Raw genomic sequence first — 144,179 nt, 5'->3', positions numbered from 1 at the left:
GATAGACTTGATCCTAATTATTCACCAATTTCATATCTTATATTTCAAATTTATCTACTTGCTAAGATTTATTTGCAATAAATGAATCAAATACTTGAGGTACTTTGATGGTCATTTGTGGACAAGCACAGAGCTGAGGTTGAACAGGTCTCACATACTGTAAACAACCCATACTATAAACTACAGCTATCATACTAAGACAGGGAACTGGCAGGCACTGCCTTAGTTATTGCTTTGGGTAATGCTGCAGAATTGCCTGAGTCAGGAAGTCTCAAAACCAAATTTCAAATGACCCTAATCAAAACAGGGTGGAGGCAGGACAAATTCCAACAGGTTAGAACCAAGACAGTAGAGAAATAGAGAGTGTCACCCTTATTCTAGGAAAACACCACCCTTCTCATGAATATCCCTCCCTTTGTTTAGCCTACAATTAAACTATTGCTTGGATAGAAGGGTGACAGGAACCAGGGGACCAGTTCTCTTCTGCAGGGAGAGCTGGCCTCTGCTCTGTCTGTGGAGTAGACTTTCTATAGTTTCTGAATCAATCTTGATTCGCTGTGTACTGTCAGCTCATTCCTGAATTCTTTCTTGTGCCAAGCCTAGGACCCACTTGGACTTCAAGTGGCTCCCAGCATTAGGAGCCACTTTCCTGTGTCAATACTGTAAACAACAACTATCATACTGTAAATACAAATGTAGTTTTTACAGTCTATTTAGTGCCACATTTATTGCATTTTTGTACTGTTTTCGGTGATTTTACTATTTAAAATGATCCCCAAGAATAGTGCTGAAGTGCTATCTAGTGTTCTTAAGCACAAGAAGGCTATGATGCACCTTCCAGCAAAAATACGTGTATTAATCATATAGACTTCTTTCAGGCGTAAGTTTAAGGAATCAATAATACCACACATACAAAAAAAAGGAAGAGAACATTTGCTAATCTGTACATGAGGCTGCTCCAAAATGTGCTAAATAATATCTGTAGTGCATGACAAATCTATGGAAAGGATGACAAAGTGGAAAATTTTGTGGATTCATGAGATGACAACTGAGAAAGGAAGAAAGAAAGAAAGAAAGAAAGAAAGAAAGAAAGAAAGAAAGAAAGAAAGAAAGAAAGAAAGAAAGAACGAAAGAAAGAAAGAAAGAAAGAAAGAAAGAAAGAAAGAAAGAAAGAAAGAAAGAAAGAAAGAAAGAAAGAAAGAAAGAAAGAAAGAAAGAAAGAAAGAAAACAGTGGAAAGCACTGTTGTGAGGCTGAAAACCAAAGTAATTTATGGTCAGGTTACCCAGGGTCAAGAAAAACGTTAAACCCTTCTTCGTTGGTGTTGGCTGGCTCACAAGTGTCCAAAGGAAATGCAGTGTGAAAAATGTTAAGCTGGCAGGCAAGCAGGTTCCTCAGATCAAGAGACTATGGAAGAATTTTTAAAAAACCTGCTAAGTGTTATGCAGGAAATGGGTCAGGTGGAAGAGCAGGTTTTCAACATTGAAAAGATTGGCTTGTTCGACAATGATATTGGCAAAAGAATCTGTGTAACACCAATGATTATTTGGTTGATAAAAATGTATGATTCACAGGCTTGCAGGAACCTATCCTTATACTTCCCTTGGAACAGTGTTTCAGTATTTGCTAATTCAGTGTTCATGCCTATTTTATAAAACATAGCTAGTGCAAATAACATGAATTGACTGTATGTATACACTACATGTATATGTGTGTATGTATATATACATATATGTTCACACATATTTATACACATATGATAAGTAGACAATGTAGGAATGTGTTAAGTGGAAAAATATAGAGAGGCATACATATTATTTGGAACAAATGAAAGAAATACGTAGTTTCTTTTATTATTTCCTTTTACACAATTTAGCTAGTACTTGATATGAGCCACATGCTCTTCAAGGTAAAGAAATACAAAAATGATGCTAAGAGAAAAGTTTTCTAGCCCCATGCAATTTGCCTTTTAATGTGGGGAGAAATGCAATCATGCGATAAGTAGAAAACAAGGTGGTAACCAATAGCTATATCCTTCAATGAAGGAACTAAGCTATGTCCTTCAATGAAGGACTACAGCTATGTTATAAAGATAACCACCAAAGGACACTTGAAAGAGGTCATATTCCAACCAAGATATAAAAGTCAGCCAAGTGAAAAACTTATCATAAAATATAATTTTCCCTGTATGATATTTGCACTTAATTTTGTATAAAAACATATTGCCAATTTGGAAATTAATATTTGAAGATAAAGTCAATATGTATTGAAATAAGAACTGGTTTTTCATATGTCAGCAAATGAAAATATAAAAACAAATTTATCATACCAATTAAATTTTGTCAATAAGAATATTGAAACAATCACACAATACACAGAAAAACCGTACTCAATTCCTTACAGTGATTTGTACATTTTAGATTTGTACTTGGGTAGAATCATCATAGAAACAGCTTATCTAACACTGCTAGCAGTTCTGCTTCTAATACAAACCAGAAACAGGAAATATAAAGACATACAACGAGGAAAAGTAATGAATAAAGTTAACCAAACTTTGAGGCTTTCACATTTGATTTAGGTCAACTATGAATTTTAGATGAATACTTGAATCACAATTCATCTAAATTAGGTCATCCTTCCCTTGTGACATATGTATTTCAGAAATTAGCATTGACTTTCAAGTCATTGAAAATATTTCTATTAAACTTTGGAAGAGTTTCAAATAATTAAATATCTAACTTCCATTTTAGATAAGAATTACAAGACTGTATTTCAGAATTGTTTTTAAAAAATTAAGATATCTGAATATATTCCAAAGCTTAATATTTTCATTGATCACAAAATTAAATTAGACTAGTATTCTGATCGTAAATTATGTTATGTATACTATATTATATTGTAGTTATTATAATTTTATTTTAGAACAGGCTAAGCTAGAAAGTAAGCCAGCTTTTTTAGCCATTCTTTAAAAATGGCCAAACTCTGTGCTGAATAATGCATTGTGAGGACACTAAACAAGTATACTCATATTTCTATGCAGGTGGGCCTGGTCCCTCCTGGCTTGTCTCCCACCCTCACTAACTCTGGCCCAGGAGAGGAAAAATAACTTGCCCAATTGGTGAATTTAGGAGACAAAACTGAGGGTAGCACCCCTTCCTCACCTCACTGGTGAGGTCACTCTGCCTACGTAGCACGCAGTTTATTTAGCTCTATACTGGGACAGGCTTAAGAGTGACCTCTTGTGAAGAGGCCTATAGCTGGCTGGTTCTGTCTCTGATTGGGTTGAGAGCTTCTCTACTTCAAAAATGAAATTCTAAGAAGTCTAGTTTACTTGATAAACACAGCTATACCTTCTGGAGCTGATATCTATGTCTTCATTTTTCTACTTCCTATGCCTATTTCTCAAATGGTTCTGAAATCACAATGGAAAGAACAGACATTATTTAATGATATTTAAATCTCTGAGGAATATAGAGTATTTTGGAAAGGGAGAAAATGTAATAGGGAGCCGAGGGCATTGTATTTGGAGTCAGAGAGCCTTGAATTCAAATCTCAGTTCTACTTCTTAGGTAATGCAGGGAACTTATTTTCAAAATCTAAGTTTTGTAAGTACAAAAAGGAAATACTTCTGGTTAACATGCAACAATTTCATGATGGTTGAAGATACTGGCGATAAACATACAAGAGAAAGAAGGTTCTAAATAAAAGTTAATTACTAATATTAATATTATTCAAATTTTATATTGACATTAAAACTCAAACTTAATTCAAAGTTATTATGTAGTTAAAGATTTTTTAAGTCCAGATGATTTAAATTGGCTTTCTTCAATGTCACAATCATCGCTGATTAATTCTTATTAATGTTTTCAGAAAATCCATTACTATTACAGTAAGAAACATTTAAATTAATAAATTCCATTACATTTATTCATTATAAAATCCAATTTAAGTAGATTAAAATATTAAGCACTCAACTCAATAATCAAAGAATATATAGACTATCTTTTAGTCTTTCTTGACACTAGTCTTGACATCAAAATTTTCTTACTTCCCCATCATTTCTCCCACTCCCTATTCTTCCACCAGAACGACCAAACCATTAATACATACAGTTATTTCTCACAATACCATTGCTCTGTTTCCAACACAACAGAAATCGTAGGAGGGAGAATTTGAGTTTTCCTCACTGTAAATAAAATATGTTACTTCTAATTCTTAAAGAAGGTATGAAGAAGAGATTTGGAAATTAGAGTGAATGGACAGAGTGTATTACTTTGCTCTAGGCCATATGAGATAGTGGGAAGAGTAATGGCTCATTAGAAGCCCTGGCTAGTGGGAAACCTATGGCCCTAGTGTCACATGTGGTCTTCTGAATCCTTGAGTGCAGCCTTTTGACTGAATCCAAATTTTACAGAACAAATCCTTTTATTTAAATGGGTGTAGCAGAGAAAAATGAAGCTTTTCTGGTCTCCCATGGTGCTTAAAAAAGAACAATCTTGGAATCAGAAGTCTGCAGGTTCCACACCCCTGTGTGCTGCTGGCCTCTTGGGGCCTCATTTTCATTATCTGTAAGGTAAGACTTTGAATCAAATGATGGACTTATACAGTCCTGGATTTTGATTCAACATTAAGTTGATGCGGTCTATCTGTCATATGAATGGCAAGTTAAGGAGTGAGTTTTGAAGGATCTCTGGGCATTGTATCTCTTTTATCTGATTGAATGTATCAGAATGGTTTCAATGTTTTGACAAGGTGCTAAGGAATTTGTAAATCTTTGGACATATCTATATTAAATTGTAAGCCACAAAGGCAACCTCAAATATGTTATATTTTATGATGTGTGAACTATTTCCTTCAGCACACCAGTGCAAACATGGGTTTCCATAACAAATGTTATTGTCAAACTAGTTTAAATCCATCATATCTGTTAATTATCTTCTGGATAGAGACAACCACTTTAGTTTTGGCATTTAAGACTCTATTTATTCTGGAACATATATAGGCATTTGCAGTCTTTCCGGATTTAACTATGTGCTCCAGAAATATGATTTTCAAATAATCATGATCTGAATATCTTTATAATTTATTCTCTTCATTCCTCCTTATATGTCTTTCTCACATTACAAAATGACCTTCTCTCAACTAAACTTATCCAAGAACAAACTAAAATTCTATTTCTTTGTTGAATCTTTTCTTGACCCTTCCTGCATTTATTTGACAGATAGTAATTACCATATAATTACCATAGTTGGTATCTAATTATACACCTTTGCTTGTTTCTATCCCCTTCCCTCTTTCATTCTCTCTATCCCTCTCTTTCTCTCACTTCATCATTAAGATTATAAATTCTGGTAAAGAGGAGCCATGTATTATACCACTTTATAGTTTCAAAAGAACCTATTACATTTCAGAATTTTAAACATAAAAATCAATTCACAGATTCTTTTTGAATAAATGAAAATATAAAAAGGAAGCTCTGTTTTCTCATATTTAAAATGAAAAAAAAACATACTTTGCAGTAATGAAGAGAGAAGTAAAATATTAAAATATTCTGAAATGTGTTGTATGTTATATATTTGTTATATATTAAAAAATTAAATTAAAGGTGTGATAATAATAAGTACCTATTTCAATGATGTTTCTTGCAAGAGACAAAATATTCATTGTACTATTTAGAAAACTAAACTTGAGATTATTAATCCTGACCATATTTCTCCTTGCAATGTATAGATTATTTTAAAATATAAATATATAGTCTACTAAAGTCCACCCAATACCAAGAGAAAAAATAGAAACACAAGAAACAATTTTATTTTCCTACATGTATATGAAATGCACAACCAATGTTTGAAACTTTAGGCCCAATCTTCTGGCTGCACATTGCTTTTTACTTGTAGCTTCAGCTACAAGTAAAGTAATATAGATATAGATAGATAGATAGATAGATAGATAGATAGATAGATAGATAGATAGATAGATAGATATAGATACATTTGGATTCTATTATCTTTTAGCATTTGATTAGGATGAGACAAACTGAGCATAGGTTTTGGAGAAAAAAGCACATGTAAGAAGCTATAAAATACCTTCTCAAGTAAATTCATGATTTAAGCAATTTTTCCCAATAATTTTCCACCTTGCTACATAATTGTAATAATAATTTTATAACTCAGGAAGCAGTAAATTTTATAAAGAAAGAGAGTTTTGTTGTTGTTTTTTTTCTTTTCTAAGATGGCAAATGACAGTGTTTGAGATAAGTAGACTTAGGTGTTCATGCCCAGGGAAAAGGGTTTAATAAAAAAAAGTTTCAAAATTCACTGCTGTAATCTAAAACCATACTAGTTAAATATGGCTTGGCAATGAAGTTTATGGTATGCTTGTTTACAAACATCGTAAAATCCTATGTTAGGTTTATGTTTCAAAAGTGCTTTTCAAATATTATAACACTTTTTGGTATTGTAAATTTAGTCTGAAATGGTGCTCATTCTCCTACTGCTCTTGATCCTTTTCTGACATTTCCCCAAATGCACTGTCACCAGCAGGGGCGATTGATTCATTCTAACTAGTAAATGACTTTTTAAAATTTAAACTTATCCAGCCGCTTTTAAAAGTTCCTCATTATTTTCCAAAAGAAATAAGGAGGAACTTTACATTTCTTTCTTAGTTGTAACAAAAATTGCATGGGCATGTCCAACTAACATGCTCTCTCACTCATGCTTTTGAATTTGCTTTTTCCTTTAAACACAGCTCTAGTTTTTATCTAGTTTTTCATCTCTCTAGGATCTTTCACCAGTACTTATAACCTAAATTTCTTGAAGCCTCTCTTCCAAATCTCGGATGGCTTCCCCATGCTTGCCTTGTCAAAAATTCTAAGAAGATAAGCAACAATAGCATAAATCATCTTTTAAAAAAAAAATTGGAAAATTGCTAGGTTTAAATGAAGTAGGGGTTGAGTAAATATGCTTGTCATATCTTTTCTCTGACGCCAGTTCAAAATCAAATGTGTGACTGTTTCTGACACAAAATACATAACGTTTTCCGACAACAGTCCTCCAATTCTCCAGCATTAACTGCATGTCCAACAATTCAATTCAATTCTGACACTTTATGAAGTTAGATGAGATCTCATAGGTTAAGGGTTCAGTCCCTCGAGACAGCCCCCCTAGAGAAGAACCGAAAATGAATTATCGGGCTGCCCACCCTCTGACTGGCTGACTCAGGGAACTCAGAAAAGTGTTCTACTTCCTCTTTCAATTTATTACAAAGCACACAACTGAGGAACAGTCAAATAGAAGACACGCATAAGGCAAGGTATAGGGAGTGGGACAGACCTTCTGCACCCCTAGCACCTTGGTGTGTTTGCCTATCTGGAAGCTTCCCATACCCCTGTCATTTATGGTTTTTCTATGTGGTCTCATTTCACAGGCATGGTTGATTCGATCATTGGACATCAGTGATTGGAGTCAGTCTCCAGGCTCTCTCATCTCCCAGAAACCAAGGAGTGGCCCTAAAAATTTCAACCCTCTAATCAGATCTTTTGTTCCTCATCAACCAGCCTCAACCTCAAAGCTATCTAAGGGCTAAGTCATTTTATTAGCATAAACTCAAGGTATGGTTAAAATCAGCCCTATTATTAATAATTAATGATGCTCTTATCAGTCATATCAATCAGGAAATCCCAAAGGCTTTAGGAGCTTTGAGCCAGGAACTGAACTGGGGAAAAGGACAATATATGTATTTTTTTTATTATATCACAATGGTAAAGTCTAATATTTATGCATCTTTTCCCTTCCAAGTTCTCCTTCTTTGACTATTGGAGACAACAATTCTAGCTGACTCTCTAATACTGAAGACTGATTAGATAACTGAAGAATTATTTAGTTCCCCATTATCTTCATCTTCTTTTTAACTTATGGTAATGATATTTTGGCATCTCTCCCAGATGTTGAAAAAGAATAATATTTTAAATCTGTGGACTTTGCTATTTTCCTAGTAGCTGTCTATGAAAGGTCAATAAACAATTATAATTACAGTTGGTCCTCCATGACTGTATGAGTTCCGCATCTGTAGATTCAAACAACCAGTGATTGAAAATATTCAGGTAAAAAAATGTGTCTTTACTGAATATTTACAGACTTTTTTCTTGTCATTATTCCCTAAAAAATACAGTAACTTACATTGTATTAGGTATTATAAGTAATGTAAAGATGATTTTAAGTATACAATAGGATGTGCATAACTTATATGAAAGTGCTACAAAATTTTACATCAGAGACTTGAGCATCCATGGATTTTGGTTTAGGGGATTCCAAGATATGGAGGGATTCCTCGTGGATACCGAGGGATGACTGTAATGGGAAAAATAAAGCTTAGGACTTATCTGTATATTACCAGTGTATTTAGTTTGATAAACTATATTAGATTCTTTCACTACTTTTCTTTTCTCCATATATCTATTTTTTGCATCCAACCTCAAAGACCTTTTAGGAAAAAGCTGTTTTATGTATTTGTTATATTCCCCAAGGCACTAAATATAATTTAGTATAGTAAGTATTTCTTAAAATTTATATTGTGTGTATTTATTAACATCTATCTGCACTTGGCATTTTATATAATTCAGAAGTGACTTTTGTGTAAATTTATACTTGAGTAATAAATTCAGGAATAAAACTGAGAAAGAAAAAAAAAGAAGGATATGTGGAAAAAATAGGCAACTTTTAACAGTTATTTTAAAAATAGATAATCTTAATAATTATGCCTAAGAGGCAAACAAACAAATAAACAATGATCAAAATAAATTATATAAAGATAAAGATTTTGGTCTAACAAACAGCCCTTGAAAATTATATTCTGTTTAAACAAACAAAAGTTGGTTATTTTGCTTCCAACAAAGAATTCTAAATGATATATAATTATAATCATATTATACTACTTTATAATTTTCTAATAGTTATTTTAATAATATTTAGGTGACATTTTTCCAATGGAAAAAATGTTCTTTCTGTATATGCATTGTCTAACATTATTCTGCTTTATTGTTTGCAAGGAAATATTTTATTATATTTAATTAAATTAGTTTATTTATTACTTATAGTATTATTTAACACTTTTCAAACATTAAGCAATCCAAAATCAATCAAGTCTCTAACATTTTAACGTTAATGTCTGGTTGCCTGTTATTCCACTCCTAAAAACACTATAATAACCATCTATCCCCCTTATTTATTTGCCTATTTAACTCTTAGTTAATATCCTCAGGAAAGAATCCCCTGATTCTTTTGTTTCTAGTATAGTTCTTTATCTCTATGGAATTATATGTTTATTTACATAGTTGTTTGTCCAATAGATAACTACAGTGGAATATAAATTGTATGAAGAAAAGGACCAAGTATATTTTCCTCATTGTATTACTGAAATTTATTTATCATAGTACTACTATTAAAAAGGAAGTCAATAAATATTTGCTTCATTAAAATCACAATAGACACATGACAGGGGCAATAGAGAGAATGGGGAGAAGTGAGAATAGGGGAGGGATGGGGAAAGAGCAGAATAGAAGGAGTAGGGGAATATTTTTTTTTTTTTTTGAAAACAGCTTTTATGTAGATTCAGCAATCCACCAACTCTGTTAAATGATTTATGGAAATTAAAAAGTACCTATTATCTGTAAAACATCCTCCTCGATTTTATGCTACATATGTATTACCTTAATTCTTTTTCAGGACAAATACTTACACTTGATGTGACACACTAAGCCCTAACTATTGATACGATTAAGTGATTTTTTTCACCTCCAACAATGGGGCTTTATTTTTTCCATAAAGATAGCAAAAGACAGCTGGGGTACTGAACGACCAGCAGTGGGAAGCAGACGTGGGAAAAGGAAAGAGATTTTGGTGACATCAGAAATCTGCTTACTTGACCATTTTACTTTATTAGTCTTAACAGTCAAAGTTAAATAATGATCTTTATAGGAGAAGAGATAGCTTTTTGGAATTGGGTCCTTGTCCACAATTCCTTATTTATTTATTTATTTATTTTTTTGAGACAGAGTCTCACTCTGTTGCTAGGCTAGAGTACTGTGGCATCAGCCTAGCTCACAATAACCTCAAACTCTTGGGCTCAGGTGATCCTCCTGCCTTAGCCTCTGGAGTAGCTGGGACTACAGGCATGAGCTACCATACCCGGCTAATTTTTTATATATATTTTTAGTTGGCCAATTAATTTATTTCTATTTTTAGTAGAGGTGGGGTCTCTCTCTTGCTCAGGTTGGTTTCGAATTCCTGACCTCCAGCAATCCTCCCTCCTTGGCCTCCCAGAGTGCTAGAATTACAGGCATGAGCCACCACACCTGACCCACAATTCTTTTTAATATCAATAAGCCATATCTTAATGTGAGGACAAAATCATCCATCTAGTTCTATTTAGGGGTGTGTGTGTGTGTGTTTCTGTCTGTCTGTGAGAGAGATAATCACATAAACAATGAGTAAGAAAGCACTTTGAAAGTCAAAACTACTCTGTGTATTTAAAATATTACATGAGCATTCACAGGTGTTGCTAAGCAGCCCCAATTTTATAGAGAACACTAAATTATTAAAACATTAAATTGATCTCAATAATAAAAAATGACTAGTATGCTGTTCAGTTTTTAAAACATCTATATTTATTAATATTATCTTGAATGGAGCACAATATATTAATTTTTACTTCATAGCAAATAACAACCAGCATTTGCCTCAATCTGGCTGTCACCCTTGTGTGACTCTCTTGGGTAACAGCTAGATTTCATACTTATTGTAGGCATGGAACCCTGAAAAAATGAATCTAGCAGTTAAAATGCATATTGTCCCACACTCCTCCTGAGAAAACAGAAGAAAATCTTTCACTTTTTTTGTGCCCTATAAGGCCAAGATGATGTGCTCAGCATAGGGGTCAGGTCAGGATTACAAATGACAATCTGCTCAGCTGAGCACATACACTTGTGCATTTCAGGGTCCACTAGGGCTTCTGCAAAATCTAGTCCAAGGTCAGTCGTGTGCTCTTGAAGCCTAAGCAGTAAGTAGGGCACATCAAGTCTATGGGCTCCTTCTTGAGGGCCTGAATGGTCAATGTTTGCCTGAAATTGGGCAGGTAGATGCCACATACATCTCATACCACAGAGGTAGAATCAGGCAGACTGCACCTTCAACACCTAGTGGAGGTCTCAAGGGAGGTAATACAGGCTTTGTGGAGTTCATTGGCAGTGAGGCCATGGTGCACATAGTAATAAGAGGTGAGATTTTGCTAGCAAATAAACTCTGCCCTCTCAATCATCTCAGTTATGATGATGATCATGCATTCTTTGTTCACCTGACAGACATGGAAATCCTTTGTAAGCCCTGTCCTCTGCTCCTCCAGGATCAGATTCTACAACATCTGCACAGGGGAATGATGGTGTTGCTAAGGCTATGGCCAAGGATGTCAATCTGTATATCATTAAACATCATCCATGTCTTCTCGATACATACCTGGGTCATCTCCAACATCTTGGATTTATCTGCTGTTTTTTTCTTGTAGAATATGGAAGTTGTCTCAGCATCTTTCTATAAATGTGCAAAGACTGCATGTTGGACATGTTCTGTCCAGGTTCTGTACATTGGGGATGAAGAAGGGTCTGGTGGTGTTGGACCAGTCCTGAAAGATCTGGCTTATCTCCTCATGGAAGAAGGCACGATCGTAGGCCATTTCCATGGCTATGTGGTAAAGGCACATGGAGTCAATGATGTGACTTTAACCTCCTGCCATCAATGTCACATTCTCTGAAGATCAGGACTTCCTTCATGTCCTAAAATGAGGACACAATATTGGTCAAGCAGGGATTCCTGTAGCCATTGTTGGCTTTCTGAGAAGACAGCAACCTCTCATGAAGCTCTGACCCCACATAGCCAGCCAGACTTCATGTTCTGATTGATGTATTTTTCCTCGTGTCATACAGAGTCCTCCAACATGCCAGGGGCTGCCTGAGTCTTGAGGAAGTGAATGACATTGCTTGGTCTTGTTTCATAAACTTATATCTGATCACCTTCTCTTCGGAGTCTGCCAAGAAAATGCCAGCAGCACAGGCACCACCTTTGAGGATTATTTTAATGGTACCCACCCATTTCCAAGATGTTTATCATTAACATCCAGTCATCATTGAGCCACTTAAACTCCGTTGTGCTGAGTTCCCTGGTGTCAAGGATCTGATGCCTGAGATGGGGGTACAGAGGCCACTGAAAGAGAGTGTCCCTTGACATTTGGTCACACCTCCTTGGTCACGATGACAAAAAGGATCTTGATCTTCTCCAAGATGACCTTGTTCATCTGGTCCTGCCAGTTCACCTTGCTACTCCTCCATGAAGTACACAGTGTTATGCTCCAACAGTCACACTTCTACCACTGAAGCTACCAATGGGCACCTAAACTGGGGTCTTCTTGAAAGACTCACATGATTAGATGTTGGTGTAGAGTTCCTACTTTTGGGCCCAGATGTTCTCTGAGAGTAGCAGCAGAATCAGCCCAGTCATCTTACCCACTTTTCATGACAGCACCATTGCTGAAGTTACCTGCACACGACATATTCAATCATGTGTCATAATACACATTTGTATTGTCTTGGCACTGACAGAATATTTCTTGTCTCCTCATTCAGGTAGCGCCTGGCACAGGTAGTTTTTAGGAGCAGGGGATAGCTCTTTCGGCAGGCCCATGATGTCACCTGTGTATCCAGTGGTTCTAGGCCATGGCCTCTGGAGTTGGGACTCTTTTTCAGAACCTGGAATGGGAAGTCTTTCTGACATCATAGAAGACCCCATAACTCAACACAGACTCCTCTGCTGAGAGCAGCTTCTTATGCATCTCAGATTCCACCAATCTGTCATTCACTGTCTCTTTTGTGGTCAGTCCAGCACTCATGGTATGGTTGTCAATATGCCCGGTGTCCACCTGCATCTCCAATGAATTCAATGACACCTCCAGTAGATCTTTCTTCAACGCATCACGAAAGCTCAGCTTTTACATTGTTTCCTTCTGTTATACATCCTTGATCACATCTAGCTGCACATCAACTTTTGCCACCACTCACATAGAGGGCTAGTCTCCCAGCCCCAATGCTGCAATAGACGTCATAATCAATGAGCTTGCTTTCAAACAGCTCAGTCACCAACACCAGGGCATGCGGGCTCTCAAAGCAAAACTGGCCATTATGATGCTCCTAGACCACAGTGATAACATACACAATAACTTTCAAGCAAATCTCTATTTAACATCATTTTACCACAGTGGCTTGTAAAAAGGTGGAAGCAAAATAAATTACAAAATCCGACCCAAAATCATATATATTCTTTTCCTTTTCTAGACAGAGGCAAACATATATTTTTTGTTCTTTTTCTTTTCTAAGAAAAAGGCTATAATGATTAATTTTTATGTGTCAATTTAAATGAGCTAAGGGATGCTTAGATAGCTGGTAAAACATTATATATGGATGCATCCGTGAAGATATCTCCAGAAGACATTAGAATTTAAATTGGTAGACTATGTGAAGAACATCACCCTCACAATATGGGTGGACATTATCCAATCTTGAAGGATAAAATAGTACAAAAAAGCAGAGTAAAAGTGAATTAGGACTCTGCTCAAGCTGAGCAGTCCTTCTTCTTCTGCCTTGGACATTAGAGATTTGGTTCTTGGACCTTTGAACTTGAATTGGGAATTATGCCATTGGTAACCCTGGTGCTCAGCATTTTGGTTTGGATTGGAGTTATATGCTGGGCCTCCAGTTTGCAGATAGCAGATCATGGAACTTCTTAATCTACATACTCACATAAGCCAATACTTCATAATAAATCTCTTGGTCTCTCTGTCTCTGTCTCTGTCTCTCTGTCTCTCTCTCTCTCTCTGTCTCTCTCTCTCTCTCTCTGTCTCTCTCTCTCATATATATGTATATATAAGAAATTGGAGAGGCATTTAAATAAGAAAAGGTGCTAAAAAAAACCAAAACAACAGAAAAATGCTCTTCTTAGAATTGAAAATGTATTTTATTATTTTTTCATGATATTTTGTTTCTTTAAGCATAGGACCAAACATATTTTGAATTTGAATGTCTGTATGAAAAGACCTGAGGAGAAAAGAGAACAGTCATAACTACAAGAAATATTGCTTTTAATGATAGAACATTTCTTAAATTAAAGTTTTACCAAAGTAATGAATTTTCCACAATCTCAAAAGACACTGAAAACTTAGTTTCACTTTCTTTTAACTGTGTTTTCTCCACAATGAAAGTATTTATAATTTATATCATTGATTTAATTTTGAAAATGGAAATTTATTTTTATGGAGTTTTGTGCAGAAAAGGAAGGTTGATTTAAAACTGAAAAATATATGATACAAACATAAGAAAAATAAAGTATTCTATACTTTTTAAATTGTACAGAAAAGCAAAATCAAGTGTATCCCTTTCCAATCCAAATAAAATATATCTTTGTGGAATCCCCAGAAAGTCTTCACAGCTGTACAATGAAGGAGAGAAGCCATCACTTCATTACACAAATGGGAAAAGTTTATGATAATAAGGGACAAATGAATTGTGTTCATAAAAACTGGAGTTAATAACAAGTTCTTAGAGGAGTTCATGGCTTAGTCATCTGAGTAACTCTCTTTATATGAACCAGAATACTTCCTTTGCAAGAGACAGAATTCTTCATATTCATATAATCAAATTTTTAAAAAATCCCTTTTCATCTATGTTAGTGAAAGCTCTAGGAATAGATTTCATATCTGGCTGGATCTGGCTGCTGGATCTGACTCCTTAAACCATTTCATCAAAACTAAGTCTCTGTCTGTCTCTCTCTCTCTCTGTCTCTCTCTGCCACACACACACTTCTGGTTTCTTTAAATTGAATTGATTCTCAAGCATTCTTTCACAATTTTGTGCCACACTGGTTGGCAATGGCTTAGAATCACCTCCAATTAGCTTACCAAATCCAGAATTCAAAATGTTCTACTTAATACCCTGTGTTGTCTCCTTGGACCAACCAGGATCACTTGACCATCTTTGCAGTACCCGGATAGCACTATAGAGCATAGATTGAGCTGGCCTGAATCTTGGGTCATTCCTTAGAACCACAAGTGTGGGTTCAGTCCAGACTAAATACATAGGTCTAGAATTAAGGATGGTTGTTGCCCAAACAAAAAATATAGATGATATTGCCAAAAGATGAAGGAATGAATATTTGGAAACAAAATCAAACCAAAAGCTGTTACTAACTATACTTTCACTGTCCCTGGGGTAAATACTATGTATTGACAAATGTTTCTTAGTTTTTATACAAAGCGCACTGATTGTAAATTAGTCTTTCTTTAGGTGTGTGTGTTTGTTGGGGGGTATGAGTGTGTCATAATAGATCTTTCTAAAGACATTTGGCTAATTTGAAAATGTTACTAAAATGTTAGTAAATTCAGGGTTAATACATTTGTCCACTGGAGAAAGCAAGTGGGAATAAAAAATCCTCTATCCATCCCCACCAGGGTCCCCTCCTATCTGAATTATTGTTGTACTCACTCCACCGCCATCAGAGTTCTAAGTGTCAAAACCAGTAGCCTAGCACAGTACTTTGCAAGAAAACAGAAAAATAAAAGTTTTAAGAACAGAGTAAAGTGATACAAAGCAATCTGAAAGCAACTTTTCAACAAATAATGTATGGTAATTTCTCCCTGATAATTAAATTTTGGTAGTTCCTTTGAAAATTATCCTTTTCAGAATATTTCCTTTAAAAAATGCCCTCCTAGTACTTCAGCCACTCACATTCAAAGGTTGATTTTTCATTTGTCTTCTTTCCTTAAGAGAACTAGTAAGTGTGTGGATAATGCTGCAAATAGAGAAGAGCAACAGGAAACAGTAAAGACATTTTTTTAATCTGCCAAAAAAGCATTCAATTTCTTAGCATCCTCTTTCTATCCAAAATTAATCTTCCTTTCACACCTCAAAATGTCAGCACTGTCTGTTTTAAGAGCTGATCCCACACTTTAAAAATATTTATTTTATTGTTCTTTGGCTCTTCCAGGCACTGTATGAAAGTGTATGTATTTAGGCCTTTCAAATGAAAACTGATTATCTTGAGGTATACTTCCTGTCTCTATATTTCTGACACTTGAAATATAATTTAAAATAAAAATTGGATAAATTGGAATTTATTTTTATGAATAATATCCCTGCCATATTTTTACTTTTTTTTTTCTTTTTGCACAGAATACAGCTTTTTAATTCAGATCTACTGCACTCCCAAAATAGGATCAGATAATGGAGAAAATGTAGCCATATCAACAATATAAACTAAAAACTAGCTAGAGTGAGACTGACAAATGAAATATTCAGCAAAGTATAATAGTATACTCAATGTCCATCTGCTTAGAAGACATCCATTCACACTGTTAAGATAAAAGTCTGCAAAAGAAAACTTATTGTACAAAACTACTGTTAAAAGAAAAACTTTAGACAAATTATATGTAATAGAGTTTAATGGAGCAAAGAAGTATTCATAAATTGGGCAGCCTCACAATCGAGAATAGGTTCAGAGTGACTCTGAAGCTGCCACATGGTTGGTTCATGTTTATGAACAGAAATAGGAAAGTGACGTACAAAAAATGGGAGTGAGGTAGAGAAACAGCTGGATTTGTTAAAACTTAGCGTTTACCTTATTTGAACACAGTCTGAGCAGTTGGCCTTTTGTGATAGATCAAAACTCTGTGAATGATACAAGAGTAGTTTACAATCTGTTTACACAGATTGTAGGTTTCAGTTCACTATGTACAAAGAAAGCTTTTGGCCTAACTTAAAACATGTAAAGAGGCAGTTTTAGGCTAAACTTAATATAAAATATCCCCCCCTTTTGGTCGACCTCTCAGAGAGGTTGAACAAAACTTTATGTATTAACATTACTCTGCCACCACTGTAAATAGATGTATTTGGTCTCAAATTCCCCTGGGAAGTAGAACAGTGGTTCTTATAAGGTGGGAACAGAGAATGAGAACAATAAAGGAAAATGATTATTTCAGGTTACTTTTTCATGAGAGTTGGAGCAGGGGATACTTTCTTAGTTTGCTGGATTCTCCTGCTTTCAGGAGAAAAAATAACTTGCCTGTATATCTGCTTATTTAAAATTTTGGTTTTTCTTTATATAGCATTTGCTATGGGTGACTCCATTCTGGTTTGATCTCTTGGAGCCTATTGTAAGAGCTCATTCCAAAACAATTGCCCCCCAAAATTTTGTTTAACAATCCCTCCTTTTTGGTCAGGTTCTGTCCTAGGTAAGTATGTGAACAAAACTTAGGGCTTTAGGGCTACTCCTAGTTATAATCATTTTCGGTTTCTGGTCTTACCATGCCATTCATAAATTATAGTGTGCTCATGATCACACATTTCTTTGAGTTTTTGTTGTTCCAGTTGAAGAGAGACCATTTGATATTCTACAGGTGGCCACATTTAAAACTTTTGAGAGAATACAACACACCATGGAAACTACTATTATGACTACAGGGAAATTAATACCAAGAGTTTGGATTGTGCTCCTTAGATAAGGTCCTCATGAACCAAACCAATAAAATCAAATAGATCAAGAGTAAACTAGATGAAAAGTCTACTCCTTTTAACCAAGCTGTCTGTTTGCTAATTCCCTGAACTGGAGTCTCTATAATACCCAAATACTCATCCATACAGAATAAGAATTGTCAGAAACTACATAGATTTTTCTTTGTTCAGCCATTAAGTAATCGAGGGTAATCTCGATTACTTATCTATGACAACTTTAGCAAACAAATTTAAAGGAGTCTGTTGTGCAACCCAAGTCTTTGCAGTAGAATCTGCTATAGAGCCTATAATGACAGATACGTTTCTAATTATTGGCTAATTTACCCAAACCATGAGAAAAGGGGTTTAATAAATTATGACCATCTAGAAGGATAGAAGCTTCCTGGCAATGTTTTCTTTAACCTATAATGTAGTTAAAGAAAAGTGGACCAATGTTCTGTTTTTGACTAATTATGGAGAGACAGAAGTACTACTAACATTTCTTTTCCAGATTGGCCCTTCATCTTCCATCCATCAAGGCATAGGTTTGACATTGTATAAGATTGGTTGCAAAATCCCCCACAGGTAAAACTATACCATATAGGTACCTACAAGGCCTTTTTATCCAGTTCTCTTGCTCATAGGGGCATAAAGAAGGGACATATTTTGTTCTGATTAATCAGCAGGAATAAAACAGTCCAGCCTATTATTTATAGGGAAAATAATTGTAGTTTGGAGGCTCTGTGTATGGTCTTGTTATAGGTAAATAAATGGAGTATCCTTGAGCTCTAAGTCATATGAAAAAGATAGTGTTTTCAATAAACTGTATTCTGGTACAAAAAGAGTGATAGGATTTCTTAACCATCTCTGTTATCCAGGATCACAGAGTACCAGGAAAGTACACTGTCAAAAGAAAACTGAGGCTCATATTTATTTAGAATCATGTCAAAGGCTTACAAATATTAAAGGCAGTTGTAGTGTGAGCCCTAAACACTATTCTCTACTAATTCTGAATCTTTAAGAGGAATAGTAAGACATTTTTATGATTGCCTGAAAAGACAATCTGAAATAAACCATGGAAATAGACAACATGACTACACTCTTGGCAGCATAGATTCAATCTACAAACCAAAATAGTGATATATTCAGGACCAGATTCCTTCCCATGTTTGAATGTTCAAATAGATTTTAAGACATATAACTTTCAAGTTTGTATTAAAATCATAGCCCTTGCATTCATGCCGTATGTCTTCCCGCAGAGTTCAAACTTTTCAAATATATAAACTTTGGTTTGTTTCAACATCTTCGTGATTGTGAATTGTGCTACTCTGTCCATTTAAGTGAAGTATCACAAGAATGGAAAAACAAACACCACATGTACTCACTACTAAATTGGAACTAATAGATCAATACCCATGCGTACATATGGTAGTAAAATTCAAAGGAAATCAGGCAAGTGGGAGGAGGGAGGAGAGGATGGGTATAGTCACACCTAATGGCTACAATGCAGGTTACCTGGGTGATGGCCACATTCATAACTTTGACTCAAACTGTACAAAAGCAATTCATGTAACCAAAACATTTGTACTCCCACAATATTCTGAAAAGAAAAACCAAATATATGAATTTTGTCACATTTATTTTTGTATGTCTGCATGGATTGTGTGGCACATGTATAAAAGCTTTTGAAAGCCCTTAATTGTCAAAAGGAAGTTGACTAGTCCCAGTTTTTCTAATACTCAGAGTTTATTATTTCACAAGGTATCTGATAGACAATGCTACTGCCTCAAAGAAATCTGACTGCATTTTTATTGGATGGAAGTAAACTTTTAGTCCTTTAAAGTCTCTACTAAGTTTTTTGTTTCTTTGCTTTCTCAAAGTGTGCTACCTATAACACTTTTATGTGCTTATTTGCTAAACTAGATCTTCAGTTATTAGGGGACAAATATCATTTCTTTTTCAGATAAAGATCTATCTAAATGCAAAGCACTTATTAAGTTCAAAACTTCAACAAAAACCCCAGTACTGTCAGTTACTTTTTATTTTTGTCTGAAGTAAAATACCTCTTTCTGCTTTGAGGCAATGCAAAACCCTCACAATTCTTAATACTCCCACACAACCTTTCCTATCTCTGACAACTACCCAGCCAACTTGGCTTTGCTTCATTGAGAATATTGAAGCCATTTGATATCGTCCCCATTGATTTTACATCTACTTTCATCTTATGGAAATGTCTACATTTACATTTAGTCACACCATTTTCTCACGTAAATCTCCACATTTCTACAATCCTAAAATATAAAAAAATAAATAATAAATAATGAATACTCTGTTTACCTCTCTTCCCTCTTTGCATAATCATGCAAATCTCTCTTTCCATCAAGAATTTCTTGAAAGTAAGTGAATGAAGGAGTATATGAGGAAGTATATAGAGAGATGATTAGAGCATTAGTCCCTGGACACAACATTTAAAGTTTAGAAGAGAAGGAAGAGCCAAAAAACATACTTTTTTTGTAAAATGCATACAATTTCAAAAGGAATATTGAGAAATGTAGGTATGAAGAAATAAGATCAAGGAAGAGGAAATAATAATGACAATCATAATGTTTTTCAATCACTGACCACTCACAGTCAGAGCAGCAGGCAGGCACTCTACTGAGTACTAAAGGTTGGCCACATCTTTTTTTATCTATGTCTGTGGAAAATGAAAAGGAATAATATCCTTTTCTCCACTCCAAAGACCATAAACTATTTGGGAGATAAACCTAACATTTCTGGAACTAATACAGAAATAGTTACACAATGTAAATCATTTATTGCTCGATTTCATGGAGGCAGATTTCAATGTCTATAGGATATTGGGGAATGAAGTATACAGCCATGAGAAAAGAGAAATGAGAAAAAAGATCTCGAAAAGTTAGTGTGAATTAACATGGCTACTGGTAGAAAGATTTCTAGACAAATATAAAACTTGAGCATAAAAACAAAAGATGGAATGATCTGAACCTACCATCTTTGAGGTGGGTGTCATAGTTCATAGAGTTGAAGGATCTGATTGAAAAATAAGAAATAAATATGAATAGTTGGGGTGTGGCCAGATTGAAAATAGAAATGCATATAACATTTGCTCTTTATGGATGTCAGATGAGACTTAAGACTTGTGAACTTGTGTTTAGATACATTAAATCTAACTTATCTCAGTTAGGAATGGTGTCAAAATATGAGTCATAGATTTTCAATAAAATAAGATTGGGAAATAGCAAATGGAAAGAATTCAGAACACAAAGATTTTTTTATTTAAGAAATCAGAGTTTGATGCCTTTATTACTTACCAGATGAGCACACTACATTTTTCATAAAATATAACTTAATTATAAATGATTTGAAATTTTAGTACACAATAATAACTGCATACACCAATACAGAATTAAATTATGTGTTATATAAAAAAATTAAGTCTTTGATATTCCCAACTTGTATAAAATGAAAAAAACTAGCAAAAAATTTGTTTTTGAACTTCTTTAGTTATATTTAACTACACTTATTGTAAACGGACATAAAAGAAAATTATTAGACTATGATCAGTGAATTTTATCAGTGAAAATAACTAATTATAAGGAACCAAACATAAAAAAGCTACCTAAAAATTTCAATACTTAAAATATATTTAAATTTAAATTACATTAACAAATTTTCAAATAATTTAAAATTATTTCTGTATACTAACCAAATTAACAAAAATTGGATATGTAAACTAAGACATAATGAGGGAATATGTTGCTATTATTTTGTCAATATAACTTTACTGCTTGTGACTAAACTAATTGTGAAGCTGACAAATGATGACAATTCTTATCAATCCCACTATATATTTCTAATAAATTGAATATATTTTATGTGTAAGAGAAAACATTTTTTTGTTTCTTTGCCTGGTGATAAAGAGGAGGTATGGAATAGGGATGCAAACATGACTACTAAATGCAAATTTTAAGTATTATTTTTGTGTGATAAATTTATGGGAGCAGTAATAATATATAGGATATTATCACATGAAGCAAGTTACAGAGAAGTTTTTAAAATTAACCAATATGATAAATCAAGTAGGTGTAAGAACTGTGTGATACTGTAATCTCTATGCTACACTGCCTCTAACATAATATTTAAAAAACAGCCTTATTAACAAATTACACACTGAAATTTCTTTAAAACAATAGTAAAGAGTTCATAATATTTCAAATAGAACATTTCTATTTGCTTTAATGCATATGGGTTAGAGCCAGAAATCTAGGCTCTAGAAATCCTACTGAATTATCTCAGTAGCCTCAAGCTGAGCCATTACAATTATTTTTCTAGTTTTCATCAATAAAGATAAATACACTGTATTTAAGAATCTCCTTTTTATCTGGTGTTTTGTATTTCCTAGCAGAAATCCCCTTCTAACATCCACCCCACATTCGCTGGATTTACTTATGTTTATTTGCATTAATTCTTTGTCAACCAGCCATAAGGAAATTCACTGAAATCTTACTACAGACATTCAAAATCTGTTACCTCTGAAATTTTTCTCATCTTCGGGTAAAATGCTGATTGTATTTCTTATCTATAAGAAATGAGAAAGAGTTGAGGGAGTTAAAGGGATTTTATGAGTTGAGACTTGGCCTCAACTTAAGCCAAAGGATTTTGAGGGTGGATCCATTTGGGAGTCTGGATAATTAGAAATTGGGAGTAAAGATTTTTCTCTAGAAGTTCATAACAGGCAAAAACCTGAAATGGCAGTAGTTATTTATCATTGACTGAGCACACAAGAGAATTTGCACAATGTCTGCAGCTACTGTCTATAGAAAACTTTTTTTTTTTCACATCCTAGAGCTTAATCTTTATAAACATTTTATACATAAAAAAGAGGCTTATTTTCACTATGATTTCTACACTCAGCATTTTTTTTTACATAAAACCATTCAATATGACATATGTCAGAGGGCAATTAGCAATCTCTGCTAACAGAATACCTGCCCTACTTAGCAGGCATTTCTTGTTCCTCATTAACCAAATTATGTTCAGGTCATATATCATATCTCTGACAATAATGCCACTTTCATGCTTAATTGGTTAAATAAATGTGTAATTATGAAACTGTGCTAAGATACAACTGTAAATTCTTATAACCATGGTATTTGCCTGGTACAGATTGGGATATTATTTGATGTACTATAAGATATTAAAAACACTAAAACTTAGTGTAGCATTTTTCAATATCAATCAAGATCTCTCTGGATGTTAATAACATTTTAGATAAAATGTTAGAAAACTCAGCCAACTTTATTGTGAAGATACTATTAGATGAAGGCATGGTATTTTTGTAAAACATATTATCTACAGCATGAACCATAGAAAAATAAACCAGTATCTTGTTGCTAAGCAGGGAGATTGAAAATTTGACATATGACAATTAGTAGAATTTATATCTTGCTGTGGGATATTTACAGTAATGACTATATTCTCAGAATACTTGTGGATCACAGCAAATATTGGCTCATTGAAAATCAAGCAAATCATCTTAGAGGGAGAAGAAGGATATTAATAGTTGTCTTAAAATTCTTTCCTTAATTTTTTTCCCTTCTAATTAGCACTTTTCTAATGAGTGCTAACAAAATAAGACTTTGACATAAATTTCCAGAGAAGTTCTTAAAGCCTTTCTAAGAGTGAAATCAATGACATATGGCAAAGTGTTGACAGGGTAAACATTTAAATCTATTAGCTTTTAATATAAAGAATTTTTAAAATATTAGATAAGTTTCAAATCTGCTAGATACCAGATTTATCACTTAAGACTTGACTGTATAGAGCTAAATACACACACACACACACACACACACACATATATATATATATACACACACATACAGATACATATGCAAAATTTACAGTGGCTTAAACAAGTTGGAAATGTGTTTCTCTTTCACTTGAAAGAAGTCTGGAGATAAATAGTCCAGAGCTAGTATAAAAGTTCTGAAATTTCCAAATTCTTTTCCACAAAGGTTGCACTAATTTGCATTCCCAACAGCAGTGTAAGAGTGTTCCTGTCTCTCTGAATCCTCACCAGCATTTGTTGTTTTGGGATTTCTTGATACAGGCCAGTCTCACTGGGATTAGGTGGTATCTCATTGTGGTTGTGATTTGCATTTCTCTAATGATTAGAGATGTTGAACATTTTTTTATATGTTTGCAGGCCACCATTCTGTCTTTGGAGATACCTCAAACACTAGAAAGAAAAATACCATTTGACCCAGCAATAGCATTGTTGGGCATCTACCCAAAAGAACATATGTCTCTCTACTATAAAGACATCTGCACCCGAATGTTTATGGCAGCATAGTTCACTATTGCACGGTCATGGAAACAACCCAAGTGCCCATCAGTTCAAGAGTGGATAACTAAAATGTGGTATATGCTCACAATGGAATATTACTGAATCCTAAGAAATGTCAGTGAGCTAGCACCGTCTATGCTATCCTGGATTAAGCTTAAGCCTGTAATACAAAGCGAGATGACACAAGATCTGAAAAATGGGCTACACATCTACTTACCATCAAATTGGTACTGACTGACTAAAACTATGGTGCTCAAATAACGGTAGTGTTCAACAGGGATTTGGGAGGGGAGACCCACATCTTAAGGAAGTAGTGAGCATTGTTGGGGGAGAAGGAATTACCTTTATCATTTTGTAGGGAGAGGTAAAGATATATATTGTAACCAAAATGTCTGAAAAAAATCTGTAATCGGGAAATGGGCAGGTGGAAGGGGGAGGAGAGAAAGGGTATGCACTTACGAGGTGGGTTAGGTGCGCACCACCTGGAGGCTGGACTCGCTAGAAGCTCCGGCATAGCAGGGTGGGGGAGGGGGAGCAGGGGCAAGATATATAACCCTAACGATATCTATACCCCCATAATATGAAGTAATAAAAAATTATTTAAAAATAAAATAATAAAATAAAATAAAAGTTCTGAAATTACCAGGGGCATAGACTTTTTTTTTTTTCCTTTTTTTTTCTGTCATTCTAGATAAGGGTAGGAAAGCTGAAGGAGCCAGACAGGAAATATTTTAATGTTTCCAGGCCCCACAGTCTCTATCACAACTACTCAACTCTGCTTCTGTGACAAAAAGTCTATTTTCCTTTGCAGTGCAAAAGTAGCCTTGGATAGCATGGACATAGATAGTCATGACTGTATACCAGTAAAACTCTATATACAGATGCAGGTGGTGGACTGGATTTGGCTCATGGGCTGTAGTTTACCAAGTCTGCCCTAGAATGTGGCTTTCATCCTCTAAGTCAACTCATGATTATAGAGCTCTAGACATAGTATTAATGATGAGAACCAGGAGAAGCCCAAAGATTAGAACAGCAAATGGGTTTCTTTCTCACTAAAATCAGATTCTTTAAAGTTGACTTTCAAAAGGACTTGCGCATCATTTTAAATTATATCTTTGTATAATAAACAACTTGGCTCATCTTTATCCTGGTTCCTGAAAAGAAACCATTAAACATTTGAAATAAAGAATTTGACTGCCCTTTGTCCCTAGTTTCTGGGAACTAACTTCTAAATCTTTGGAATTTCCTGAGTAATAAATGTCTTTATTATTCATTGTGAGCCCCTGGGACCAAACCTGAGACTTTATGTTAACAAGATGACTGGTGGTCAGCCCCTAGATTGTTTATGCTAATAAGATGCCTCAGGGTGGGGGCTGTCCATGACAGAAAGACCAACTATGTGATTGGAGGGTTGGGGGTTGGGTTCACATGATATCACCCCAAACTCTGGGAGTGGGGGGAGAGGACTGGAGATTGAGTTCAAACACATGGACAATGATTTAATCAAAAATACCTATATTATGAGATCCCACTAAAAACTCTGGACACTGATGTTTGGCTGAGCTTCCTTGGTTGGTAACATTCTGCATATTATCACTCTTTGATGTGTCAGGAGGATAATGCCTCTTGAAGACTAGGAAGTTGCATATTTGGGACCCTCACAGACCATGCCCTGTGCATCTCTCATTTTGGATAGTTCTGATTTGTATCCTTCGTAATAAGACTGTAACCATAAGTGCAGTGCTCTCCTCAGTTTTCAGAGTGATTCTTCCAATTTTCAGAACTTGAGTGAGTAGTGAAAACCCCAAAATTTGTTGCCAGCTTGGACCCCCACATTTGTAGCATCTGAAGTGAGGTAATCTTGTGGAGGACTATGCCTTTAACCTCTGAAGCTTGGTCTAACTCTGGGGAGTTTGTGTCAGAAGTAATGGTAATCTAACTTACCAGAATTTAATCATTGGACCACATCTAGATTTAAATAAGATTATTAAGCACAGGTTCATCACACCATCCTTTGATAAAGAAAAATGTTCCCCAAGTACCAGTAACATTGAACTGAATATTCAGGACTCTAGCTTGCATTTCTTCACCATCTTCTTTCAAAAGACTAACAGAACTAATCCCATTATGGTTCACTTTTTGGTTGGCTTAAGTTACCATAGTCAGATCAAGACTGCATGGTCTTCTAATAACTCCTTACATTTACCTCTTTTCATAAGTCAGATGAAAAAATAAGAAATCGCATATATTGCTACAACTATGCCGAAAAGCCTACTTCTATCAATGTTCCTTTGTATTATAAAAGAAACATAAGAAGTCTCTTCTCTATAAAAAAATTCCTCTTCTTAATTTCTGGTTCACATTTTTTGTAACTTGTCAGGGATTTTGCTTTACAACTAATGCATGTATTCTCTTTATCATAGTAATATTCTTGTAGTATGCAAACATCCTCTTTTATCTCCCATTAAAAAACATAAAACTTGGTTCACACCTGTACTCCTAGCACTCTGGGAGGTCGAGGCGGGCAGATAGCTCGAAGTCAGGAGTTCGAAACCAGCCTGAGCAAGAGTGAGATCCCGTCTCTACTATAAATAGAAATAAATTAATTGGCCAACTAACATATATAGTAAAAATTAGCTGGGCATGGTGGCACATGCCTGTAGTCCCAGCTACTCGGAAGGCTGAGTCAGTAGTATCGCTTGAGCCCAGTAGTTTGAGGTTGCTGTGAGCTAGGCTGATGCTACAGCACTCACTCTAGCCTGGGCAACAAAGTGAGACTCTGTCTCAAAAAAAACCCCACAAAAACATAAAACTAAATGGAACCCTGAACTTCAAACCTACATCTTAATTCAATTACTGACCCATTCTTTTGATCCTATTCTTAGTAAAATCTCTCATCATATTTTCCTGGGATTGCTGCTTGTGTTTCTGTTTTCTCACTTTATTATGGTTCCCATTGCTATCAATCTGTTCATATAATATAATAATGTGATCTTATGCCAAAACCATACATACCTTACATGTCTTCTTTTCCTCTAATTTCACTGATGTTTCTTCTTAGTTTCCATTACCTCTATCTCTTTCTTAAATACTTATTTTGTGAATGCAAAAGAAACCACAATGATTGGTTCTCATTTTCTATTATCCCTGTGCACATATTTTTACTAGAGAATTTCAGCCCAGACTCTGGCTTTGAATATGATCCCAGTATAGATGACCAATAAATTTCAGCTGTAGCTCTGACTTCTTTCCTGAACTTTCATTTCATTTTAAGCTTCCCATATGCCTTCTTCTTATACATCTAATAAATACCTCAATATATTTTTGCATATGCAAAAACAGAGTTCTAGTGACCCTACAACCAAACATTTCCTATTCCTTTGCTCCTCTCAGGAATATCAGAATCATCCTATCAATCGGCTATCATGTACAATCTTGAGTCATGCTTGAGTCATCCTTTTCCTTTGCTTCTCACATCCAATCCATTACTAAGTCCTGTTGAAATGATGTGTGAAATGTTGAATATTTCCAGTTCTCATCTCTGCTGCCACTAGTTTAGTCTATTCTTCTATGCATGGGTAATGAAATTAACTCCTTTTTTCCCATTTTTCCTGTCTAGTATCTATTTTCTACAGTTTATCCTTCTAAAGATTAAATCGTAATACTTGTTTGATGAAAATCCACTAATAGTTCTTCCAATTTCAGCTAGTGTAAATGAATGTTCCTTTGTCATGTCAGAGACATGCCTACAAGTAGGCTCATGCTTACTTTTTTCTAAACGATTAATTTTCTCTATACTCACCATGTTCACGTCACAGTGGGTTTTCTATCTCTAAACAGGTCAAACTGTTGCTAACTTAGAGCCCTTACAGTTGACAGACCTTCTATCAGAAATATTCTCCAGATCATCTCAAGCCTGGGTCCTTATCACCATCCCAGTCTCAGTTCAGATGTCAGAGCCTCTCTGTGGCCTATGCTGGCAATCTTACGTAAAGTAGTAGAACCCTGTCCCAGTCGCTTCGTAATGCATCATCTTCTTGTATTGCCTTAATAGCAGTTATCACCAAATTTGTTTTTTCCTCCATTTTCTATCTTTCACTGATAGGAAAAGAAATAATGTCAACTGAGAATCAGTAAAAATCTTTTTAAAATGTAGATTCTGATTCAGAAGGTCTGAAATTTGATATTTCTAACAAGTTCCCAGGTAGACTATATTTGTCTTGGTATTTCATGCCTCCCTTTTATTTTTTGTATATTTTATTTTAGAAGATTATTATAGTTTATCTCAGTCATGGTTTAGTTGCTGAAAATAGCTAGGTTAAGCAGTGGGTTAAAACTGCTTTGGAGATTCATTTAGCCTAATCACACAAACCCCTATATATGGCCCCCAGAAATGACTTCTAGAATTTTACCTCACAAGTATACTCCAAGGAAGTGAGATAGTTACGTTACCTTCGGAAGTGGAAGTCACCACTGTAGTGGCTGGCTCCAGAATCGTACTATGTTGGTGTGATTTCCAAAATGGGAAACTTTCAACTACAGCTTCTGGTAACAGCTCAGCACCTGGCAATGGGTGGTCCATGCCCTGCTTCTCTATTCATTGACTTCATTTCCGAATCAGGACTTACACAGTTATCTTAAAGTCACGTTCAGAATCCTAGTTGCAAGGGAGTCATAAAATTTAATTCTTAGTTTTATAAGTTATGAAGTATAAAAAGGCAAAGTATGAGGGGGTCAAAATGGACAAAACAATTAAATAGTTTATATACCCTACTATCCCCATTGCAGTGCTATTTGCGTTTTAGGGGCCTAATAAACTTTTCTTTGAAACAATTTAACAATTCATCATTTTTTTTGAGACAAGGTCTGGCTCTATCGCCTGGGCTAGAGTACAATAGCATTATTATAGCTGACTACAACCTCAAACTCCTGGGTCCTGATAATCCTCCTGCCCCAGACTCCCAAGTAGCTGGGACTACAGGCTCACACTATGACACCTGGATAGTTGTTTTATTTTTGTAGAGACAGGGTTCTGCTATGTTGCTCAGGCTGGTCTCAAACTCTGGCCTCAAAGAATCCTTCCCCCTTGGCTTCCCAAAGTGCTAGGATTATAGGAGTGAGCCACTGTGTCTGGCCCTCTTATAGTTTTTATTTACAGCACTTCCATTTTTCTCCCTCAAGTTTTCATATGATTCAAATAAGAATCTAAGATGGGTTTAAAGAGGAAAAAATAATTTAATGTAAAAGAGGATGCTCTACTCTAAGTATGCCCCTTCCCACTAACAATCTAAAGGTTTTGTGTTTCAAGCTTAGAATAAATTACATTATTATAGGAAAATTTCTCATTCTCTATCCAAATATCCATCTAGCCACCCAAATCCACAGGTTTATCAACACAAACTTAATTGCCACTCTAATGAATTAGGCAAGTTCCAGAGTCTGTAGGAGCATTCCCCACAAGACTGCCCTCATGATCAATACCATCTGTAAGTTTGGGGTTTCCCCAAGGCCACCCTACTTCATATCAGCTGATTAAAATCTCAGGGATTGTTTCCATAGCTACGTCAAGTACAATAATTCACTAGAACAACTCAAGGAACTCCCAGAAGTCTACACTTACAATCCACACATTAGCAGAAACCATCAGATTTGACAAATTTTCAGTTATAAAGTAGGTTAGTTCTGAATACTTATTATATAACGTGATGACTACAGTTAATACTGTATTTTATACTTGAAATTTGCTAAGAGAGTAGTTCTCAACAGTCTTACCAAAGAGAAAATAGGTAACCATGAGGTGACAAGTATGTTAATTAGCTTTATTGTAGTAACCATTTCACATGTATATGTATATCAAAACTTACCTTCGTACAGCTTAAATATATATAACTTTTATTTCTCAATCATATTTTGAAACAGCTGAAAGAAAAACCTATCAGATGTAGTTGACAAAGATTCTTTGTTTGGGCAAAGTCTAGTCAAGCTTATGAATCTTTTTGTAGGTACATCTGTGTTCTTCCCTGTAAAATCCAGTTTTAGCAAAGAATCTTGCTAAGCCAGTTCAACAAAAACCTCCCAAGCTTGGTATTTGATCACCCTCCATATATGATTGGGATCCACATCCTCCACTATCCCCAGGTGATGCCTGATCCCCTTGGCCTGTCTTTGGAAAAAATCCTATTAGATAGGTGTGTTAGTTGGTTTTGTGCTTCTGTAAAGGAATGCCCGAGGCTGGGTAATTTATAAAGAAAAGAGGTTCATTTGGCTCATGGTTCTGCAGACTGTACAAGAAGCATAGCCCCAGAGTCTGCTTCTGGAGAGGGCTTCCAGGAGCTTCCAATTAAGGTGGAAAGTGAAGAGGTAGCAGGAGTGTCACATGGAGAGAAAAGGAGGGAGAGAGAGAGGAGAGCATGCCTACACTTTTTAAACAACCAGCTCTCACATGAAATAATACTGGGAGAGCTCACTTGTTACCAAGGGGACGGAGCAAAGCCATTCATGAGGGATCTGCCCTCATGACCTGAATGCTTCCCACTTGAATTTCATCATGAGATTTGGAGGAAACAAATATCCAAATCATATCAGTGTGTTTAATGATATTCCCTTTTACTTCTGAATTTCCTCTTGCTAATTTCTCATTCACTATTCTCCAAGATGTTCCTAGCTGTAAATTCCCACTTGTCTATGATGTGTTTGGAGTTGAGCCCAATCTCTCTCCCCCCACTGCAAAATCCCATTGTCATGGTCCCTATACTTATCTAGATGGTCCTTAATAAAGTCTTCCTTGCATGCTTTGACAAGTACCCTTGAATATATTTTTTTTTTCTTTAACATGATCTAAGAGTCTACCATGAGTAGCAAAGAACTTTTATAACTTGGGAAATTCCAAGGGTTTAGAGGATATCTTTCAGGAACGAGGACAAAGGACAGATCTCTCTTGGGTAAAGTTAATACTTTACTACACACATCTACCTTTTCTGTGAAGCCCTTCCTGACTTTCTTTTTTAAGCCTGAGGGGTGAATTTATCATACCCTTCTTTGTACTACTAAAGCATAGTATATTCTTTTATTATAGCAAACTTCTACAGAATTAACTGTTTAATAGATCAGGTCTCTTTCTCCCTTTCTAGATGAGGGGCTCCTAGTGAGTAAGAACCAGTTCATTTTGGTAGTCTCAGAACCTAAAATGGTAATTGGGCTATAATGGAATATATATATATATATATATATATATATATATATATATATATCTTTAAGATATATATATATCTTAAAAAAGAGTATAGGTTGATCCAAGTATTTTTATCAATTCCACATACATAAAAACTTCCAAAGACTAAGACAGTGTTAATGGGCAATTATGAATTATATTTTTATATATAAAAAGGACTATATGTTTTTTGCCTCCTAACCATACCAAAAAAAATCCATTTATTTTTGACTTTTAAATGTATATTTTTCATTTTATAAAATATTTTTAAGATATGAGGTTTAGGTAGGAAAACAGAAGAGAAAGTACGTGCAGCTGCTGTCCCAGTGATTCCTGGAATACATGACCAGGTCACTCTGTGAGGGAGGCCCTGAAGCTTCTGACACTGGTGTGAAGTTTCTTCCCGATGCCTCCTGAACACAGTGCCTTCCTTTCAAAGCACAACTTAACCAGGATAAGTGACTTACAGGCAATGAGTTTTGATCTAAAAATTAAGGGAGCACTTCTATAATTGTCTTTAATATAGTTGTAAAAATGAAGGTAAAAGCTTTCATTCAAGAAAACTTGCAAAAGTACTAATGCAGTAAATAGCACATTTCATGCTTCTATCAAAGCTTTTTGCCTAAATGGAAATTGACCATATAACCATGTTTTCACAGTCTGGGCTTTTAAACATGGAGTAGGAACATAGATAATAAGATTTTGCATACTGAGGCTTTATGAAAATAAAATACCTTCAGTTTAAACACCAGCCTTTCTATTAATGAGAATTTAATTACAATAAGAATATGCCAACAACTTTTGTACTTTTGTGACTATAACAAAAACAATCTCTACCTAATGTTACAAGAAAATTCAAACATAAGGACAGATATCCAAGGCAATCTAAGATAGGAGGATGCTTTAATCTGTATATAAAGATCAAGACTTACTATATAATTTATAATTAGAATTCATTCATTATGATACATTTTAAATTTTATTTCACATTTGTTTCAGTCTTTCAGTCTTAAATATGCTTTCAGTCTGAAAGATGAATAATTTTAAGTGAAATTGGTAAGAGTCAATCAAAGGACTGAATTGTGTCCTCCAAAATTCATATGTTGAAGCCCTAATTTGCAATATGACAATATTTAAAGGTACAGCTTTTATGAGGCAGTTAGGTTTATATGAGGTCATAAGCGTGGGGTACTAAGCCTATAGGATTGGAGGCCTTATAAGAGGACGATCTCTCTCTCTCTCTCTCTCTCTCTCTCTCTCTCTCTCTCTCTCCATAGACCAAGAAAAGTTCATATGAAGATAGCAAGCAAGAAGGTAGCCATTTACAAGCCCCAAAGACAACTCTCACCAGGAACTGAATTGTTAGGCACCCCAGGACTTCCCACACTTCAGAACTGTGAGAAATGTTACTGTGTTTAAGCCACCCAGTCTGTGGTGTTTCGCTTTGGCATCACAAGCTAACTAAGAGAATCAGTCATAAATATTTATAAATGCATATAACAGAGAATATTATTCATATTTAACACAAAATACTATTTATTTTCTCATTTAAAGGGGAAATAAAAGTGTATTTAAATATATATGTTATGTTATTAAACATACAATGTTTAATTATTCAATAATCCATTAATTTATTCTCATTTTGAGTTTAATTCTGACTTGGAATTATGAGTATTAATCAAAGATAAATGTATATACCATTGATCTCTGGCTTTAATAGCAGGGAATTCTTTCAGAAAATTGTAGCAAGATTGATAATTGGAATGAAACCCTTTCTTTGCCAAGCAGGTATGTTTTAGGAAAAAAATAATATAAGAAGCAGTTTTAGGGGAGAATGCATTATCTCATTTAGTTCTTATAAACAGCCTCATAAAGGAAGGATGGGTTGTCCAATGCAAGCTTGGGAATGCTTCAACTTAGTAAATGTGACCTGGTGTGAGTTACACAAACTCCATTTACCTCAACTTTCTCATCTGTTAAAGGGAATGATAAAATTAACCTGTTTTCTATCTCTATTTTAAAGAAATTAAAAGAAACTCAGAGTGCCAGCCAGCTGCTCTGAGGTAGAGCGCAGATTTAGTATTGAACCATTTTGAATCAAAGCCTCTGAATTTCCACTAAAATAATTACTAAACCTTATAGTTAGGTCATTTTTTTTTTCTATCTAAAGCCTCAACTTAAAACAAAAAATCAAACGTACACCATTACCACTTATATGCATCTGAGCAGGCTAATTTGAAAGTTTCACTCTGGAAATCCTGGAAAGGAGAAAATATTATCACGTGCGTTCAATTGAGCAATGAGAAATAGCATCTAGAATGTGTATAAAGGTAGCACAGGGAATGATCTATGGGATAGACTGGAAACATACTGGGGTGGAAGAGTAAGAAGAAAGGGGAGAGGAAGTGGAAAGATTAAAATCTCTGCCATCCAAACTTATGCTTAAAATTTAATGAGTTGGTACAGGTAAATTGTTTAAGAATCATGCATGACACATATTAATGATAATATAAATGTTAATTTAAAAATAAATGTTGGGAAATCAAGGTCAAATTAGTTTTTACTATTGTTATGGGGAAAATGTTTATTTTATTAAAAGAGCATGGGTTGATTGTATCCCCCAAATGATATGTTAAATTCCCAAACTTCAGTGCCTGTGAACGTGACCATATCTAGAAGTATAATCTTTGAAAATTTAATTGAGTTAAAATGAGGTCATTAGGGTTGTCCATAATCTAGTATAACTGATGGTCTTACAAGGAAAGGTAAATTTGGACACAGAGATACAAGGGAGAACAACATAGAGAGATTAGAGTGATACATCTACAAGTCCAGGAGTGAGGGATTCTTGCCTGCCAGGAGAAGGTAGGGCAGAGGGATGAATGGATTCTCCCTCAGTGCTCTTAGCAAAAAACAACACTTAATTTTCCATGGATTCTGGCCTCCAGAACCATGAAAGAATAACTTCTGTTGTTTTAAGCCACCCAGTTTGGGCTACTTTGTTATGGCAGACCTAGGAAACTAATACAAAGAACCCACATTAATCACTGAGTTCTGAGATGACTAATACTTCCTATTCTAAATGAATCATTGATATGATTAATGCATCTTATAAATTTAAAAATATTAGAAAGTTCTGGATAAAGATATATTAGTTGCAAAAAGCAATAAAGAGAACTGTACTAAGTGGGAAATTTTACTTTTATTGTCAGTGGAACAGTCAACAAAAAGTTCAATTTTTTTTTGTCAATGAAGAACATTTCATTTGCTGTAATTGATTATTGTATATGGACTGTTTCAAAATTAATGTATTTCTGTTTTGAATTAGAGCAAAGATTTTGAATTCTGACTCTCTTTCTTATACTAGAAATTCAAGGCATTGCTAAAGATAATGAATACTGTTAATATTACGTTAAGCACAGAGCAACCTGATATATATTTGGGAAGTGTATACATGTACATACACTTCTTGAAAGTAGAGGGCATCTTGAAAATAGAGAATACTGTAAGGTATTTGATCAGGGTACTTTTAGGACCTTAAACAAGTTAATCTGCTTGTTCTTCAGTTTTCTTTTCTGTTAAAGATGTTGGTTAAAAAGAGAACCTACATCATATGATTGCAGCAAGGATATAAAGTGATTAAAGCACACTTGGCATGCATTAGCCATCATTATCATTGTCATCATCATCATCATCACCTAATTGATTATACGATGTAAAGACCTTTCCATCCTATGACTGAAATTCTCTGAGATGTATCTATTCCTGACTGGTGGGTTAATAGGAAATCAGTGTTCATTTTCGATCCCTGGACAAGTAAAGTGTAACACTTTGAGAAAAAGAAATTTGTTTCTATCATTAATAAGCAGGCAGCTCTGTGTTGATGGCTCATTCATGAATTCATTTATTTCAAAAATATTTTTTAAGCTTCTAGCTACATGTTAGATATATTCTAGACTGGAAATAAATTTGTGATTGTAATATAAATATTCTTACTTTTAAGGATTATATTTATTCACCCACTCTCAGTATTGTGTGTGTGATGTTGGTTTCCTGTGATTAAAAACTCTACGTGGGGCAAATGAGACAAGCAAAATAAATGGTTCCTTGCAACCCATAAATAGATGCAAAAACTTCAGCAACATGATAAACTCCCATAAAAAGCATATGGGAGAATCATAAAATTCATGTCAATGCACTGAAAATCATCTTGTTCAATTTCCTAATTATACATGCCAGAAATTGAAGCCCAGAAAAAATATTGCACAGCGGCCTGGTCTCCAACCTAGTCAATGTCAAAACTGAGACTAGCACCAGTTTTCACGAATATCTCACTGAGATTTTAGTCTTTAATATAGGCAATGCCATCATCATCCTTATTTACGGCAGTGGGCGAGCCACTCCAATGCCTGGTATTTCCTGTTAGACTAAAATTGCCAAATGTAAGACCTTGATCTGATGCTAGACAGGCTATGCAGTCAACACTCCAGAGAGTGTGATGCTAAAACAGTGATTCTAATTCAGTAAGTGTGTGGAGCCATGTTTATAAACTGCTACAAAAGAGGCTTTAACATCATCGTGAGTACAACTTCATAGCAAAAGCTCATTCCAGTGAAGGATCTTATTATGCAAAGATTCTTCCTAATGGCTCAACTGTAAGTTTTGAGTACTAAAAGACAGCAGAAACCAATGACCCATCAGTTATTAGAATTTTTCCTAATATAGAAGATAGAATGTTGTTAATGTTTCTTTAGAAGCTTTCTTCCGACGAATGATAGGAATGGAAAACAAAGTGGAAAATTTATAACACTGGCCTACTGAGCTATCCAGGAAAGAATAGTGTCTGGTTTTTGTTAAATGATAATCCAAGTTTTTGGTACCACTGACATGTTATTATATATTTTACAGAAACATTGAAATGAGATATGCTAGCATATATGTGTAAGGCCTCTACAACTAATAAATATTTTAAACATAAAATGTGCAATGACCAATCCAAAATCTGAGGAGTTAAAATTAAAATCCTATTAAACACACTAATATTTAGTTCAAAAATTTATGTGTGTGTAAAATTAAATGGTGTATAGACTATATCACGTCATTAGCATCAACTCATTTCTATGAAAGTAAAAGCAGTTTGAGTACATTTCTATTAACAGTAAGTTCTTGTGTATATATAGTCATATTTAAAGTAGATACATTTTTTATTATACATAGGATTATAATGTGGTATTCTAGGATATTTTAAAATATGATTATAAATAACATAAAAGCCTTCTACTAAAAGATTCATGCCACTGGCATGTTGCCTAAAGAAAAGTTTTCCTAAGAAGCACCCAAACATTTTTTAGAAGTTACATTGTTTGGAAATACTACCATAATTAATATCAAGAATACAGTGACTTCTGTTAAACAAAAAAGTTTTGCACATAAAGCAAAAATTGGCAAGTATGAACCATTTTGCTGGGATTGCAAAAAGTTGTAATAAATCATTTTACATGGGTATAGTATGCTCATTTTCACCATAAGTAACAGTCTCCACCTGCAAAACTTCTTCCAATGAATTACACCTGAGTGCTCATTAGTGCAGTAAGGATCCCAAAGGAAAATCAGACAAGCTGACTTTCAGCTCTGTGAATCAGAGTACCTGAAGGGAGTAAGATGAACGAGGTGCCTTCACTTTTAGTCTTATTAAACAATAGATGTAGAACCAAGTTGGAAGAGCACATAAACTTTTCTCCCCACAGGTTATGGAGTAAAATAGGTAATGATTATAGTACTGGAGAAAACAAAAGCTAAAACAATAAAAAAACAAAAACACAATAATAAAGCTCATTGGTTAGAAGTACTTTCTAAAAAAGTGGATAGGAATCTCAAAGCCACAAATTTAATAAATAGCTTCAGGAACTTTTGTGCTGATCGCAGGTCTTATTTTCTGAATATGTGGACCTCATAGTGTTTCTTTTTAGCTTTCCATTTGAACCTATGCATCTTGATCACATTATAGAAAAATGCATTGCCTTGCTTTACTCAAATATATCAAAATTACCTAGAATCAAATATATGCCCATGATGACTGCAGAACATGATGTTATTCTGGTTAATAATCCCATATCAGGTTATCTAAAAAACAAAAATTACTACTTAGAAAATTTTATAAATATTGGAAAAATGATGATAGATAATTAAAAGCAGAAGGGATCATGAGCATATTTACTCTCACTCAAACATGATTAGCTACACAAAATGAAACTATATGTGTACACCAAATGAATATATTATGAGATCCTACTTTGACATAATTACGTGCTTCCAAAAATCTCTTTCTCTGTATGTATATACACATACACATATATATTTTTAAAAAGCGGAAGGTACAGAAGTTTAAAAAATTCAGGTTTATTTATTAGAAAAGAGTTTCCATTCACAATGAGGTAAAATTATGTAAAAATTTCTAATTATATTTTAGATTTCAAATGCAAACTCTAATGTTATCATTTTAACATTTCACACATAGACTTGGATATGATTCTTTTCCTTTGTATTCTAACAGTTGATAGACTAGGCTCAGTTAGAGTCTTAATTTTAGGGTTTACATTTTTACAAGGTTTATCATTCCTAGTAATTTCCAACTTTAAAATACAATAAATATATAGATATCATATTTAGAAGCAAGAGAAACAATGATAAAAGAGGTATGAAGAATTAGGAAAAAATTTTCTTTATTTACATAATAAATTTAAAGTGTGGCCACATTCAAGTCTTTTTTTTTTTTTTTTTTATTCACAGCTCTACAAAGTTATGGCTCCTTATGGGCCCTTGTGTGATCTTCTTGATACATCTCTGAGTCACAAGATGTAGGTAGTAGCTCCAATCGACACATCCTTTTAGGAAAAACAAAACAAAACAAAACTAAGTCCAAATAAAAAAAGTGCCTGCATTTCATATCCATTTGTAAGAATGTAAACTGTCTTTCTCATAAATCCTTCAGAAGATTTCTCATCACATTTCATAGATATAGCCGAGTCACGTGACCATGATAAAACTACTATTTGTCATAGGGAATGAGAAGACCATACTAGCTTCTATCAGACAAGATTCACACATGGCTAGGTGCCTCAGTTCTCCTGGGAGACATGGCTCTTCCCATGGCTCTTCTATTCTGAGAAGAGTGAGCCTGTGATATTCAGATCTATGTTGCTGGCATTAAGTTCATTTTTCAATGAAATTTTTATGAGGAAACAAAGACAAAATACACTAAAACTTTAAGAAATTATGTAAATAATCACGGACCAAGAAGGTAACCTTGTGAAATTGCAATGTTGATACAGACAATGTCACCTAATTTTAGTTTGAAATTTGTTATAGTTGCTGTATACAAGTTCGAATTTAATTATAGCAGTGAGTAGAGAGCAAAGTTTAAAAGTGTGTATTGCATAAATTTCAATTAGAAAAAAAAAATCTACCGTACTACTAGCCATTTTGTGCTAAAGTTTTCTGTTATGTTATTCAAATATACTTTTAAAATAAAAGTAGTCCTCAGGTCAGACGTTCAACCCGTGGTGTTTTTATTACCTGAAGCCAATTTTTATAAGTAATTTTAATATCGATGTTCAAGGGATGATATATATGCTGCATCTATTCCTGTAGCCTTCCAATTTGCTCTTTACCTATAGCCTCTCATTCACCAAACAAATATGCATTGACAGATTACTGTAGGTGAGGCAAATAGTGGTGCTACAGATGTGGCCCTGCCCTTACAGTGCTTAGAGTCTATCAGGAGAGACAAGTATACAATCTGCATAGAACACACTATGGGGAGGTCTGCCACAGGGAATGCAGAGTGTACCATGGGAACAATGGTGGGAAGCCACTTATCTAGTATGTTGAGCATCAAGGAACGGTTCACAGAGGGAATATTATTATTGAAATCTTAAGATTGAGTTGCTGCTGGGTTAATGGGGAACATGAAGAACATTGCAAACAGATAGGTTAACACAAGCAATGTTCCAGAAGCACAAAAGAACATTGCTCTTTTTAATGAAATTTGATGCGACCAGAGGGCAAGGTTTGGAAGTTAAGATGAGAAAATATGTCTCGAGATACATTCTGCACTCAGATACCTGCGGGGCTTGTAAAGCTCCTCAGAGAATTTGGACTTCATACTAAGGACAATGAAACATCATTTAATGGTTTTTAATGGCATTAAAAATTCACATTATACAAATTAGTCTGCATGGGGGCAGGGTTGGGTGTGCAACTCTGGAGGCAAAGTTGGGAGGCTGTTTTAACAGCCCAGGGGAGACATAATAGTAGTCTGAGTAATGCTCTTGGTAGGGGATTTTGGAAGGGAATATATTGAAGGATATTTTAGGTGCTAGCGTCCAAAAATGTATAGGCTATGTAGACAAAGGTGGTGGAGAAAAATGAAGAGTTAAATCTGACTTTGAGTTTCCTGGTTTGAGTTGTTGTTTGGAAATTGGTGTTAATTATTATGGCATGGAATTCACAAGAAGATTAATTTGAGCATATGTTTTCATTTTAGCATGTTGAGTTTGTGGTACTTTGGTAATTTCAAAATATAGATTTCCTTAACTTAGATGTAAGGATCCAGAGCCCAGGAGAGAGTTTAGAACTGAAGACTCATTTGTAAATCATCTGATGTGAATATAATTTGAATTTAAAGGATTAGATGATATTTTCCTGGGAAAGGTGTGGTGTAAGTAAGACTACAGAAGAGAAAAGGGCACAAAATAAAACTCTAAGGAACACCAAATATCCACCTACTGAAGCAAACAAAAAGAGACCTTTGCCTACTATATTAGTTTCCTATTGCTGCTATTTAAAAAAAGAGGTCACAAACTTTGTAACATAAAGCAAAAAAGTGTTCTCTTACAGTTCTGAAGGCCAAATGTCTGAATTCAGTGTTGCGGAACCAAAGTATGCATTTTGGAGTGTCAGGCGCCCTCTGGCGGCTCTGGCGGAGATTCCACTCTATGTCTCTTCTAGCTTCTGGGAGCCAGCATCCCTTTATATGTGGATGCATCACTCCAATCTTTGCCTCCCTAGTCATGTGGCCTTTTTGTCTTCTGCATCATCACATCCCCCTCGTATGAAAGTTACATGTGATAGCTTTAAATGTCCACCCAGAAAACCCAGGGTAATATTTCTAGTTCAAGATCCTTAACTTAATAACGTGTGCAGTCCTTGTGGCTACGTAACGTTAACATTCACAAGTCCAGGATTTAGGATGTGGATTAATTTGAGGGGCCATTACTCAGCCTACCAAACCTATTAAGAAGAAAATGACACTTTCTCTGCCCATATGGAGCTCATAAGATGTATTAAGATAAGAATAAAATTAATTCATGACAGTGTCAAAAGTTACACAAAATAAGTTCTATAGGAATTCCAAGATGTAAGAATCATATTTGATCTGAGATTTCTTAAAAAGGAAAAGAAGAAATATTATAAGAAATTACATTGCACAACATATATAAGCATACGAATTACATTAAACAAAACACTTGGAATTAGTATTCTAAGGTAATATTTGTAGCACCAAGTAAGAATTTCACCTAAAAGTATAAAAAATTATTTCAACTACATATCTCACATGCTCTTGAAAACAGATTTTTCCTCTCAAATTATCTTTGTCCACATTTCCAAGATATGAAACAAACAGAAAATTGTTAGTTTATAGAAAGCACAAAAATAATCTTTTTAAAAGTTCTCCCTATATATACAAAGGTTAGAACTTTCTATAAAAACGACTAGAAGACAAAATGGTAGAATGATATGTTTTGATACAACAGCTGTCAACATCTACTTATTGCATGTGCTACAAAATATATATTGATTATTCACAGATTGAGAATTGTTTTAAATAGCTATATTTGGGGTTCAACCAACCAATATATATATTTTGAGAACCTATATTGTCCAAAGATTAAGCTTCACAATAGGAAGCATTTCAGGAACATTGGTCCCTATCCTCACAGAGCCTATCGCATTTTTGAAAACAAGTCACACCTAACATACACACTTAGCATGTTGTGCAGTAATACATTTTTCCTCATTCAAATCTCAATATACATCAGAAATAGAAGAATTTTTCAATTCATTTTAGAGATGGAAAATCTTAGCTTCAGAAATGTTAAATGGAGGAGAAAGAAGAAACTCAAACCCATGTTCCATGGTTACTCTTCTGGGACTTGCTGCAATACAGTCTGCTTTTGTCAAGCAGTACAGAACATAAATAATATTACAATAAAGAGCAAGAGGCAATTACTACAGCAGGCTTTGGTATTCATGAAAAGCTTACTGAAAGAAGTGGGAATCTTAAACCAGGCAGCAGGAAAACACATATTGATTACATAGGACAAGGAAAAAAAAAAAGAATGGAGGAGAAGGAAAGATTTTAGATTTGAGAAATTGGGTGAAAAACACTTAAAAAAGCATCAGCATGCAACCTACAGAAAACATACAAACAAAAAGTATTGATAACCACTCTAAGTACAGAATGCACAGTGTGGTAGTAAATTCTCCAGGGAAAATAAGCTTAGTGTAGTTGCTAAAAGGAAAGATATTCTTTTTCTACTTTTCACTTTTCTATTGAATGATAATCAATTAGTATTCCCAAAGCATAGTATGTACACAATGGTATGTAATTGAGGTAATTAAGCATTGAGGTTAAAGAAAAAATAGAGGCAGGGCGTGGTGACTCACGCCAGTAATCCTTGCTCTCTGGGAGGCCAAGGCAGGCGGATTGCTCGAGGTCAGGAGTTCGAAACCAGCCTGAGCAAGAGCGAGACCCTGTCTCTACGATAGATAGAAAGAAATTAATTGGCCAACTAATATATATAGAAAAAATTAGCCGGGCACGGTGGCACATGCCTGTAGTCCCAGCTACTCAGGAGCCTGAGGCAGAAGGATTGCTTGAGTCCAGGAGATTGGGGGTGCTGTGAACTAGACTGGTGCTACCGCACTCACTCTAGCCTAGGCAACAAAGTAAGACTCTGTCTCAAAAAAAAAAAAAAAAAAAAAAATAGAAATAACAGATTGAGAGTGATCTTATTATTCCTTGAAATTAAATGTCCTCAATTTTGTGAGAAATGTAGCAATAGTAGTAGAAAAACATATATTATTAACTGGACTTTCATTTGGATTCTAGGAAAAGCTCTGACTTGAAAGACCCTATGAACTTACGGTTATTGAATAGCATCTCTGCTATAGCTTGTTTCACTGTTTTTAGTTCCACTAGAACATGTAAAGACAGAGACATTATTGGGATCTCATCAAAATGATATGCCTTTCCTGCGAAACTTTATCTCAGCTGAACTTGTGCTTTTTAAATTCTTTCCCTGTTGCTCTAGACTTTGTAATGAACACTCAATAAAGTATTGAAGAATTGAATGGTGATTGCCAAATACATCATATCAAAATGTGTTTTTAAAATGTTGGACAATTATGATTTTAATTTACTTTTGAAAACTCTTATAAATGTAATGATCTTTCAAAGAATGTATTTAGTATCTGTGAAAAAAAAAAGATAAAGAATTGATCTGAGATAGAGATGCTCAGATGAAGGGAAAGTAGCAAATAGCTTGTTATTCCTGGTCCCTTGAGTACTGAGAGGCTAAGAATTCAGGGAAATAGGAACACAAGTAAGAAAAAATAGGGAGGGGGAAGTGAGAATGTATAAAGAATGAATTTTCCCTGGAAGCCAAAGAGTAGAACTCATAGTGCTGTTATATCTCCCTCCTTTACTACATTTAGGACTTTTTTTCTGGAGCCTCCTGGGCTTTCCCTACCTGCACTGATGTTTTCCCCATTAAAATTCTCAATCTGTTCAAGCTGTGGGGTGAAGGAGAGAGTGTGATTAGTCTACTGCTTAAAGGGAAATTAAATCTGCAGTGGCTTCAAGAAAAAAAAGAAAAAAACTAACCAAACCCTCTTCTATCACAAGTGAGAATAATACAAGGAACATAAGTCAGTATTAGATTGCTCTGAGCACAAACATCATTCCACTAAAAGCTTCTTTTAAAAACAACCATAAAAGAGCTTTCACTAGTCAATGTTACATTCTTTGGGAGTCAGGAATTGAAAGAATTTGTACTACTACTTATTATAACCAAAGAAACTAAATGTAAAATGACTTCTAAATAATCACATAGTTTAATCCCTTTTTTAAACAGATAATGGTCATGCATCCTAGGAAGATTAAGCATAAGAACTCTGACCTCTCAGTTGGCAGTGTAGTATTCTTTACTACACTGGAAACCATCATTTGTGATATCTTATTTGTACCATGTCTTAGTCAGTTCAGGCTGCTATAAAACAGTACCATCGATTGGGTGGCTTATAAACAACAGAAATATATTTCTTACCATTCTGGAGCCTGGAAGTCTGAGGACAAGTTGCCAGAATTATTAGGTTCTGGTAGAACCTTCTTTGGTGTTGCAGACTACTGACTTGTCCCTGGATACTCACAAGATGAAGGAGGGCTGGGGAGCTATCTGGGGTCTCTTTTATGAGGGCACTAATCCTATTCCCAAAGGCTCCACTCTCCTGACCTAATTGCCCCACAAAGAACACACTCCCCAAATGCTATTACATTGGGTATTAGCATTCTAATGTATCAATTTTGGGGAGACACAAACATTCACATGATAACAGACTACTTCTCTGTCTAGATATTAATAATTTCTGACTATGAGGTATACAATTGTTGTATCAAGGCAATGCTCATAGTCCATGTAAACATAGGCAACATTACTTATCTCCAGTAGATTTTTAGTAGTATGTGTTGTCAGACCTACAAAATATTTGAGTAAGAACAGAAATCCATAATTTTAAAGACTATTTCAAATACGAATGCCTTGTGTTTGTGGAAACAAAATCTTTAGAAGAAATTTAAAACTTACATTTTGAATTTGCAACTTCTGACTTCATTACTTTCTTTGGTGTTCTAGGTGACATGATTTGACATGGAGAGATTGTTACTTTGAGGGAGCAAAGCATAAGCAGTGAAATTTTAAAAGAAAAGTGTTAATCCATCACACACACACACACACGCACGTGCGCACGCACAGACACATGCACACCCACACACACACACACACACACATACACACACAGAGAGAAAGAGAGAGAGAGAGAGAGAGAGAGAGATATTATGATTCTGATGGTTCCAGGAGGGAAATCTAACCCATTATTTCCAGGAGTCTCTGGAATGGAGCAGGATGTCTGAGAGGGATGCCTGTGTGTTAAATTTAGGAAGGTCCAACCATAAGTTTTAGGGCTACCTTGTGAAAAATCCATGAATAAGAACTAAAGCCACAGAATAGCATGTTTTCAAGGGAGGATACAGACTTGATAAATAAGTGTAGAGAATTGATCAGTGTTGGCAAACATCAAAGGATGCTCTATAAATTTTCTAGTGTCCCAAGTTACTTATGGTGCCCTGAATAGAATGGAGGATACCACCAAACAGGACTGAGAAAAATCTGCTTGTCACAATTATGAATGTGATATTTAATTTGTAACAAAATATGAAGTGATGTCTAATGATCCACACTGTATTAGTTTGACAAGGTTGCCATTACAAAATATCAAAGACTGAATGCCTTAAAAAACAAACAAAAAAATTTCTCACAGTTCTGTAGTCTGGGAGTCCAAGATTATGATGCAAACGGGGTTGGCTTTTGTTAAGGCCTCTGTCTTTGCCTTGCAGATGGCTACCGTCTCACTGTGTCCTGTCATGGCCTCTTATCTGTGTGCACACAGTCCTTGTATCTCTTCCTCTTCTTACAAGGTCACAAGTTCTACTAGATTAGAGTTTACCTCTCCGAACTCATTTAACTTGAATTGTCTTCTTAAAGGCCGTACTTCCAAATACAGTCACACTGGTGTTTGGGCTTCAACCCTGTGAATTTCGGGGAGGTGCAAATTAGTTCATAACATCCATTATAATGTGAATGAATGTGTTTATCTGGTCTATATCCAAAGCATTTCAGAAATAATAGTAATATAATAAAAGAAAAGGTATAAATTGAAAACAAAGAAGAATACTATGGAGGTGACATTGGACAAGAAATGCCAACAAAATTGTAAAAAAATATAAAATAGGCAGATGCGTGATAATAGACATAAAAGAGCAAAAAATGGATCAAGTCCAACTGCTTGTAAGTCAGGAGGTAACAAGAAGCAAGATAATTTGCTATGGAAGCATCAGAAGTTTCTGGAATAGGAGGCACCAGTAGCTCTGAAGGTGGAAGAGATAAAGAAAAGGAGGCTAAATAGAGTAGGAGTAATTGACAGTGTATCATTTAATTCAAACTTTCAAAATATGATTCTGACCTCATGATGTTAGTGTACCTACCCCTCTTCTGACAAAGTGGGGGACAATTTAATCTCTGGTTAACTTAAACTACAGACACTTCAGGCATGGGGACACCTGGCACTACCAAGAGTGACAATAATGCATGAGAATGAAAACATGAGGGCTGCCTTCTGAATAATGGGATCCCCCATACCCTTTCCCCTTCTCATATCTCAGACACACAGAATTACATCCAAGATAAGGAATTAGAGAAATGCATCCTGGAGAAATTGACCTGAGAAAAATGTCTAAAATATAAAGTAATGTGTGCTTCCTCCAATAAAATGACTGAAGCATTGCATAAAAAGAAAAGAAAGAAAATATTGTCATAGAGCATCTGTTCAGATTTTGGGTATTCCCTGATTAGATGTGAATTGATGACCAGGCTATAGAGGGCAATTTATAGCCCAGTTTCTTCAGCACTTATGATGTTTCCTTCCTAGTGAAGGATTTCACTAGAAAAACACTACTCAGCACTGTTTTCCTTATCTCTTTTCAGGATTATGATGTGCCATCTATAAGCAGTGGGTTGAGAAGCAAAATGGTCAATGAAAAGGTTTTACTTTTTCTTATGAGAGATGATATGCATTATTCTCTGGTATTTCAGCCTCGGTGGAGGCAAGATTAGATATTTTTAGGTATTGATGTAGAGAATTATATCTACCTTTTTTTTTAATTGCAAAGCTACTGATTTTCATGTATGTTACAGAATTGTATGGGATATTAGTGTTAAGCCTGATAATCAGCCCTTAGGTTAGCTTGAAAGTTAATTATATGTTTCCCAACAGGTAATTTTCTTCAACCCAGGTCATTCTATCACAAAAGGAGATAGCAGAAATAGCCACTGAGGCACACTTGTGGAAATGCCTTCTCAGAGTAGAGTGTAAATCCTATGCTACTAAACCATTCTCACCAAAGGAAAAAAAAAAAGCATCACTAGAATGACAAAAATATGGATCTCATAGGGAAAATGGACAATGAGCTTTGAAGAGCCCATATAACAGTTGTAGTAAGACATGGGGCTTTGTGTTGCAATCAATAATAGATTGTAAACTTAGCAAAAGTGCATCAACAACTCAAATATCACCCTCTGACACTGAAGACGGTTTTTATAGGTAGGTTCCCCACCACACACCATGCTTCCTCACCTTCCTGCAATCATGTAATAAATACAAAATGCCCTTAATAATCTCTTAATGAGACAGTTCCACAACTGTGTTAAAGTCTAAAGCCACAGAGTGTAGGCAACTGACACACATCAATTGGTATCTGCTGAAGCTGAAACCAATTTTTCTTGTCTGTCTTCCTACACTCAGATGTGACTGAATAGTTGCTTCACATTTTAGTGACTATAAGTTTTGAGTTCTGGGGAAAATTTTCCCTGGGATATTGCTTCAAGAATAAGGAATTCATTTGTTTTCTAAATGGCCTGTGCATAAGGCCAGTGTTAACAGCATCGTGTGATCTATTTATTGTTTCTACCATTTTAAAGTAAGTTGTGAGAGGCCATGCTTTGTTTCAGCACAATACCGGCTTTCCTGAATAAATATATCCTTTTCGGTTAAAGGTCGTCCAAATTGGAGAACCTAGAGGAAGCCCATTGCCACCTGAGGGCTTGAGTGTCTTCTAAATAAAATTCAGTAGAAATAAAGTGGTTAGGAAGATTGACATTTTTACTTATTTTCATTGAAATTCAACTCTTAAACATGAGGTAGTACAATTTAGGGTTTAATTTAAGAGAAATTCATTTTTGTACTTTATAGGATAATTTAATTTTCAAATTTTAATTTGTTTCTGTGTATTTCACAATGAGAGTAGACAACATTCAAGTTTAAAGAACTTCTATAATGCTGCTTTCATCTCATTGCCTAACCTCTGACAGGCTATGTTGGATAGCACAGTTGGATATAATCTACATTGCATAGTAGAGTGAATTTTCAGAGTTAGGTATGGAGTTTTTTTTAAGTTTATTTATTTAATGTATAATTTTGATCTATATCACAGGATTTTGAAGGCAGAATCTATACTTCAAATCAATATCCTGGGTGACCACCCAAAGAAAATTTGTGACAGAAGTAGATAAGTCATGAAGCTTCTGGAATTTAAGCTTCAAGGCACCACACTTGCGTGGTCCCATTCCAAGGCCTTGGCAGGGGCCCACCAATGTGCTCACATGGATATATATTGCAGCAAAATTTTCAGCATTAAATATATCACTTTCATCTGGTAAGGGCATTGTCTTTTTTTTTTTTTTTCACCCTGACTTCACTTTCATCCCAGTTTTCCTCCTGTTGGGTGGTACTCAAGGATCTGCAGATATTTCTTTGATCTAAATAAAGGAAAGATGAATTATAAATATATTTAATGAAGGTTTAGGGCAATTACAGGTATGTGGTTTGTGGTAATATTTTTAGTGTTAAATAACTGCTGGCTGTCATGTGGTATTAGTGGCTTCTAGGAATGCTAGTACTGCCCCAACAAGCTACTTCATCAGTTGTGATAAAAAAAAAAAAAAGGTGCAAATAACTGAAGTAATATAATACAAACACTTCTAATAGTATGAATACCAGGAGTGTGTGGATACTGAAGGAGAAACAGATTCAGATAAATAGAACTGAAAACCAGTGTGGACCATCTAATTATAAAATATAAGGGAGATTTGCTTCTTATAACTGTCTAGTCAAAATTGAAGTTCCTTTAAGTCAGTAAAATATTCAATAACAAAGCATATTTAATTATAATTACATCATATATTTTTTGTTTTAAAATAGAAAGTGCATAATAAAATTAATCAGAATTCCTGTTTGCTCTATAAACATCAAACCTGACTGCCTAAAGATATGTGTTTTATGCATTACAACTATGCATACATAAAAAATTATATCAACAATAAATACAAAATAAAAAGATTGATATACTTTTTATATCCATAGAAAATTATACTACAGTTATTGCCATACAAGGGGAAATTAAGTAAAACAAAATAAAAATTCAGTACAATAAATGATCATATCACTTTAGAGACATGGAAGTATATACTTCTACCATGAAACAAGAACAGGATTCTATATAAAAGAAACATTCAGAAAATAAGAACTCTTAGACATATGTATGCAATAGGAATTTCTAGAGATTAAAAACATGAAAGCAGAAATATAAATGGCAAATGAGGGGTTTTAACATAAACTTGAAAAAAATTTCCATGAAAGTAGAAAAAAAGCAAATATAGTAAATGAGGGAAGAAATTTTAAAAATGTATGTGTGTTTCTGGAATATCCAATTTATCATTAACTTAATTTTCAAAAAGAGACAACATAAAATAAGGGGAAAAAGTCTAAAATAATTATTTGAACTTTTTTTTGTTTTTGTTAAGAATGGATAAGCCTACATTTTCAGATGGAAAGGGCTAAACAAACAATAATTACTCTAATGGAAAAAAGAAACACAGTAAGGCACAACTTAGAAAACTTCCAAATTCCAGGAATGAAAAGAACGACCTAATGATGAAACAAAATCTTTTGGAAAAAGATAGAGAAAAAAAAGATTTCATATGAAAGGACCAGTAACAAAATGGCATTGAACTTTTGAATAATAAGACTGAATATTTCCTTAATATTTCCTTTCAAAATCCTAAAGGCAAATTATTTCCAAATTAGTATTATATATCCAAACAACTTTTAATGAAGTTATTATAAAGATTTTTTTTTAATTTTGATTTCAGAATACTATGGAGGTACAAACATTTTGGTTTCATAAATGGCCTTTGTACTGTCAGAATCACAGCTACAAGTGTGTCCATCCCCAGACAGCATGCACTGTACCCTTTATGTGTGAATTTACCCATCCCCTTCACCCCAACCTGCCCAACACCCTGTGAATGTTACTTCCATATGTGCATATGTGTTAATCAATTAGTACCAATTTGATAGTGAGTATATGTGGTGTTTGTTTTTCCATTCTTGGGATACTTCACTTAGAAAAAAATGGCTCCAGCTTTATCCAGGATAATACAAAAGGTATTAATTCACCATTTTTTTTTTTTAATGGGCTGAGTGGTACTCCACAGTATACATATAACACATTTTATTAATCCACTCATGACCCAGTAATGGGATTGCTGGATCAAATGGTAGATCTACTTTTAGTTCTTTGAGATATCTCCATATTAATTTTCAGAGAGTTTGTACTAGTTTGCAGTCCTACCAGCAGTGTATGAGTGTCCTTATCTCTCCACATCCAAGCCAACATTTCTTGATTTAGGACTTTTTGATAAAAGCCATTTTCACTGGGGTTAGGTGAAATCTCATTGTGTTTTTTGTTTTACATTTCTCTGATGATTAGAGATGTTAAACATTTTTTCATAACTTTATTGGCCATTAGTCTATCTTCTTTACAAGTTTCTGGTCATGTCCTTTGGCCACATTTTAATGGGATTGCTTGATTTTTTTCTTGATGATTTTCCTGAGTTCTATATGGATTCTAGTTATCATCCCTTTATTGGTTGTGTAGCATAGAAATATTTTCTCCCATTACATAGGTTGTCTATTCACTCTAGTGATAGTTTCCTTGGCTATGCAGAAGCTTTTTAATTTGATCAGGTTCCATTTATTTATTTTTGTTGTTTCTGTGATTGCTTTTGGGGTCTTCTTTATTAATCCTTTGCCTAGACAGATGTCATAAGAGTTAAGCAAAAAGAACAGATTGGGAGGCATCAATTTACTGGACTTTAAACTATGCTACAAGGGTATAGTAACCAAAACAGCATATGATTGGCACAAGAACAGAGACATAGACCAGTGGAATAGGACTGAAAACCCAGATATAAAGCCATGCTCATATTGCCATCTTATTTTTGACAAAACCAACAAAAACATACACTGGGGCAGGGGGGAAACCCTATTCAGTAAATAGTGCTGGGAAAATTGGACACCCACATGTAGAAAATTGAATCAGGATCCACATCTCTCACAGAAATCAATTCACAGTGGATAACTGACTTAAACATAAGGCATGAAACCATAAAAATTCTGGAAGAAAATTCTGTAAAAACTCTTATTATCATGGATTGACCAACATTATTTTCAGACAAGCAAAGTCTTGGAAAACAATGTTCTTTTAAAGTCTCTCTCTCTCCCCCCCCCCTTCTGTCCCTAGAAACTATTGGAAGACATCTTCCACAAAAATGAAAGAATAAAAAGGAAGTTCAGGTATCTAAAGAAACAGTATATCCCACATTCCCACAATGGAAAAAGAAAAAGGTAATGGTCATGGTGATCACTATATGGCAAGTGTAAAGAATGATGTGAGCCTAGACATTTCTAATAAATGAAAAGTGATCACATTGTATTAAGTATCTTAATGATGAACATATTAGTTTTCTATTACTGCTATTAAAATAATTACCACACATTTATGGACTCAAAACAAAATTTTAAATTAATTTTAAATTTTAAATTATTATCTCCCAATTCTGTAAGTCAGAAGTGCTTGTGCATGGGTGGGCCCTAAGAATCTGTTTACAGACTCTGTAAGCTAAAGTGAAGGTAATGGCTGGTCTGGACTCTTAATCTGGAGGTTCCAGGAGAAAACTCTAAAGTTCGCTCAGGTAATTGGTTGAATTCAATTCCATGTTTCTGTAGTACTAAGGTCCTTCTTTCTTTGCTGGCCTTTGAAAAGGCCCATTCTCAGCCTCAGGACTGCGTGTGCCTTGGCTCTTGGTCCTTTTTGCGTTCAAAGCCAGCAATGGTGGGTTGAGTCCTTCTCATACTTCATATCTCTCTGACCTCCATTTTTGCCTCATGTCTCTTGCCTTCTTTTCTTCCACATCATTTTAAGTTATTCTTTTCCTTTCTTTGTGTGTTTTTAAAGGCTCATGTAATTACATTGTAATCATTCAGATGATCCCCTATAATCTCCCTATTTTAAGATCAGCTTATTAGTAACTTTAAATTCTTCTGCAAAAGCCTTTCATAGTAGTAACTAAAGTAGCATTTGATTGAATAACCACAGGACAGGTATGTTGAGGGCACCTCTTTAGGATCTACTCTGCCTGCCATAATTGTTGATTCAACAATAGCTGAATCATCGTAATAATGTAAATGCTGACTCTTGATTTAGCTCAATTTTTGTACAACAAAATCTTGAGAGTGTAGGAGAGAAAGGTGCTTTTATATAATATCTTAAAGTTATTTTTTGTGCAGGAGGGAAGTGTAGGAAACCTAAAGTACTGTCTCATGTAGAAAAAAGATAATAAATAATATCTAAATTTAAGAAAACATGAAATATAATCAAATAATTTAGAAATATGGAGGTAAATACTAAGATAAGTTAGCTGAGGTAAAAGTGCATACCTCTAAAGACTAAGACAGTAATGATGAGAGTTTAGGGGGAAGAGAATATATTTTATAATTATAAACCATGTAATACTATTTTATTTTTATAAGTTAAGTACCTGTGTTACTTTGATAAAAATTATAATAAAAATCAGAATATGCATTTAAACATGTGTCAATTCTTCTCTTAAGTTACTGACCCATCCTTTTAAAGCATGCTATGTGAGTTTCTTTGGAGAAGTTATGGGTTATATTCTGTCCCTTCTCTAATATCTGTTCTGTTCATTAATGTTGGTATACATTAGTAAAATTTGGTGATAAGGCTAAGTTGATATGTGTATAAAATTAACTTTCTCAAACAAAGACTGAAATGTTAGTCTTATTAGCTTTCTTATAAATGGTCCATAATCTAAATTGGTTCACTGAGTTTAAAAGCATTCAATTAATGAGCCAAAGTGGCATATTTGACTAGTTTACTCAAATAACCCAATTTTCTTAAAATATATTTGAAAAGACATTTACTACTAATTGGCCAAAAATTTAACTCTTAGAACCCATTAGTATTTTCTAAGTGTTAATGGCCACTGCAGTTCCATGATGAGGAGGCCATGTCTCTCAAGAGAAAAAAAACAAACAAAACAAAGCAAACAAGCAAAAGAAAAACTCAGTTTAAGCTCTATCATAAAACTACTTTGTAATCTTGAACATCACTTTGTAAGATTAGATGACTAAGTCCTTATCCTAGAGTGTAAAATTTGGGGCAGATATATTAATTTTGAAGACATAATCTCTTGACCATAGTGGTAAATATTTTTAGAAAGTTATTATTATACAAGTAAAACAAAGAAATGATCATTTTCTAAGATTTTATAACAGTAGAAAAATTAATATTTTGAAAAACACTGCTTTTGTAAAAATTTTTACATATATTTTAATTTTAAATTATCGAACATTGATTCAATAATATATTTATGCTTCTTATTGACAAGTAAAACAAATCAATCCTTTCTAGAGTTTTCTTTATTATCAGATAGTCATGATTATTCATGGTTCTAAGCAAAATTTGACTAACTAAAGGTACTAGAAATTTCTTCAGGTACATTTCTTTAGTAAATAATTAATGCTTAAAAATTAGCAATTAGTCATATTTAGCAAAAGAAAACAGATGCAGTAATAAATTGCTTTTTTAATGGGGATTTAAAGATCAAAATAAAATGTAGATGAGTTCCATTGTTTGGTATCACAGTAATATAGAAATTATGAAAAATTCAGACTAAGCATTAATCATTCATGGGACAATTAATTTTAATTAAGGCAAGTGCAGAATCCCATATGGTTCTAGACATCATCTATTCATTAATGCAAACAGTCTAAGAGGAACCGTTTGAGCATTGTGGTTGACAGAAATGGCGAGAAGCTCTGGAGACACCTGGTTAAACATCTCTAATTTTTATCCTGCTGTGCAAGAGTGGGCAAAAATCCATGTTTAACAGTCTTTGGCATGATGGTCTATGTGAGAAGAATTTATTATGCCAATTTTTCTTTAAAAATCTATACAAGGTGCGAACCTTGTACTTTCTCCTTGAGAAATTAGATATGTTCACTTCATATTTTTCTGATATGTTCTTTCTTGGTATCTTTTTAATATGTATATATTTCTCTCTTTCCCATACATGCACAAACATATACATAAGCACAAATTTATAAATATATATAGTACTGGAATACTAATTGTGCATTTTTTATATATCATTATGTGTTTATTATTTATCTGCTGCTGTACAACTTATTATCTCTCCAAATTAGAGGCTTAACCCACTATAATATGTATTATGTCACACATTATTTGTAGGTCAGAAATTCAGAGGCAGCATAACTGTTTAGTTCTTCTGGCTAGGAATTTTTCATGGGGTTGAAGCTAAGACACCAACTGGGGATTTAGCCATCTGAAGGCTTAACTGTGGATGGAGCATTTTCATCTAAGGTTGTTCATTCACATGGTTATTAGTAGGAGACTCAGTTTCTCTCTGGCTGTTGTTGTCAAGAGGCCTCAAATCTTTCCCATGTTGATCTTCATTTAAGACTACTGTAGTGGCTTCAAACCATGGCAGCTTGTTACTTCTGAAAAAGTGATCCCAGAAAGTAAGGTAAAAGTTGCAATGTCTTCTATGACCTAGCTATGTCATATTTCATAATAGCCTATTGTTTATACAGATCAGGGCTTCACCACATGGGATGAATTATACAAAGGCATGGATTCTAGCAGTCAAAAGTCATTGGTGGCTATCTTGTAGACTGGCTAGCACACTTCTGAACCATATGGATTTATCAGCCTAGAAGCCACACTTCATTCCTCTCCCCGCATCAGCATGTATCACCAAATAGACCAACATTTGGTATAAATGAGGAACTGTTTAATAAGTAAATTAATCACTTTGATTTATTATTGTTTCATTTTATTGTTATGCCAGTGTAAACCCTTCCACATGTCTCTATTCTACAAGTTAACAACAAAATTGACCATCTCAATATTAAACATAAGGATCATATTGAATTGAATGCATTTTATACAGTTAATTTATAAAAGGTACTAGATTTTGGCTATATTACTCTAGTAGGCATTGTTTTACCAAGACTTGTGTTAGTTTTGTAAAGTACTTTTTAGTTATCAATAGCCTTTTATTTGAATGATGCAGAAGAACATAAACTTGAAATATCTAACCTCTATTTTCATGGCAAAAGCACTGAGAAAATGTTCTGATTTGTGGAGGTAAACATTTTTAAGGTAAACATTTTAATATTAATCAATATAGGATTTTTCTTAGTAAGTTGTTTTTTAATAGACATTATTCCAGCTTATTCTGCATATAAGTAAGAACTGTTAACATTGCTTTGATTGATGTGACTTGAAATTTTATTATTTCTGAGAGCTGAAAATTCAACTCTAAAATTTCATAAAAGTCATTTTTTGGTATTAAATGTAGAGAGTTTCTTTTGAAGAGTAATTGGCTTTATTCTTTCTGTGTCTTATCTAAAGTGATTCTTTTTATATTGAAAAAATAGTAATAAGAAGAAAATAATTCAATGACTGTTGAGGCTATTTAAAGCAGGAAAGATAGTAGCAATTTTAGGGAGTATTTTTTACCCCCTTTTGTTAGGTTTACCTCTTTTAAATGCTAATGTGAAAATAATGTGCTAATTTGAACTCAATAACAGCAAATAAAATATTAGTGAGAAATAAGAGAAAAAAATTATATTGATTGCAGTAACTAAATTATTTTCATTGTGTTAAGTAGATAGATTATGTTAGGATTAATTAGAATGATTAAGGGGAGGTGAAATTTCATTTAAAACAAACCAAAAACTATGCCACTTGATCCATACTTTTGATCACCATATTATAATTTATTTATCTTTTTTATTTCTTAAAAGACTTCTTTATCCTAAAGAAAATAAGTCTTTCATTTATCGGTAGACATTTGCTAAATTTTTTTTTTGAGACAAAGTCTCACTCTGTGGCCAAGACTAGAGTGCAATGGTGTCATCACAGTTTACAGCAATCTCAAACTCCTGGGCTTTAAGGAATCCTCCTGCCTCAGCCTCACTGGTAGCTGAGACTACAGGCACTTGCCACCTTGCCCATATAATTTTTCTTTTTTATTTTATTTTATTTTTTTTTAGAGATGGGAACTCACTCTTGCTCAGGCTAGTCTTGAACTCCTGGCTTCAAGCAATCCATGGCCTCATCCTCTCAAAGTCCTAGGATTATAGATATAAGCCATCATGCCTGGCCTTTTATTAATAACATTTTATCATCTAAGAAATGTGTGACTCCTGATGATAAATTTTACTCTTTAGTTGATTTTAGAAACTCTCCAAATTCAAGGCTTGTCTTATGCATGTGCCTTTTGGCGGAATTGAGTTCCTCATAGGTTGTTAGACTGAGGGCATTCAGATCCTCAGTGGAGTTGGGTGGAAGCTGATCTCAGTGCCTTGCCACATGAGATTCTCTGTAGGGAAGCTCACAGCATGCCAGCTGGCTTTATCAGACAAAAGAGGAGAGAAGATCCAGAGACAGAGGGTAACAGATATTTGGAAGTAAGTGACCAGAAAAGGCAAGCTCTGTGGAAATTTTTCTCTTCAAAACTAGTAGCAGGCGCAGCAAGACTCAGTTCCCCACAGAACCAACAGTGAGAAAAATGCGTATCATGTATGGAAGCAATATTGGCAGCAGTGGAGCCATTACCAGAGCATTGTGCAGTATCATGTTGGCTGTCATTTTGATGGTGTAGCTCTTCACCAGGTTGTTCAGCTATTCCAACAATGACATGAATCCACCAAAATATTTTTAAAGACTTCTCTCTCTGCTTAAAGTATCCAGAGTAAGATTCTATTGCCTGCAGCTAATTCCCCTGGTGGCTATATGTATTTTCCTCACTCATCAGCTGTAACTTCTCCAACAAGCAAAGAGTTTTAACATAGTATAATTTTTAAAAATTAAGTCAGAGATTTGAACCTACTATTTTTGATGACTACCACTAATTTTATAAGCTTTTATTATTCTGTAAATGTGATATTAATTAAAACTACACATAATGGTTTAAATTTATTCTGCAGGTTTTCTATATCCAATCTTTGCTTCATGGCTTCCATGTAGACTATTTATTTAATTAGCATAACTATTATCTGAGGCATGTTAAGTTATTTTTTCAGATAACTTATGTTGAAAGGTTAAAAAATTTCCCTGCTATGGTTTGGATGTTTGGCCCCTCTAAGCCTTATGTTGAAATTTGATCCCCAATCTTGGAAGCTTAGTGTGATGAAAGGTGTTTGGGTAATGAGAGCAGATCCCTCATGAATATATTAATGTTCTTCCTTAGGGGTGAATAACTTCTCAATGTATTAGTTTCTTTGAGGGCTGGTTGTTAAAAAGAGCCTGGCACCTCCCCGTGCCTCTTAATTTCCTCTTTTACCATGAGATCTTTGTACACATCCACTCCCCTTTGGCTTCCATCTTGACTGGAAGAAGTATGAGACCCTCACCTGATGTACTTATAGCAATCTTCAACATTCTATCCATCAGAAATGTGAGCCAAATAAGCCCTTTTGCATTATAAATTATCCAGCCTCAGATATTCCTCTATAACAACACATAACAGATATATAGCTAACAAGTAGTAAAAGTAGTATTCAAATCCAGATGGTCAAAAAACCTGAGCTCTTGCTCTCAAACACAACACTGTTCTACTTGTTTTAAAATTCTGTATTCAACAATAAAAAATATAGTGCTATTAAATTGAGACAAACATTTGACGTAGGCACATGAGAAAACATTTAAAAAATAACAATTATTCATTGGAATAAAGTAACAATATTTCCTCATCAAAAATCATCATGAAGAGAGTTACAGAGGCAAGTCACAATGTAGGAGAAAATATGTACAATGTATGTCTGAAAAAGACCACATTCATAATAAAGATTTTCTACTAATCAATAACAATGACATCAATACCTAATAGATTATGACAATAGACAGGGATGAGAATCTCACGAATGAAGACACAAAAATCTCAAGTTAAAAGTTACTCAACTTAATATTTCATCAGGGGAATATAAATTAAAATCACAATGAGATACCACTACAACTCTTCAATAACTAAAATGAAAATGATTGACATTATTTGTAAAAAGGGGACTATCTGATGTGCTTCCACACAGCTTCTTGGGGTGCACATTTTCACTTTGGAAAGCTCTTTGCCAATATAAGTCATACTTACACAGCTGCAACTCTTGCAACCCAGCATTTAAACTACCCGATGTCTAAATGGGAGAACTGCTTGCCGAGCTTGACATGTGCAAAAATATTTATGATAGCGCTATATTTTATCACCAAAAAAATTAGTAATTAGGTAATCCACAGAAGGCATAATCCATACAGATTAAAAATTGTATTTTTTTAAATCTATTGTAGCACATTTTCACAAACTGTGCAACTTCATCCTACCTTTATTATTTCATAGGACCCATGGGTCAAGACTCTACGTATATGATATATGGGTCCTCTACTTAGGCTTCCATAGGCTGTAATCAAGATGTTGGCTGAGCTATCGTTTTTACCTGTAGTTCTGGGTCCTCTTCCAATATTATTCAGTTTGTTTTAAAAAATTCAATTGCTTGAATTTTCCCCCACTTCCTTACAGGTTTTCAATGGGGGGCATTTTAAGCTCTTAGAGGTTGCCCTCTGACTTTTTCCCTGTGACCCTTTACTCTCATAACATATCAGTTTGTGTATTCAAGACATGCAAAGCATTTCTGGTTTTGATTGTCTCTCTTTTAAAAGACTCTCCCTTATTAAGTCTCATTCAAATAATCTCCCTAACTAATGCCAATTGATTAAAGATCTTAAGGACACCTATGAAAATCTCTGAACTTAATTACATCTAAAAATTCCCTTTTATCAATAGCATAACATAATCATAGAAGTTTTGTCCCATATATTCGCAGGCCCTATCCATATGTACAGAGGTTATACAGGTATGTGCACCAAGGGAGAGACTCTTTGTAGCTATCTTAGAATATCAATGATCACAAACATTTAAAGATTTTCAACCTTTCTTTATCAAGAAAAATGAAAATATACCTTTTCAAATCTATTGGATTGGTGAATAATAAAAATCCTAGTCAAATATTAGTCAGAATTGTGGTCAGAATTATGGAAAGATCTCTCACACACTTACTTTAAATTTTAAGGAGAACTAACATCAACACTTCTCAAACTCTTCCAAAAAATTGAAAAGGAGGGAAAACATTCAAACTCACTTTTTTAGAGGCCATCAGTGTCCTGATACCAAAGTCAGACAAATGCACTACAAGAAAAGAAAATAATAGACCATATCCCTGATGAATATTGAAACACATATCCTCAACAAAATGCTAGTGAACCAAATGCAAAAACACATTAAAATAATCAAATATCATTACCAACTGGGATGTATTCCTGGATGCAAGAATGGTACAACATAGTAAAATGAATCTATGTAATATATTACATTAACAGAATGAAAGACAAAAACCACATGATCATCTCAATTGATGCAGAAAAAGCATTTGACAAAATCCAACATGCTTTCAAATCAAAGCAGTATGGTGGTACTGGCATGAGAAAGATATATAGGTGAATGAAACAGAATAGAGAGCACAAAAATAACTCCTCATATAAAAAATCAAATTATCAACAAGGATTGCAAGGCTATACGATGAAGAAAGAATTTTCTTCTCAACAAATGGTGTTGAGAAGTGGATATTTACAGGCAAGGGAATAAAACTGTAGTCCTTTCCTCAAACTATACACAAAAATTAACTCAATCTGTGTAATTTCAGTAAAAAAAATATTCTTAGAAAGTTTTGTGGATGCCCCTTGAAGTAACATACGCCTGAAGGAGTATTTGGAAGTTTTGGGCTGTATGTGCTGCCTATCTAGCCTGGAGTATAACATTCTCAAGAATGATCATGTTGTAATTGATTTGTTTTGCTCTTGTAATAATAGGCATATAGTCTATATTGATTATATGCTTTAAAATTGTTTAATGTAAATTTGAAACATTTTTATAGTGCAATAATAATTTTTACTTGACCAAGGATATTATGACTTGAACTCTCTGGACACAATCAAAGTGAGAGTCAGGAAAAGGTTATCAAGTATCCGATTTAATTAATGTACATAAATGGTGATTTATGTTTTGGGAAAGACTAACAATCCACATGGATAAAATGGAAATGTATGTGTCTTATGAAGAAAGGTCATTTTAAGAAATTACAGCCTAAGAATGATTATTAAATTTAAAAGCAGTGTATATTTATTCTTTGTTTTCTATATTAAGAGCACGGAAAATAAGACAACTTCCCTTTCACAGCAAAGTGTACGATCGAGTGACAGATATTGATATATAAACATTTTACTGCAATACAATGAAGAGTGACATGATAATAAAGATTTGCATAGTATGATATAGAAAGAACCAACACTTTAAGAAAGATAAGAAACCAAACTGGGAATGAAAATATAGTCAATAATGTGCTAGGGAAAGGCAAGAAAATAAGCACAGGATATTTCAGGCTGAGAAAATGACTGAAATTCTTTCTCTTTTCAAAAATAATTTATAACAGAAGTTGGTGCTGGACAATATGAAAACCAAGCATCATTGTGAAATTGCCTGGAATGTAAATGCCACTGGACTTCAGGTGGAAAACTCCTAGAGAGAAACCAGAATGCTAGTTGAGACTAGAAGTACTGGCTTGAATGCCATTAGAAGAGATTGATTTTGGACTGTGGCACCAAAAGGCTTCTTCAGATTTTTCTCAGCAGAAAAACACAAAATCAAAGAACAGCCCTAAATTTTGAAGTCCCTGGAAATAATGAAATATTAGTGCCAATACATAAGAAAGAAAAATGACAACTCAAGAACCTTAGTATTAATACTTTCTCAACTTTTATAAACCTTTTTTTCACAACTCTCAGATTTACTTACCAAGAGGCCTAGCTGATATTATATTACAGTCAAAATGCCAAGTCCATTAATTCCTGTGCCCCATCATTAAAGATCTACAGTATATGAACTTCAAACATAACATGTATCCATGCCGTTTCACATTTTGTATCCTTGATTCTTGTCTATTTGTTTCTTTGTGTAGGAAAGTAACCTAGTTAAGTACCTGCAAATAAGTAGGGACATCCCTTTAGTTTGGTTATTTTGCTTTAGAACAATAGTCTTTAAAACACAAATTTTTAACAGAAAGAAGTGTAGCTTTGATGGGAAATCCAGGCATTTTGTGAGGACACTAAAAAAGAGATTTTTTGAGGGGAAGAGATCATTTTTAGAAACCCTAAATTATACCACTAAGGAAAAATACCCCTTCTACTGTGTGTGTGTGTGTGTGTGTGTGTGTGTGCTTGTGTGTGTGCGTGTGTGTACAAATAAATAGAAAAAGCAATATTCTTAATCGAGAATTCAGTTTCAGTACTGGAAGATGATTTTCACTAATATAAAGTAAGAAGTTAACACAATTTAAAGTTTTGAGCATACAGAACATAATCAGTAAAATGCAAATTGGCAACTTGGCAGAAAATTATTATGCATCTGCTATATGCTAATCATATTAATTATTTTCTTCGATACAATGAACTCTAGATGTATGGGAAATTCAGTAAATTTATCTATAACCTGATCAGATTTTCAACAACTTCTTGCAGGTACCTTTAAAATAATTCATCAATATGAAATTCAGCTGCAGAACATAAAATGATGTTGCCAAGCAACTAATAAAAGTCTATTATCTACTTTGTAAATTTGAGAAAATATAGTTGTGCTTAAATTTTAGAAAATTTTAAAGAAAATGTATGTATATGTACATGTTCTTTTTAATGTCTAATATGTTACAAATGTCAAATGCTAAATTTTGGTATTTTGCTGTGTTCAGAAAAGAAAAAGAAAAAACTTTATAATACAGCTTTTTAAATCATCAATAATTTACATAAAAATAAGTAAACATCTTAGTACAGCATTTATATTACTATTCTTATTTTATTTAGAGATTTAGAGGTTTAAGCTATCTTATAAGATAATTATACCTTTAAATCCAATGCTTAGTTTATTAAAATAAACATTTTAAATTAGCTGCATGTGAATTAATTTTTCCTGAAATATTGTGACTTTTGATCATATTACTGCTTTGTTTTTATTTTTTGTGATAAAATGTTGGGTATGGCATTATTTATCATCTGAAATTAACTGCTAAATTATAATGTTGTGATATTTTTTATGTCACTTTTAACATTATGTAAAATGTTAAAATAAAAATTCTTTTCAGTGAAAATTTTTTCTACTGTGTGGCCAACTGAAATCAAAAATATAATATTTTGTTTTTGTAGAGTTTACCTACAAAATAAAATTTATATAGGTAATTGGGTTCTTGTAATTTGAGATAGAATATTATGAACTATGGAAAAATAAACATCATTCTTTTGAAGCACATACTATTACACATTGATTCATAATGAAAATATTAAAGAAAAATTATCATACTTTTTTAAATTCTGAAATATGAAATAAGAAAACAGTTTATCAAATGTCTTGTAGTAGACAACCATAGATGCAAATCTATTTAAAAATCAACATTTTGTTTTTGGATGATAGAAGGCATATAAAACATTTGCAAACATGATGAAGTTCAGAGGAAGAATAAAAACTCTCTTCCTGTGGTTCTCACTTTGATTTGAGACTTTCCCAGGATACTCCAGCAGATGAATCCTCACATCTCATTTGTAAGAATTGAATCAAATGGTCTTTCATGAATCCTTCAACAATAGTGGTGCTGTAATTAACAATATTCATTTGGATTAATCATTTTCCATAGAAAGGCCCTCAGAAAGTAAAGCACAATATCTACCACAGTATTCATTTCAAAAAATATATACACAAAACTTCACATATGCACACACACACACACAAACACACAGCTAGTCTTTTTTAATTTATCATACATAACTTCTATATGGGAGATTTTTGTCTATTCATTTTTGTATTCTCAGCTTTTATTAGTTCAAGGCATATGGTGGATGTTCAATATCCATGTGCCAAATACCAAAATAATATCTAGGGATAGAATCAAATGTGGCATTTAAAAGATGAAGCATAGATCTAGTAGAATTTGTTTTATGAATTCGGAGCTCTGGTATTAGGTGAATATATACTTAGAATTGTTATGTCTTATGGCTCAATTGCTCCCTTTATCATACTATAATGACAGTCTTTATCTTTTTTTTTTTTTACATTGTCTATTTAAAGTAAATTTTATGATTGTGAATCACTACACCTGCTACTTTTTGGTTTCAATTTGCATAGGTTGTATTTTCTTTCCCTTTTTCTTGAGTCTGTGCATCCTCGTAGTTAGATCAGTTTATTGGAGATAGCATATATTTGAGTTGTGATTTTTCACCCATTCAGCCAATCTATGTCTTTTAAGTGGAAAACTAAAACCATTCATATGCAATGTTAATATTAATAGATGGGAATCTGTTCTGTTCATCACATTAATGATACCTTGTAGTTTCATTTTTCCTCTTATGCTACCATTTTATAAGAGCTATGAGATTTAACTTTCAGGTGTTTTTACACTGGTGAGTATCTACAATTCTGTTCTATGCATAGTATACTTTTAAGCATTTCCTGTAGGGCAGATCTGGCAGTAAATATGTCCCTGTTGTTTGCTTGTCTGGAAAGTCCCTATTTCTCCATCATATATGAAACTTTGTTTTGGATGATACAAAATTTATGGCTAGCAGTTGTTCCATTTAAGAACACTAATGATGGGACCCCAATCAATTCCTGCTTGTAAGGATTCTACTAAGAAGTCTGGATCTAAGCAAAGAAAGAAAAAGTAGTATCATAGTCACTGGGAGCTTCAACATCCCACTGACAAAACTGGACAGATTATTGAAGCGGAAAATCAACAAACACTGTACTTAAAAGGGACTATAGAACAAAAGGACCTAACAGACATTTACATAGCTATTAACCTCAAAACTACAGAATATACATTCTTATCCTCAGGAAATGGAACATTTTCCAAAATTAATTAAATCTTAAGCCACAAAACAAATCTAAGTAAATTCACAAAAACTGAAATCATACCATGTATCTACTCAGACCACAGTGGAATAAAACTAGAAATAAATTCCAAGAGAAATTCTCAAATCCACAAAAAACATGGAAATTAAACAAATTACTGCTTAATAATTCTCAGGTCAGCAAGATGGAAATCAAAAGATTCTGTGTACTAAATGGCAAAGGAGAGAGAAGATTTCAAAATATATTGGCTACATAAAAAGCAATGCTAATGGGATAGATAGTTCATAGCCTTAAATTTTTATATCCAAAGGACAGAACGATCACAAATTAAAAACCTGATGTCTTGTGGGGGGAGGGGGGGAAATGGGCATTTATTGAAACCTTAATGTCTGTACCCCCATAATATGCTGAAATAAAAAAAAATACCTGATGTCATATATCAAGACTCTAGAAAAAGAACAAACCAAATTTAAAGTCAGCATAAGAAATAACAAAACTCAGAACAGAACTAAATGGAAGGAAACAGACTTTAATTTCCTTAGAAATAGAGAGGCAAATTTGAAATGCTGCAGTACATTTATTTAAACAGAATAACAATTAAAATGCATTTGTAAAATTTAGGAAAGGACCTAAGTTTGATAAAGAGATGATAATGATTATTGATTAGCATCATTTATTTCAGAAAATTAATGAATTTTCCCAAGCCATCTGAGAAAGAGATTAAAAGTAGAATACATTAGCATGTAGAGTATGACTGAAGGAGTAAATTTTTGTGCAAAAGACAGAAAATAAATATTCTCAGAAGGGGTAATTGAAACTCTTGGATAAGTAATGTCGAATACAATAAGGAAAATTAAAAAAATTCAAAAAAATATTTTAGTATGAATGATCATACAAATAGAAAGATAAAGAAGGATAAAATTAGAAGCAATTTTGCTTGAATTTATGAAATCATCAATGATACTATTAAGAATTGTTTTAGGTTTTAGTGAATAGAGGATGTGGGCTCCAAGAACAAATCATGATTTCAGGAAGTTTTCTGTTGAAAGGAAGATGAGTGATAGAATGTATATGACTAACTAAGGTAGGAACTGTTCACTGATAAATGGTGAGAATTAATGTGTTTGCAAAATGAGAAAAGAAAACCATTCCAGAGGATGAACTAAAGATATATGTTTAAGAGACAACAATTTACTACAAGTATGTGTTTTCTGAGTGATTTATAATATCACATAAGCAAATAAATAACCCTAAAGATGTAATCTTTACTGAGTTCTGCTATGTGCTATGCTCATAGTAATTATTGCATTTATTCTTCAGTAACAATTCTATAATATAGTTTAAGTTAGTTATACTCATTTTGTAGGTGAGAAAGCTGAGACATAGGTACCTTAAGTAACTTGCCCAAGATCACTCAGCCAATAAGTGACAAAAACAAGCTTAAACTGAAGCAGGTTTAATTCAGGGTCCACGCTTTTAACTTCATGGTAATAAACTACGTCAGTTGAGTAGAATAGGTTGTTTCAAATGCTTCATAGCATAGAAGATGAAGCTAATGTAGGCATTAGTAAAATGGATTTTAAGCAGTATCAATATTTTACTTAAGATAGAAAACTTAACAATTATTTTGTAATGACAGATTTTGAGGTTAGTATGTGAGGGTGCACATACTGAAACTATCCTGCTCTTCCCAATCACAAAAAAAAGATAAAATAAATATTTTCAAAGCTTTATTCATAATTCTAAGAAGTGAAAATATGACTGGTATTCAATGACACTAGAAAGCCATAGTGATTCAATTCTGGTCGGCCGCCATAACACTGCACTTACTCTTCTGTTGGGCATAATTACTTAATTGTCAAAAAGAGATTCTATCAACTCCAGAATAGGAGTAAAAAAATGAATCATTCAAGACTGACAATGTAATTCTAGGAGAATTAAGAGTCAGGACATCAAAGACACTAGTAAGTGTTCTTTTGATGATGTAGCTAATTATCACAAACTCTGTGGCTTAAGACAATACAAATATCATCTTATAGTTCTGAAGGACAGCAGTCCTAAATGAATTTCACTGGGCTAAAATGAAGGTGTTGGAAGGACTACATTTATTTCCGGATCTTTAGAGGAGAATCCCCTTTGTTGCCTTTTTCAGTTCCTAAAAGCTATATTCATTTCTTGACTCAATCATCTCCTTTCATCCTCAAAGCTAACATTGAACTCAATGTCTGGTTGAGTATTTTTTACATCACATCACTCTAACACTGACTCTTCTACCTCCCTATTCTACATTTGTAGACTCTTATTATTACACTGGGCATATAGGGATAATCCAGGATAGCTTTCCCATCTCAGTGTTAGCTGATTATCAACCTTAATTGGATCTGCAATCTTATTACCCCTCACCATGTAACCCACCACATTCATAGGTTTTGGGGTTTAGGATTTGCACATGTATTGGGAAACCATTATTCTGCTACTATAAGTGATGGACTATGAAAACAAGCATTGTTAGGCAAAGAAGAAAATGCTAAAAGTATATGTGAAATTCTAAATGCCTTAGACTATCTTGAAATGAGAGGATAGAAACTCTGAGTTTAGTGTGACTATTTTCTTCCCAGTTTTCTTGGGTATTTCTTATTTGTTTTCATCAGTGTCAGTCACAATCTATAGGTTTAAACTATGAATTTAAAATCCCATCATTATTTATGGGTGCTGCTGTTAGTCACTGTCTTCTATCATCTTCCTTCTTTGACCAGAGTTCTAGATGTTTAAAGCATCCAGAAAGAATATAATAGTGTCATATGTGACCATTTCAGTGTAGAATTACTTGAACTATCCATTAGTCAGCATTAAACTTTGACATCATTAGTTGAAAGATTTACCTGCGTCAACTAATGCAAAACACAAACTCGAATGAAATCACAACCACATCTTGATGATGATATTTTAAAATTATCTTTAGTAGTGCATTTAAGCATACTTACTTGCCTATGTCTTAAACGTAATATTTAATGTCAATGACATTTATTTTATAATTTTTTGTAGAAACAAGTTGAAGGGACAAAAGACTTAGTATCTGTGTCTTCTGTCAGATAACCTTAACATTTCTTCTAGAGGGATCCTCCATTTATTGTATTAGAGCCCATTCTGTATCTGGAAAATATGAATAGGTGTTTTTTCATAGTTATAAACCATCAACTATACGTTACATGCAGTGGATACTTTACTATCTACACATAGTCACAGAATTCCAGAATTTAGGTGCTGGAAGAGAAGTAATAGAAATAAAACTAGTCTAATTTAGATAAGAAAATATACCTGCATAAACCTAAATTTAAAAACCTATACCTCAGAGGACCCCTGGGAGATTCAATGCAAACAGGAAGATATCATTACATGCAGTCATCAGACTGACCAAAATATCAACTAAAGAGGCCCTTCTAAGAGCTGTAAGATGAAAGAAGCAAGTAACATACAAGGGAAAGCCAATTCGAATAACATCAGACTTCTCTACTGAAACTTTACAAGCAAGAGAGACTGGGCCCCCATTCTCACTCTTCTGAAACAGAACAATGCCTAGCCTAGAATCTTATTCCCTGCAAAACTAAGTTTTGTATATGAAGGAGAAATCATGACATTCTCAGATAAGCAAATACTGAGGGAATTCACCAAGACAAGACTAGCCCTTCAAGAAGTACTCAAAACAGTGTTACCCACGGATCAGCACAATAAACACAAATGCAAATCTACTCAAAGCTAAAGATCAAAGCCCAGACACTACAATGGCTCAAGAGAGAAAACAAAGCAACAAAGTTCAACCCAACATAATGAACAGAAATCTTCCCCACATATCAGTTATCTCAATAAATGTGAATGGCTTGAACTCCCCACTCAAGAGACATAGGCTAGCCGAATGGATAAAAAAAAAAACACAAGCCAAGTATCCAGGAAACACATCTAACCTGCAAGGACATTGGCCTAGGCAAAGAATTTATGAAGAAGACCCCAAAGGCAATCACAACAGCAACAAAAATAAATAAATGGGACCTAATGAAATTAAAAAGCTTCTGCACAGCCAAAGAAACTATCAAGAGAGCAAACAGACAACACACAGAATGGGAGAAAATTTTTGCAAGCTACACATCTGATAAAGGGCTGATAACTAGAATCTATTTAGAACTCAGGAAAATCAGCAAGAAAAAAATCAAACAACCCTATCAAAACATGGGCAAAGGACATAAATAGAAACTTCTCAAAAGAAGACAGAATAATGGCCAACAAACATATGAAAAAATGTTCAACATCTCTAATCATCAGGGAAATGCAAATCAAAACTACAATGAGATATCACTTAACTCCAGTGAGAATGGCTTTTATCAAAATGACAGCCTAAAACTATGGTGTTCAAATAATTGTAGTGTTCAACAGGGATCTGAGGGGAAGAGACCCACATCTTAAGGATGTAATGAGCATTGTAGGGGGAAAAGGATTACCTCTATCCCTTTTTAGGGAAAAATAATTTGTTAATGGGAGGTGAACAGGTGGAAGGGGGGAGAAGTGGAAGGGTACGCACTTTCATGGTGGGTGCAGGGCGCACCACTTAAAGACTGGACACGCTTGAAACTCTGGCAGAGCGGGGTGGGGAGGGGGGCAGGGGCAAGATATGTAACCCTAACAATATTTGTACCCACAGAATTTGGGAAAAATAAATAAATAAATATAAAAAAGAAGTGGAAAAAAAATGTCCCCGAACAACAAATGCTGGCTTGGATGCAGAGAGAAAGGAACACTCTTACACTGCTGATGGGACTGCAAACAAGTTCAACCTCTGTGGAAAGCAATATGGAGATACCCCAAAGCAATACAAGTAGATCTACCATTTATTTGATCCAGCAATTCCACTACTGGGCATCTACCCAAAAGATCAAAAGTCACTTTATGAAAAAGACACCTGCACTCGAATATTTATAGCAGCACAATTCACAATTGCATAGCTATGGAAACAATCCAAGTGCCCATCAATTCATGAGTGGATTAATAAAATGTGGTATATGTATACCATGGAGTACTACTCAGCTTTAAGAAACAACGGTGATATAGCACCTCTTGTATATTCCTGGATACAGCTGGAACCCATTCTACTAAGTGAAGTATCTCAAGAATGGAAAAACCAGCACCACATGTACTCATCAGCAAATTGGTATTAACGGACCAACACCTAAGTGGACATATAGGAGTAACATTTATCGGGTGTCAGGAGGGTGGGAGGGGGGAGGAAGATCCGGGTATATACAACCACAACGAGTAAGAAGTGCAACGTTTGGGGGATGGACATGCTTGAAGCTTTTACTCGAGGGGGGAGGGTGGGCATGGACAATATAAGTAATCTTAACACTTGTACCCCCATAATACACTAAAAAAAAACCCTATACCTCAGTTCCTAAGCCTATGGTGCACCTTGTTCTCAGTTCATTTCAAAAACAGTGGACATATAGAAGTAACATTTATCGGGTGTTGGGAGGGTGGGAGGGGAGAGGAGGGGATGGGTGTTTACAAGCACAATGAGTAAGATGTGCAATGTTTGGGGGATGGACATGCTTGAAGCTCTTACTCTAGGGGGGAGGGGGGCATGGGCAATATAAGTAACCTTAACACTTGTACCCCATAATATGCTAAAATAAAAATTATAATAATAATAAAAAACAGTATCATTCTGTTTTGTTTCTTTTCTTTCTGATTTTTATTGTGCTTTAGAGATACAAGTTACAGAGTTTTATTGTCTCCCTCATTGCTTGAAAATGATAATAATTGAAATACAAGTTTGTTATTGTTCAAATTAATATTTTCAACAATGCACAGTCATTATAATATTTTTACATCTTCTCAAAATGCATGGCATCGGTGTCTTCCACAATCCAAGACTTTGTTCCATTTGAATATTGTCAATTAGAATCAGTTTTCTGAGATTTGTTAGATGTCAAAGAGATTGGGAGAAAGACTTTTAACAGTATATGCATACATGCATACATGATTTACCAATTTACCAATGGAATGAATTACTCTTTTTTCCTAAAGGAATAGTACACGAAGGGAAAGAGAGAAGATAACTTAGGAAATATTAATATTATGAAAGAATGAAAGTCATTCTGCCACTAACCTATTATAGAATTGCATGAGACCTTTTCTAAATATCTCTCTCTCTCTCTCTCTCTCTCTCTCTCTCTCTCTCTCTCTCACACACACACACACACACACACACACACACACACACACACACAAAGGCATACATACATATACAGTGGGCCATGACATGAACCAGAGATTATATTTCTAATAAGTATTTTCAGGAATAGGCTTTTGAATCATTGAAATAGCTAAGGATCTCTGCCCTAAAAGATATCAAAGATATTAAAGATGAGATATGTCTCATCAAAAATTGAGCCAGCAAACCAACAAAATGTACTTTTCTCCTACTTTATATTTTAGTGATTCTAACCCCTGTATCTCATGCCCATTGTAAATGCCATCTACCTTTACATGAAAAGAGCCAAAAGCATCAGTTGAGATATTACCATGTAGTGGTGTTTAAATTTTTTATTTGATAGTAATGGAAATATATTTGTATAGTCTAATTATAAAGGTTTTTCATAGCATGGCAGAAGAAAATTTATAGTTTCATATAGAAAAAATAAAATTTATATATAAAAAGTTGAATTTCTCAAAAATCTGTCAAAAATGCAAAGCGTATTGGATGAAAGAGTAATGTTCTGGAATCTAGTAATTCAGACAGAAAGTCATTGCAATAATGCAGGCAACTAAATTACAATCTATTCTGGGATGGCAAAAGTGAGAACAAAACAGATCCTTTTTTATAGCTAATATTACTAGCTATAGTAATAGCTAGTAATATTAGCTATTATTTTACTTTTGTCTATTTTTGCAGATCAATTTCTATCAATTAATATTCATATATATTTCTATAAATTGCTTCTTTGCATTTATTGTGGCTAGTCTTGGCTTAAATGTTTTAGTGGTTTATGTAATCATTTTTAACTACAGTGATATAGTAATGTATGTTGAGTCTCCCCATAAAAAGAACATATGTTAATATAATAATTATTTGGGGGAATATATTGACAATTGAGAAATAGGTATTTTACAGAGAGAATTGGTTATGAAGTAAATTAAGCAATGTAGTAATATTTTATTGGGTGCAAAGAAGATGGGAGTATAGTGAGCGAAAATCAATGGTTTACGTGGGATGTCAAGCCCAAAATGAGATAGTGTCCAACTTTGTAAAAATGAAAGGAAATATAAAATGGAAATGAATACAGTGATGAGAGGGATAAGAAAGAAAAATACGTATATTATAGAGAAGAGGTGATGTAAATGTTCCCTTCCTCTTTTTCTATTATGGCCAAGATCCCCAAAATAGACAAATATTTATTCATCAGGCTGAGAAGCTGGGTCATATTATTTATTTCTTCTTTCTGAGGGTCTCTTTGTGAACATTTTTTTTTTTCAGTACTTCTGAGAAAGTCTATTACTAACGTTAAGAGTCATGCTTCAGTTTCTGGGTTATGGTGCAAATGATAATCTCCTATTTCAACTTTCTTAAATTATCTTTCTTTAAACCATTCATTACCTTAATATATAATATGCCTTACTTCTGTATTTATTTCCTACCTTCTCAGAATAGAATCTAAGCTTTATGAAGGCAAAGGTTTTTATTTGTTTTGTTCTTCAAAATCTAAATCATTTCTAGTTCATAGTAGAAATTCAAAAATATTGAAATGAAGAAGTGGCTACGTTGGGATAAGAATATCAATGCCATATTTTAGATTTACCTGAGTAATAATTTATGCAAAAATCACGTTATGATATAACGAATACTAAAAACTACATATTTATAAATAGCAATCATTTATAAGCAACTTTAAAATACAAAGGAAACACCCAAGTAGAATCTTTCAAATCGTCTCCTGTGTTGCAATGCCATCATGTTCTGATCTCTAATTTAGAATAAGAAAAGTAAATAAAAGCTATTATACACAAATTTGGTTGTCCCCTGACTATCTAATATGGGTCATGAGACGGTCAGCTGATATTAGTTTCTCAAATATTCTTACCTTAAATTGTAATCTTTCCAAGTAAATTCCCCCAGAGAAGTCAGGGCTAGGTGTTATTAACTTCCTTTGTACTTCAGAGTCAAGAGAGGGTGAGTGGTCTTGATAAAAATGCAGATTTGTAAGTTGCAGTTTAAAGATTCAGTAGGCTTTGGACATACCAGTGACTCAAGTGCAGGCAATCACAGCAGCAACAAAAATAAATAAATGGGACATGATCAAACTACAAAGCTTCTGCACAGCCAAAGAAATAGTCATGAAAGTAAACAGACAACCTACAGAATGGGAGAAAATTTTTGCATCCTATGCATCCGATAAGGGACTGATAACTAGAATATACTTAGAACTCACAAAAATTAGGAAGAAAAAATCAAATAACCCCATTAAAAAGTGGGCAAAGGACTTGAACAGAAATTTTTCTAAAGAAGACAGAAGAATGGCCAACAAACATATGAAGAAATGCTCAACATCTCTAATCATCAGGGAAATGCAAATCAAAACCACAATGAGATATCACTTAACCCCAGTGAGAATGGCCTTTATCAAAAAATCTCCAAACAATAAATGCTGGCGTGGTTGCGGAGAGAGAGGAACACTCCTACACTGCTGGTGGGACTGCAAAGTAGTCTAACCTCTGTGGAAAGCAATATGGAGATACCTTAAAGCGATACAAGTGAATCTACCATTTGATCCAGCAATCCTATTGCTGGGCATCTACCTAAATGATCCAGTGACACTCTACAAAAAAGACACCTGCACTCGAATGTTTATAGCAGCACAATTCATAATTGCAAGGCTGTGGAAACAGCCCAAGTGCCCATCAATCCAAGAATGGATTAATAAAATGTGGTATATGTATACCATGGAGTACTATTCAGCTCTAAGAAACAATGGTGATATAGCACACCTTATATTTTCCTGGTTAGAGCTGGAACCCATACTACTAAGTGAAGTATCCCAAGAATGGAAAAACAAGCACCAGATATATTCTCCAGCAAACTGGTATTAACTGAGTAGCACCTAAGTGGACACATAGGTGCTACAGTAATAGGGTATTGGGCAGGTGGGAGGGGGGAGAGGGGCGGGTATATACATACATAGTGAGTGAGATGTGCACCATCTGGGGGATGGTCATGATGGAGACTCAGACTTTTGGGGGGAGGGGAGGAAATGGGCATTTATTGAAACCTTAAAATCTGTACCCCCATAATATACCAAAATAAAAAAAAATAATTAAAAAAAAAAAAAGAACAAAAAAAAAACAAAAAAAAACCACTGATTTAAACAATCCTTGCCAAAATAGCCTGACATATGAAAAATACAGAAAAAAACATAAAGACACATTTTAAAAATGACAAATATTAGAGTACATAAAGTCATCTGACTTTTGTTATTGTATCTTTACTGCTCACTCCTCTCATTTCCCACATGGGATTCTATCTACTGCCCAAATCAAATTTATCTAAATTATATTTCTGCAAACCCTCCCATAACAGGATTGGGCATTATTTGGCAATTAAGATTTAGAGCACAACACAGAATTAAGACATATGCAACATGGATCACATTTTCATAGTTACTACTTTACAATGGATAAGGAAAGAAAGGGGAAAGAAAAATGAAAGGTAATTCAGGTATAAAGAGAGCTTGCATTAAACATAAGACAATGTAAGTTTGGTGAGCAAAGCTAGTGATTTGGTAGATATTAGAATGTCAATATGACTCCAGGGACCCTGGGAAATACAAACTTTCTTGTATTTGACTCCAATTTCTCATGACAAGTTCTAGGACGGTGTACTGGCTAGATAGGTACTATATACTTGAAAAGTGTTTGAAAAAATATTTTGAAATAATCAACCCTAACTCAATATCAATATTAGTATCTACCAGATTCACTTTTGTTTATACTTAATAATTATCCAATTGAAAAGAAAATACATAGAGAAAAACCTCTCTTTTTGCATAATAGTTCAATTCTTCAGACAAGGATAATATGGTAAATATTGCAAGTGGATAGTAAGTATGAGGAGCTATATTCTTTGTTATTTGATCAACATTTAGAAATTCCATCTGACTTCAATGCATACCATCTGGGGGATGGTCAAGCTTGAAGCTCTGGCTCAAGGCAATATATGTAAATTAAACATTGGTACCCCAATAATATGTTGAAATTAAAATAAAATAAAATAAATAAATAGAAATTCCATTTGGCATCAATACTTCTAAGGATCTAATGAAACTTGAACTTGACAGTAATGGGACACGCTGAATTAGTAGTAGTAATTAAAAAGTTTACTGTCACAGAATTGAACTATTGAACCACTTGGTAATTACTTGGGTAATATAATAGAAGTAAACAAGACTCACACTAGTTCCTGACCAAAAATGCTTGGTATTGTGAAATCTGTGCAACAAAAACAAACTAGTGAATTAGTGAGTTGTCCCCAAATTCCATGATCCAAACAATAATTCATAGGACAGAACTTGTTCAGAAATAAAAACCGATCAAACAGAAGATTGAGAAGGATGAAAACTTTGTGAACCCTCACCTTTACCCTTTACTTAGACATTGTGTTAAATTCTTGAGAAGCAGCAAGATTTACAGAGGTCCTGAAATCATATGCATGGAGAGACGAAAGCTAAAGGTAGAAGTAATTTGACTTGGATATATTTTCTTTTTCTAATTAACCAAATGATACAATTATCCCAAGACAAACAAGGCCAATATATTTATTTTGCTTCACAGTAGAGTTGTCTGACATTAGAAAATGGGATCTGAAGACATTTTAGATTTTTGCCTGGGTTTGTTTATGGCTCATGGGATTAGGTTATAGATAACAGAAAGGTGAAAATACTCATATTTTTCCTTGCTACCCTAGAATATTTTGATAATTTATAGTTTCTAATGTATGAATGTCAAACAGGAAGACTTGGAGGGAATCACATTTCATACTGGATTTCTGGAATGAGCATGTCCCATAGGCCTCCTGAATCACATAGTATTAGCCTCTGATTTGGTAGAATATGGAATGACAATATGACTCTAGGGACTTCAGTAAAGGCAAAATTTCTTGTGTGTGACTGTGGTTGCACATTATGGGATGTATTGATATAGTGCTAAAGATATAATGGCTAGATGGGAACTGTCAAACTGAGTAGTTGTGAGAACATTTTAGTATAGGCAAAAGTAGTTAAGAGAATATTTAAAACAGGGAAATATTATTTATAAAATCTTCATAAATTATATTTCCTACTCTGAATCTGGGTTGAGACAGACTGAAACTTCATCTATTCCTGAGTAGGTTAGCAGGTCCCTGGGGTCAATTAAGTATGCTAAGATTTTTTTTGACAGAATATTCTCCATTGTACCCCAAATTTGCAAAGGGCAATGATTATAAGAGAGAGTCTAATGTTGGTAACAGGGTAGCAAAATGAATGTGCTGTTATCAGAAAAATGTGTTTGAATGAAAATTCAACCTAAGGTTTCAAACCTAAAGGTCAACAGGATCTCAAGAAATTCAGAGGTTAAAGGGAAAAGTCATTCATAAATCAATAGAAATACATGATAAATGATGATAAATACCATAATAGTTATGTGTAAGAATTATTAAATTACAAAGTAGGAAAATTGATTTTTTTGAATTTGAGAGAGATGGAAATTGAAAAGAGAAGATGATCTTTGACTGTTTTTAAAATAGAAAATAAAGGTTTTATTTTTTAAAAATAGAGGAGGAGGGTAGAGGGAGAAAGAGAAATATATGATAGGTTGGTTACAGCTGAGGGAATGATTTCCAAGTAGAATAGTGAGATTCATCTACAATATAAAGACTATTTGGAAGAATAATTGGAAATCAGGCTAGGAGGAAAGCGCGAGGCCAAATAATAAAAATTTTTGATGGAATTACATAGGACAAAGTTATGTCCTGAAATTCTGACTGTATTCTGTGAACATGAAGCAAAATAATATCCTGTTATCTCCTCTTCAATTAGGCTTTAGAAGATACTTTCTGTCTTTAAAACTGCTAACTAGTACCCTGTAAGACAAGAAAGGACAGGTTCAATACATGAATGAACAGATGTTAATTGAAAGAGAAGACTTGCCTTCAAATGAAGGTTATTTCGATCATGATAAGATTGTAACTGAAATAAATAAATATGTCTATGATCATCTCTTATTCTAGAAATATGATAGCTCAACTCAAATGCTCATACATGGTTATTTAATTTTACATTTGGATTAATTAAATTAACTTAATAGTCAAGTTATCAGTTGTATTAGCCATATTTCAAGCGTTCAATAGCCACAGGTATATAGTGTCTATTGTATCAGACATCTCAGATTATGTAATTTTCCCTTCATCATAGAAAATCCTTTAACGTGGCTGAAACTAATATACACCAATCTTGATGTAGGCTCATCTCATTATGCCCCTAGAAATTTCCTTAATCATTTATTTATATATTTACCCAATGACCAACTTATCCCAGTTTTCTCTAGAATTTCCCCATTTTAGCATTCTAGGGGGCTGGGGATAAATAAGGCATATTATTCTAGCTCTCATCAAGATTTTAAACTGAAGATTTGACAACAATTAATTCTTGAGTATGTTCTTGTCTACTTTCATGCTGGTTTATTCCGTAGTACCAAGAGTTTACATTGATTTTCTACCTTGTAGCTTGAGCTTTAACCTTCTTTTCTACTATCTCTTTTCTCCAGCATTCTATGAAAAATAGAGCTTTTCTCCAAAGTTAAGATTGCATCTGGGGTCTACTATTATGTTCCAGCTCTATCTACTGGAGTCCCTCTCTTGCCCATTATTTGTGCAGCCACAGCTGAAGTGGATGTTAGGGAATATACTCTGTGCCAGGTTGTTCAACCCAGGTTTTCACAGTCACAGGTCTTTTTGTTCACGTTCATGGTTTCCTTCAAAAAGACCTCAATAGACTTCTGATCTTTCTTCCCTCCATTCAGTTCCATATGCCAGTAATTTTTACTAAATTTATTTCCAGGAAAGAATACTTAGACCCATTTTTATCTTTTTTTCTTTGTCCTCAAGTCTCTTTCATTTTAATAGGAGTCAATTTAACTTTGAGACCAAATAAAATAACACGATTGGATAGAAAACGTTATATTCTGAAGCTGGGAGCCTAGGAGCAGTTGACTTTCCACCTCAAAAAAGCTTTTAATTCCTTGACTCTTATCCCCTTAGATCTCTGCTCTCAAACAGCAAGTTCTTACTGGAGCTAATTTCTTTTTATTAAAACTTTGCTAAAGGCAGCAACACTAACATTCTATCTGGATGGGCTCTATTGGATCTCTTCCCCTGGAACTACACTAAAGGTAGACTCTTTGCCTTTTGAATTACTGAAGTCACAGTGTGATCAAGTGCTTTCAGTGTTTTTAATCAATGTATGACATGGGAATCCTTTCCAGTCTCTGCTGTCAGTTTTATCATTATCCACCATGTGACAGTCAAGCTAAATAATGTCTGTATTAGTGTAGGCTAAGCAAAATGCCAATTAGATTCAAACTTATAATGAGTACATACAACAGAAATTTATTTCTTGCCTACATAGCAGTCTTGGACAGTATTCAGGTGAGTGAGACGGCCTGCTTTGCATATTCAGAAACCCAAGATGAAGACCATTCTGTGTTCTGCAACATATAACTTTCTAGATTGCATGGTTTTCCCTATCCCTTTAGTAGGGAGTGTGAAGACACATGGAATAACTTATTGCAAGTGGTTGCTTATTTGGGGTTAATGGAGGTTAGGCCATGTCCTCCCATATTTCTTTGGTTAAATCTGAGGGATGTGATCAATCCTAACATCAAAGGAGACTATGAAATGTAGTTAAGCTGTGCATCTAATGTGTGGCAAATACTAACAGTCTCAGATACAAAGATCCTCACTGGTAACTAACAAGTGAATCAACTCAGCATTTATTCATTTTCCAAGGCATTGATCAAACATTGCATGCCAGGCTGTTTCTTCTCTGGTGTAAGCTCATGGTTTCTTGGTGTGCTACTCAATTGGCCACATACGCCTTCACTCTCTTCTTTTTATCCCCAATCCATGTTAATTTTAATCTTATACTTAGGAAAAATAAACTTCTTCTGAATCTTTTGGCCTTGGCTTAGTCCAGGGGATTTTGAGCCTTAGGGCATATCATATGAGAGGTTTTTTTTAAATATATTTTTTATTTTATTTTATTTTAGAATATTATTGGGGTACAAATGTTTTGGTGACATGGATTGCTTTTGTACTGCTTGAGTCAAAGTTGTAAGTGTACCATCAGCCTGATACTGTATTTTGTACCCAATAGGTATGATTTCACCCATCCCCTCCTCCCCATCCCTCCTGCATGATTTCCATTCAGTTTTAGTCCCATCTATACACATGAGTGCTGATTGCTTAGTTCCAATTTAATGGTGAGTACATGTGGTGTTTATTTTTCCATTCTTTCGATACCTCACTTAGGAGGATGGTCTCCAGTTCCATCCAGATTGTTGCAAAATGTATTAATTAATTTTTTATGGCTGAGTAGTACTCCACGGTATATATATACTACATTTTGTTAATCCACTCATGAATTGATGGGCACTTGGGCTAATGCCACATCTTTGTGATTGTGAATTGTGCTGCAATAAACATTCTAATGCCCATGTATTTTTGATTTAATGACTTTTTTCCCCTTGGGTAAATACCCAGTAGTGGTATCAATGGATCAAATGGTAGACCTACTTTAAGTTCTTTGAGGAATCTCCATACTGTTTCTATGGAGTACTGTTTCTATAGAATAGAAACAGAGGTTGAATAGAGGTTGGACTAGAGGTTCAATAGAGGTTGAACTAGTTTGTAGTCCCATTAGAGGTTGAACTAGTTTGCAGTCTGACCAACAAGGCACAAGTGTTTATTTCTCTCTGCATCCAAGCCAGCATCAATTTTGGGGTAAATTTTTAATAAAAGCCATTATCACTGGGTTAGGTGATATCTCATTGTGGTTTTGATTTGCATTTCTCTGATGATTAGGGACTTTAAGCATTTTTTCGTATGTTTATTGACCATTAGTCTCTCTTCTTTTGACAAGCTTCTGTTCATGCCTTTTGCCCACTGTTTAAAAGGGTTCTTTGATATTTTCTTGCTGATTTGCTTGAGTTCTTTGTAGATTCTAGTTATTATAAGTTTTTTTTATGGTTTTACAGTAGTATTGTATATACTTGCTTGCACTGAAGGAGTGTTTGGAGTGAGCTTATTGAAGTCGAAATGATATCCTGCCACACTGTTTCCTTTCTGTCTGGTGAAAGCAGTGATCATCTTAGAGGAATCAGCAATCCATTTTCTACCTTTATAAGATATGGATTAATGTAACTGAGAACACAGTTCATGTGTCACCTTAGACTACAACATTAGGAAATTTAGTAGGACAATTTCACACCTTTGGAGTTTGCTGAATATTTCTTGCATCTTTTAGCAACTTCTTAGAATAAAAGAAAGCATACTACAAAACTGGCCACTGGAGTAATAGAGTGAAAAAAAATATAGCTTTTTTAGTGGAGAGTTTTCTAGCCAGGGACTATAAACAAAGGCACCTGAATGAACTAATCTGGAACCTAGGGCAGTTAGAAAACCCTGAGAGATGGAAAATCAGAAAAGAAAACCTTGGGACTCTAGGAAGAACCTGGCCCCATAGATATTTCACAAACATGTAATAATCTTTCTATGCTTGGAAAATACCATTATTGATGGCAAACAGGATAATTTTAACAGTGCAACCAGAATTACACATAGGTACAGGTGAAATTATCATAATTGTTATCATTGGAGGCAAATTCCAGGAAAATGAAGTCTGAAAGAATGATAAGGGACACATTTATATGTTTTTTTTTTTTTAAAAAGAGTCACTCAAGATGCCTTTCCTAGACCAAAAATTAACCTTAAAAATACCTCTGGAATTGATCATAAATAGAATAGAAATCTATTCAGTTTTTCTATACATTCTATTGTCAAGGATAACCCACTTTTGGCTGTCAGAGTAGATGATTTCTTAAGACCTATAGCAATCCCCGGCCCCTAAAATTTGAACAGACCTAAAGTGGCCTATGGAACAGAGGGAATAGTGGCAGAGGAAATAGAGGCAACCATTTAAAGAAATTTCTCAAGGAAAGAAGAATCAACAAGAATGAAATGCAATGACTAAGCTAGAATCTTCCAGAAAACACAACCAAAAGTCTTAGATTGTAAAACAAAACAAAACAAAACACCACTTTAATGATAGCATAGGAATAGCTTCTTATTTTATTTCAACTGCAAGTGATATCTGTTATGAACTAGTGACCATTAAGTTTCTCCAAATGAGTGTCTTATTATACTTTCCATATGCTTTTTCCATATGAATATATTGGAAGTGCTAGGCCTAGTTAAACTTATTTATTTAATGATAGATTGTCAGACCATGGTAAGCTACAGCCAAATTTCACAAAGAAGCATGGTTTGCATATCATCCACAGAAATCCTGGGTATAAAATTGAATATAATAACATCATATTTTTCCTTCCTTTTAAGAGGAGTTAAGTGTTTGTATATGTGTCTGTGTGTTTGTGTGTGTGTATGTGTGTGTATTCTTAGATATATTTTTAGAAGTCATTTATGAGAAGAGAATTTTTTAATTGGGTGGCCAAATAGTTAGACTGAGATTTATATTTATTGGTTGCCAATTATTTTTTATAACCTCAGTTCATATTTTCCAGCTATGTAGTTTAATTGTGATTGAATATCACAATTATATCACCCTTATATTCAGAAATATCACCCTTATATTCAGAAATATGACTGATTGACATAAAACAATTAAAGTACTCTGTTCCCTATTTATAAATCTAATAAGGCTTGTGGATTTTCTTTAATTTCTTTTCTTTGTGCTGGATTTGAACACAGAAGAATGTAATAATGTAATCTTGGGAAATACTAGGCAGATACTTCTCAGATGTTAAATGGGAGTTTCCCAGGAAAGAATCCAAAACAAAGTGATGAGCTAGGATGTATATAGATGAAATTGAACCCTGACTACATTGTTTGACCTATTCAATAAAAACTGAGTTTTCATTCATTTTATATAATAAGTTCCCATTATTTTAAAAGCTGATTTGAAAGCAGTTTCTGATTCCTGCAACCAAAGTACACACACACACACACACACACACACACACAACTAGTGAGAAAACAAGTGGTTTAGGATTAGACATGAAAAATGTATATTGGTAAAATTTACATAACTGAAAATATTTAAAATAATAACTAATATTTTTGGCCATGCCAAGGTATCCCAAGAAAAAATATTCAACATGTACTTCAGTAAAGTTTCTCTACAAAATTTTAAACAGCACTTTGTTAGACAACCTCATGAACTACTCCTGTAGACTCAATAATTTTAAACAAAGAAAATGATTAAAAAATGATAAATTTGGATAATTCATATAGATGAGTGATCTTTTGACATACAAAAAAAAAAGCAAGCAATCTAGGAATCATAAGAATATTCATGACAAAAGGAAGTAATAAAAAAAGAGAAACTAAGACCTGATAGTTGCTTTAAATTGCCAAGGATTATGTTCCATTCTTTCTGACACCTGATTTCTGGTAACCTTCACTAGCTAAGAATTTTCTAGCTAAGAATAGCTAGAATTTTCTAGCTAAGAACTAGCTAAGAACTCTCTAGCTAAGAATTTTCCTTGTTCTCAAATGCATTCAACAAATATGTGAGACCTAGATTGTCTCCAATATTTTTGACAAATAATGCTGTGTACATAGTAGGCATCAATTTCTCTCTTTTGTATATTATCTCAAATTTCAGATTATTAATTGCCTTGCCATAGAGTATATAGTTAGTAATTGAGAGAACAGAGATTTTAAGCTAGATCTGAATGACTCCAAAGATAAAGATCTTTCTTTTCCCTCTAGACTACTCCCAGGAAGGACATGTACAATATGAAGTCCACTTCAGTGCATTTGCCCCTCAAAACCATCAGAAGACTGATCTGAAGATTACAAGAACTAAAACATGCTTTAACTACAAAGTTCAAAGGTAGAACTATACTATGAAAATTGAAAGTAAACAGCTACATAGGAATTGACTCACATTTTTGGCTATTTTACTTAATAACTGAAAGAAAGTTCAGGGTAAAATTCTAAATATTATCATATTATATACTGTATAACTTAATTTTTTGCAAAGTAGTTGCATTTGCATTTATTTGTGGTAATCACTGTATTATTTCTTAGGGATAACACCAGTATTGAGCATTATAATTAAGACTTTATTAGCAGTTTTATATGAATTCAGTAGTACTTTGTAACAGCAGGTATGTGGTTATAAATATCTTATTAGAGGCATATAATTCCAATAATTCATATGGCTGTTGAGATGTTAGAGAAAATGAAAATTTCATGAAGTTTTAAGTGTTGAGAATTTCTATTTTTGTGTTTAGATATTTAGCTAAGAGGGGAATATTATTATGCTTTATATGAAAGTGACTGAGTCAGCAAATCCCAGGGAATGAAAATAGCTTCTCATATTTGGATTTGCAGTTTAATTATATCGTCAATCTGGTGAGACGTTCAAAGTAAAATCTCAAGGTTATAATCTCTTTCTGATGTTCCTTTGGAATTTGGATGACAAAAATTACCCAAATAAACAAAAACAACTTCTCAGGTTCTAGTGTCTTTCAAACGTTGTAGAAATAATCCAGCATTTTTAATCCTGAGGACTCATTTTATTTGGGTCAGACCCCATTTTCTTAAATTTGATGAATGTATGAGATTATCCTGTAAAGAAGAAATTCAATTCAAAAAATAAAATAGAAGGTTTAGAATTAAGACAATGTATTGAATAGTTTTTTTTTTTTTCCTTATTTCATGACATTATAAGGGTACATTTTGGTTACATTTTATGACTTGGCCCCACCTAAGCAGGGATTAGAGGCATGCCCTTCTCCTCTACACTGCTCATGGTGTCCATTAGTTGTGAGTTTACCCCTCCAACCCCCTAATCCCTGGAGAATATTACTACTGTGTGAGCACCACAGTGTTGGTCAGTTAGTGCCAGTTTGATGGCGAGTATGTGTGGAGCCTATTCTTGAACATTTTTATTAGTGTTAAATAAATAAGAAATACTGTTATGTTTTATAATTATATCTTGCATTAGCAATTGATATTTTATAATATGTAGTGAATAAATTTAAGAATTAATTCTATAAATCCATCTGCAGGTATAAAAAATTGCTCACTGTGGTCATATTAATATTCATTTAACTTCTAGAGGACATAATTTTTTTTGCTACTAAAACTCAAGTTGAAACAGGTATTTTTAGTGAGTTGATACTTTTTTTGTGGATTGGCATGCATTAAGTGTTGAGGTGATCAGTTAAGACAAATGGATGTGCAAATCCTAAGTTTTACACTTAGTAGTTGTACATTCTTGGGTAACTGATTTATCTTTTCTAAACCTTGCTATCCTTATGTGGTAATGATATTGACCTTAAAGAGCTAGTGGAAAGATTAAGTAAGGAAGCATATATTTGACACAGTGCCTGGAAATAAGAAATATGCAATGAGTATATTTGGATGTTTTACATTTAGGTTAATAATTTATATTTTAAATGATATAATTTTACTGAGTTAAAATTAAGAAAATAAAAGATGGTTTCTTTAAATGTTTGATATTGAATTAACTTGAACAAAATCATTCTGTATTCTAATTCAATGATATAAATTATATCTCCTAGCTCAATAGAAAAAGAAATTTTTATTCATTTCCATCTTGATAACTTCATGTAAATTATATGAAATTATTCTGGGGCTTACAAGTGACAGCAAAATGTGAGAACTTTTCATAATTATGAATAAAATTTTAAGTATATGTAAAGCAGAATGTGCAACCTTCTGATTGGCCAGAGGTCATTGAATAACAAATGCTCTTTAAAAAGAGCTACACCTTGATTTATTTTTTTTTCTCTCCTAAGAACCATTATTTGAACTGCTTAATGCAGAACAGAGAATACTGGCTTCTTTTGCAGATGACTGGGACAATTTATATATCTGAAAGGTTGATACTGCCATTCTTTGGAATCTGCCTCTATGTCACCCTGAGTATTCTTTTCTACATTTTCTTCATTACTCCTAGATTGCTATTCTTATCTGTGTCAAGGATTTGGAAATCACAGGATGAAGTCTTTTTCTTTTAAAACAAAGTCGTTGCTTTCTTTTCTATTTTAACCTTCATTCATCGTGAACATAAAGGAAACAGGCAAAAAATAAGGTCACTGATTTTGGCATTTAAAAGCTATCAGTATCAGTGATTTATATCATAGTGTTATTATTGGAAATATATCAAATGATGTCTGTGAAATAATAAAGAACAGAATGATTTAGTCATTTTCAATTTCCTGCTATATGAAAGTGATATTCTTAGGTGGAATAAAGGATAAATAGTGTAAACCACATATGCTGATTTCCTGTTCTGGAAACTCCTTTTCTGAGTCAAAGTCATCATGGTAAGAGAAAAAAATACTTTTCACAGGAAATAATGGCTGATTCACAAGTGTCTGCTGGTGCTATTTGCACTCTGCCTGAGTCACAGATTATACTGGTTGATACTATTTCAGATAGTTATTAGCTTGTATAGCTCATATCCATTTGGCAAGTTGTGCTGTGGTTTGCTTTGTCATTCCAGTTTGGCACTTTGAATAAATATATTTACATTAATCTGTGATGTGATAGCATGATCTATTTTCTATATCAGATGCCTGTGAGACCAAAGACTATCTTGGAGAGATATAACTTTGAACTGGCAAGAATGAAAAATTGGCATTGAGAATAAGTATCAAGGTTGTCAAATCATTTTTTGCCAGTTCTTTCTTGGCATTGTTTATATAAGATAGCTTAGTTTTTTAGATATTTGTGAATATAGTAGATATATATTTCTCCCTGGAATTTTTCTTGTACCTTATCCTATGATGTATTGTACTTTGTCCAAGCTTCCTAACAAGTGGAGCGAATGCATTTGTTCTTATAAGGAGTTCTTAGTTTATTTTGTACTAAATTGCATCATCATGATACTCAATTCAACCACAAGTTTCATTAATTCCTTTCTAGTGGTTTATTTTGTGGTTTTGGATATGCCAGTCTATGGAAATATAAAGATGAAATGACATAGTCCTAAATTATAGTTTATGCACATAAAACCAGCAATTACAATAAATGTGATAATTGTCACAGAAGCACGCTGCATTGAATTTAATACAAGTATGAAAGAGTAGGAAGACATAATTAGATATGAAATAGTGAAGAAATGCCTCATTGGAGGGAGCTTAACTGGAGATTTGAAGAATTAAGGTGTTTGACCTTTGGGCTTGGGAAGCACTGATAGACAGCAAGAGTTAGAAACATATAAATGAATACGAAAATGAGTTGGTAAAGAAGTCTCTCTTTTTAATATATTTAAAAATGTGCATATTTATAATAAATATAGATTTACTCAGAGCTCCCATTTTCACCAGGAAATAAAATCAGGTTTACAAGAAATGACTTATATGAACTAAAACCTTGGAATTTAACAGTATTCTCTGGGTGCATTTATAACTGTAATTTCATCATTAGAAATTTACATAAATGTTACAAATACATAATCAATTTTGTTATGAGTAAAAATGTTAACACTAATCCAATTATATTTGAGGTTAAATCAGAATATGTGCATAATAGCTTTTCATATATATTATATTATGGTTATATATTGCCTCAAAGGATAAAAGAAACAAAATTATCAATAAGGACATTTATAATATGCATAAGAACATTTATAATATGAATAGGATATCATATGGTCGTTATAAATAGTACTTAAATTAGAATTGCGCTATTCCTGGTAGAATTCACCTAAATCTCTTTAGTCAGGCTGTGTTTGATTTAGCCATTCTGGTGTTCAAATCCAAGTCTATAATCTTATGCTGATTTAAGATACATAACTTGGACTTTAATAGCTTAAAAGAAAAAGTACCGTTATCCAAATATCAAATTTTGTGCTTGTTCCAGCTGGAGGGTCTTTCTTAACAACTTGTCCCAAGTCACCATAAAGAAATGTGGTAGAAAGGAATAAAGAACTAGGAAAAGCATAGATTACTGAAATTAGAAATTAAGTCACTAAATAGAATAATGGAAGATAATAGCAAAACCCTCAGAAAGCTGGGAATAAAGTTAGCTTGTGAAATTAAGATTTAAAAATACATAATAAGCTTATAGTTCTAAGGATAGTGAAAAGGCCAGATAATAAATACATCAGGCTCTGTGGGCCATATGGTCTCTGTTACAACTACCTAACTCTGCCAAAAGACTGTGAAAGTAGCCATACACAATATGCAAATAAAGTATGCATAGTCGATACAACTTTATTTAAGAGCACTGAAATTTGAATTTCATAAAATTGTCATGAAATAGTATTCTCTTTTTGAATTTTTCAACCATTTAAAAATTTAACAAACATTTTTATTTCATGCTGTATACAAAAACATGCAGGGAGCCAACATTGTGTCTCAGGTATTAGTCTGCCATTCCACATTCTAGATTAATACATCAGTATCTGTTCTTAATATGGTTTCTTCAAGTTGTATTAAAAAGAATATATTCCCCAGTGATCATTCTGCTTTCATTTCCCTGATAATTAACTGAGTTTCTTGGTGTAGCAACTTTGAGAAAAAGGTTGTGAGCCATCAAGATAAAGCAGGGCCAAATTGCTCTAAGCATGGGAAGGTAATGTCTGATTGCAAGATTTTTCTCCCTAACTCTTTCTAAAAGCAGCTTCTGGAAATCAAATTAAAAAATTAAACATTTCTGAAAGTGTTTTACAGATATTCATTCATTGTGCACTGAATAATTCATATAATATGAAGACTGTATTCAAGCTTATATTGAAAGTCTCTGGAACACCTTAGTTAGTCATTGTTATGTGTCTGAAGAGAAGAGACACTCTCGAGGCATTTGGCATACTATTTAAAAAGTATAACTTCACTAAAAAAAAATTCACCAATTCAGCATCTACTCAGTGCCTTCTTTGTGGCAGGCACATGCGAGGCACTGGGAATGCAAAATTAAAATATGAATATCACATTTATCTTGAAAAATATTGATCAGGGAAGTAAATTGATTTGTGAAACCAATAGTTAGGAAATCTACTCTAACTTTATAATTCACTAGTTGTGTGATGTTAGACAATTCAAAATAAGCTATCTAAGCTTTAATTTCATCATTATAAACTCTCGTTACTTTCATACACAATAATAATATACCCACACTGATGTCATAATATGAACCAGTTCCATAATCTACATAAGAATACTTATAAACAAATCTCCTACCTGTTTCTCGTATTTTACTTCATGGCCTCATTTTCTATCTATTCCCTGATATCAGAAACCTGCTCTGGATTGTTCCTTTTATTCCTCCATCACATGTAATCAATTGTCAGGTTCTACTGAGTGTCCTTTCAACATGTCCCTCAGTTGTATGCTAAGTTAATTAACTCATCAAAGTCATGGTTCTAAGAAGATAACAGCAATGTGAAAGAGGAAGTCAGGTAACTATGTAATTAAAATGTTGTGTATTAATGCCTATATAATGGTTTGTATAGAGTATATGAGGATACATACATAGGATATTTGACCCATTTTTGATCCAGAGAAGAAGGGGTAAAGGTATAGAACTTTTCAGGAATTTGATATCCCTGAAACTGTACAATAAAAAATGATCACAACTTCAATGGGACCATTACAGTGTCTTCACATTTAAGATAATCAATATTTAGGTGCTTTAGGGATAAGAAAAATACCACGAGTTTTTCTTCCTACACTTTAACTTACCAGAGTAGGTAAAGAGCCCCAGGATGCCAAGATGAAAAGAGGGAATATTACGAAGAGAACACCTGGTTTTATGATATTTTGTACAAGGAAGAAAAAATCAAAATGAATGTTAAGATGATCATAAGTGGAAAATATGATACCTTGGACAGAGTGAAACCTACTACCCAGGAAAAAGGTACAGTTCGCCAAAAATTTGTTCTGAAGTGTCTATGGAAATCTTCCGTACTTATTTTGGTCATTATGGTCATTAGAAAAGAGAGTGAAGGAGGGTAGAAGAAGGCTGACTAGAGATATCAGTTGCTAGATCATCCCAGAGGAAAGAAAATGTTTCAGATAAAGGAGAGTGTGGGAAAAATCACAGCTCAGGTGCAGTTTAGGGGGAAAGGTGCCTCAAGAGAGTTGAGAAGCTCTCAAAAACACATTTCTATTATAGTTATGAAAATATAATTTGTTTTTATAACGGGAAGAAATAGAAGGCAGCAAATGCAATCGTATGAGAGGCCAGGGAACTCTCCAACAAGTACAACTTTAAAGGGCTTAAACGAAATGTATAAAATATGGAAATAAGAACACAAAACCAAAGACAAATATAAATACTAAACACAAGTCTCAGGAAAACTAAGGCTTACAGAAATATAAGAACAACAATGAAAACTTATTTTAATCTCTGTTCAAACAAGAAAATGGCAAAAAAGGGACCTATTTCTTAATACATGTTCCTTAATTAACAGATGACAAGAAGAAGGTAGAATGATTCAATGATTCAATAAAACATGTTCATATGTTCTTATTAACTGAATGGAGAAGAGAACTATTGGTAAATAATCCCAAAGGTGAAATATCTAAGGGAGCACCAATATGTCCCAGAGCCCCGATTACATTTTTTAAATCGATTAAATTCTACAAAACTGAGAAGAGGATGTGTTGAAATGATACTCTATAGTTTTAAATACTATATCATTAATCAGTTTGTGACCTTCTTCTCTCATCATATTCCACAGTACTAAGGAGAAACTCCAAGCCAAACCTTAGTGTAGACAGTGATTAAATAAATTTAACAAGATCATTATTGTAGATGACTGAGCCATAATATTAATATGAAGCAGGGTGGCTTTTTCTTTACCCCTACACCAAATTTCTTAACTTCTTGTCCAGAACCTACCAACTGCCTGTCTATGCTCAGCTATTCATATTGTGTTTATATTCAGGGAAGTCATCTTACTTTGGAGATAATCATCAACATCTGATATATTTGTGAATAACCTGTGTATTTGATGAAGAATATAAGAAATATAATTTTAATTGAAATTTGATAGTATATTTTAGATTTCTTATAAAAACATCAAATTTTCCTGTGATAAAAATAGTGATGACCTGAAAATAAGTGTGTACTTACTGTGTTTTCTTTATAAAATACTCTTTATCAGCAGCTCTCAGGTTCCACATACATTTTGCTTCAAATACAATAATTGCAATTTTGATTATATATTTCCTTTGGTTCCAGCCTCTTGCCTGCTACTTTTTTGCTTCTCTTACATAATTCAACTTTATTGTTTCATTTTATGTCAGACATTTTCTATAATTATTAGATTATAATTAGCATCTCTCAAAATACTTTTTTCAATAATTCAGCAAGTAATATAATGTTTAAGATCTTCAGTTTTCTTACATGCCTATATTACACAAAATGCTAAGTTAGAAGAATTGGCTGTGTTTTGGACTAAGTGCCAAAAAGAAATATATATATATATATATATAAATATATATATATAAATATATATATATAAATTTATATATATATATATAAAATATGTTATATATATCATTATTTATATTATATATGAGGTCTGTCCAGAAAGTATATAGCATGTGATAAGAAAAATAGAGACATTTATTGAAGAAGATATAAGAAACAAGAAACGTTGTACATAGGACAATGATGTCTCAGTCCCCTTCAAAGTAAGCACCTTGGGACCTCACACAGCTCTCCCAGCATCTCTTAACCTAACTTGTACATGTTCAACATTCTTAGCTGTTCTGCTTGTTGCAAGCCTTCCAGAACGTGGATCACTTTAAACAGATTCTCAACCACCTTTTAAGTGTTTGTGCCACACTTTTATTTGCACTGCACTCATTGCATTGTCCCAGAAAACCTTCTGAATCATCTGAGTAATTTCCATGGAGGATTATTCAAGCCTAACACAAAATTTGATGCAGATTCCTTGCTCTGCTCACTCAGTCATTTTGAATGTGATGGCCACACAGTACACAAGCTCACTCAATGGTGTCTAGCACCCCACTGACTATTACAATGAAGTCATAATTGTTCATGCACGCACATTCCAGTCCACTCTCCTTGGCTGGAAGGTTGCAATGGTGTCATGCTAACTGTTCTCGTTATATTAATAGTGGCTGCATACTTTTTGGATAGACCTCGTATACATGATGAAAGACTTTTCCAACTCTGACACTCAATCCATTTTACAAGTATTAGATTGTTACACAGAAATTTCTCTTAATTCAGAGATATGGGGCATTTTATTTTATGATTTCTGGCTTTGTAACTTGTTTTAATACTTTTCAAAAAGAAATGCCATTTGCAGATAATGGAAGATGTATTAGATTCCTATTGCAGCTGTAACATAGTAACACAAACCTCTTAACTTAAAACAATACAAATTAGCTGCCTCAGGAGTCAAAATAGGCTTCACTGTGCTAAGATGAAGGTGCAACTAGGGCTGCATTCTTCTCTAGAGGGTCTAGGGGAGAATCTACATCCTTGCCTTTTCCAGTTTCTTTTTTATTTATTTTATTTATTTATTTATTTTAGCGTATTATGGGAGAACAAGTGTTAAGTTTACATATATTGCCCATATCCCCCTCCCCCCTCGAGTAAGAGCTTCCAGCGTGACCATCCCCCAAACATTGCACATCTTACTAGTTGTGGTTGTATACACCCATCCCCTCCTCCCCCCTCCCACCCTCCCGACACCCGATAAATGTTACTCCTATATGTCCACTTAGGTGTTGATTCGGCTGTACACATTACTTAGCTCATGTTCCCTTTCTATCTTCAAAGCCCTCAACAGTCAGAAAGTCGTTTTCATATTACATCACTCTGTCACAAACTCTTCTGCCTCCTTCTTCCACATGTAAGGACCTTGTGATTACACTGTGGAAAACACAGTTTATCCAGGATAATCTCCCTAATTTAAGACCAGTCAATTACCAATTTTCATTCCATCTGCAATCTTAATTTCCCTTCTCCAGGAAAAGTATAGCGTTCATGGATTCTGGGCATTATGATACAGATATCTTTGGTATGCTATTTTTCTGCATATGACAGAAAATGTGTTATTCTAAATACAAATGCAACATTTATATTAAAGCAATTTTAAATAATACAGTTTGAATTAAAATATAATTAAAATGAGTCAGAAGAACTGGAGGGAATAGGACTTACAGAATGTTAGAGTAAGGAGCTCAGTGAACTCTCTCCACAGAAAAATAAGAATTTAACCAGGGAAATTTTACAAAAAAATTAAAAATAAATATCTCTAGAAATTGTCCCTAAGGGCATATAAACTGACAAACATGAATTCAGGCAAATATATTAAATCTTCTTAGGACAAAAAAATGTCTCTGTCATCTGAACCAAGGCCCACTCCATTAACCCCATCCCCAACTCCATGGAATGAAAGCTCTATACTGGGAATATACAACCAAAAAGATGAGGGCTTCCTCTCACTTTAGGTCCTAGTCAAAGGCTGTGGTTTAATCATTGGAGACACAACCTTCTGGCATCTCTTATCTCTGACGCCCTCTCTAATGTTACGGAAAGGTCTATTCCAGTCAGGTAGAGTAGAAAGGACCATGTCTCTTTTTCCCATTCAGTCCTCACAAAGGGGAATTTCTATCCCAGGTCTGGCAGGCTGGAAATAGTGGAGTCGTGACTGTTCCTATCTTATTTCTCTTATAACGTGAGGTTTCATGCCAGTAGGGATAAGCAAAAAAAGACTGTTATTTTTGTTTGATTGTTTGTTTAGTTTTAATTTGTAGAGTTGGACTTCCATTCTGGGAAAAGCACATCCAGTCCCCAGTTCTGGAGCAGTGTTTCAAAGGTTTTGCCCACAGGGAAAGACAAGCCGTAAGGGCTAAGAGCTCCACAGCTACATCTGAGGAGACTGACTTTACTTGGAACAGAGAATGGATAACTCCATGCCTAAGGCCTTTGCCAAAACAATGCAGATCTTCCTACAGAATAATTAAATGGAGGCTGTAGGTTTGATAAACAGCACAGCAGAACAGCCTGACATTTCTTAGAGAGAACAAGGGTAAAGGAGTTATTCAGGGACCAAAGACAACCATGGAGGTCAGGAAATCTGTGTGCATATACTAGGCTGTACCCCAAAGGAACAATCGGAGCAAGACAAGGGGCAGATTTGAAAACATTCCGCAAACTGCACACAGACCCATAAAGTTAGGTCAGAAGCCTCACTGACACAGGGTCGTAAGCACCAACTAAGCAATAAGCCACACTAACCTAGCAGTCACTTCTCTTAGGAAACCAGAAAAACCTCATGGCAGTCTTGAAGATTATTTTTCTTTTCAGTAGCAAGCAGAAAAAGAATCTCTAAGCCACTAGTTCCAAGCTGAATATCAAATAAAAAACAGATTTCCTAAACTGTGATTAAAGCCTCCAAGCCATACATACAAAGAGAGAGAGAGAGGGGCAGGGAGAGAGAGAGAGAGAGAGAGAGAGCGAGCGAGCGAGAGAGCATAAAAGAGTAAAACTATAATCTGCTAAAGAGGCTTAATTGAATTTTTGACCATAATTGGCTTGTGCTGACACAAGGGCCACCTAAAAGATAAAAATGAGAGCAAAATATCTGGACACAGACATTAAAGATTGTGCATGTTAGGGACCGGCTTCCTGCACCCCGCCAGGCAGTCGAACAAAGACACCAAGGATGCAATCACTCAAGAGGAGCTTTATTTTCTGGCTAGCCAGGGTCCAGGCCCTAGAGTGCCAGCGCAGTGGCCGCTCTTACAGGCAAGGACCCTGACCAAAGCTGGGGCTCCCCTTTTATCCCCCCTTCCTCTTGAACACCCGCACTGTACAAGCTGATAGTGCGTGTTAGTCTTTAAAATGATTGGTGGACTAGTAGCCCGCTGGCGGCAAAGGGGGCTTTCTCCCTTATCTGGCACCATACCTATGCGTCCAGCTGCAAGCAAGCGATTCTCAGAAGCAGAAATATGCGTTTAGCCGATAGCTCTACCTTTGGGCCCCAAGCTAGCAGTTTCCAGGAGCCGATTACTCCTCCCCTGGGCCCATTTTCTGTTATCCAGGCTCGCACAAGTGAGCCAGCAGCTTTGGGGTGCAATCAGGCCCTTACAGTGCACTGCAAATATACCTTGAAGAATTAGTTCACCAAATCACTAAACAAACAAGCACATGATCATGCAAACATCAACTGCAGCCTTCTCAGGGGTATCAATATCCAGAATTGCTTTAATATATTATCTAAAACATCTAGTTTTCATGAAGAGTGAAAAGACAGGTAAAGAAACATGAGAAAGTTTGGTATATGCACAGGAAGAAAAGTAGGCAAACAATAACAACAACAACAACAACAACAACAACAAAAACTATGAAGGGGCCTAGATGGAAACTTAGCATACAGAGATCTAAAGCCAAGATAACATAACATATATATGCATAATTTTCTAAAGAAATAAAGAAAACCAATAAAATGTAATGACAATATCTCACTAAATACAGAATAAGTAAAGAGAGATAAATGATAAAAAGGACAGACAGAAATTTTGAAGCTGAAAAATGCAATAACTGGATTTACAAAATTAACTGGAAAGAAGCAATAGTAAATTTGACATGCTAGAAAAAAGCTAGGAAACATGAAGATAGAGCAATAGAGATTATGCAATATGAAGAACATAGAAAGCAAGACAATAAAGAAAAATGAAGAATCTAAGAGAAATGTTGGACATTAAGCACAAAAATATAGCTGTAAAAAGAATATAAAAAGGAGACTAGAGGAATAAAAGGACCAAAAAATATTTAAATAGTGACTGAAAAATTTAAAGATATAAACATAGACATTAATAAGTATTTCAACAAACTTCAAGTACAATAACCTCAAAGAAGTCCATACCCAGACACATTATATTCAAAAATTTGAAAGACAAAGAAAAAATCTTGCAAGCAGAAAAAGAAAAATGACTAATCACTTAAAAATGAACTCCAATATGATTAACAGCAGATTTCTCGTAAGAAATAATAAAGGTGAGAAGAAAATGGGACAATATTTTTAAAGTGCTGAAATTAAAAACTGTCATATGAAAAGCTCACATTCAATAAAACAATGTTTTACAAATTGAACATAAATAAAGAGATTACCAGATAAATAAAAATGGTGAGAATTTATTGCTAGAAGATCTATCTTGCCATAAATACTAAATACACTTCTTCAGCAAGACATAAGAATTTGATGGTTTATGAAATTAAGACTTCCAGTAAGGAAAATTATATGAGTAATTATAAACTAAAGTATGATTGTAAATTTCTTCTTTTTTCTTTTCTTGTTTGATTTAGAAAGCAAATTAACAAAACAATATATATACACACAAATATTTTCATTTATTTTGCATATGTACAACATTTCTATAATTGTTACATTATCATTTTCATTTATGTTGCATATATATAATTAAATATATAATCAAAGTTAAAATGTATATTTCAGGCCCTAGAACAAGTAGTAAGTAACCAAAAGCTTTCATTAAAATCATGATAAGGGAGTTCAATTTTCACTAAAAAATACTCCCTTAATACAAATGAAGATAATCAAGGAGAAATAGAAAAAGTAGAGTGGATATTATGCACATACAAAGCCAAAATGCAAAATGACAGCTATAAATCCAAGTATATCAATAATAATGTTAAGTATGAATTAATTAAATAATCCAATAATAAGGCAGAAATTGCCAGGTGGATTAAAATGATGTAACTGTATGCTGTCTATATGAGACACAATTTAGGATAATATAAGACATATCATGATCAAGAACTCTAAAAGAGCTGGAATTGTTATACTAATTTTAGAAAAAAAAAGAGTAGACATTAAAACTAAAAAATAGACACAAATAGGGGCATTTTAAAATAATAAAGGGTCAACCTATCAGAAAGTTATAATAATTGCAAACATATAAACACATATGCACCAAATAACAGACACCCAAAACACATGAAGCAAAACTTGCAGAATTGAAGGGAGAAATACACAATTTGACAATAAAAGTTGGATATTTCAGTACCACATTTTTAGTAATGGATAGAACACTTGAGCAAGAGATTCACAAAAATACAAAAGACCAGAAAACACAATAAGCATCTGGACCTAACAAACATTTATGAAACACTGCATCCTACAGCAGCAGCATACAAATTCTTTTCAAGCACACACATAACATTTTTCAGAATAGACAGCATGTTAGGCCCTAAAATAAATATCAGTAAATTTAAAGGGGATACAATCATATGAAATACATTTTCTAACTATAATGTAATTAAATTAGAAGTCATTAACAAAAGGAAATTTGGGAAATTTACAAATATGTGGAAACTAATCCCTTCATTTCTAAATAACCAAGGAATCAAAAAGAAATCACAAGGGAAATTAAAAAATCCTTGAAGAAAAATTAAAATGAAAACTTAACATATAAAACACATAGGATGCAGTTAAGCAGTGCTTGAAGGAAATTTTACAGTTGTAAATTCCTATACCACAAAAGAAGGAAAACCTGAAATTAATAACCTAAATGTTCACCTAAAAATACTAGAAAATAAAAGAAGAAGAAACTAACTGAAAGAAAGCAGAAGTAAAGAAACAATAAAAGCTAGATTAGAAATTAATGAAATGAAAAATAGAAAAATAAAAAATGAAATTAACAAAACCAAAAGATTCCTCTTTGAAAATATCAACAAAATTGACAGGCCTTTAGATGTAGTGACTGCAAAAAAGGAAAGGAAAAAATAAAGTCAAGAAGAAAAAGAGAGAAGACTTAAATTAAATTACTAAATCACAGATGAAAGGCAGGACATCACTAATAACTCTGAAAATATAAAAATGATTATAAAGAACAGCTACAAAAAACTGTTAGATCCAGAGCTGAGAGGGAGACATGCAAAGCCTCAGGCAAAGCAAAATGCTGTTTATTTGAGCAAGTGGGTGTAGATGGATGAAGGCCAAAAAAGGCATCCACTATAAGGGAAGGAAAAGCCTTGAGTTTATAGAGGATTTCTCTAGGCAGAGTGAGTAACCGGGCAAGAATAGCCGCTGTATTAATTTATTATTATATTAATAAAAATTGAGAAAATAATTTATAATTTCATAAGATTTTTTTTCAGCATATTATGGGGGTACAAATGTTAAATTTACGTATATGGCCCATGCCCCCCTCCCCCTCGAGTCAGAGCTTCAGTGTGACCCCAGACGGTGCACATCTCACTCATTATGTTTGTATATACCCAACCCATCCTCCCCCTTCCCACCTGTTTGACACCCAATAAATGTTTTTCCTATCTGTCCACTTAGGTGTTTGTCAGTTAATAGCAATTTGCTGGTGAGTACATATGGTGTTTGTTTTTCCATTCTTGGGTTACTTCACTTAGTAGAATGGGCTCCATCTCTATCCAGGAAGATACAAGAGGTGCTATATCACCATTGTTTCTTAAAGCTGAATAGTACTCCATGGTAAACATACACAACGTTTTTTGTTTGTTTGTTTGTTTGTTTGTTTGTTTGTTTGTTTTTGAGACAGAGTCTCACTTTGTTGCTCAGGTTAGAGTGAGTGCCGTGGCGTCAGCCTAGCTCACAGCAACCTCAAACTCCTGAGCTCAAGCAATCCTTCTGCCTCAGCCTCTAGAGTAGCTGGGACTACAGGCATGCTCCACCATGCCCAGCTAATTTTTTGTATATATATTTTTAGTTGATCAATTAATTTCTTTCTATTTTTAGTAGAGATGAGATCTCACTCAGGCTGGTTGACTCTTGACCTTGAGTGATCCTCCCGCCTCGGCCTCCCGAAGTGCTAGAATTACAGGCGTGAACCACCATGCCCGGCCATATACAACGTTTTCTTAATCACTGATGTATTGATGGGCACTTGGGTTGTTTCCATAGCTTCGCAATTGTGAATTGTGCTGCTTTTAACATTCGAGTGCCGGTGTCTCTTTTGTAGAATGTCATTTGATCTTTTGGGTAGATGCCCAGTAGTGGAATTGCTGGACCAAATGGTAGATCTACTTGTATCATTTTAAGGTATCTCCATATTGCTTTCCACAGAGGTTGAACTAGTTTGCAGTCCCAGCAGCAGTGTAGGAGTGTTCCTATCTCTCCACATTCATGCCAACATTTATTGTTTGGGGACTTTTTGATAAAGGCCATGCTTACTGGAGATAAGTGATATCTCAGTGCAGTTTTGATTGGCATTTCCCTGATGATTAGAGATGTTAAGCATTTTTTTATATTTTTATTGGCCATTATTCTGTCTTCTTTAGGGAAGTTTCTGTTCATATCCTTTGCCCACTTTTTGATAGGGTTGTTTGATTTTTTTCTTGCTGATTTTTATGAGTTCTAAATAGATTCTAGTTATCAACCCCTTAAGGGATGTGTAGCATACAAAAATTTTCTCTCATTCTGTAGGTTGTCTGTTTGCTTTTGTGATGGTTTCTTTGGCTGTGCAGAAGCTTTTTAGTTTGATCAGGTCCCATTTATTTATTTTTGTTGTTGCTGTGATTGCCTTTGGGGTCTTTTTCATAAATTCTTTGGCTAGGCAAATGTCTAGAAGAGTATTTCCAATGTTTTCCTCTAAAATTCTAATAGTTTCACCCCTTAGGTTTAAGTCTGTTACCCAACATGAGTTGATTTTTGTGAGAGGTGAAAGGTGTGGACCCTGTTTCAGTCTTCTACATGTGGCTAGCCAGTTTTCCCAGCACCATTTGGGACCCCTGTGTTGGTCCCATCCTGCAGAGATAAGGGACGGGAGTAGCTTTGTCTCATGGTGGTGATAAGAATGCCCGGAGTTGCTGCAACTGTCTGTTCTAGTTAGATTTGCAACCTCCAGACTCTTCAGACCCCTGTAGCTATTGTAGTACAGGCTTTATGATCATTAACTTAGTTTTCCATTAACTGCATTTTGTACTTTTGGGGTTTCCACCCTAAGCCAACCTAACAAAAACTATATGCCAACAAGTTACAAATCGTAGATAAAATGGACAACTTCTTACAAAACTTTATATTATCAAAACTAATTTAAAAATAAATATAAACTCTAAATGGTCTCATAAGAAATATAAAGACTGAATTAGTGATCTTAAAACTTCCCACAAAGAAAAATCAGTCTCAGACAATTTCACTGATGAATTTTAAATGACATTTAAAGAATAATTAATACCTTTTTTTTTTTTTACATATTCTTCCAAGTAAAAAATAAAGAGAGAAGAAGAGGGAATAATTTGAAACTCATTTGATGAGGCCATACTATGTTGATAATAAATCAGACAAAGATGCCATAAGAAAGGAAAACTATAGGTAATTGTCTCTAATAAGTATAGACAGAACAAATTCTCAGCAGATTCTAGCTAGTCATATCTGGCCACAAGTAAAAAAGGATTATATACTATGAAGGAGTGAAATTTGCCCCGGAAATGTTAAGGTTGTTTAACATAAAAAAAAATCCATGAATGTAATACAACATATTAATAGAAAAAAACAAAAACAAAATCATTTGATCACCTTAATAAATACAGAAGCATTTGACAAAATTCAAAGGCCTTCCATGACAAAAATAATCAGAAAACTGAAAATAAAATGCTATTTCCATAACTAAAAAGAGCATCTATAAAATCTCCATAAGTAACATCATATATAATGGTGAAAGATTGAATGTTTTTTCCCGAAAAAAACTGTATCAAAGCAAGCATTTCTGATCTTGGTCCGTCTATTTAACATTGCATTAGAGGTTCTAGTTAGTGTAATTTGGGAAGATAGAGAGATAAATAAAACATAAAATGAAAATAATGTAAAAATAAAAGATTTTATTTACCAATGAAAGATGTTTATTAGAAACAAGAAGTATCACTTTTTGTATAAAACATGATCTTATTTACAAAATATTCAGAGAAATCCACTAAAAATACTATAAAACTAAGAAATCAATTCAGCAGTGCTGAATATGAAAACAATATACTGAAATCAATTGTATTTCCATATATTGGCAATGAAACACAAAATAAAATTAAAATAATTTCATTTACAATAACACCAAAAAGAATATAATGCTCAGATAAAATTTTCACAAAAGACGTGTAAGATGTATATACTGAAAATTTTCCAAAAATGATACAAAATTAAAGAAGATCCTAATGAATCAAATATGTCCCAATTTCATGGATCAGAAGACTTAGTATTATTAAGATGAAAATGCTTATCAAATTAATGTAAAAATCAACACAATTCTTATCAAAATCTTATATGGCTTTTTTTGCAGAAATTGATAAGCTGATGAGGAAATGTATATGAAAATACAAGTGAAAGAACACATTGGAATAAATCTTCACACCTGGATTTAGCAATGACTTCTCAGATGACACAAAATGCACAAGTGACAACAGAAAAATAGAAGAATTGGATTGTATAAAACCATTCAAATTAAAATTAAAAACCATTTTGTACTATAGAAACAATATCATAAAAAAGTAAAAAATATGCACAGAATGAGAGAAAAATTTGCAAATCATATCTTTCCTAAGGTAACCAGAATATATAAACAACTGTTAAAATTCAGTAATAAAAGACAATTCTATTTAAAAATGGGCAAAGATATGAATAGACACTTAGATAAAGATCACATACAAATGGCTAAAAAGCACATGAAATTATGGTCTATATAATTAGCCATCAGGGAAATATAAATCAACAGCACAATGACATACTTTTTCACAGCAAATAGGGTCGCTATTATTAAAAAGACAAATAATAGCAAATGATATGGAGGATGTGGAAAAATTGGACCCTTCATGCATTAATGATGGACATGAAAAATACTTTAGCTGTTTTGGAAAAGTTTTTCAGTTCTTCAAAAAGTTAAACATATAGTACTATATGACCCAATGACTCTACTTCTAGGTACATGCTAAGGGAATTGAAATATATATCCATGCAAAATATTATATATGGATTCTATAGCAATATTATTCATCATAGGCAAATGGTGGAAAAAAACAAAAAAATCCTTCAGCTGATGAATGGATAAATAAAATATGCTATATCTATGCAATGGATGCTATTCAATAATAAGAAATGAGTGATATACTGATACTGCTATGATGTGGATGATTCTTCAAAACATTATGCTACATGATGGTGGATAGAAATTATAAGTATTCTACAAGAAAATGTTGGAAAAACTCTTATAGACATTGGCCTAGGGAAAGAATTTGTGAACAAGACCTCAAAGGCAATCACAGTAACAACAAAAATAAATAAATGGGACCTGACCAAATTAAAAACCTTCTGCACAGCCAAGGAAACTGTCACAAGGGCAAACAGACACCCTATAGAATGGGAGAAAATATCTGCATGTTACACATCCTTAAAGGGATGATAACTAGAATCTATGTAGAACTCAGGAAAATCAGCAAGAAAAAAAATCAAACAACCCTATCAAAAAGTAAGCAAAGGAGATGAACAGAAACTTTTCAGAAGAAGATAGACTAATAGCTAACAAACATATGAAAAAATACTCAACACTCTAACCATCAGGGAAATCCAAAGCAAAACCACAATGAGATATCACTTAACTCCTGTGAGAATGGCTTCTATCAAAAAGCCCCAAAACAATAAATGTTGGTGTGGATGTGGAGAGATAGGAACACTCATACACTGCTAGTGGGACTGCAAACTAGTACAACCTCTGTGGAAAGTAATATGGAGATCCCTCAAAGAGCTACAAGTAGAACTAGCATTTGATCCAGCAATCCCATTATTGGGCATCTGCCCAAAGGCAAAACAAGACATTCTATAAAAAAGACATCTACACTTGAATGTTTATATCAACACAATTCAGAATTGTAAAGATGTGGAAACAACCCAAGTGCCCATCAGTTCATGAGTGGATTAATAAAATGTGGTATATGTATACCATGGAGTTCTACTGAACCACACCAAAAAAAAAAAAAAAAAAAAAAACCATGGTGATCTAGCACCTCTTGTATTATCCCGGATAGAGGTGGAACCCATTCTACTAAATGAAGTATCACAAGAATGAAAGTATCACAAGCATCACCAGGTACTCATCATCACATTGGTATTAAATGATCAACACTTAAGTGCACATATAGTACTAACATTCATCGGGTGTCAGACAGATGGGGCTGGGGAGGAGGGGATGGATATATCCACATCTAATGGGTGTGATGAGCACCGTCTGGGGGATGGACATGCTTGAAGCTCTGAATCCGGTGGGGCAAAGGCAATATATGTAACCTAAACATTTGTACCTCCATAATATCCTGAAATAAAAAAATGAAAGACAACAACAAAATAAACTTCTTTAGAAACTCTGCTTTTATACATAACAGGCCCTGCAGAGGGCAGAGGTAGGACAGGGATCTGAAAGTAGAAAGATTGTTTGAAACTTTTTACACTGAACAGAGGAAAAAGTAAAGGGAGACAAACGTCCTATGATCTTACTCATGCGGAATCTACAAAAGTTGAACTCGTGGAAGTAGAGAATAAAATGGTGGTTGCTGGGAATCGGTGGTGAAACAGGAACAGAGAATGTTGGTCAATGGGTGCACAATTACATTTACGAATAATTTCTGTTGTTCTATTGATCAATAAAGAGACTATAGTTAATGATAATGTATTGTATATTTCTGAATAGGTAAAGGATAGGATTTTCAGTGTTCTCACCACAAAGAAATAATAAATGTTAGAGATGATGGATATGCTTAATACCATGATCTGATCATTACAAAATATATACATGTAACACATCACATTGTTCCCTGCCAAAATATGTACAATTATTTTGTCAATTAAAAACAAAACAAACTAAAACAAAATCTTCTGTGGGAAATTCTGAATTACTGCTGCTCTATTTTATGCAGATGGACCACTATGATTACCCCTCCCCACACAGCCAACTCAATTCCCAATTCCCTAGCCAGAAGACCGGAGGCAAATTTTCTGGACAAAGTGAACCAGAGAGCCCCAGTAGATCAGTTTCAGCAGAGATTAAGGAAAGACATGGGATTGAAAAGTGGGGAATTCATGTAGGGTCTCTATCTAAGTGAAGGACTCACACCTCCTTTCTCGTCTGTGTAGTTTCCAAATGCAGCTAAAAATACACAGACTCTTTGACAAACACATCACTCTAAGCAGGGGATGGGAAAACTCTTCTTTGAAGAAACTGAGTTTCCATATCAATGCTAAAATTTGTCAAATTGACATCTCTATTGCTTTCCCTCATGTTCTCTCAGTACAGGATACATCTGCAGTAATATCACACACACACACACACACACACACACACACACACACACACACACACACATCATTCCGAAGGAGAAACAATCTATCAAATTTTCAAATTCTTGGGTGGTTTCCCTAAACCTTTATCAAGGTCATGCTTCCCTCTGTACCACATTCATGGTGATTTGTCATTCATGGCTTCTTGTTGCTTCTTAACATCTCAGTTCCGTCTTGAAAATTCTAGAAACCTAATCATGTTCTTTGCATATCTGTGTAAATTGTTTGTATATAGGCCCTACCTTTTGAACTTAAGCTAAGAATGTGACTTCTCTTTGTTGAACTCTGTATAATAATAAATGCCCCCAGTGTAACTTCCATTTATTTTTTTAGGGCCAGCAGTTATATCACATAGAAAAGGAAGTTTCAATGTTATTCTATGATATTTGCTTTGAGACTCAGAAAGACAATATGTTAGCAATATTTCCATGAAAAAATGATTAATAGTGGGAAATCAAGGGAAAATTGCTTTGACATGGAACATACGATATTTCATGAAAATTAGAATACACTGAACTACGAGAATAGATGCTGTTCAGTGAAAGTAGTCAAAAATGTGTAGCTGATTGTCTTAACTGCTTAAAACATATGCTGTTTCTTTTCCTCCTTTCAACACATAGCCCATTCCTTCTTGATTCTATTAAATTAAGAGTCTTTAATGACTCCTATGGTAGCTCATTTCCGAACATGGCCCCCACTGACCCACTTTTATTCCATTGTTCCCTCACATTTTGATGTTGGATGATCCTGTGATTTACTTTAACCAACAGACAATAATGATGGAACATTATATCAGTTTTGCTTCTAAACCTTAAGAAAACCTAGAAGCTTCCATTTTTGTTCTCTTTGGATCCCTGCGTTACCATATAAATAGTTCAACTACTGTAGAGAGATACATGGAGAGGCCAGAATGCTACACATACAGGGAGGGGAACTCAGCTTCCTAGTGTCCTAGTGTCCCAGTAGAGTCTCAGATGACTCCCGTCTCAGATGCCATCTGACTAAAAAGATGTAAGAGACCTAAGAATTATCCTTCTGAGCCCTGTCAACCATTACATTTCAAGGCAGGTAATCACACAGAAATAGGAAATGGACATAAGTGCAAAAACCTTTTGCCCTCTTAGGATCCTGATATTTTCCCAATTATTCAATAACAAAGATAAACTTATCACTTAAACTTAATATTTTTTTCAGAAGATTGTTCAATAAATTACTATCATCTGCATTAACGTAATAATGCTACATTAACTATGGTGTAAGTAGAACAAGTAAGTAGCTGTTCAGTTTTATTTTCTCTGTAATAGTGTTCATTTCATCAATGCTTTGGGGATAAACACAAAGTACGTCTAATTGAGACACTTCAAGGATTGAAAAGTAGAGGGTGAGAGAAGAGGGTACATTCAAGATTTTGACATGCAAATCTTTACCTTTACCCCCCCACACACACCACAGTTATGCACAGATAAAAACTACTATTTGGTTTATGCTCAGGGAAAAACCCAGATTAAATCAGACTCAACAGTTCTGACTTGGTTCCAGTTATTTACTGGGAATAAATCTCTTAGGGTAATACTTTCTAGTCACCATGAGAATAAATGCTCAACTTATATCCAATTTAACAAATTTTTTTTGTGAATTTTTATATGTTAGTCTGAGTCTTGGATTCAAAAGAGATTTGCAAATGAATACAACACCATACATACTTTGGAACATTTCAAAATATAGTCTAATATTTCTTAAGCCAATGAGTCTGTGACTTTTCCACAGATAACTCAGCATTCCAGAGAATCAGAGTAATTCTGCTAATCTTGAATTAAAGTTGGAAAATGTACTTGATGGTGCTTTTACATGTCCCTATAACTAATTCTTTATAATAGTCAACTTTTACCAACTACTACCACACCAGAGAACATGTAAGGAGCACACTTATTGATGTGCACTAATATTCAAGGATGAAGGAAATGGATGAAGACTGTATTAAAGCTAATTCTGTTTTAGACAAAACCACTTTAAATATTGATTTGGAGGTTCAAAACAAGAAATATGGGTAGGTAGAAAGAACATTCTGCAATTCAGACTTGAGGATAAGAAATTAGATATAATCATTACTGTATAACTCTAATGTACAGATGCTTTCTTGGCAATCAGCCTGGGACGGACAGTCAATGGGATGTGAGTCATCCCAAAATGATGTATGATTTGGCCAACACACACAAGATTAATTGCTCAAACCTAAGCTACTTTGAGTTCCATTATTTTTCCCCATGAGGATACTGGCAGACTCCCCAACAATTTCTTTAGCGGTCAGCACATTTAATGACTGAAATCACCATTCGAGTCACCTTGAGTCTGCAACATCCCTGCCCCCATGCTGCCATTGTCTCTTCTGATCCTCACTGAAATTCCCTGCCACTGCACTGCCCCATGTCATCTCCATGTCTCATGTACTTAAGGCAGTTTCTCTCTACTCTATGCTGGTGGAGAGTCTCTTCGTCCCCACCAACCCTCCCCTTTGCTTAGGAAGTCTATCTGGGCCTGGGGAGAAACTAGTAAGTAGTTACTACTTCCTTTTTGCTTCTTTTCCCCTTTTCAAGCTAAAAGGACAAATGTATTTTCTTTTTGAATCTTGGAACAAGGTCAGCCTCTCTCTCTCTCTCTCTCTCTCTCTCTCTCTCACTCTCTCTTTCTCTTTCTCTTTCTCTTTCTCTCTCTCTTTCACTCTCTCTTTCTCTTTCTCTTTCTCTTTCTCTTTCTCTTTCTCTTTCTCTTTCTCTTTCTCTTTCTCTTTCTCTTTCTCTTTCTCTTTCTCTTTCTCTTTCTTCTCTTTGTATCTGTCCAGCTCTACCAGTGGGTCTCCCCATCCCACCACATCTCAGTTTCCGGTGGTTGGTTCTCCCCTGCTTCTAAGATACTCATGCCCAAGAATATTTGTTCTGTTCTCATAGACTTCTGTGGCAAATATCAGGCAAATATTAATATATATTCATTTCAATCCACACAACAACATTGGTGTAATGTTTATAGGAATATACCACAGAGAATTTTTAATGTCAGAAATAAAGTGTTGAACATTAATTGCTATAAAGGCTGGTTCATCTCTACCTGTCCAAACGATAGACACAGATTGATTATTCAGTCTGGGTGCTGACCAGGGCAGGTTTTCAAATAAAAGCAACAAAAGCAGACCTTCTCTTCTCTATGTCTTCTATTATTTCTTCCTCTCCTCTGAGAGATCTTCTCTTAATTTTTTATTTGAGTACCTCCCCTCATCACATCATTAAAAATGATGTTGTGTTTTTATGAATATGTAACATAAACTTACTCAAAGGAATCAGAAAATAAAGTGTGAAATACAGGGCCAAATTGAAAGATTATTGAGACACTACACTTCCCTCTTTAATAGTCTAATCCTAATATAAAATCAAGGGAGTATTCATTTTTATTTATTTATTTTTTCTCATGCCACTCTTTCTTTATAACTATTGAGAAGATAAATTGGTAATGAAAAAAAAATCTTATGTGAAGTTAAATTAAGTTTGGCAATTACTTTTTAGTCCCAGCTAAATCTTGCCTTTTATACTACCTTTGACCAATTAATATAATCCTGCTCACCTGCTGACCTTCATGTTCTTAGAAGATCTCTAGCTTGACCACAGCCTCTAATGCCTCTGGCTAACTCTTAGAAAATGCTTTTGTATGATAATATTTTCAAAGTACGATTAATAAATAAGATTTTTGAGCCATAATATTTGAGATAATGATAAGAGCAGATGACTAATCAGTTTTCTTGCATTTTTCATAATAAATATTCAGTAGTAAACTTAAGTCTTTGTGATCTAATTCCACTATAGTGACCAGTTAGTACTTTTGCATATTCAATAGTGGCTGGGGTAATTGCATAAGGCAGATTATTTAAAAATTGTTTTGAAACGAATACATTTCTTTAAGTAGGATTATTAACTAAAACATGAATTTCTGATCTGAAAATTTTCGATAAAGATGCATGATAATTCTCAATGAGGATTTCTCAGCCACACCGATATTGACATTTGAGCTTGATTATTCTTTGTGTCAGGGAAATGTTCTGTGCATTATAGGATGTTTAGCAGCATCCTCGATTTCTACCCACTCCATGCCAGTAGTGTCCCCTCTTTAATGACAATCAAAAGTGTCTTGAGATACTGTCAAATATACTTTGGAAAACAAAATTGCCCCTTGTTAAGAATCACTGATCTAGATAAGAATATGACTGTAAGATACCAAATCTTAAGAATTATGATAAGTGATCATAATCCTTTAGGACATTCTCTGTGCTAGATATTTCATGACAATAACTGTCATGGGGAAAATGACCCTAATGCAATGAATGCTACCTCCACACAAGCTTTCCTGGAGGGACAGAATAGATTCATAGACCAAATTAAAATGCTCAAATTATATGCTTAATTAATTCAATGTAAAGCAGATAGAGAGATCAGGAAAAATGGATGGGATATGCTAATGAACTCAATACAATAATATCCAAATATTGGGTTGGGTGTTTTGAGTTTTTGTTTTTGTTGGTTTGTTTTTCTTTTTTACTTCACCATGTCACTTTTTTTGAATAAGGATTCCTAAAATAAATTCTAACATCGTTTCTCCAAGATTTTGCATCAAATGCTCTTTTTTTCTTCATATAGATTAATTAATAAAGGTCTTGGAAGCAAGAAAATACACAAAATGAATAGAACATTATGTACAGATTGACCCTTACAATTAACACTGGTACCCTGTCATCCTTTATGAATTTATATATGCATGTACATAGCCATGTATTGCTTAACAAGGGAGATACTTCTGAGAAATGTGTCCTTAGGCAATTTCATCTTGTGCAAATATCCTATAGTGTAATTACACAAACAAGAATGGTTTGGCCTACTATACACCCAGGCTATATAGCCTGCTGCTCTTAGGCTACAAACCTGTATTGCTGTACTGAATAATGAAGAAAGTATAATACAATGTTAAGTATTTGCATATCTAAACCTATCTAAACATAGAAAATATAGAGCAAAATAAGGTATAAAAGATAAAAAGTGGAATATCTGTGTAAGGCATTTACTATAAATGGAGTTTGCAGGACTGGAAGTTGTTCTCGGTGAGTCAGAGAGTGAGTCGTGAGTGAATGTGAAACATTATTGTAGACTTTATGTGTATACCTATACATTAGTATTAATGCATTAATTTATAAAATAAAAATATCATTTCTTCAATAACAAATTAACCTTAGCTTACTATAAGTTTTCTATTTATAAATTTTTATTTTTTCTAACTCTTTGACAATTTTGGAATAACACTTAGCTTAAAACACAAACACATTATACAGCTGCACAGAAATATTTTCTTTCTTTAGATTCTTATTCTATGAACTTTTTTCTATTTTTAAATTTTTTTTTTCACTCTTTAAATTTTTTGTTAAAAACTACATGAACACACATGTTATCCTAGGCCTATACAAAATCTTATACATCAATATCTTCCACCTCCACATCTTGTCCTACTGGAAGGTCTTCATGGACAGTAACAGACATGGAGCTATCATCTCTCAGGACAACACCTTCTTCTGGAAAACCTCCTGAAGTACCTGCCTGAGGATGTTTTACAGTTAAATTTGTTATAAGAGTATACTCTAAAATAATAAAAAGTATAATACACTAAATGCATATACCAGTAAATAGTTATTTATTATCATTATCAAGTATTCTGTGCCGTACATAATTGTATGTGCTGTAGATGTATATGACTGGCAGCACAGTAGGCATGTTTACACCAGAATTAACATGTGAGTAATGCATTGCAGTAAGATGAGAAGACAGCTATAGCTAAGACACTGGGCAATAGGAATTTTTCAGCTTTATTATAATCTTATGGAACTACTCTCATTTATGCAACCTTTTGTTGACCAAACTGTCTTTATGCAGTCCATGACTGAATATATGTATAAATTCAAGGTGGCCAGGGTCTAAAAGTTTTCTTCAGCTTTATTAAATTTAGCCTTAATGTTTCCCGAGCTGTGACTCAACTTTAGAAGACCTTCTTCCTGACTTAGGCACTGGCCTTTTTATATATTTTTTTAAATTTCAGGATATCTTGTGGGTACAAACATTTTGGTTACATTTTATGTCTTTGCCTCACCCAAGTGAGGGTTAGAGGCATGCCTTTCCCCTCTACAATGCTCACTGCTTCCATTAGTTGTGAGTTTACTTCCCCAACTCCCTAATCCCTGGAGAATATTACTACTGTGTGAGCACCATAGTGTTAAGCAGTCAGTACCAATTTGATGGCGAGTACATGAGGAGCCTATTCTTCTGATCTTGTGATAACTCACTTAGGATAACGGGCTCAAGCTCTATCTAGGAAAATGTAAGAGGTGCTAGTTCTGTCGTTTCTTATTATTGAGTAGTATTCCGTTGTATACATATACCAATTTCTTAGAGCATTTACTTTAGAGAATTTGTAATTATAAATTCTTTCTTTCCCCTTTTGAAATGCAAATCTTTTTAAAAGCCTCTTGACAGTTTTACAACCCAAGAGTGTCTTTCTTAAGGACCTGAGAACCATCCCTTTAAATAGTAATAGCAAAGAAAGATTAGAGACTTTCTCTCCCAGTTTCAGTGAGAGTGTACGTCTAACTTGGTGACACCTTACTTCAAATTGTAAAACTACTACCTGTCATGAAGATAAGACAGTTTACTTTTCCTTTGGGTAAATAAAAGGATGGGCTAAGATCTTTAGCCCATCTTTAAAAACTCGAGCCTTTAAAAACTCTCCGCCATTTGTTTCAGCAGGGTTGAACTCACATTGAGCTCTGGTCTCTCTTCCCTATTGCAATATATTTGAAGAAAGTTCCCTTGACTGCTTAATATACATATGGTCAGGAATGTGACATTGTGCTTAGAGCATAACATTCCCATATTCAGAAATGACATCAAGAAGTCCAATTATCAGTGCTCACTCCATCCAGCTGTTGTTGGACCAGGAGGCTGATGGAGCAGCCCCAGTTCAGGTCTTCTCATCTCCTTCAGCACATGCATGCCTTTAGTCAGAATCTGAAGGACAGCTCAAGGAGCATTATGAGGCCTTCCTGGACTTCCCAAACCACTCCACTGCCTCAATGGTGGTTCCTGAGACGAGCTGGCCACTGGCACAAGAAGTTCAACACTGCCATGGTGCAGATGTCTAGCCAGCTGCATTGCACAAGCCATCCACCATAGAGGAACTCGCCACTGTCCAGGTGGAATCACCCTGTGCCCTCAGCCTGATGTTGCCCATGATGGAGGAGGCCTTGAGTGACCAAGCCCTGAACCCGGCTGAGCCCAGCATCCCAGAGTTCCCAGTGCCCAACCTAGCACTACCAGCATCTTTCCAGCTGTTCCTCTGAGCACCCTGAAGGGTGAGTACCAGGCCCTGCTCCAGCAGATCCCAGTCAAGGAGTCTCAGACACAGTTGACATAGGTGACCCAATAACCAGGAAAGTATTGCATAAGCTCAAGAGTCTATGTGAACTGGTCCATGACTACATAGTATCTTCTTGTATGAGTCAGCAAGCTCTCGTCAAGGAGGTGTCTCACTGGATAGCAGCCACTCTAGCACCCACAGGAGCCCTGCACAGATGGAAAGCACATGCAGCTCTTCTCTGACTTGCCTCTGGATTGGCTCAGCCTCTACTGCTTCTGCGGCTGTACCTCCACAAAGCCAGACAAGTCCACCAACTTCATGCTGAGGGCCACCTCACCCTCCTGAAGCTGCAATACAAACAAACATCTGGGATGAAGGTGCACTGGCCTCAGCCTAATCCCATGACTATGTCTATGCTTTCTTTGCCAATGTGATGCACTTTGGTCTTCTTTTCTTCAGAGTCTCTGTGAGGGTCAGAGGCCAGATGTAGGCTCTGGGCTGCAGGGCCCAGAGAGACTTCTGCCAGCCATGATGACTTTGCCTCATGGGGCTCATGTACTGAGTGTTGATATTAAACCGGTTCCTGCTGGAGTTTAATATCATGAAAGATGGGAGGATGAAATGTTAGATTAAATCTCAGAGAATTTTATTTTCTTTTAATACATTTAACTGAAGGTTATTATGATCATCTTAAGCTATATTACATAAGTTAATTATTATTCAAATTCAAAAAGCCAAAGAGCTCAGGAGGAGAATAAGTGGTCTTTAAAAGAACTTGTTTCTTTCCTTTATCCTGCTATTCAAATGGTATATCTGCTACTATACTGTAACCTCAACCCATCAGTCTGTAGCTCCTGTCAGTTAAAGGGCTAGGTCAAAAATTAATTTCCAATGTGAACATACATTAAATTTGTCCAAAATACCATATTCTAACTGTCTTCTGTAAATTAGCAAAAATAATGCTATTTCTCATAGAAACAAAAATATACTGTGACCATCTCCTGTTCAGAATACTGAATCTATACATCTATTCAAAGCTGTAATCAATGGCTGCTTAGTATTGAGTCATATTTTAGTTACCGGATAGACTGCTAATACTTAGTCATATTTCAGAAAATAAAATGTGCTGTTGGAACTCCACCTCTTTGTTAATATAAGTGATTAATATAAGCGTATCTGAATATTGACTGCAGCACTGATCTGAACTCCTAAGTTATCTACAGTGTGTAGTCTAGTTTCCCCATCAGGGATTTTCAGTGTAGCTCCATATTTCTATCTCATAAATTATATAAACAAAATATACTGGAAGAAGTCGATAGTGTCCTTGGCATCTTCCACAATAATGGAAGTATACGACCTTTGCCAGAGAAGATTTAGGGAGAGATTGCCAAAAAAATAGATAACTCCAACATTCCCTCAAAATGCTGAAATTTTGCCTATCATAAGGCAATTTATCACCCATGTCTGCACTAAGCACCTATTTAATTGCATTCACCATTGTGACCATTGAGACCAAAATGGAAAAATAAAAAAGAAAAGAAAGAAAGAAAAATGTAAGCTAAGTTCTCCATTGAGATGCTTAAAACCGAATTCAGGAAGCAAGATACATATTCAATAATTAACCTTGCTTGTACAATCTTGAGTAGTTCAACATTAGTTCTAAGAATACAGACATCAGCATGCACTGAAATAGTTTTCTGCAAAGATAACTTATTGCAATGTGGAGTATGGACTGGAGTGAAGAAAAGATTAGCTGAAGAGATACCTACTTATATAGGAGACTGCAGAAAAGTTCCACAAAAGAGATAACGAAGTCCTGAACTAGGGCACTGACAGTGAAAATGGAGAGAAAAACCAGATTCAAGAGATATTTATGAGGATGGATTAATAAGTGAATGACTAGATGTGTGAGATGAAGGAGTCATCAGGAGTCAAGGTTGGCTCTGAAGTTTCTATCTTGGGAAACTGGGTGTCTGCTATGCTTCCTGAGACAGAAACACCAATTGACTGTCTTCAAGATTTCCATGATGTGCAGATTCACATGCAGTTCTATTGGGTTTGTAGGAAGAATTCCTCCTGATATCTCAATTACTGTAAGTCAGGCAGAATGTGCCAGTTACAGCAAAAACGGTGCATCAGTGTGCCAGGTTCTCTGCTTAAAGGAGGCACAGTATTTTCACATTGCTGGAGCTTGAGGTAAGCGTAGAGGAGGAAGTTTTCACATCATTCAACACAAAGTTTTCTTATTGCATTTCCCTTCTGCCCTTGTCATACATGTTTTCAGAGCTTGAATTCCTTAAATAGATTTGCTAGATATATGTCATTTTATTTATTTTATAACCATAGGTGCAAGTCAAGGTTGTAGTACTATAATTATATAACGGTTTTGACTGAAAGGTATTTGTTCATTTTGAGGATTACTTACAAAACGAACAAGTAAATGAATAGCTCATTAATTTATAATAGTAATGGAACAAACTCTTGTAGCACTGTAGTAAGTGTCGAGAGAGTTTGGTACAAGTGTCACTCCTTTTACAAACTACTTGTGCCCTTTGGATCTCAGTCGCTACTCAAATCCAATGTCATTACAATTTCTTCTCTGATAATTCTCTTTATCTTCTGGGGAAAAAAAGTGGGACCCAGTTTCCCCTAGAGGCTCTGAATGCTGCATATGCACCACATGAGGTCTGCTACCATAGGGGCCTAGGGATGGAGTAGGTGGGTGCTTTAATCCTCTTTGCCATTGTTAAATCATCCTTCCATTCTCCTTATATACCCACAGCTTAGAATCTCACATCACAAATCTCACTTTACTTTTTGTCTGTCATCTTCCAGCTATGGAGACACTCTGCCTGATTTCTTTAAAATTTTACCTCCTGACTTGATCACTTCTCTTTAATACTATTCCTTCATTAAAACTGGGTGATTTCAATATCTGTGAATCAATATCTTTACCTCTGATCCACAGTCTCCTCCTCTCCAATGCTTTTGTCCTCTATCTTACTTCAATGACTCATTCCTTTGGCCATACCATAGATTTGGTCATCACTGATGAAAGTAAAATCTCAGCTTTCATCATGCACATTTCTGACACCATCTGCTATATTTCAATCTCACTCTTAGACCTCTGATGTTCATAATACTTTGCTAAATAGTATTACATCAGTTGATTTTACCACTTTTGTTTTTCATGCCCGTATTTCCTCCATGCCCACACTTTTCTTTTTACCTTTCACAAATTTCATATGAAATCATTCTTGTGCATGCTCACTCAATTCTCTGTTCCCATCTTCTTTTGGCATTTTCACTCAGCAAAGTCATAACCCTGTCTCAAATCAAACTCTTTCCTACTCTGCACATGCAGACACATAGACAAATATGTTTGAAGGGAAAAAACACACACATACAAATACCCAAAATCCTATTAACTATGGTCACATTAAATACTGAATAACTAACAACAGTGAAATATCCAGCAATTGTGCTGGATTTTCTTGCCCTTTTCTGTTTCTCACTTTCTTAGTATACTGTTTCCTGACTTTCAGTTGTGACTCAAATTTTCTACACGCTCACAAGGACAACTGTTTAAAGATACACATACTCTGTTTCTGTTATAGGGCTACTAAGTTAAAATTTCAGAAGTAAAGACTTATTAGCAGTATATAGTGGGAGTGGGGAGAAGAATCTAATGTTTCTCATGAGCAATGGTTCTCAAAATTTAATACACATTAGGAACACAGAATATTGCTAAAACTGATATTTCTGGGCCCTATCCACAGACATTTTGATTCAGTAGATATAAGATGGGCTTCAATAAGCTACATTTTTAAGTAGCATCATGAAGAAGTATTCTTATGCAGCTCGTCCAAAGACTGTGATTATGATATTCTGTGGAACACAGGTACAAAGTTCAAGTAACAGTAATAAAGAATGAAGTTAATGTATAATTCCAAGGGAAAAAATAGGCAGAAAATGTAATAGCAACATGGAAAAGGATATCGATTCAGATATCATAAATAATACTTATTTATATCTTTAAAATTTTTAATATATAAATTACATATGGAAAAGGAAGTATATTATTTTATAAAATGTAATTTCATATACTACACGTAAAAGATACTCTATTTGTAAAATCTCCAAGTCCTAGAGAGCTGTATAGGATAAAAATTGATTCCCTTTATTCAACCATTTCTAAGCCTAATGTTGTCCTGATAATTATAACACTTTGGCATGAACTTTCTCAGATTTTTTAGATATACTTTGTATACAATGCTTAAATATACACATATTCACAAATGTATTCTATAATTGGATTCTCATATTTATTATTTTGTGGCATGCTTCCTTTTTATGGTTTGGGAGAAATTTCTTTTTTCATTACATATTATTCTACATTTTTCTTCTGAATGGCTTAATGTATGGTATTCCGCAACCTATGTATATATTATTTGTCTAATCTGAGAGTCTCTTGTTTGATAATAGAATTAAATCGACTCAAATGCATTGTGATAATTTAATATCTGGTCTTTTTCTCAACATATTTTATGATTTCTTATTTCCCTTCATTCTTCTAACTTTCATATTCTAATTTTCTCATTCATTAATTTAGGTTTTTTAAAATCAATTATATAGTTTTCTTTGTTGATTAATGTTGTTTCCTTTATTTTTTTCTCTAGGTAAAATAATAATGTTCATAACATTGGCTTGATCTATTATCTTACAATTATAACAGTGATGTTATTCTCTCTTTAAAAATGATGAACAGCATTAATTTCCTTTTCAAATGCAGTAAACAAATTATTAAGATTGAACTGAGTTTTTTCTCACCATTTCCTTTATCTTTGTTAAGATACTCTATTTTTAAACTTAAAATTCTTGAAAAGTATGTCTAATTTTTAAAACATTGACAATTTTAATTTTATGAAATAAATTTCTATTAATATTATTTATGTCCCTCTATCCATTTTACTATTTCTTTTGTATGGCTATTTTTCTGTATTCCACAATTTCCCACTTTTTCAATATAATGTTGATAAACTAACCAGCATAGTAGGGCAATTTATATATAATTTATATGTCACCTATATAAATTATATAGATTAGAAAGAAGTAGCAAAATATATTTGTTTGTGGTATGCTCACTATTCAGAAAACATCAGCAACAAAGTTATTATCACTTAAACCAAGACACTGTTTACAACTATAAGTACAAATAAATAGTACCTAACAATGAGTCTGATAAAATAAGTTTAAGACAATATTAAGGACATTATAAAAATTTTTGAAAGACTCTAAAGAAGTCTTGTATAAAAGAAGAGACATATAATATCAATGACAAAAACCATTTAATGTAAAAACTTTCTTCCAAACTCAAATAAAGTTTGAGTGTGATTTCAATTAAAAATCCTATTTTTCATAGAACTATTTTTTCTTGATCTGTAAAAAAATGACATGGGCATTTTAATGGGGATTGCATTGAATTTGTAGATCACTTTGGGTAATATAGACATTTTAGCAATGTTGATTTTGCCAATCCATGTGTATGACATGTTTTTCCATCTGTTTACACCGACTTCAATTTCCTTTCTCAGTATTTCATAGTTCTCCCTGTAGAGGGCTTTCACCTCCTTAGTTAAATATATTCCTAGGTATTTTATTTTCTCTGTTGCTTTTGTGAAAAATATTGAGTCTTTGATTTTATTCTCAGCATGACTGTTGTTGGCATATATGAATGCTATGAATTTGTATACATTGATATTGTAACCTGAAACTTTGCTAAATTTGTTTATCAATTCCAGGAGTCTCTTGGCAGAATCTTTGGGGTTTTCTAAACATAAGATCATATCATTCTACACTTCTTATGGAACCAGAAAAGACTCTGAATAGCCAAAGCAACCTTAAGCAATAAGAACAAATTGGGAGGCATCACTTTACCAGACTTCAATCCATACTACAAGGCTATAGTAATCAAAAAGCATGATATGGGCACAAAAACAGAGATATAGACCTATGGATCATAGCAGAGAACCAAGATATAAAACCAACCTCATATTGCCATCTGATCTTTGGCAAAGCAGACAAAAACATACATTGGGGTAAAGAAACCTTATTCAATAAATTATGCTGGGAAAATTCAATAGCCACATGTAGAAGACTGAAACAGGATCCACAACTCTAACCATTCACATGTATTAATTCATGATGGATGACAGACTTAAACCTAAGACATAAAACTATAAGAATTATAGAAGAAAATGTTGGAAAAACTCTTCTAGATATCAGCTTAGGAAAATAATTTGTGAAGATCCTAAAGGCAATCATAGCAACAACTAAAGTTAACAAATGGGACTTAATTAAACTAAAAAGCTTCTGTACAGCCAAGGAAACAATCAATAGAGTGAAAAGACAACCTACAGAATGGGACACAATATTTGCATGCTATATATCTGATAAGGGACTAATAACTAGTATCTATGAAGAACTCAACAAATTGGCAAGAAAAAAAATCAAACAACCCCATAAAAAGTAGACAAAAGACATGAACAGAAGCTTCTCAAAAGAAGATAGTCTAATGACCAATAAACATGTGAAAAAATGCTCAAAGTCTCTAATCATCAGGGAAATGCAAATCAAAGCTATAATTGAGATATTACCTCCAGTGAGAATAGCTTTTATCAAAAAGTCCCAAAATAACACAGGCTGGCATGGGTGTGGAGAGAAAGGAACACTTATATAGCGTTTTGGGACTGCAAACTAGAGCAACCTCTATGGAAAGCAATATGGATATACCTCAAAGAACTAAATGTAGAACTACTATTTGATCCAGCAAACCCCTATTGGGTATTTATCCAATGGGAAAAAAGTCATGTTATCAAAAAGATACTTGCATTCAAATGTTTATTGCAGCACAATTCACAATCACAAAGATGTGGAATTGACTCAAGTTTCCATCAATACATGAGTGGATTAATAAAGTTGGTATATGTGAATTATGGAGTACTACTCAACCAAAAAAAATGGTGAACTAATACCTTCTTTAACAACCTGGATGGAACTGGAGACTATTCTAAGTGAAGTAGCTCAAGAATGGAAAACCAAATACCACATATATTCACTATTAATTTAGAACTAGTGGATCCACAACCATGTGCACCTATGGTAGTAAAACTCAATGACAACCAAGCAGGTGGGAGGGGAGTGAGGGGGATGGATCAATACTCACCTACCAGGCACAGTGGATGATATCTTGGTTATAGGCACACTTATGATTTTGACTCAAACTACATAAAACAAATCATGTACCAAAACATTTGTACCCTCCTAATATTCTGAAATAAAAAAATATTAAATCCTATTTTTCACAATGAAAGATTGTAAATTGATGCTAAACTGTACTTAAAAATGTGAAAGGCCAGGGATAGCCAAGGCACTACTAAGAAAGAATAAGAGTCTTGCCATCAAAAACACCAAATTTATCAAAGAGTTTTAATAGTTAAGACAAGTGTTACTGACACAGGCATAGGCCAATGTTTTGAAACATTATTCAAAATTTTTAGGAAGAGATAACTTAGAAACAGCACTTTATTTAAAAAAATAATATTATGAAACTGGTTGTATTGTGTATGAATGGGATAGAGTAGATAAGTGCTGAAAATTGATGATCTATGTGCAAACAAAAACAAAATTATACCTTTATCTCACACCATAAACAAAAATTCTATTTCAGATGATTAAAGAAAGTAATTGTAAGGTAACCATTATATGTTCTAAGAAACTATATGTCAATATTTTGGTTACCTTTAGATAGATAAGAATTTCCTAAAGACAACAAAAAAAATTAAAAACCGAAAAGATAATAGATTAAATTTTATTAAAATGAAGAAATTTGTATTTATCAGACAATACCCAAAGAAGACATTTGCAAAATATATAATATTAAGAGTATTGATGTCAATAACATAAAAATAACCATTATAAATCATTAAGAAATATGGATGACAATAGGTAAAACAAAAGACACAGGCAGGGGTTTTATAGAATTAGGTTATGTTGGCCAATAAGTAGGTTTAAATATAATCAACTCAGTCATCATGAAAATAAATGCAACTGTAAAATATATTAAATGCCATTTACACATTTTAAAATTGATAAATATGGCTATATCAAGTTTTGACAGGTGTATGATGCAGTGGGGATTCTTACACACTGATAGATGTGATCTAATTTGTATATCCATTGTATATCCATTTGCATATCCATATGCTAAAACAAATTTAGCATTACCTATTCATTTCTTTAATTTCCTGGAATTGGTACTTATTTTATTTTGTTTTGACAAACATATAATATAGATATAATTTCAAAATGTATAATATAAATGCAATTTATATTTCTTTGTTTCATAAAGCATCCTACAAAGCAGAGAGAAAAGCCTTAAATCTTTGGATTCACTACTCAACAATTGGAAAGTTATTTCCCAAATGTATACATCACTCTATGCGCATGTATTCAAGAAAATTTGCCAGAATCTACCTTAATGAGTAGTAATTCTTCCTATATAGAAAAATGCAATAAAAACAAACAGAATAAAAACAGATAATATTTAACCTCTGTGAATTTTCTAATTTTCTGAAGGTGTCAAGAAGATGTGTAGCCAGATCCATCACTTACTCAGAGATTGAAGTCAAGCATTTCTTCATGTCATAAGGTAGGATTTCCTCCTCTTCATTTATAGCAAACATTTGCATGACATCACCCAAAAGTTCTAATTTTTGATTAATGATGAGATCAGCATAAGCATCAGTGGCTGCAAACAATTTCTGGTCCTCAGTGAGGAGAAAATTACTCCAATTCCTTCAGTAAATAGACTTGTCTTTCTGAAGCTGAAATAATCCTTGCTAGGGAGAGGCAAAGATATAAAATGTAACCAAAATGTTAAGGAAAAAAGAAAAATAAACATTTGTCTGGTGTGGGGCAGGTGGGAGGGGGGAGGAGGGGATGGGTATATACATATATAATGTGTGTGATGTGCACCGTCTGGGGGATGGACACGCTTGAGGCTCTGCCTCGAGGGGGAAGGGGAGACAAGGGCAATGTATCTACCCTTAACGTTTGTACCCCCCCACAATATTCTGAAATTAAAAAAAGAGAATATAATAATAACAATTAAGAAAAAAACATCTCATTGCCCTTTTTCAGACCTTTACCTCTGTTACAATGGAATTGTGAAATATCAAATGAGAATAGAAATAACTAGAACATTAGAATATAGTTGGGTGGCATCTGTTATAAAGGCTAAAAATTACTGAAATAATCTTTCTGATTAGAATATCAGTTGTGGTAGAAGAAAGTACAGCTACTAGAAAGCCTCATGAGGACTTTCCAACTACTCAACCCTGTTAGGCAAGGACCAAATCTGCAGGTGGCACATGCAGGCCAGGAGGGCGGCTCCCAGGGGCAGAGTAGCAGGGTGGAGGGGTGGGATGGCAGGGAAGGGACTGCAGAAAAATGCAGCTAACAACCACAAAGAGCAGAAATTTGAAGTTTTGAGGCATACACACCTGTGGAGCTGCAACTTTGTTATACGAACACCTGCCAATCATGTATCTCAATCATCTGGTAACATCCCACACCTCCCACAAGCCCTCCCCCAGACCAGAGCAATGAAAGGAAACCACCTGGGAGTCCTCAATGTCTTTCTTCACACATGGAGACCCGTGATTCTCTGGAATGTACCCTCACTTTGTGTAGCTCCCTTCTTTTCTGCAATAAAAGCTGTTTGTGTGGGAAAAAAAAAAAAAGAAGCTGAAATACTCAAGAGGTATTTAACCAGACCATTGAGGCTCCGGGACTCGTACATTTCAGCTTTTTATTGACAACATCTGTCAACTCCACAAAACTTTTTAATTTGATATCAAAGTCACGTAGAAGTTTCCACTGATCTTCAATTCCTACACCTGTCTTTTTAATTGCTTTATTTTCAAGCAACATTTTTTAATCCCTGGGGAAAAACTGACATAGAGGAAATGTTAAACAAGTAACATTTGCTGTCAGACACAGAAAACTAAATCAGTGCAACTCTACCAAGTTTCCCTTTATTGTATACTGGTGACCATTCCATGCCAAATCCTACCACATCTCCCTCAGATAGACTCATCCTAAGATCTTCTGATAGAAAAAAGTGATCCTTAGCTTCTTAACTAAACACCACAGATACAGTGAATTATAGGAAGAGGAACTCATCTTCAAAACCACTCTTTTGAAAAAATGATTCCTTTCTTTCTTCTACAGTACATCTTTTATTCTGCATAGACATCCATTTGGGAAATTTCTGCTGCTATGGAGCTGATTCCAATTTTATTTTTCTTTCATCTTTATAATATCCTTCCTGTCATTATCAGTTCCAAACTTCCATTGTTTATATAACATCTTATATGTTTCAAAGTATTTATTTATCACTTTGAATATTTCATCCTCAGTTGGTTTTGGAACTTTGTTGTCAAGCAAATAATGTCTTCCAGGTGTTTTTCTTCAAGAATTCCATACAGTCTTCTGAGGACCTTTACCAACATTCGTGGACTCATATCCTGAGAAGAGCCAGTTCAATGGATCTTCTTCAGCTGGAGGACTTGGGAGCACGACAACAACAAAAAGATTTGCAATCCAGGCATCGAGTAGAGGCACCAAAGCAACAAACTTTATTCCAGCACTGCAGAATGCAAGCTTGAGTATTTCTGGTGCACACAGTATACATCAGCCCGAGGAGATGGACCTTACCTGCCCAGAACACCTGCATGCCTTCCCTGTGGCCTATTAAAATTGAATGAGTGCATCATCTAACCCTCTGTGATTCCACTTTTAAATAAATATTCCAGGAAAATTCTTTCATATATCCTCCATAGGAAATGGAAATGAACAAAAGGAGAATATTTTGAATAATAATAGTCTAGGATAAACCACAGACAGAATGGGTGCATAAATTATTCTATTTTTGAACAATAGATTATTATAAAGCAGCAAAATGCCTAAGTAGCAACCACAGCCATAAACACAATGAATCTCACCATTAAAATTTTTAGAGGAAAGACAGTTTTGGAAGAATTCATGTACTATGACTCAATTTATATAAAATTAAATTGCCTGTTATTGAGCATGATGGCTTTTGAGGTGTACTTACATATATGATAAAACTGGAAAGGAAATAAAGCAGTGATTTACATTAAATCCTGGATTGTAGCTACCGATGGTGAAAGAAATGCATTTGTGATAGGGTCAGAGGGTTTTTCAAAGATACTGGTCATGTTTTTAGTAAGAAAATTGGAACATAGATTTTACTTTTATTGTTATTATGAATTATATAAACAAACTATATTTATTACATTTATATATTTGTGTACCATGTATAGTTTATATATACTATATGTAAGTATATACACATATATAATATGCATTGTCTTTTTAAAATTTGAAGGAAATATTAAGCCAAGAAAAAAAGATATACCTGTACTTTAATTGAGATTGACTAATGACTAACATCTAATAGGGACCCTAGAAAATGAAGACACAAAAATTGATTACATTTTGAAGTCGCTGAGGTGGTCACAGTTCTACCCAGAAGTGGGTACCCTTCGATTTCCAAGGGAGCGTGTACATGGGCAGAACACGAACAGCTGGGTGGATGTGTCTAAAGGAGGACTTACTACTTATGCAGAGAGGATGCTGTGTATTAGAGAGTGTGCGAATTTAAAATCAATCTGACCTGGGTTTCAATCCTGGACCCCACTTTTGAATACATAACTTAATTTCTCAGTATGTTTCTTTATCTTTAAAGTGGGTATAATAATACACAATATCATAGAGTTATTATGTGGAGACTGCCAATATGCTTCTTACATTGTAGCGTCTCAAACAACATTATTTCCATCTTCTTTCTCCCTCATCTGTAATAAAAACAAGAATAACAGAAGCAAAGACTGATTTTTCCACCTAAGTTCGGAAGAGGTATGTGGTGAGAACAGGCTCAAGGAGGTTTTCAGGGAGGTTTTAAAATACAACATTCCTGAGACCAGTGGTCATTGAGAAGATATACAATTACTTATTGTTTTAGGTATCTGAAATAAATTTTCTATTTGTATCGTTTCCGTTCAAGAATCTGATCTGTTATGAACACTTTACCAGTAGGAAGTTTGATTTTGTGTAGCATATATGAGATATAGCAAAACTCATATTGATACATAATAATGCAAGAAAATAGTCCAAGAAAAAATCTTTATTCTTCCTAATGTCATTTCCCAGAGTATCTCTTCTAATAAGTATATTTCTAAAAATAGCATAAAGCAGTCTGAATTTGACAGTGTCAGATGTTCAGAAAAATAGAGTCTCCCAAATGACTAACCTACTAAGTCATTGTGAGCTTAAGGGCTATATTCTGAGATAAATAGCCTTTGTAAATCACAAGCTTAAGATCCAGTTTAGCTTCTCCCCCACCCATAGGATAACATGAAGAAATCATATGAATGTACAAATGGTCTGAGACTATCAACTTAAGGAAACACAAAATATTTATTTTTATTTTTTTATTTTTAAAATTTCTCAGTTTTAATTTCTTTTTTTTTTGTATATTTATTTTAGCATATTATGGAGGTAGGGAGGGGGGCACGGGCAACATAGGAAACACAAAATATTCAACCTGTATTACAAAGCATAGCAGAGCTCAAAATTTCAGTGGCAGAAATAAATCTCACTCAGAAATTCCAAATTGGTGTTCCTTCAGCCTCTATGTTCTCATTATGGGTAAAATGCTCATTTTCTAGCTATTCACTTATTCTTGGCCCTTGGCATTGATTCTTCTATACCCTCCATTTTCTGCCAGCAGCAGGCTTGACCCTCTGCTCTCCAGTGGAGAACCTGGTGTTTGAGTATCGTTTTGCTCTAGACCTGACCATAGGAATCTGTTTTATTTGAAGTAGGAGACTTCAACTGGTAGTCAGACAACACATTCCCATTCCTGATATTTTAATGCTTATTCGCCTGGAGTTTTCTTTTTTGGTCTTTGAAGAATTTCTGTCTCAAAGCTCTCTGGAGACTGTGTCCAGTTAAGATTTGATTCTCATTCTACCTCCAATTGTTTTATTCCTCTCTTACTCCCTTTAGAGCCTGAGTGTCAATCAGGATGCTAACACGGAATGTCTTAAAAGGATAAGATAAAAGCACACTCTTCAGCCTTAAATCCAGTGGGACTAATAATAGTATTCAAAGAGATGGTCAAACGACTTTGGTTATGACGAGAAAAGATATAATGCAGAGTATTAGAAACATTAAGTAGCCAGAACTAAAGCAAATTAATAGTGCTTGAAGGAGTAGAAACAAGAGTTCCCAGGAATATTCAATTTTTTTGGAGGGGATCATTGAATGCTTTAATTTACCAATGGGTAAATAACAAATTCCTGAGGCTTTTGTTTTGTTTATAGGAAGAATTGAGAAAAACACTAAAAAGGATAGAGAGAAAATGGACGAGGACTAGCTTCCTAGCTCAAATGCCCTGTGTCAGGAAGTGCTAGTAACTGTGATGTCTGACGTCGCTCTGTTATTTGAGACCAACCTTCCTCCAATGAAAACAACCGTGGTAATAACATGGGATTTAGGGAATTGAAGTCCAGAAGCCGCAGGATCTTTCATCATTTGGCTTTTCCATAGTGTCAGTAATGTGAAAGAGAATATGTCCCATTTGCCTGGGGCTAAATGGGTTTCTGAGTGAACAAGAATAAATGTGAAATCTGATGCTACTCCAGACACTTCTGCACTGTTACAATAGGAACTGAAAACATCTCAAAATCATCCCCTGCAATACAAAGGCACATTGCAGCCTCCAACGGGACACTATTTTAGCTGTTTTAATAGCATGAACATATAGTAGAAAAATCAGTAAGATATCAAACAAGAACAGATGGAAAATTCATTAACTACTTTGATCCCGCATAATGCAGAGTGAGTCCAAATATGTTTAGCACGGTGAGTGTTTCAGTTCTTTGCCTCTTTAACTTTGTTAATATCTACTTTTAGGATCTATGGAGGAGTGACCATCAACAAAACTTCTGATACAGCCTGTGGAAACCTATGGCTACTATGATGACTCCTGATTGTGACATTTTGTGAATTTCATTGATTATATTAAATTGTTACCTATATATAAAAGAAATGTTGTAGGCAGAATAGTGGCCCCTAAAGATGTCCACCTCCTAATCTCTGTGAATATATTACCTTGCATGGCAAAGAGAAATTAGGTTTGCAGATGGAATTTAATTTTCTAATCAGCTAACTTAAAAACAGGAAGATTATGCAGGTTGGCCAGTGTATTTCAAGGGTCTTTAAAAGTGAGAGAGGGAAGTGGAGGAGGAGGGCAGAATGATGTGATCTGAGGACTCAACCTGCTGAGGCTGGCTTTGAAGACAGAGAAAGGGACCATGAGTCAGGGAATGCAGGCAGCTTCTAGAAACTGGAAGGAACAGAAAAATACATTCTCCTCAAAAACCTCCAGAAGGAACTCAGCCTTGTTGGCACTTTGACATTAACTCAGTGAGATTCATGTCAAGCTTCTGACACATTGAACTACAAAAAAGTAAAGTTGTGTTATTTTAAGCCATCAAGTTTATGGTGATTTGTTACAGCAAAGTGATACAGCAATAGGAAACTAATAAAGAAAAAGGGCTCTATATTGTGGTTGATTTTAATGTCACATGTTTGCTTATAAAGGATAAATTATGTTCCACCTACACCTAAATGTGAAATGAACACATGGTAGGCTGGGATGACTTTTATTTGATCAAATGTACCTTTCTTGGCATTCATCTAATCACCCTACCAGGTAGTCAGCCTATGTGCCAGGCATAAATTGATTGAGTACCCACTGTGTGACAGGGATTGTGGAAAACAGCTACATAAAGAAATGAAAAAAATAAAAAATAGAAAATCTTGCACCATTTCTGTCTTTTTGGAAGTTGTCATTTTTTTTCTTTATTTCAACTACGGAGAAAAATTGTTCTTGATAAATATGCATCAAAGTATCACTGACTTACAAAATCAGTTAATGTCTTATTCCTACAAGTCCCAGTGTTGGCTGGATGTCCCTCCTGTCCAGTTCCCCTCCAAGTTGTCATTCAGTGATCCAAGCCCCTTTCATTCTGTGACTCCATTACCTGTTAGATTTTTAATTCCAGATAGAGGAATAGGAGAGAAAGAAAACATGGAGTATCTCATAAAAGGTTTCCAGGCACATTCCATTGCTGCAAGTTCAGTAGTGCGGCCACAACTATCTTCAAGGTAGAATAGGAAAAATAGTCATCACAGAGACCCAGGAGGAGGAAATGGGATTGAGTTGCATCTCACCATCATTGGCTTCAGGCTTTTCTTTTTGGTAATATTCTCTTTTTTTTTTTCACACATTAAATATACTCAGCCCCTCCCCAAGTGGAAAAACCACATGTTTCCACATTTACTGTAAGTGACTCAAATCTAAAATGTGCAGTAATGTTCGGCCTTCTCTATCTTATTCAATGTTCCTAAAACATAAAGTATATGTATCCCATATACCTCCCAAATAGTGGTAAAAGTATAGTATAAATACAATAAACACCCACATTTGGACAGAAAAGAAAGTAACATGCCCACCTGCTGTTGACTATTTGAAATTTTTGATAGGTTTTATGTGGTAGTTGCAGCTAGACTACCAGACATGAGAAATATTAACCTATAGGATGAAGTTAAATATCACAGCTATTATGGAGATAGCTATAGTTGCCAAGCCTTAAAAAATTTCTGGATAGGCCTAGAGAAAAATCATATTGTTTTCTATTTCTTTTAATTTCTTTTAATTAGTTTTGTGATAGTACATCTGATAGTATACCGTCATAATATTCACAGAAAACAATCTATGCACAAAACATGTTAATTTTTTTATACAATAACACTTTTTTTTTTGTTTTCAACACGTTAGACTTAACGAGTTCACATTATAATGTCTCAAATTGATGAAAATTATATTTAGCCCACTAAAGTACAAGCAGAAATGACCACTCTCCCTATCTGCCAGGATTGTTGTAATACAGATTCAAATCAGATTGGTGTATGTGAACTCACACTGTAAACAAGAAGGAGCAACAATGATTTGAGATAACGTTAATTTACTTCTAACAAAGATTTTTTTCTGATAGTCTAGTGTAATGTTGTACTGACCATTGTTTCAATCACTGCTCAGTCCATGTTTCCTGAATGCCTAATATGACCTGCCATCTACCTCATGCTTATCTAAATAGTTTCACTTCACCATCTCTTTTATTATAACAAGCCAAGTGGTTTATTGCACATTTCTATATCTAAAATGGCTGTGGCAGAGGTAAATTTTTATGTACTGTTGCAGGTTATGGTGGGATACTTGTATATTTTTTTCTCTTATTACTGATTTTCTGCTGAAGTAGCAGTTCATATATAAATGATATTCTAAGCCATTCAACATTCTTTAAGAATTAACAAAGTATTTACTTAATTTGGTCATTACAGCTCTACTTACTAAAAACTATCACATCTACTAAACACATAAAACTATTTAAAACATTTGTTTTAAACAGTATTAGGTGAAAACTAATTACTGGCAGAAATGACATGACAGAAAAATGAATATAATCATATTTTCAAAACTAGTTTGAAGACATTGAATGGAACAAACAAGTTTAATAATTCAGGTGATAGAATTGTTTTTTCTCTTTAGTAAATTCTTGTTCTTATATGTAAAGAAAAATCCTCTTGTCCAAGATAAGTTAAATTGGCATGAAAGGAGTTAATATAGCACATTAAGCTTTAAAATCTAACCATGAAAAGTGTGAAATTATACCATTGTCATTTCTTTGAACTAAATCAAACAAGTATTAGAAAAATAGACTCTTATCAGAGGTTATGTTGGGGGTAAAGTTTTCTTATCGAGTTTAGAGCTTTGTTGTTCATGAGCCCAAAGCCTGGAACCCAGATTGCAGTAGATTTTCCTCCAATGTAGATGCCAGAGTCCAAAACAGAAAGTTGTTTCTTCCTCGGACCACCAAGTGACTCAGTACAGAGAAGTAAACATTCTCATGTTTTGGCTTGATCATATGATCAGATTTTCAAAATTTTATTGTTAATTATCTTCATTATTGCCAGATGTGATGCAGACATCAATAGGGATCTTTTCAGTGATTATAAACTTCTCTTCCAGGATTTAATTCTTCCATACTTAAACACAAAGGTTTAAATCATTAATACTTGAAACTCAAAAATTAGATTCACTCTACATCAATAGGATTTTACCCTTTTACTTTGCTTATGTGCTGAAACTTTTGGGTTAGATCTTAAATGTCTGAAGAACAAGGAAGAACTTGAATTCTCTTTGATATTTGCAGCTAAAAGAATATGTAAGATTCTGAGATTCCATATTGAATTAACACAATGAATCTGGTAGGTATTAAAATATCCTAAAATAAAATAGACTCATGTAAAAAGCCAAAAGTAGATAAATGTCAAGTCATTTGGGTTATTTATTAGGAAGAATGCATACCATTTTCAGCAAATTTATAAATGTAATTCACCACATAAACAGAAGCAAAAACAAAGACCATATGACCCTCTCAATAGATGCAGAAAAAGCATTTGACAAAATTCAACATCCTTTTTGATAAGAATGCTTAACAAATAGTCATAGATGGGACTTACCTAAAAATAATACAAGCCATGTATGATAAGCCAACAGCCAACATCATACTAAATGGGGAAAAATTGAAAGCATTCCAACTTAGAACTGGAACCAGGAAAGGTTGCTCACTATATCCACTTCTATTCAACATAGTGCTGGAAGTCCTTGCTATAGAAAAAAGACAAGAGACCAGAATTAAGGGTGTCCAAATAAAAGCAGAAGAGATCAAACTCTCACTCTTTGCTGATGATATGATATTATATCTAGAAAATCCCAAGGATTCAACCAAGAGATTACTAGAATTGATAAATGAATTTGGTAAAGTCTCAGAATACAAAATCAATACACACAAATCAGAAGCATTCCATATATACGAATAAGAGTCAAACTGAGAACCAAATCAAAGACTCAATTCCCTTCAAAATAGCAACAAAGAAAATTAAGTACCTAGGGATATATTTAACTAAGGAGATAAAAGACCTCTACAGGGAAAACTATGAAACACTGAGGAAGGAAATAACAGAGGACATAAACAGGTGGAAGACCATACCATGCTTGTGGGTCGTCAGAATCAGCATTGTTAAAATGTCTATAATGCCTAAAGTGACATACAGAGTCAATACAATCCCCATTAAAATGCCATCGTTATTTTTCACAGATACAGAAAAAATAATTTTACACTTCCTATGCAACCAGAGAAGGCCCCGTATAACAAAAGTAATCCTAGGCAATAAAAACAAAATGGGAGGTATCAATTTACCAGACTTCAAACTATACTACAAGGCTATAGTAATTAAAACAGCTTGGAGTTGGCACAAGAACAGGGACATTGACCAGTGGAACAGAACAGAGAACCCAGATATAAAACCATCCTCATATAGCCATCTAATGTTTGAAAAAGAAGACAAAAACATACGCTGGGGAAAAGAATCCTTATTCAATAAATGGTGCTGGGAAAACTGGATAGACACATGTAGAACACTGAAACAGAACCTACACCTTTCACCTCTCACGAAAATCGAATCATGTTGGGTAACAGACTTAAACCTAAAGGGTGAAACTATAAGAATTCTAGGGGAAAACATTGGAAATATTCTCCTAGACATTGGCCTACGCAAAGAATTTATGAAGAAGACCCCAAAGGCAATCACAACAGCAATAAAAATAAATAAATGGAACCTGATCAAATTAAAAAGCTTCTACACAGACAAAGAAACTGTCACGAGAGCAAACAGACAACCCACAGAATGGGAGAAAAATTTTGCAAGCTACACATCTGATAAAGGGCTGATAACTAGAATCTATTTAGAACTCAGGAAAATCAGCAAGAAAAAAATCAAACAACCCTATCAAAATGTGGGCAAAAAACATGAACAGAGACTTCCCAAAAGAAGACAGAATAAAGGCCGACAAACATATGAAAAAATGCTCAACATCTCTAATCATCAGGGAAATGCAAATCAAAACCACAATGAGATATCACTTAACTCCAGTGAGAATGGCCTTTATTAACAAGTCCCAAAACAATAAATGTGGGTGTGGATGTGGAGAGAGAGGAACACTCCTACACTGCTGGTGGGACTGCAAACTAGTTCAACCTCTGTGGAAAGCGATATGGAGATACCTTAAAGTGATACAAGTAAATCTACCATTTGATCCAGCAATCCCATTACTGGGCATCTACCCAAAAGAACAAAACACACTATAAAAAAAGACACCTACACTCAAATGTGCAGCATAATTCACAATTGCAAAGATGTCGAAACAACCCAAGTTCCCATCAATACATGAATGGATTAATGAAATGTGGTATATGTATACCATGGAGTATTATTCAGCAATAAGAAATAATGGTTATATAGCACATCTTGTATTTTCCTGGATACAGCTGGAACCCATTCTACCAAGTGAAGTATCCCAAGAATGGAAAAATAAGCACCACATGTACTCACCAGCAAATTGGTTTCACTGATCAACACCTAAGTGGACATACAGGAATAACATTTATCGGGTGTTGGCCAGATGAGGGGGGAGGAGGGGATGGATATATACATACATAATGAGTCAGACGTGCACTGTCTGGGGGGTGGTCACGCTTGAAGCTCTGACTCAAGGGAGGAGGTGGGGGCAAGTGCAATATACGTAACCTTAACATTTTGTAACCCCATAATATGCTGAAATAAAAGGGGGAGGGATAATGGAATGAAGATAAAAACAAGTTGTGTGAACATCTATTAAGATATGTTATAATGAACTGCTCTTATATCAGAAAGCATGAGAAGATTAAAACATGTTAATATTATAGGCCATATACCTGTCTTAATTGGAAATCAGCCGACATAGGTGAGATCAATGCACATTGAGCTAACTAAACATAATCTTTATGAAATTTATGAGATTAGAAATATTGCTAAAAAAATCCTGATTCTGGCCCTTTATGAGTTTTTTTCTGAACAAAGAGATCATGGTAAATCAAAGCTTTATGCAGTTCGGTGCAGATATTAACTTTTACCAACAAATCTCTTACTTTAGGTGTCTCCTCTATGATTAGAATGTTAATATCATAATTATGCTATTATATATTACAATGATATATTCATATTTTGAGAGTGCTCAATGTTTATATTCCATTTATATATTTAATATTCCTGTTATATGTCACATTCAACCCTCCTCTTTTTGTAAGGTAAATGGAGAGATATGTTAGAGACTAAGACCCTCAACACCCCAACGACTTGTCCTACACACGGGCCTCGCCCTGGAAAATTCCCAGGACGAAAATAAGCACCCAACCCTCCAGCTATAGCTCCGAGAAGAATGCATTCCTTGCTACAGGGTGTGCTACCTGCAATTGTTTGCTCCAGGGTGTGCTACCTGCAATTGTTCCTGACTCCCACCCGGTTGAGGTTGAGTGATCAGTTACAAACAGCTTTGATGCTGATAAGATGCTAATTGGGGCTGATTGACCCAAACCCGAGCCTCATCATCCCCCCACTCTATTTTTCTGTTCATACTTCCTTGTTTCTGTATGATTATAAAACCAGCAGAAAATCTAAGTAAAGTAGACCTTGACAACCATTTTCTTGGTCTCGTTCCTTTCTTTTGCTCATCTCTTTCAGGCACGGTCCCCCTTGACCCCCGCGAGTAATAGAAGGTCCCGCAGGTCGGGACAGAGATATACTACTTACTCATGGAAGCAAATGAGATTGTGAAAATGATTTTGAAGAGAAATAGGAACTGCTTAAAGTGGAATTTAATCACTGTAAACCCAAGATCACATACTTAATAGGTGTCAGAACAAAGAGTCAAACCTAGATTTATGTGTCTCCAGTGCTTATTATATTCTTTTTATATTTCCAAACGGCCTATGTAAAATCTTTAAGGATAGGTTCTTGGAGAATGGAAGAAAGCCTAACATTTATTGAAAATCACGATTTTCAGATACTTTTATACATTTATAATTCATTTTAATATTCTCAACAAACCCTCAAATGAGGGACACCTCTGATAATTGTTCTCTAATCACACTGAAGATTAAATGTAAGCCCTGACCGTGATCCAGGAGAAAACGTTTTCCTCCTTTGCTATTGCAAGCACCTTCCTGACTCAAAGTTTTCACTCCCTGCTTCTTCTATGTCAGACACTCATTTTCCAGAGTCTTACATGCCTACCTGGTAGTTATTGTTCCAGTTCAGTAAAATTTCTCTTTAAAGAGGCTTTATCTGGCTGTATTGCCCATCACTCTCTTTCCTCTTTCATGCTTTTATTTAGCATATGGGAAACAATAGCTATTTATCCACCTACCTAGATCTCTATCCCATCAATCTTTCACCTAATCTACCATCTACCTACCTGCACGCATATCTACCAACCGACGTGCTTATTCAATTCTCTTCAGCATTGGAACATAAACCTTTATTTCTTTCACCTATATTCCAAGCACGTAAGCAATCAATAATTTATTTATTTAATGGAGGTATGCACACTTGAAAAACCAGAGGTTGAAATAAAACCCATAAAATCACGAAGCTACTTTTGTGATAAGTATTTCATTGCCAATGGGACTCTTGCTTCTTCATTTGTTATTTCAATGATTTTGAAAAGTTTGTTTTCAGAATATTTAAGTTAAATTTAAATTCATTTTATATTTCACTCAGAGAGGGGAGCTATAGATGTAGCAAAGTATGTTTTCCACATTGTATCAGCCAGCATTGTGGACACACACACAGATTACGGACAAGATTCTGTGTCCTCGTCTTGTTAAAAGATTTATATTTGATAATAAAAAGCATAGTGAGAATTTTTTCTTTAAAATTTCATATAAAATGCATGGTAATTTGGTAGAGTCAGTCACTCTGAATAAAAATTTCATGTTGATAATATGGTTGATAAGTAAGAGTGAACATCAAAGAGATTTCAAAATGACAGGTTAATATAGCCATGTAATGGGAATCCTCATTCAGTGGTTTTATTTTTGTATCCTCTTGTTCTTACCATTTCTGTCATTTAAGCCTTAGAGGTTCTGTGGTGCCTCAGGATATGATTTTCCAATTTATAAATAATTGATGCCCAGCCTAAAGTGATGAACTATTGGTAAGTTAAAGGGAAAGATGATAAACCCTTTTGACTATTAAAAATACTGGCTGCAAAGAAAATACATATAGGTAAGAAAAATTAGGCAGTATAATCCCTCTAGAATAAAACACAAAATTTAAAAAATGGTTATAAAGATATTTACTATGTTTTCTAAAATAGTGGTAACTATCAATATAAATACTTTCTGTCAGTATTTCACACTAACTGAAAAAGGCAACACTGGGAAAACTTAAAAGCAATAAAAATGTGTAAAGTTAATATATTGCATAAAGTATAAATTCAGAATTAAACAACAATAGGAATTTGAACAGTATGATACTTGTTTGGTTATAGGCAATCTATGGCAAGCTATGGCAATCTAAGCTACAATAAAGCTATTATTGTAGCTTTTTAAAATTATTGTCGTGAAGATTTAGAGTGGCTTAGTGGGTTTAAGCATGTCTTGAAATCACAGCATTATAAGCATGTAAATCACCAGAAATAACAGGGTGAGCTCATAAAAATACAAAGCAGAATATTCCAGTTTTGTACAAGTTCTGGATAAAAGAAGATAAATGGTATGGTAAATTTTTCAAAATATTTTCTAGTTTTCTCAAATCTTTATTAATCTTTTAAATGGAAAAAGAGTCTAACTACATTAAAACTATAGAGAATTTAATGTATTTCCAAAGTGCATTAGCACTATCCACAGAAGGTTTATGCCTTCAAATTTCTTTCTGGTTGCAGCTTTGTGGATATCAGGCCAGTACAGCCGGTGACAAATTCAGCAAAGACTTAAAAATGTACAACTGTCTTAGCAAACAATGCTAAAAATATGTTTCTACAGCAAATATCTATATGGAAACTTATATTTCTTTAGTGACTTCTATTATTTCTTCTAATAGCATTGTTTCAAATTGATCTCCATTTGATCTCCAGTATTGCTTTAGCTTCAAATGATTTGTACTATTTTTATATTTTACTGCCTGTCCCCTAGTCCCTCTAAAATAATACAATAATAAAAATGAATTTGTTCTTTTTGGATATATACTTAAAATTTTATTATGTGCCCAAGGGTGTTACAAACAAATTGCAAGACTGAGTCCCTCCCAGATATTCTATCCACAGCTGATATGCAGAACAAAGAATGGGAATGGCATCATTTTAAAACCTCTCAGTAGTTTCTAAATTATGATTAGAGACAGGCTAATTTAGTATATGTCAAGTAGATATTGAGTGAGCTTTTGTTTTTGATCTAAAGGAGACAAAGAGTTGAAATTGGAATATTGATACCAAATCAGGAAAATTGTCCTAAGATAATTTTGTTGATATTCTTGAAAGAATATATGTATGTACATATGTATGTATGTGGTTCTGATTTTAAAAATAATCTTTCTCATGTTATATTGGGCAATGAATTAGGATAACTCAAATAAGCAGCCCCTACTTTTAGGCATTTTTGTCTATATTATAGACCTTGCTGAAATTTTGAAGTTATTTAATGTGTAGCATCTGCATTAACTCTCTATTAAAGCTGCAAAAAAGGATTTGACAAACTTAGAGGCTCAATATTATGTGAATTTATTACCTTATAATTTTAGATTTCAAAAATCCAAAATGGGTCTCAATGATCTAAAGCCAAAGTGTCAGCAGGGCTGAGTTTCTTGTAGAAGTTCTAGAAGAGAATGTGTTTTCTTGTCCATTCCAGCTTTTAGAGTCCATCTATGTTCTTTGGTTTATGGCCCCTTTCTCTATTTTCAAACCCAGCAAGAGCAGGTTGAGTGCTTTTCGCATCATATCACTCTGACTTCCTCTTCTACCTCACTTTTCTACTTTTAAGGACCCTTGCAGTATATTGAGCCAAAGTGCATAAACCAGGATAATCTCCCTATTTTAAGGTCAGTTGATTAGAAAATTTAATTCTTCTGCAAAATTAATTTCCCTTTGTCCTGCAAGGGAACGTATTCAAAGGTTCCAGGGATTAAGGTGTGAATATCTTTCGGGGAACATTATTCTTACTACTATAATTTTAGTGATGAGTGCTTGATAATAGGCTCACTTATCATATTACATTTTCCCTCAGGAAAATGATGTAAGTGAAAATGTTTTAAATTGATGAGGTGGCCAGTGCTATATTCTTGACACTATTTAGTCCCAGTTATTTAGAGCAAAAAAACAAGGAACAAAAGAACCATTTAACTACTATTTGATTAATTACTACAAGGATTCTTTTATACCTTTATAAAAAGTGATCTTTTGACCTTTATTCCCGGCAACATTCTATTCTTCAAACTTTTTCAGTGGCCTTTTAAGATCTTCTTATAGACTTTTGGAGCAGCCATCTTGAAATTTTCCAAGCCCACGAGAGAATGAGTCTGCAACGTGATTAGTCCGGGTGAGAGTTAAACTCATTTACTTGGGAACTAAAGGCATTTTCAATATAATTTTTCATAAAGAAGTCTAATATAAATGGGCTGATTAGTACGTCTGAATCTTTAGAAGCAAAAAATTAATTCATTTATTTATATGCTAAGAGATTAGATATAATCATTTTGAAATAAGAAAAAGATGTCTCCAAATGTAGAAAGCATGCAATGTGATTTATTAAATTACTGCTCAAACTTTGGCAAAAATATGCAATAGATATGTTTTAATGATGGTAAACATTTCTTAAATCTTCACAAGAGATCACTACTTTAGTGGACAAATTTAGTAAAATATGAGTTGTTATACTCAGATATAAAATTTATTTGCATGAATTTGATTAAATTATATTTGTTTCTAATTTCAACACATAGTGCTAGGCTAAAACTATTCTTTTTAATAAAATAAGTTCAGTTACAGTCAACTCTTGAGGTGCCGTGGAAATAAAAGAACAAAGGTATAATAACAGTATTGAATATTCAAGGTTTTTTTTTTAATGCAAACTATTGATTCTTTTAATTGTAGCTTTTTAGGTCATTTATTTTTATTGATTCCATTTCTCAAAAAGTAAATAGAGGAGTGAAACTGTCTGAGTTCCACTCCAAAGATTTATCACATTTTATCTTAGAAACATTTTACTGATTGAGGAAAATTTATTTTGTGTAAATATGTTATACTGTGTTTTCCCCTGTTCTAATAATGGGGAATAGCATTCTTAAGTATGCAAAAAACATTTACTAAAATATGTCGTAATCTGGCCCATAAAACAAATATCATATTTAAAAGGAATCAAATACTACAAAGTATGTTCTCTGAATAATGATAGTAAATTAAAAATTAATAACATAAAGATATTTGGAAAATGACTAAATATTTGAAAACTAAATAACACACTTTTAAACAATCCATAGATCATAGAAAAAAATCCAGAGGGGCATTTAAAAGTGTTGTGAGCTAAATAAGAATTAAGCACAATTAAACACAATTTCAGAAACTGACTCACAACCTGTTACAATATGTGAGATACATTTAAAGACATTCTTGTGGAAAAATTTGTAGCACTGAATGCCTATGTTAGCAAAGAACAAGGTCTCAAGTCAATGTCCTCAAATTCGGCCTTTGGAAATGGAAAACGAAAGGCTAAAATTAAACTCAAAGTAAACAGTGATGGAGGAACAATAAAGATCAGAACAGAAATCAAGGACATAAAAAACAAAAGCAATAGAAGACCAATAAAACCAAAAGTAGTTTTTTCGATAAATTTGATAAAATTTGATAAATTTGATAAAATCAATAAAATTAATAATTCTCTACAAAGTTTGATAAGATAAAGAGAGACAAAATAAAATACTAATATGAGAAATAAGAGAGGGACCATTGCTACAAATACTAACTACATATATAAGAAAGAAAATAATGAAATGTTATGAATAATTTTATTCTAAGAAACTAAAACCTTTGATGCAATGGAAAAATATAAGCAGCCAAAACACACTCAAGGAAGTTGCAGGACAACAGAGCTTCACTGGTGTATTCTACTAATCTTTCACAGAAGAAAATATTACCAATTCCACATAAACTTCAATGAAACTCAATATAAAAAGATTCTTTTAAAATTATTCTATAAATCCAATATACTAACACTGAAAATAGACAAAGGTATTACAAGCAAATAAAACTATTCATTATCCTTCTCCAATAGAAATGCAAATATTCTTGATAGAATTTTAGGCAAATGTAATTCAATGACATATATTAAAAGATTAATAATACATCTTGACTGAATTGAGCTTATCCTAAGAATGCAAAACAAAATTGAACAAAAAAATAAAAAAGAAAGAAAGAAAAAATCTTAACAGATACCGATTTAGGATGTCTACCAAAAATACCTAGCTAATTTCATGTATAATGGTAAAAGATTTGTGCCAATCTTTGGCCTAAGAGCAGGAACAGGACCAGAGTGTCTGTTCTTCCTGCTTTTACTCAACATTGCCCAAAAACTTCTAGCTAATGTAGTAAGGGAAGGAAAGCCATTCAGTTTGGAAAGACGGAATTATCTGCTTCCTGAAATGTTTTACCACTGCCCTTATACAAGCCTGGTTGGTTTTTTGTGGATTCAGTTGAAACATCACAGCCTCAGAAAGGCCTTTGTATATACAAATCTGAAAAATCTCTTATACACTCTTTTATTTATTTTCTCAACTGCTTTATTTTCACATTAGCATTTACTATTTGGGGATATTTCTTTATTATAATTCAAAGTAAGCTTTGTAGAGTAGAGGCCTGACATTTCAGCAACGTATCAAAAATTTGAGAAAAGTTTCTGGCACCTAATAATTATTTAATAGATTTATCTATTGAATAAATGAATAGGATGGAATTTAATGAAAGAATTGGTGGAATTAATGTAAATGTGCAAGATTGAAAAAATATATATTAATTCTACTATTAAAAATATTTTAGTCTTATTGCTTTCTGCTCCTTTTACTTTTGATAAAAGGTGGTTTATTTTGAAGTATGCATCTGCTTCAATAGTTTATGACATTAAATTTTGCACCATTGATTTCAGAAATAGACTCCTTTTTTAGGGCTATGTTATGAATTTGAAAATTAAAGAATAATATCTTTCCTATTTGAAAATGACCTAATTGACCCATATCAATTCATTTTTTTCTTCAGAAGCTCCATTTTAAGAAATCCAATTTCCTTAAGAAATAAACAATTTTGTGCAGGTTATTTTAAGAAATTCTTAAAAGTCAGAACTTTGATCAAAATATAGTTTATGTTGCCAGCCACCTCAAACTTAAAGGGCTTAAACTTAAGAATAATTCAATCATATGAATTCACCATTATGGCCGTAATTTATTTAAAACTGTGACAGGACAGATTATTACATATTACACGGATATATAAAGTATATAAGTTTATTTGAATTTAAATTAAATGCTATCAGATTACTGGAATTCTTGTATATTCTTTGAACAGTTTATGTACCTCATGGTTGTCAGCTCTCATTTTATGTTTTAGCACTATTAATAAATACTGCTCTAACAATTTTTTGTACTTTATTATTTTCCCATGTATAATTTTCTTTTAATTAAGAAACAAACAGAACAATTTTTTTTATAATTTTGTGAAAGATAGACAAACCATCTTCGAGCAATTCTTACAAGCTTTCTCAATGTGTAGAATGCACAGACTGTCTCAGACAGTGCTGCCATTTAGATGTTTTTCTTTTATAAGTGTTGTGATTTTAGGTCATAGTTCTGAGCTTTGTAGAGGTCTGAGAGTGTTAATAATTATATTATTCTATATATTCTAATTTCCACTATATAAAAGAAATTGGCATTCACCAGTTTATATTTGTTTCATTATATGTATGTTTGTAATCTATTAATCAGTTAATATTTCTGGAGTGGGTATAGGTTACATTTTATTATTATTATAATTACTATCAAATATCACAATGTAGACACTTAGCTTTGCAAATATAGAAATAAAATAATTTCCCTTCCCTACAAAGTCATGTGATTAGAAACTCTAGAACTATTACCCTCATTTAATTTGTGAGGAAAATAAATTCTAGTGGGCCTGACGTAAAAGTCCACATCTCTCAGTGTTTCTGAGTCTATTATCTAGCATATCATATCCACTCAATAATTTATATTGCTCTTTAGAGAGCTTTTCTAGGGCAAAGTTTTAAGCTTTTGATTTTAGAGTAAGAAATTCTGTGATTCCTAAGTTGTAGTTTTCCTAATTATAAAATAGAAAAAGTGGTATAAGATGTCGTGAGGATACTGCCTGTAACGTGCTTACTGTGGGACACAAAGCTGAATTTAATAACATTAAGTGAGTGGAAGTAACTTGTTAGAAGGACATTTAGTTGTATAGGGGAAATCCAGGAGGCAAAAATAATTCTACTTTTGGCTTTATTATTATCCTCAGTTGTTGTTGTTATTGTTTTTATACTACATTGTTTCTAATATAAATAGTATAAATGCATCACCACGAGTAAACAAAATCTTTGTTTACTGTTTAATTAGGACTCTTTCCAGTTGAAAAGAGGAAATAGTGTTATTCTTTTATTCTGCCTGTATCTATACCAACCCTGGAGGTTATTAGCAAAAGTGGTTTATTAGCTTCATTGAAACTATGAACTGGAATAGGTCACAACAAGGATTGCTCTTATAGCCTACAAACGCTTGGGGCTTAGAACGTGACAATTTTCAAAGACACAACTGAGACAAAGCTAAAATTATAAGTGAAAAAGTTGATGGAGTTCAAGCATTGACTCAACTCTCTTTTCTTTTCTTCTTCTTTTTTTTTTTTCAAAATGATGTGTGTGTCCGGTTTCTATGGTGCTTATAAGGTAGACTTCAACAATTTCAAAAGGTGAAATTGGAGTTAGAGAAAAATAATTCAAGTGGGATAAATATCCTTGTTCCTGAATAACCAGTCATTTTAGTTTAACATTCCATGGAAATGTTTTTCATTTTAAACTTAAATTGTAATATTGCTTCTTCAGTAACTTCCTTAGTTCCTATCACGGTCATGTCCAGCAATGCAATAGGATGCAGGTTGTTTTAGATCTAGAACAATTAAGTACATTAGAATGAGACTCATTTGTGTGAAAGAAAATTTTATATCATAATTCAGAGACACAGAACTGATGTAGATAAAAAATATTCAGACTAAAGAGCTCATTTCTATTTTAATGGATATGCTTGGGATATTAGAAAGAGCAAATGTATGTTATAGAGAAAAACATATATGAAAGTTATAGTCCTATCTGCAAGTTATATATATTAGACACATTTAACATGCTACATATACACATATATGCCAAATTTCCAACTAGAGCATAAATTAAATGACTTAAAGTATTCTGATGTTAGTGCTAAATTTGATTTCTCATTAAATAGGTATATCTGCAAATGGATGAGTGTCCTGTAGAAGTATCTTCAGTTTCTTGAATAAGTGCTTGTGAAATATAAAGAAAAAAAGAGCTCTAAACTATAGGTTAGAATATTTGGAATCAAGAAGCAGCTCAACTACATTTTTGGATTTTAAAAAATGACTTTGTTAATAGCCTGTCTCTCAATAGATGATAGTACTTGTCTCATTTTTATTTTCAAGCCAATTTTTGTTATTGTTATTATTTACAGTTATTAGTATTAAGAAAAAAATCTTTTAAAAGCTTATTTACAATTTTTAAGCACCATCAATACAGTAGGTTTTGTTCTTAAAATTCAAAATCATAACTTGAAAAAGTATTATAAATTAAGATATAAAGAACAGAAGTTTATATATTACTAATGTGGAGGTTGTATTTGTTAGAATCACTGGGTTTGTTCTGGAATTGAATTGGACTTTCAGCTGCAAGAAGTTGTCTTAAGGAAGTGTGACAGCAGGTTAAATCTCAATTTCAGTGCACTAAGCTCTTTTTTTAAATTTCAGCATATTAAGGGGGTACAAATGTTTAGGTTAGTGTGTTGCCTTTCTCCCTGTTCCCCCCTGGATTCAAATGTGTCCATCCCCCACATGGTGCGCATTACACTTATTATGTATGTATATACCAATCCCCCCTTCCTCCTCCCACCTGCCTGATGCCCGATAAATGTTATTCCTATATGTCCACTTAGGTGTTGATCAGTTAATACCAATTTGATGGTGAGCACATGTGGTGCTTATTTTTCCATACTTGGGATACTTCACTTAGTAGAATGGGTTCCACCTCTATTTGGGGAAAATACAAGAGATGCTATATCACCATTGTTTCTTATACCTGAATAGTACTCCATGGTATACATAAACCACATTTTATTAATACACTCATGTATTGATGGGCACTTGGGTTATTTCCACATCTTTGCAATTATGACTTGTGTTGCTATAAACATTCAAGTGCATGTGTCTTTTTTATGGAGTGTCTTTTGTTCTTTTGGGTAGATGCCCAGTAATGGGATTGCTGGATCAAATGGTAGATCTATTTGTATCACTTTAAGGTATCTCCATATTGCTTTTCACAGAGGTCTAGGCAATAAAAACAAAATGGGAGGTATCAATTTACCAGACTTCAAACTATATTACAAGGCTATAGTAATTAAAACAGCTTAGAATTGGCACAAGAACAGGGGCATTGACCAGTGGAACAGAACAGAGAACCCAGATATAAAGCCATCCTCATATACCCATCTAATCTTTGACAAAATAGACAAAAACAAATGCTGGGGAAAAAATCCTTATTCAATAAATGGTGCTGGGAAAACTGGATAGCCACATGTAGAAGACTGAAACAGGACCCAGACCTTTCACCTCTCACAAAAATCAACTCATGTTAGGTAACAGACTTAAATCTAAGGGGTGAAACTATTAGAATTCTAGAAGAAAATGTTGGAAATACTATTTTAGACACTGACATAGGCAAAAAATTTATGAAGAAGGCCCCAAAGGCAATCACAACAGCAACAAAAATAAATAAATGGGACCTGATCAAATTAAAAAGCTTCTGCACAAAGAAACTGTCACGAGAGCAAACACACAACCTACAGAATAGCAGAAAATGTTTGCAAGCTACACATCCAATAAAGGACTGATAACTAGAATCTATTTAGAACTCAGGAAAATCAGCAAGGAAACCTCAAACAACCCTATCAAAAAGTAGGCAAACCACATGAACAGAAACTTTCCAAAAGAAGACAGAATAATGGCTAACAAACATATGAAAAAATACTCAACATCTCTAATCATCAGGGAAATGCAAATCAAAACCACAATGAGATATCACTTAACTTTAGTGAGAATGGCCTTTATTAAAAGTCCCAAAACAATACGCTCTTGATGTTAACAAAAATGAATGTTTTTAGATTTCCATGTTTGACTTTAAAATACAGAATATCTCATTTTGTAAAGCAGAAAATACAAGTACATGAACTCTAATAAATATTTATTAAACAACAACCAGATAATACTTTATTGGCTATTTAGCTCATCATATAGAAATAGGTATAGGACATTTTTTCTAATTAAGTTGGGGCCCAGATATGTTAATCACGATGGCAATATACCTTCTTGAGTCACCTGTAGCCGGATTTTCATGTAAAAATGGGAAGTTTCAAATGAAAGTGAAAAATAATACATGGTATCTATTCCTTTTAAAATCCCTTAGCTCTTAGCTCCTATTGTTGAAAATGTGAATAACAGAAACTAGGAGAAAGAGCTCATGTTTTGGGAACAACTTAGTGAGATTTTAAGGAAAGGATAGTATCAGAATCTGTTGAAGCTATCCTGGAAAAGTTTGTGTTAGGCTATGGCCCAAGCCCCAAGCAGAGATACATCAGGGCCTGGTTGAGTGAGTTAGGGGGTAGTTAGAAGGAAGTTATCTTACCTTTGCATGGGAGGTCTGGCACATGGATAATGTAAATATTTGGGTGGCTCTAGAGATAATATTGTAAAAACAAAAATTGCACTAGACAAAGTTAAAAAGTTGAGAAAACATTTATTCAAGGCTATTGCAACGGAGGAAAGAGACTGGAACTCACTCTGAACTCAACTCTGCTGGAAAGATTTAGGGAATTTTTAAGTGCTGGATTGAGAGAGAACATAGCCATCTGTGTTTGGTAATTGATATTACTGGAAGGAAAAACAACATTTTTCATATGTTTGTAACAAGAAGTACTTTCACAACTTGGAGTAAGGCACCTATAGAAGTGAGGCTCCTATCTCCTCATGTATATTGCAAGAGGAAATAGCAGTATTTCCAAGAGGAAATAGCACCTATTGGTATTTATATATTTATTAAACAACAACCAGATAATACTTTATTGGCTATTTAGCTCATCATATAGAAATAGGTATTGGAAATAGCACCTATTGGGTGCTATTTCACTTAATACTTACTTACATTGCAAAGATGTCTCCCAAGTCCTTGACAAAGACCCCTCTGGGCTATAAAACTGGAAACAGGCTTTTAAAAAAGATTTATATCTTGGCCGAATGTGGTAGCATGCACATGTAGTTGCAGCTAACTGAGAGGCTGAGGCAAGAGGATTTCTTGAGCTCATAAGTTCAAGACCAGCCTGGGCAATATAGTCAGATCATTGTGTCTAAAAAAAAAAAAAAATCCAAACAAACAAAAAAGATTTACATATAAAATGTACAGAAAAAGAACTTACAAGTTTTCTAAAGTAAATGATGTAAAGAAAACCATGGAGGTCAGGTCAGGGCCTAATGTCCGGAGGAAGGCCAGAAGGCTGTCTAAAGTTTAGTCATGCTGAGGGGAATGGTAAGGCCACTTTGGTCAGTGTCATAGACTATGCTGCAATAATAACAGGGAGAACACTGGCTCTGTTGTTCGCTTCACTGCTAGAGGTCACTCACAAATTGAGGACAGATCAGGAGAAAAACAACAGCGTGGATGTCCTGTGGGAACTCACCAAGATTACATACTCAGGCATATGGTGAAGCACCCTTTGGGTGTTTCCAAGAATAAGAGGGGTTATTTAAAGGGTATTGAGTTACCAGTAATTAAACCAGTGGAGAGCTATGCCCATATAATTGTGTTAAAAAAATGAAAAGGTATTTTATAGTCATGGGCTAGCGAGACCTAGAAGATATATAGTATAGTGCACTGTTCTATTTTCTTTTCTTTAACTACGTAAATTGAGTCATTCTCTACAGGCATTTTTTGTTTCATAAAGTCCTGAGTTAAACTGCACCTGGAGCTATTATTATTTAATTCCCTCTTAGGCAGATATTGCTTGGTTCTAACTGTTAGAGACAAGATAGTGGTACCTGTATGAGCAAAACCAGACGACTGACTTTCCTCTCTCATTTAAAGAATTCTGTCTTTAGTTTTTTTTTTTTTTTCTTTTTGTATTTCTCTGAGTACAGTATAAATTAGAAAACAATATTCTCTTTTTTCCAGACAAGCAGAAACCAGACCAGAATCAAGGGAAAACTGTAAATTGTTGAGCAAAGAAATAAACCTTCTTTTGCAGAAATGTCTTTTTGGATAAGAATTGAACAATCTTAAACAAGTTTCTCCTCTACAGTGAGAGTTATCTGTGTATTTAATGTTCTCTTTAAAACTCCAAAGAGAGATTTAAGATGCAAAGTTTCTTAGCTTATTCAATCACAACATTTGTTGTTCTTAGAGTAACATAATATATTGTACAACAAGGGTTAAATAGCTCAAAGTTAGGAAAATACTGTAGTTCAAATTCCTTAGCATTATTCCACAGAGAGAAACTTCTAAAGTTTATTGGAAGTGGTAAAGCTAGTTAAGCATATACCTTGCAAATAGATGAAATGAGCCCAGAATTATTAGCAGGTAAGTTTTCTTCCCTCCATTTGTGCTGAAGAAGCCAGTATGTTATCCAAAAAGGAAGCAACTCATTTTCAGGGAGAAAATAAGTAATAATCAGAGCAAAACAGACTCACTGATGGGCAAGTCCTTATTCATAGACATATGTATTTTCACTCATTTGGGAAGTTACTAAGTTCTCCTATACATTGTTGATGCATATTTTTGCAGCATGAAAATACTAAATTTTTCTGCCCCCATTGATGAATTAACTTTGCTACAGCATGTTTCTTTTATTTCCATCTCATTGTTTCTATTCCTGAATCACTTTGAATTCACACTGAATAATTATAAATAATCTCAATTGCTGTTATACTTCCCCTTAAAATGTTTATGAGGAATGTCCATTGTCAGTGTGATATTTTAGAGTGCAGGATACACTAATAAATTTATTCAATAAAATAAATTCCATATTTTATTGATTCTAAGATGTACAATTTTCACAATTTAATGAATTTGTAATTGGGATACATCTTATAATTTATGGCATTGTACAGTGATCAAGAT

General features: G+C 34.0%; 1 long non-coding RNA gene across 1 annotated transcript; it reads left to right on the top strand.

The window, feature by feature from the left end:
• The first annotated feature begins 32,394 nt into the window (after positions 1-32,394).
• On the top strand, positions 32,395-120,429 carry LOC142869992 (uncharacterized). Its single transcript, XR_012918518.1, has 5 exons — positions 32,395-32,474; positions 46,043-46,099; positions 81,588-81,711; positions 118,228-118,300; positions 120,114-120,429. It is a non-coding gene; the product is annotated as an uncharacterized LOC142869992 (long non-coding RNA).
• The last annotated feature ends 23,750 nt before the right edge of the window (positions 120,430-144,179 follow it).

Source organism: Microcebus murinus, chromosome 3 (assembly GCF_040939455.1).
Source record: "Microcebus murinus isolate Inina chromosome 3, M.murinus_Inina_mat1.0, whole genome shotgun sequence".
Taxonomy (NCBI): domain Eukaryota; kingdom Metazoa; phylum Chordata; class Mammalia; order Primates; family Cheirogaleidae; genus Microcebus; species Microcebus murinus.
Note: the sequence above shows the minus strand (reverse complement) of the source record. Positions and strands in the feature narration are given on the sequence as shown.